General features: G+C 39.3%; 1 protein-coding gene across 3 annotated transcripts; it reads right to left on the reverse strand.

Annotated features, from left to right (window-relative positions):
- Positions 1-23,032: 23,032 nt before the first annotated feature.
- On the reverse strand, positions 23,033-121,553 carry Rad18 (RAD18 E3 ubiquitin protein ligase). Of its 3 annotated transcripts, XM_074044304.1 has the most exons (14): positions 121,408-121,553; positions 116,578-116,659; positions 108,061-108,122; positions 106,832-106,902; positions 99,592-99,929; positions 97,861-97,960; positions 94,292-94,476; positions 86,283-86,359; positions 84,845-84,905; positions 70,894-71,028; positions 67,784-67,958; positions 44,240-44,302; positions 42,567-42,690; positions 23,033-27,938 (listed from the first exon to the last, which is right to left on the reverse strand). In XM_074044304.1, the coding sequence occupies exons 1-13, from the start codon at positions 121,456-121,458 to the stop codon at positions 42,612-42,614; spliced, it is 1,479 nt and encodes a 492-aa protein (XP_073900405.1). In that variant the 5' UTR covers positions 121,459-121,553; the 3' UTR covers positions 23,033-27,938; positions 42,567-42,611. The 3 variants fall into 3 exon arrangements, with proteins under 3 accessions (XP_073900405.1, XP_073900404.1, XP_073900406.1); XM_074044303.1 differs by lacking the exon at positions 42,567-42,690; XM_074044305.1 differs by lacking the exons at positions 42,567-42,690; positions 121,408-121,553 and adding an exon at positions 117,648-117,717.
- Positions 121,554-133,077: the final 11,524 nt, after the last annotated feature.

Raw genomic sequence — 133,077 nt, forward strand, 5'->3', positions numbered from 1 at the left:
TATGATGCAGAGAAAAAAACAAGTAGAAGCCACTAGAAATGCCTTTGCCTAGGAAAACACTAACCCCAAAGTAAAATCCCACTCCTGGAGGGAATGCAGAGATTAATGCCACTCTCAAGGACTTGAAAGACATAGGGGTTAAAATTCCTGCATTCAACTCACACATCTGGCCCACATAGAAGGCAGATGGATCTTGGAAGATGACCATGGGTTACTGCAAGCTTAATCAGGTGGAGACTCCATTGGCAGGTAGAGAATCCAATGGCAGCTGCTACACCAGATGTGGTTTCATTGCTTGAGAAAATCAACATATCTCCTGAGCAGTAGCATACATCTATTGATCTGGCTAATGCTTTTCCCCCCCATCGCTGTCAAAATGACCCCAAGAAGTTTTCTTCCAGTGGGCAACCACCTTCACTGTCCTACCTCCAGGGCATATCAATTCTCCAACCCTATGTCATAATTAGTTTGCAGAGAGCTCTATCAGGTTTTCCTTTCACAAGGTATCAAACTGATCCATTAAATTGAGGACAACTTGCTATTGAACAGCAAGTAGAAACTACTCTAGACTTATTGTTAAACATTTATATATCAAAAGATAGAAAATAAACTAGAATTCATATGCCTTCTACCTCAGTGAGATTTCTAGGGATCCAATACTGTAGGGCATGCCAAGATATCCCTTCTAAGGTAAAGGATAAGTGGTTGCACATAGCCTGTACTACAACCAAGAAAGAGGCACTAGTAGGCCTACGAGGACTCTTGATTTTGGAGGCAACATAGTCCTTATCTGAGTGTGTCACTCTGGCCCATTTATTGGTAGTACTAGGGTTTGAAATCAAGACCTCACACTTGCTAGGCAGGTGCTCTTACCACTTGAGCCATAACACCAGCCCACTCTGGGCCATTTAAAAGTGAAACAAAAAGCTGCTAGTTTTGAGTGGGACCTTTATGGCTCTGCAAAGACCCTAGCTGCTGTGCAAGCATCTCTGTCAGTTCCACATGATCCACATGATCCACTGGATCCAATGGTGCTTCATATTATCAGTGGAAGACAGGGACTTTGGCAGGTCCTGGGGTGAATCACAAGGGTTTTGGAGCAAGGCCATGCAATCATCACCCAATAACTATTCCCATTTTGAGAAATAGCTCTCGGCCTGCTAAGAAGCCACAGAAGAGACTGAACCCTTAACCATGAACCACAAAGTTACCATGTAATCTGAACTACACATCATGAACTGGGCATTATCTGACCCACAGAACCATAAAGTTGGGTGAGCACAGCATAGTCTATCATCAAATGAAAGTGGTTTTTATATAAACTGGTTTGAGCAAGACATAAAGGCAAAAGTAAGGTGTGTGAAGAAGTGGCCTGAAATCATGACTGACAGTTCTGTTATAGTTCTCTTCCCCCACCCTGCACTATGACTTTCTGAGGAGTCCCCTATTGTTATGGTGTGAATATGAAGTGTCCCCCATAGCCTCATGTGTTAAAACCTAGGTTCCCAGCTGGTGGCACTATTTGGAGAGAGGCTGAAAACTTTAGTTGGGGGGGGCTAGTAGAAGGAAGTAGATCACTAGGGATGGAATCTTAGGGGTATCTTGCTTCTGGCCCCTTCCTATCTCCCTCTCCCTATTTCCTGTTCACCATGAGGTAAAGAAGCAACTCTGCCACACTCCTACCACCAAAGTCCCTGGGGCCAAACACCCATGGACTGAGCCCTCTGAAACCATAAGCTAAAATAAATAAATAATTCCTCCCTTTTTTACAGAATGATGCAAAAGTAATTAATACACTTATTGGTGACAGAGAAGAAGACTTGGCCTGGTTTACAGATGGCTCTGCATCATGAGCAAGCAATACCTAGCAGTGAAGAGCTGCAGCATGAGAACCTCTTTCTGGTGCATCCCTGAAAGGGAGGGGTAAGGGGAAATCTCACTGGCAAAACTTCAAATAATGGCATCACCCAAGGGGGAAGGCAGGGCTTTGCTCCAAAACAAATGTATACTGTGCTTAGAAGGAAAAATGGAAAGACATGTGTAAGATTCTAACTCATGGGCTGTAGCAATGGTTTGGCTGGACAGTCAGGGACTTGGAAGAACATAATGGGAAAACTGGTGATAAGGAAATTTGGAGAAGTACATGCAGACTTCTCTGAATCAGCAAAAAACATGGAGATACTTGTGTTCCATGTGAATGATCACCTTAAAGTGACCACAGCAGGAAGATTTTTTTTTTTCTTTTTTTTTTTTCTTTTATTATTCATATGTGCATACAAGGCTTGGTTCATTTCTCCCCCCTGCCCCCACCCCCTCCCTTACCACCCACTCCACCCCCTCCCGCTCCCCCCCCTCAATACCCAGCAGAAACTATTTTCCCCTTATCTCTAATTTTGTTGTAGAGACAGTATAAGCATTAATAGGAAGGAACAAGGGGTTTTGCTGGTTGAGATAAGGATAGCTATACAGGGCATTGACTCACATTGATTTCCTGTGCGTGGGTGTTACCTTCTAGGTTAATTCTTTTTGATCTAACCTTTTCTCTAGTACCTGTTCCCCTTTTCCTATTGGCCTCAGTTGCTTTTAAGGTATCTGCTTTAGTTTCTCTGCATTAAGGGCAACAAATGCTAGCTAGTTTTTTAGGTGTCTTACCTATCCTCACCCCTCCCTTGTGTGCTCTCGCGTTTATGATGTGCTCATAGTCCAATCCACTTGTTGTGTTTGCCCTTGATCTAATGTCCACATATGAGGGAGAACATACGATTTTTGGTCTTTTGGGCCAGGCTAACCTCACTCAGAATGATGTTCTCCAGTTCCATCCATTTACCAGCGAATGATAACATTTCGTTCTTCTTCATGGCTGCATAGAATTCCATTGTGTATAGATACCACATTTTCTTAATCCATTCGTCTGTGCTGGGGCATCTTGGCTGTTTCCATAACTTGGCTATTGTGAATAGTGCCGCAATAAACATGGATGTGCAGGTGCCTCTGGAGTAACAGTCTTTTGGGTATATCCCCAAGAGTGGTATTACTGGATCAAATGGTAGATCGATGTCCAGCTTTTTAAGTAGCCTCCAAATTTTTTTCCAGAGTGGTTGTACTAGTTTACATTCCCACCAACAGTGTAAGAGGGTTCCTTTTTCCCCGCATCCTCGCCAACACCTGTTGTTGGCGGTGTTGCTGATGATGGCTATTCTAACAGGGGTGAGGTGGAATCTTAGCGTGGTTTTAATTTGCATTTCCTTTATTGCTAGAGATGGTGAGCATTTTTTCATGTGTTTTCTGGCCATTTGAATTTCTTGTTTTGAGAAAGTTCTGTTTAGTTCACTTGCCCATTTCTTTATTGGTTCATTAGTTTTGGGAGAATTTAGTTTTTTAAGTTCCCTGTATATTCTGGTTATCAGTCCTTTGTCTGATGTATAATTGGCAAATATTTTCTCCCACTCTGTGGGTGTTCTCTTCAGTTTAGAGACCATTTCTTTTGATGAACAGAAGCTTTTTAGTTTTATGAGGTCCCATTTATCTATGCTATCTCTTAGTTGCTGTGCTGCTGGGGTTTCATTGAGAAAGTTCTTACCTATACCTACTAACTCCAGAGTATTTCCTACTCTTTCTTGTATCAACTTAAGAGTTTGGGGTCTGATATTAAGATCCTTGATCCATTTTGAGTTAATCTTGGTATAGGGTGATATACATGGATCTAGTTTCAGTTTTTTGCAGACTGCTAACCAGTTTTCCCAGCAGTTTTTGTTGAAGAGGCTGCTATTTCTCCATCGTATATTTTTAGCTCCTTTGTCAAAGATAAGTTGCTCATAGTTGTGTGGCTTCATATCTGGATCCTCTATTCTGTTCCACTGGTCTTCATGTCTGTTTTTGTGCCAGTACCATGCTGTTTTTATTGTTATTGCTTTGTAATATAGTTTGAAGTCAGGTATTGTGATACCTCCTGCATTGTTCTTTTGACTGAGTATTGCCTTGGCTATTCGTGGCCTCTTGTGTTTCCATATAAATTTAACAGTAGATTTTTCAATCTCTTTAATGAATGTCATTGGGATTTTGATGGGAATCAGCAGGAAGATTTTAATAATCATGTGAGCAGGATGACCTGTTCTGTAGCTACCAGTCAATCTTTTTCATCAGCCACCCTGGCTTTGCTCAATAGGCTTAGTAACAAAGCAGCCATGGTGGCTTGAATGAAGTTTATGTATGGGCTCAGCAACAAAGACTTCCATTCGCCAAGGCCAACCTGGATATGTCCACCATTATGTGCCCAATCCACCAGGATCAAAGACAAACACTGAGTTCCTGATAGGCACCATTCTCTGAGGTCATCAGTAAGTGACCAGGTAGCAGATTGATTTGCACTGCACTACTTCTATCCTGGAAAGGGCAGGATTTTGTTCTTACAGTAGTAGGCACTTTACATATGTATGTGCCACCCCTGTATGCAATGCTTCTGCCAAAACTACCATCCATGACATTGCTTCGGATCAAGGAACCTAACTTCACAGCAAAGAAATGCAGCAGTGAGCACATGTTTGTGGAAGTCAATGGTCCTAGCATGCATCCCACTATCCTGAAGCAGCTGGCTTGCTAGAACACGAGAATGGCCTCTTGAAGACTCGTCACAGCACCAGTTGGGTGGCAATACCCTGTAAGGCTGGAGCAAGATTCTCTAGAAGGCTGTGTATACACTGAAGTAGCATCCAATATATGGTGCTGTTTCTTCTATAGTCAAAACTCACAAGTCAGGGCAGCTGGTAGAGTGGCTCAAGTGGTAGGGTATCTGCTTAGTAAGCATGAGGCCCTGAGTTCAAACCCCAGTACCACCACCATCAAAAAAAAAAAAAAAAACTTACAAGTCCAGGAATCAAATGTGGATATGGAAATGGCACCACACACTATCCCCTAGCAACCAGTTAGCAAAATTTTTTTCTTCCTTATTTTGACGTATACTCTGCCGGCCTAGAAGACTTTGTCCCAGAGCAAGGAATGTTTCCATCAAGACACAAAAATGATTCCATTGAATTGGAATTTAAACTGCCACCCAGCCACTTTGGACTTTCAGTGCCTCTGAGTTAACAGGCAAAGAAAGAAATATTGTGATGGCTGGGTGGCTGATCCAGACTACCAGGGGAAATTGGACTACTGCTCCACAAAGAAGGTAAAGAAGAGCATGTCTGGAATATAGAAGATCCCTTTAAGGCATCTTTTAGTGTCAACATCCCTGTGATTAAGATCAGTAGAAAACCACTGCTATCCCAGATTCTACAGGAATGAAACTTTGGGTCACCCCATCAGGTAAAGAACTATGATCAACTTTCCTGAATGTAAAGGAAGGAATACAGAATGGGTAGTGGACAGCAGTTATGACCATGTGACCAGCTACAAAACAAGGCTATAATTGTCATGACCTATTTTGTCATTTTGTTTCTTATTTTGTTATGAATACATGTATGCATTATTTACATTTATTATCTATAAAGCATATAATTTGTTTTCTTCCCTCTTTTATTCTCTTAGCATGCAACATAAGATGTTAAATACTATGTAACATAGTACTTAAACATTATTAATTTTACATCTTAGTATTTAAGTACTATGGATATCGAGGATTTTACCTCCTCTTCTAGGAAGGAGGTTAATGCATTTTTATTGTATTCAGGATAACTGTATCATGTTTGGAAAACCTTGTTACTACATTTATTAGGAGATCAAGTATGGTTTACAGAGATTCCTGTAGATGCCAAGTTGACATTGGTAGACTTGTGATGATTAATTTTGTGTCAACTTGACTGGGCCATAGATGCCCAGATGTCTGGCTAAACATTTCTGGATATGTCTTTGGAGATATTTCAGGAACATCTTAGTGTTACATCTTCCCAAATGTAAAAGGACATCATCCAACTCATTGAGCACCCAAATAAAACCAAAATGTACAGAAAGGTTGATTACTCTGTCTACCTGACTGCTTAAGCTGAGATACTGCTCTTCTCTGCTGTTGGACTGGGACTTACACCATTAGCTCCCTTGGCTTTCAGCACTTCAGGGTCAGACTGGAATATGCACCACTGGTTTTGCTGGGTCTCCACCTTGCAGACAACAGACTGTGGGACTTCTCAGCTTCCATAATCATGTGAGCCAAGTTCTTAGAAGAAACCTCATTTTTTATAAGAAATCTCTTATAGAAAATCTCATAGGAAATATACATAATATCCTACTGGTTGTGTTTCTCTGGAGAACCCTAACTAATAAATTCTTCCACCTAATATAACATTTTAATAGCATGCAAAATATGTGCAACTGCAATTTTAAAGAAACTAGCCATCATGAAAGATAGTGATTCCTGTGAAGATCAAACCTTTCAACTGCTCCAGCTCTATGCCTTAAGTTTCCATACTTTGGCATGGGTACCCATGCAGGGCTTGATGATGTCCCTGAGTTGAGCAGATGGAGCCAAGAGTCCAAGAAGACCAGGATGCTGGAGTTCACAGGACAGACTCAGAAATTTCTGCATAGAGAGCAAACACTGGAGACGTGTAGAAGATCTCTCTTGTCTTGAAGGGAACACTAACTAGCTTGTGTGAGGAAACTACTGGAGGCTGAAGAAAGGATCATTTTAAATGACTAGAGCTAACAGGGCCTTGTACTCACACAGAGCTAGAAACTGGTTATATCCACAGCTGAACACAGTCTGTTCCCACAGCACTAGAAATACCAATAATTCACCAGGCATTAAGTGGAGAAAAACTAGCCCTAGATTGTGCCTTGTTTTGGGCCTACCAAAAAAAAAATTAAAAGCAAGACCTAAGAGATTAAAAATGTTTTCAAGTATCTCCACTGTGTCCCTGCACCAAGATCAAGATTATTTATAGGAATTAAAAAAAATTGGCACCTGACAAGGTAAAATTCACAATACTTGACATCCAATAAAAAGGTAGTCAAACAGGCATAGAATTAGGAAAACACCCACACATCCTGTGGAAATCAACCCATTGACACCAGTCCAGCCCAATGCTGTTGCTATAAGTCCTCTCTGGAAGTTCAAACTTCTTACCTTGGAGCTGTCCAGCCTCAGAGATTTTCAACACACCTCTGAAACATGGGGAACCAATTCCTTGACAGATGAGTGGAAAGGAGGCTTCTCTTACTCTTTGCTAAGTGATGGGTTACCCAGAGACTCCAGGAAGCTCTCAGCTGGAAGCTGGGCTGCACACAAGCTCTCATTTCACAAGGGACAGACATACAAGAGAACCAGCATTGCTACTAACAGAGAAGCTTGTGGTGGGTTCTAGCTCAGGGAGTGCCCTCTGAGCACTTGACCAACTTTACCCAGCCTCTAGTCTCAGGTCTCCAAATAGAGCACTCCATAACAAGGTCATCTGACTGGCTAGGTGCCCTGCAGCATAAGACCAGGGAAGGATATCAGATGGCTAAGCTGAAAGGAACTCAGGAAGTTTCTAGATCACCTTTTGACCACTGGGGAAGCTAAAGTATTGAGTGAATGTCACTTAAGGTTGCCCTCAGAAATCTGCTTCCACAGGGCACAAGAACTCCTATCTTAAAGTAGCAACTTTCTTTCCATCCTTAGGTGAGTTAGCCAACCCTTTTGAAGGAAGTAGAAGGATCTAATTTCTGGGCTCAAGACACCATGCCCCCACGGTGGACAGAATGTACTCAGAGCAGCTGCTTTCTAACTCCCTCAGGCACCCTCATGGGCCAGTGGTCTGAATTCCTCTGCAACAGAAGTATCCTCTTCCTGGCTCTTTCCTTTCATAACACAGCTCAGAACAAGGAAGGCAGAGACACCCAGGCCAGAAGCCAGGGCTAGCACATCAGGAAGCACCTGATGACAGTCTCCTGTCAGCACCTTGCATTGTTCACAGGAGTCAGTGGGGGCTCCCATGAAGTCTCTTCAGGAGACAGTGAGCAGTCTCCAAGGGTGAACTAAGAGAGGGAAGCCCCACTGTTGGTATGCCCTTTCCGATCTTAAGCAGCTGCCCCTCCTGCTTTGGTGCCAAGTGCTGAAAATGATTTTGCTTGATCTCAGGGGCCCACTTTTACTTAATGGGAGACTAGAGATACAGGGATGTGTTTGCGCCATAATAAATCACACAGGAAGAACACCAAGTGTCCTCAGTTAGTGCCTTGTGTCCTAGTCATATTACTCTCCTTGTATTTGCTACAAGGCTATTTTTTTTTGGGGGGGGGGGAGTATTATTTTCTCTATTTTTTTTTCATTTTTCTTTTATTATTCATATGTGCATACAAGGCTTGGTTCATTTCTCCCCCCTGCCCCCACCCCCTCCCTTACCACCCACTCCGCCCCCTCTCTCTCCCCCACACCCCCTCAATACCCAGCAGAAACTATTTTGCCCTTATTTCTAATTTTGTTGTAGAGAGAGCATAAGCAATAATAGGAAGGAACAAGGGTTTTTGCTGGTTGAGATAAGGATAGCTATACAGGGCATTGACTCACATTGATTTCCTGTGCATGTGTGTTACCTTCTAGGTTAATTCTTTTTGATCTAACCTTTTCTCTAGTACCTGTTCCCCTTTTCCTATTGGCCTCAGTTGCTTTTAAGGTATCTGCTTTAGTTTCTCTGCGTTAAGGGCAACAAATGCTAGCTAGTTTTTTAGGTGTCTTACCTATCCTCACCCCTCCCTTGTGTGCTCTCGCTTTTATCATGTGCTCAAAGTCCAATCCCCTTGTTGTGTTTGCCCTTGATCTAATGTCCACATATGAGGGAGAATATACGATTTTTGGTCTTTTGGGCCAGGCTAACCTCACTCAGAATGATGTTCTCCAATTCCATCCATTTACCAGCGAATGATAACATTTCGTTCTTCTTCATGGCTGCATAAAATTCCATTGTGTATAGATACCACATTTTCTTAATCCATTCGTCAGTGCTGGGGCATCTTGGCTGTTTCCATAACTTGGCTATTGTGAATAGTGCCGCAATAAACATGGATGTGCAGGTGCCTCTGGAGTAACAGTCTTTTGGGTATATCCCCAAGAGTGGTATTGCTGGATCAAATGGTAGATCGATGTCCAGCTTTTTAAGTAGCCTCCAAATTTTTTTCCAGAGTGGTTGTACTAGTCTACATTACCACCAACAGTGTAAGAGGGTTCCTTTTTCTCCACATCCTCGCCAACACCTGTTGTTGGTGGTGTTGCTGATGATGGCTATTCTAACAGGGGTGAGGTGGAATCTTAGCGTGGTTTTAATTTGCATTTCCTTTAGAGATGATGAGCATTTTTTTCATGTGTTTTCTGGCCATTTGAATTTCTTCTTTTGAGAAAGTTCTGTTTAGTTCACTTGCCCATTTCTTTATTGGTTCATTAGTTTTGGGAGAATTTAGTTTTTTAAGTTCCCTGTATATTCTGGTTATCAGTCCCTTGTCTGATGTATAGTTGGCAAATATTTTCTCCCACTCTGTGGGTGTTCTCTTCAGTTTAGAGACCATTTCTTTTGATGAACAGAAGCTTTTTAGTTTTATGAGGTCCCATTTATCTATGCTATCTCTTAGTTGCTGCACTGCTGGGGTTTCATTGAGAAAGTTCTTACCTATACCTACTAACTCCAGAGTATTTCCTACTCTTTCTTGTATCAACTTAAGAGTTTGGGGTCTGATATTAAGATCCTTGATCCATTTTGAGTTAATCTTGGTATAGGGTGATATACATGGATCTAGTTTCAGTTTTTTTGCAGACTGCTAACCAGTTTTCCCAGCAGTTTTTGTTGAAGAGGCTGCTATTTCTCCATCGCATATTTTTAGCTCCTTTGTTAAAGATAAGTTGCTTATAGTTGTGTGGCTTCATATCTGGATCCTCTATTCTGTTCCACTGGTCTTCATGTCTGTTTTTGTGCCAGTACCATGCAGTTTTTATTGTTATTGCTTTGTGATATAGTTTGAAGTCAGGTATTGTGATACCTCCTGCATTGTTCTTTTGACTGAGTATTGCCTTGGCTATTCGTGGCCTCTTGTGTTTCCATATGAATTTAACAGTAGATTTTTCAATCTCTTTAATGAATGTCATTGGAATTTTGATGGGAATTGCATTAAACATGTAGATTACTTTTGGGAGTACCGACATTTTTACTATGTTGATTCTACCAATCCATGAGCATGGGAGATCTCTCCACTTTCTATAGTCTTCCTCAATCTCTTTCTTCAGAAGTGTATAGTTTTCCGCTACAAGGCTATTTTAATTAGCTATCTGCCAACTTGCTCACCTCTCTACAAGACTGAGTTCCTTATGGTCCAGACTGTGCCTTATATCTCTCTGTATTCCTGGTGCTAGGAAAGGCAGAGCCTGTAGAAGCCCCCTAGAGAAATGTTGTGCTGAGCTAAATGGCACAGCTGGAGTCTAAATCCTGGCCTCACTATGACCATGTCCAAGTACTGGCTCCTTTACTATAAACTTTCTGAATGAGCTATAAGGCTCTCAGAGGAATGCCAAGGGAATGAGTGACACATGCTTGCTATGGTAATGCGGTATGTGTTCTCTACAGGCCTGGTCTCTCCTTCAGTGAAGCTTTGGTCAGAGATTGTGAAGTGTGGAGTAGCCATGCTAGCTAGGTAAAGCTGCTAGACAGTCCTTTCACATCTAGGAATGGGAGGCCTCTTCTGGGCTGCCAACCTTTGCTCTAGGGTTCCCCATCAGTCCCACCAAAATTTTCTCAGGATTGCAGGCCAGAGTTCTTCCTGCCCAACCCTCATCCTTCCTGCTTTCTTTTCAAGGTGTCCAACATGGCCTGAAAGTTCTTCCTGACTGTTCCTGCACCTTCTCCTTTTCATCCTTCATAGATGTTCTTTCAATAAGTCTTTGGACACTGTAATTCTGTATTGTCACCTGCCTCGACAAGAACATAGACTGAGAGAGTGACAGGGGCTGAAGGGGAGTGACGGGTGTTAATGAGAGAGAGTGGGGGGAGGTAGTCTGTCCAGGGAAACCTAAACATCCCATTTCTGACTGTCTAAAGCGACCCAGAGTGGGCCACTTGGCTTTTTTATCATTGTAGTATGATTTGAAAGTGGGAGGTCTGAGTCTTTAATGTAAACTGCATCATCCATAGAGAAAAAGAAGTGATTTTTGACTGGCAGAGGAGAGAAATGCTAATGACAAATGCTGCCTAGTAATTTGTACCCTTAAGAAAGGTACATGGGCTTCCAGAACTGCTAAAGTAGAACTACTGAAGTGACATTGACACTGTGGCACCTAGTCAATACTAAAACCCCAAACCAGGCCCAGATGGAGGATAAGCACCTCCCACAGAAGTGAAAGTAGAAACAAAGTTGAGATGACCTCCGTGTCACTCAACCCAGACTTCATCCTTTCTCAGAAGAAGGGCATAAAAAGGGCCTCAGGAATGAAACCTGAGACTTGGAACCCAAACATGAGTAGGTGACAGAAGTTTCAGGAAGGGCCACCGCCAGCAGGACTTAACCGAGAGACCTGAGGGCTAAAGTAAGGATGTAGGCACAACTGCCTGCTGCTTGGGGACACCTTTCAACTTTAGCTATTCTCTGACAGGTGACATGCTTGAGGAACAGAAGCATAAGTGGTTACCAGAACCACTTACCCATCAAATTCCTACTGCTTTGACTAAAACAAGATAGTGAACACAGAGGAGCTACAGGACAGTAGAAAAACAGAAAAAAGATATCTTTGTCATAGCCAATGAGAACAACACATTCTCATACCATTCCAATTTTGCCTTAAAGGGAAATCAAAACTCAATTCATAGCTTAAATGCCTCTACAAAGTTGTCTGTTTCATTGTTTTTATTAATTTTGGCCTTAATTTTCAATCACATTTTAGTGTCCATTTTCTTAGTACCAAGGTGAGGGTAGAAACGTGTAGGAACAGAAAAGTGACATCTAGAGCTGTACCACTGCACCCCTTCCCAATGCCAGCAAAAACCATCGATAATTTGCTTGGCAGTTATGATATTATGGTCTGTGTTTAATTAGCAGACAGAAAAAGACCTTTTTTTCTCCTTTAGAAAAGTTAGAAAAGTTTCCATACTAAGCTGGATCCATGACCCTATATAGAATAGAGCTTCTATTCATAGCTCTAATGATATACTCTTGAACTATAGTTTCTTCACTATAAGGCTATGAAGACAATACCATGTATATCCCCTGTCTAAAGTTCTTTCACTTCTCCCATTCCTAACAAATATGATTCATTTATGTTTTGAATATGAAACATCCCCAATAGCCTCATGTATTAGGGGCTTTGTCACCAGCAATTGATTTTGGGGAACTGACTGGATTCTGAGGAGTCTGACCTAATCAACAGATAAATCCCTTGATAGATTCATAATATGACATTGTTGGGAGGTACTGAAGAGTAGGAAGTGGAACCTAGATGGAGGAAGTAGGTCACTGGGCATGTCCTTGGGGTTCTATCTTGTCCTGGCCCCCTCTTGTAATCCCTTCTGTGCTTTCTGTTCACCATGAGGTAAGAGCCTCCTCCACTACATGCTCCTGTCACTGTGATGTTCTGTCTAACTAATGGGGCCTAACAACCATAGACTGAAGCCTCTGAACTGTGAGCAAAATAAATCCTCCCTCCTTTAAGTGGTTTCTGTCAGGTATTTGGTCACAGCTATACTAGAAATGGTCCTTTTCACTTACATCCACCTTAAAACATAGCACTTACCACAAAGCACACAGTTCCATATAAAAATGGCATTTGGTGACCAAGTTCAACAGTTCTGATAGCAGATGTGAGAGCTGGATCAATCACAATCACTCAAGTGGTTAGATTAGAGGGTCTTGAAGGATTCTTCCTACCCTAAGATCCCAAAATTCTAAGAGGAACGTACTTAATATACTTACTCATCCAACAAATAGTTATTGTTTTAAAGCCAGTCTTGTCATGCTTGGCTTTGGAATTTGTAAAGATGACCTAGATGAAGGGTTTATAACCAGGCCCCGTCTGTAGGGAGTCCTCTGTGGTTTGCCAGGCCTCTGTGCTCAGGAAGCAGGCACCCTAGGAAAGATGGTATACTGTAGTGACAGCTACAGCTGTCCAAAGACTTCAAGCACTCTCATGTCCACCCTCCTCTGAAGAGCATTCCAAGTTACGGTCTCTGAACTCTCTGTGCCATATTTTTAGTACGCAGATAAATGTTCGTATCTATTTTTCTTGTCTCAGATCCTAAGCCTCTGATTCAAAGGAACAATCTATGGAATAATCATTTGGAAAGAAAAGCTTGAACACAGTATTTAAATCCAAGACATAAAATAGCTCTAGAAAGATTCACTAAGAACTGAAATTGGCTGCTACCAAGGATGGGAATTCAAGGGCTAGAAAATGGTGATAGCAGGGAAACTTCATACTATAAACTCGTTTCTGCTTTATGAACAATGAACCACGAAAATGTATTGTTTAGATAAATATTTTAGGACTAAACATGGTGGCACATGCCTATAACCCAGCTACTCGGAAGGCAGAAGTAGAAAGATTGCAATGCAAGACCCAGCAAAAGTGTAACTATTTGAAAAACAAACTAAAGCAAAAAGGGCTGGTGATTTGGCTCAAGTGGTAGAACACTTACCAAGCAAGTACAAGGCCCTAAGTTCCATTCCTAGTACTGCTGAAAAAAAGGATAAATATTTAAAAATATACGTTAATGGTATTATGATATTATTGCTCTTACTGTAAAAGGACAACACTACCCTATGTACAACTGAATGCTTAATAAAAACAAGCATTCAATGATAATTACAATATTTATCTAGATTTTTCTTACAGGTAAGAAACATAAATGCAAAGTTTCGAACGCTCCTTCAAGATTGCACAGCAAGCCATTAACAATTTTAACCAGTACTTTGGCACCCAACCCTTTCCACGTCCAGATGGAATGTCGTCAGTTTTCACTCCTTGTATCTCAAATGTGCAGCGAGAGAAAAACTTCTTCTCTCTGAACTGAGTGTCTTCACCTGCAAAATAACCATACTGCACTAGGTAGGCTTTAAGGTTGATTTCAATCTCCAACATTTTATGAACTCAGGTTTTTATCTTGAACTTAAGATCAATACAGCCAAAATAGTATCTTGGGCCTCTTTTTTTCCACCGTGATCACAATTGCCCTAATCCTTCAAGACAATCCCAGCCTGTTCCCTGATGAGAGTCAATCAGTGTGCTTATAACAGCAAAGCTTTGCATCCATAACAAAAACCTCTGCTCCTCTTGTCACAAAACCTCCAGAAAAAGAGATGTCAATGGTGAGTGCTTCAGTATGACAGCGGCTGCCAGATAATCTATTCAGAAAGGAAAGCTATTAACAAAATCTTTGAAGGCACCCAGGAAGATGGAGTAATCACATTTAGCACTGGGGGTTTCTTGGTCATGTCAAATTAAGATTTGTGTACCTAATATGCAGGTTTTAACACAAGAGCTCAAAGCACAACTAAGTTTATATCCAAAGAAATAAGACCACAGGCTAAGTATTAAGTACAAATAGAAACTATTTTCCATAGTTCAGGACTTCATTTGATGGCCCTTGTAACATTTTTTAGTTGGGAGTGGGCATTTCTACTAGAAAAGTAACAGACTTCAGAGACAGAATGCATTCAGTGTCTGTAAGCTTACAAAATAGATTACCAAACACTTAAGTAAGGATACGGATACACACACAAAAAAACTGTTATTGAATCATCATGATTTGGAATAAGTGGTAAGCAGTTCACATAAATGATATAATTGGTGCTATTTTCATTCAGCTGAATAAAGTATTTCTGGAACAGCTGAACGGCAGATTGACGGGAAGACAGAGGAAAAGAGGAAATTGCTCCAATGAGCCTTGACCCAAGGTAAATTCTAAGTTTTTTTTTAAAATACTAAGATTTGAACTCAGGATCTTGAGCTTGCTAGGCAGGCACTTGAGTCATGCCCCAGCCCTTTTTTCCTTTGGCTAATTTTTTGGGTAGGGTCTTGAGTTTGGCGATCCTCCTACCTATTGCCTCTTGCATAGCTAGGTTAACAGAAGTGTGCCACCACACCTGGCCTATTGAGATAAGGTCTTGGTAACTCTTTGCCTGGACTGGCCTTGAGCCATGATCCTACCTATCTCTACCTCTCAAGTAACTAAGATTATAGACATGCACCACCATGCCCAGCCTAAATTCTTAAGAATATCGAAATATTTGGTCAAGGAAAGACAATAAATATCAGATGCCAAAGGGAATTGTGAAACAAGTCACCTAGCAGAACTTGCAAAAAAAAAAAAAAACTGCTAAAACTGGCTGCTCAGCCTGTCCATGCCTATAATTCTAGCTACTTGGGTGGTTGAGATAGTAGAAAAGATCATGGGTTCAAGGCCAGCCCAAATAAATAGTTTGTTAGACTCCAGTTCCAAAATAACCAGAGCAAAATGGACTGGAGGTGTGACTGAAGCAGTAAAGTGCCTGCTTTGCAAACACAAAGCCCTGAGTTAAAACCCCAGTCCCACCAAAAAAAAAAAAAAAAAACCCTAAAAACTGACTGCTCAAATCAAAGATAAGTTCTAAGGGTACAGAAAGGGTTGTGGGATAGATGTGATTTCTTTGGAAAGGGTTTTGTTGAGAGTTCCATATCCTTCTCTCCCCAGAAATAAGTGGGATGCTTGAACCTTCACTTCTCATGAAGTGGGAAGGCCTACAGTATGACCACTCAGAAAACTCAATGAACCAAACTATGAGGTCAGTGAACATAGACTGAAACCTCCAAACTAATCCCAGGGGTTTGTTGTAGTATAGGCAGAGAGGCAGCAGGGGGCAGTGGCTCATGCCTGTAATCTTACCGACTCAGGAGGTGGACATCAGGAGGAACATGGTTCCAGGCCAACCCAGGCAGAAAGTTAATAAGACCCCATCAACCAATAAAAGCTGGGTGTGATGGTGTGCTTCTGTTATCCCAGCTACCCAGGAAGCATAAATATGAGGATCACATCCAGGCTGGCCTAATCATCAATGCAAGACTCTATTAAAAAAAAAAAAAAAACTAAAGCAAAAAGGGCTGGTGGGGAGGCTCAAGTGGTAGAGTGCCTGCCCAGTGAGTGCAAGGCCCTGAGTTCAAAACACAGAACCACCAAAACAAAAAAAGGAAAAAAGGAAGGGAAGGAGGGAGGGAGGAGGGAGAGAGTAAAGAAAGCGAAGGAGGAAGGAGGGAGTGAGAGAGAGAGGGAGAAACAGAAGGAAGGGGGGAAGGGAAAGAAATGAAATCAGGCAGAGAATATGGTTCCTGAAAAGTATACTGAGATAGGGCAGCTAGTGAGGTAGGAGAGAAATCAAGAGGGTTGAACAAATTTGGTGAAGGGAAGAGGCAAGGGAATGGCTGTGGCTGTGATGGGCCATGAAACCTAAAAGAATAATATGGAAGTAAGGACATGGTGGAGCAGGGATGGTGCACAGTGGAAATGTGGTTAAGTTTAGAGCAGCAAAATTCTCTGGGTAAGAATGAGGGGTCAAACAATTGTGTGGAGAAATCTTTATGAACAGGAGTCAGAGTCAAACAGCAGCAGTTCAGGAAGTCAAGGACAGACTAGAGAAGTCAATCTATTAGAAGTGATTAGCTATTAGGTGGCCTGAGGTGGTAGTGGGGTGTTGAATGGTTCAAGAACTGACTGGAGAGAGGACTGGAGACACAAACACCTCTTTGGTCTCTCCTGCTACCAGGATTAACCTTCTCACCTAAAGAAGTTTGAAGTCAACCCTAGGAATCAGCAGAGCTGTCAGTAAGGAGCTTCCAAAGCACTGGGAGCTTTGATTTCCCTGAACTTATAGTCTCCATTGTACCCAAACTCACAACATAAAAATCACTTCCTTCCTGTCCCCTTGGACAGAGTACTGTGCTTTCAACACTGCCCTCTTAGTGCCATTCCTACAGATAGGCAGAGCACAGAGAGGAGTGTTAACTCCTTTTACCCCTTAAGGACCGACTCAGCCAGAAGCTCCAAGATTTAGACATTTGAGATGTCATAGCCAGAAGCCACCCTAAATCTTATGTCCTCACTGAAACCTGTTAAACAAGGAGACTGAACTGGATAACAGCTTAGGTCCTTTCCAGCTCGATACTAGACTCCAGTTCAACTGCCCCATCTCACTGAAGAGGAAGAAGAGGTCTGGGGAGAAGAAGTGACTCGCTCCTGGAATTGGAGCAGCAACTCAGGAGCTGTTTGGGAAGAGAGTGCTTCCTTCTTACACATCTGTTATCATGTCCTAATACAGTACTCATTAAATGAATATTCATGTAACAACACTGTTTTCCCAAAATGAGGTGAGACAAAGCCACTATGCTTGGGGAGCTGAATGGCAGTATTTGATGGGGTGTTTCTGAAGGGAAAGGAACACACTAAGAGGAAAGAAAAAGAAACAATGGGAGAAAGTGGCAGAACACCAAAGCAAACTCCAGCACACCGGCCCCAGGCATTTCTAGGGAAAACCACCCCTTGCTGTTCTGCCACGAAATGGTCACGGCACGATCATTCCTTGTCTCTGGCACTCTACGCATCTCATGCTGCTAATGCAAGCTGTACTCCTCATGAACACTGATCCAAGTTCCAATCTCTCCTAACAAATTCTAATTCAGAATGAAATGAGTGCTTGCTTAGCATGTGTGAGGCCCTGGGCTTGAGCCCCAGCATTACAAAATTAATTAAGTGATTAATTAATAATCCTGCAGGGTGAAATGAATTTATATGGCTAGTTAACTGATATATAAATTATCTTTGCTATCTTTTCCTACATTTTGCTTTCTGCATGATTATGTCTCTTTCAAACTGCATAAAACTGCCAGGTGTGTAATCCTAGCATGCAGGAGGCTGAGGCAGGAGGACTGCAAGTTTGAGGCCAGCCTGGGCTACAGAGCAAGACTGTATCAACAACAAAAAATAAACCTTGAACTTAGGTGTTTATATGCACATTGTTGATATATTTGGGCTTATCTTTCTTTGTTTTTATTAACTATGCTTTTTCTTAGTTGTTTTTCTACCCTTGGTTTCCGCCTCACCATGATTTGATCAAGTTTCCCATATTTCCACTTTGAAGCTTAGAAAACCCTACATTATATGTATGTATTCAGGGTCACTCTTAAGTTTTTATTAGTGTGTATTAATTGTACACAGAGGTTTCACCATATTTTCCATAATGCATATATTGTACTTTGATCACTTTAGCCCCAGCTATTGCTCCTTCTTTTCCCCATTCCTCCCATTTTAAAAGATAGTGGATTTCATTATGCTGTCTTCATACACAGACATAATATACTTTCACAATAGTCACCCTCCATCACTTTCCTTTTTCCCCTCCCAAACAATCCCAATGGTTATATTCATGCTGTGTTTATGTGTGTATATATGTGTACATATGTATATGCATATCTATATCTGTATCTATAGATATATGGTCTAGATAACACATGTGAGATAAAACATGTGATATTTGTCTTTCTGATCCTGACTTATTTCACTTAACATGATGATCTCCAGTTCCACTCATTTTCCTACAAGCTACATAATTTCGGTCTTCCTTATGGCTGAATAATACTCCAATGTGCACATACACCACAGTTTCTACATCCATTCATCTGTTGAAGGGCACCTAGGTTGATTCCATAGTTTGGCTATTGTGATTAGTGCTGCAAGAAACATAGGTGTGCAAGTGTCTCTATTGTATCCCAACTTACATTCCTTTGAATATATGTTCAAGAGTGATATCACCAGATATACAGTAGTTTCCTTTTTAGTTATTTGAGGAAGTACCATACTGACTTCCACAGTGGCTGCACTAATTTACATTCCCAAGAAATGTGTAATGGTTCCTTTTCTCCCACAACCTCACCAGCATTTGTTGTGGTTAATGTTTTTTATTCACTTTTTGGTAGTACTGGGGGTTTGAATTCATGACTTTGTGCTTGCTAGGCAGATGCTGTACTACTTGAGCTATACCTCCAGCTCCTCTTTGTATGAGTACTTTTTGAGATAGGGTCTTACTTTTTGCCCAGGCTGGCCTGTTTTATGTTTTCTGCTATAGTTAGGATGACAAGAACACACTACCAAGCCCAGCTTTTTTCCATAGAGATGGGGTCTTTGTGAACTTTTTGCCCAGGATGGCCTGGAACCACAGTCCTCCCAATCTCAGCTTCCTGAGTAGCTTGGGATGACAGGCATGAGCCACAGAACCCAGCTAGTGGTTGAGATAGTGTCTTGCAAACTTTTCGCCTGTGCTGGCTTGAACAACAATCCTTCTGATTTCAGCCTCCTGAATACCCAGGATTACAGGAGTAAACCATCAGTACCTGGCTGTTGTTTGTGTCCTTGATGATAGCTATTCTGACTGGGGCAACATGAACTCTCAATGGTGTTTTGATTTGCATTTCTTATATGGCCAGGAATGTTGAACATTTCTTCATGTATTTATTGGTGATTTGTATTTCTTGAGAATTGTTCAATTTTCTTTTTTTTAAGTACTGGGGTTGGAACTAAGGGCCTCATGCATGCTAAGCAGGGGCTATACCACTTGAACCACTCCACTATCCCTGTTTTGTGTTCAGTGTTTTTTTGTTTTTTGTTTTTTTAAATAAGGTCTTTAGGACTATTTGCCTGGGCTGGCTTGGAACCTTGATCCTCCTGATCTCTGCCTCCTGAGTAGTTAGGATTACAGGTGTGAGCCACTGGCTCCCAGGTTCAATTCAATTATTAATTGGATTATTGGTTCATTTAGGGCTTAGTTTCTTCTTAGTTCTTTAAATATTTTGGTTATTGTTCCCTTGTCATATGACTTAGCTGGCAAAGATTTTGTCTCATTCTACAGGCTGTCTCTTCATTCTAATAACAATTTCCTTTGCTGTATAGAGGCTTTTTAGTTTGATGCAATCCCATTTGTCAATTCTTGCTCTTATATATTTGCTACTTGGCTGAAAGTGTTTGAGGTCTACAAGGTTTTGGGGTGGCATTTTCAGGGTTCTTTATGTATAAGATAGCATCTGTAAATAGGGAAAATTTGGCTTCTTCCTTATTTTCATCCTTTTTCTTTCTTTCTCTTACCTTATTGCTATGGCTACTAATTCCAGTATTACATTGAATAGGAGTGGGGAAAGTGGATGCCCTCATTTTGATCTTGACTTTACAGGAAATGATTTCAGTTTTTCCCCATTTAGTGTATTGGGTGGCTATAGACTTAACACATATATCCTTTAATGGGCTGGGGAACATTCCTTCTATTCCTAGTTTCTTGAGAGCTTTTATCATGAAAAGATGTCAAATTTGTCAAAGGTTTTCTCTGCATCTGTTGAGAAGATCATGTGGTTTTTGTCCTTGATTCTGTTTGTGTGTTATACTATGTTTATTGATTTATGCATGTTAAATCATCCTGGCATTCCTGGAATGAAACCATCTCGAGCATGATCTTTTTAGTGTATTGTTGAATTTAGTTTTTTATTGAGCATTTTTCCATCTATGTTCAACAAGGAAATTGGACTGCAATTTTTTGTTGTTGTTGTTGTGTCCTTAACTGGGTTTGGAATTAGTTTGGTAGCATTCCTTTCCTTTGAACTTTTGGGAATACTTTGAGGAACATTGGCATTAGTGTTTCTTTAAAAGTCTAGTAGAACTCAGCAATGAATCCATCAGGCCCTGGGCTTTTCTTTATTGGGAAATTCTAGATCTGGTGAAGCTATTTATATCTTCTTGGTTCAGTTTTGGTAGGTCATACTTGTCTAGAAATTTATCCATTTCTTCTAGATTTTCCAGTTTGTTGTAGCATAAGATTTCATGTCTCTAACGATCTAATTTCATTGGTATCTGCTGTGATATCCCCTTTTTCACCTCTAATTTTATTAGGGTCTTCTCTGTTCTTCTTTGGTTAATCTGGTTATAGATTTATCCACCTTGTTTATCTTTTCAAAGAACCAACTCTTTGTTTCACTGACTCATTCATTGTTCTCCTAGTCTCCACTTCATCTCATCTCCACCCCAGTTTCTATTCTTTCTTTCTTATCTACTGATTTGGGATTTGGCTTCTTATTTTTCTAAAAGTCTGAGGTGAATCTCTGCTTTTCTAATGAAGCACTCATGGCTACAAACTTTCCTCTTAACAATGCCTTTGTTGTGTCCCTTAGGCTCTAGCAAGTTGTGCTTTCATTTTTATTAGAATCTAGGCATTTTAAATTTTCTCTCCTAATTTCTTCAATGACCCACTAATCATTCAAAAGCAATCTCCTTGTCTGAATGGTTTTTGTAATTTTCTTTACCACTGATTTCTAATTTTATTCCATTATGGTTTATATAAGAAATTATTTTGATTTTTTTTTCTATTTGTTAAGACTTACTTTATGGCCAAAGATGTGATTTATTTTGGAGAAGGTTCCATGAGCTGCCAGAAAGACTGTGTAACCTGCCATTGTTGGAGAGGTCTGGTAAGTCCATTTTGTCAATGTGTTAATTGAGATGTTTTTGTTGATTTTTTGGTCAGGATGATCTATCTGTTGATGAGAGTAGGGTACTGAAATCACCACAATTATTGTATCTGATCTATCTGTCCCTTTATGTTCAGAAATGTTTGTTCTATAAAATTGGAGTCACTTATGTTTGGTGCATATTTATCTTCTTGATAGATGTCCTTTTGTTGATATGTTGAAAGTGACCTTCTTTATCTCTTCTAATTTTTGGCTGAAATCTGCTTTTTCCAAATATGAGAATAGCTTCCCTTGCTTGCTTTCAGTTTTGCTTTTCAATACATCTTTTTCTATCCATTCCCTTTTAGTCTCTGTATGTCTTTGCCAATGAAGTGTTTTTCCTGTAGACAATAATTTGGATACTGATTTTTAATCCAATCAGTTGATCTATATCTTTTGATTGGAGAATTAAGATCATTTACATGTAGGGTTATGTATAAGAGGGATTTACTTTTCCTGTGGTTTTATTTTTTTTCCTCCAAGCTGACTTGTTACTTTCTTTCACCATTATTCATCTTCCAGTTTTGTTCATTTACTAAATTGAATGTTTGATATTATCCTACTTCACATGTGTTCTATCCTTTAAAGTTTTAAATGGATCCTTGACTTAGAGTGTAAAACAGATCAGTGTATCCCAAACAATACCAAGAGGGCTTCATATTCTGATCCCTCTCCCAGGTCCCACATTATGGGCTAATATTTTATTTCCATCCTGCTTTAACCATCCTGTTCTCCCCCATCCAGTCCCAGTCTATATTGATTTACCAATTTTTAAATCGGTATTACTGTATTTTTTTAACCAATTTATTTGCTTACAACTACCTTTTGCATCCCACTCCTTTCTTCTAGGTTCCATTTCATTCTTAAACCATCCTTCATATGTACTTCTATGCATCCTACCTTAACAAAGGACAGTCTGCATCTCTCCATATACTACCTTACATGAGGAATAATCTAGTTTAAACAGAACAGAATACTACTGTATTCCTTTACTTTGATAGAAAAATAAAAACAGAAAACAGCTCTGGACAGGATATGACTTTTAGGAAAAATCTATTCATCTATTTTCTACTTGTGGTCAAGAGTGGTCCCAACTGTAAGATCCTGAATCAGATCTAGACAAAAATGTCTCTATAAAGTCTTAAATTATGCTATAGACATCCTACCTGAGCCCCACCCATTCCTCAAGTTTTTAACCTAGATAACTTAATACCATGTACTAAAAATAGAAAAGAAGGGATGGGTGCAATGGATAGTGCTTATAACAACACCTACTCAGATAATTGAGATCTGTCGGATCCTGGTTTGAGGTCAGTCTGGGCAAAAAGTTAGTGAGACCCATCTCAACCAATAAGCTGGGCATGGTGGCATGCACCTGTGGTCCCAGCTGTGGGGAGGCCCGAGGTAGGAGAATTGTGGTGTGGGTCAGCCCCAGAACAAAAGAGCCAAGACCCAATCTAAAAACTAACCCAAAGCAAAAAAGGCCAGAGATGTGGTTCAAGTGGTAGAGCACCTGCCTAGAAAGTGCAAGGCTCTGAGTTCAAACCCCAGTAACACCAAAAAGAAAAAAGAAAGTAGAAAACAAATTGTTTTATTTAGATGTCATGCTTTCAGAAATCTAATATTTGTGCTATCAAAATAAACACGTTTTGGCAGATATGGTTCCAAGAGCTAGAGCCATAGCTCAGTATAGAGTGCTTGCCTAGGTTCCATTCCCAGCATTGCAATTAATTCATTAATATAGTTCTAAGTAAGTCAATATGGCTAGTAGGCATGGAGAAATGAAGGCTGCTCAAAATCACATTACATAAAAGGTACGTGATGCAGTGTTAAGCAATCCAAACAGAAATAAACAACAGCATGTGGAGTCCCAGGGTTTCAATTGTGTGCTTTTATAGTTTCAAACCAAAATATGGGGACCCAAAAATTTCCCACTTGCTGCCTACCTGGCTTCCACTCAAGCGGAGACATTCACAAGTCAAGCTTGTTTGCTGCCTATTCATCTGGCTTCCAAACCAGCTGGGCTTCTTTGGCCAGCATCAGAATAACAGCAGCTCTAGAATTTTGCCAGAAAATGTATCCAGCTGCTATCCAAAACTTGGGTGTACAGCATGATAACAGTGTTTTTAGTCATTCCCCTCAGAGATCTTAAACACAAATAGTATCACATAAGAGCACCAGAAGTCTCTTTGTTCTTTGCTTGCTTATAACTATAGAACTGACTCTACTTAATCCCCTTCAATTTTGAACCCTCAGCTTTGACAGTTAAGAGTAGCTTTTGCACTTGCTGTGAAATTCCCACTTAAGAGCCCCAATGCATTTCTTAATATCCAGTATTTAAAATTTCCTATTGAATTTAATACTCTGGTTCTTCCTGCTTTGAAAACCTGACCACATATTTTATTAAATGCTAATGTCCCAATAATTCTATTCCTGGGACCCTAACCTGTATCACATATATGAAGAAACTACACGTACCATGATGTCTAACTGAAAATTACTAATTGGGAAAAGTTGGAAGCAACTTACATGCCCAATAGGAGAACGTTTGTGTAAAATGTGGCACATAACCTACAATCACGTGCTGTTACACAATGGGCTGTGAGACAATCATTAAAGGGTACTGATAATGAACTGTGAAATGCTCTGTGTGTGTATGTGTGCGTCTGTGTGAGTGTGTCTGTGTCTGTGTGTGCGTGTGTCTGTCTATGTGTGTGTGTCCTCCTAGACAAGGCCTATGCTTTTTTAGTGTCATGTACTTCACCTTTGCTGTACATTGTGCCTATAGATTAATCTGTATACTTAAATGATTAATGCTTGTCTTCCCTTTCTACAAGTTCCATTAGGACAGGGACTCTTTGTTTTGTATTTCATTTGACATACAGTCCTAATAGTAGAAGGAAGGAAGATGAGGGAGGAAAAAGAGAAAGATGGAAAGGATGTAAACTTTTTATGAAGGACAATGCAGGTCCAGGTTACAGCACACTATCAAACTGGGAGATCACTCTCTCCTCATTTCCGCATACAACACAGCAAGAGCAGGAGGGGAGGAAATAGACAGGAAAGGCAGGGACACCATATCTGAGCACCCTGTAGGCTCATACACTGGGGTAGCAGTAAGGACAACAGACAAGGCAGGATTCTGTCACAGAGCATGTATAAAGGATATGCCTGGCAGGAATCTGTCAGGAGAGTAGGCATGGACTTGTGTCTGAATTCTGAATGGGCTGAGGCCTGGCAATACTTGGAAATATTGGGGAATGGTTGGAAAACGTCCCCTTTACAGTGAACGTATAGGTGGGAAACATTAAGCCAGTAACACACCTGTTACAGCTTTGAAGACTTAGATGCTTATTCTTAAGATCGTCTGAAAAACATTAAGATTAAAACCAAAGAAAGATGATCAAAATGGCAGTGAGTCTACTGATTATAACTCTTCCCTCTAATATTCATAGTTAATTACTTTCATAATAAAGAAAACCATATAATAGGAAAAAGTGTGCCTCATTTGAAAAATTGCCATTTTCTTCAATCAAATGCTAAAAATTTTTAAATCAACTGTTTCTGCCTCTTCCCTGGTTCTCAGAAAACTCAAGGTCAACTTGAGGGTTTAAGTAAAGTAACTGTACTAGTGCAGTGGTCTGGATAGTTCTTTTATAAGGTCAAGAGGCACATAAAAAAAAAAGTCTTGCACAGAGCCTTCTCTATTCTGTCTACTCCTTTTGACATACAAATCTTTACCACAAGATACTCTGAACCACTCACATTATCTTAGGAATATGAATTCTCTTTGTAAGTAGACCAATGGCTATCAATATGGAGGAGGAAAAAGAGACTAGGGAGTGAAAGGAGAGCCTGACATAGCAGAACAATCTGGATGTGCTTTTCCAAATGACACACAGCAGCTCACCAGCAGTCACCCACACCATAAATACCATTGCCAATATAACCAATGGCAGTGTTATGTCCCTGAGGAGAATCACGAGGGAAAAAGAACAAATAGCCAGTGAATAACTAAGTTTAGTGAGGATAAGTGTTTCACTAAAGGGTGAATTTTAGAATTACAAGCTTATCAATTTCAATTCTGGATCTAACACTTAACACTAAGTTCCTCAGTCATTACTCAGTAGATACAACTTTTTTTTCAATGTATGATATTAAACATAGGCTAAATGCTAACATACAGAGCTCAATAAATGTCCATTAGGCCTAACATGGACATGCTCAGGAAAGCATGGGAATTCCTTTATATTAAGCACTTCTCAATCTTAGTATCAAGATTTTAGCCTAGATAATTCTTTGTTATGGGTGTTATGGGCCAAAATATACACTTCCTCAAATGTAAATGTTGGAAGTCTTAACTCCTAGTATGGAGTGACAGTGTGACCATATCTAAACACAAGGATTTTAAAGAGGTAACTAAAGGCAAATGAGGTCATATAGTGGGGCCTGATCCAATGTGACTAGTGTCCTCATAAAGAGATTGGAGCACAGACATGTATGCACAGAGGGAAGACCATGTAAGAACACAGTGAGAAGGCAGCTGTCTACCTGCCAAGGAAAAGAGGCCTCAGAAGACACCTATTGATCTTAAGACTTCCAGACTCCGGAATTGTGAGAAAATCAATGCCTGCAATATGTTGTGAGTAGCCCTGGAAAACTCATACAAGAGGGTTGACCCATGTATGGTACTGTTTGGCAGCATCTTGGCCCCTACCCATACTGGTTATCACCCCTCCCCACCCCAACCTTCAGCTATGATAAGCAAAAGTATCTCTACATACTGCTCAAATGTCCCCCAAGGAACAAATTCTTCCTGCCGGCCCCACTGAGAGCCATTGCTTTAGATGACCTTTTTGCATTCTCAGTGTTCAACACAGTGATTATACATAATTAAATATTTACTGAATGAATTAATGTGCCAAGTTCCCCATCTTGGGTCTCACTGCCCCCTTGCAAATTCCTTTTGCTGCAAATATAACAGCAATTGCTTCCAGTTTAATTTATGACAGACTGTAATTTTTAATGAAACAAGCAGTTTTCACTGCAGCACAATTTTTGGCAACTCAAGTTAACTCAGTACTAACCTACCTATTTTGTATGGTACTGCTCACTTGCCTCCCATCAAACTGGCAGATAGATTGTATAAGAAGTACTGGTTTTACCTTTCTTAATGTACCACTCATATGCCTCAAGACTTGAGGCAGAAGAAATGATTATGACAAATTCTTCTATAACCATTTGAAACTCAGGGAACTCATAAAGAAAACAAGTGGCAGATTTCAATGTGAAAAGGCTAAACTCTTGCCATAATGACACATATTCAGAAACCCCAAAGCATACTAAAAAGCCAACATCAACAGAGACATTCTTTGGAAAAGGAAAGCCACAAATGTTGCCCCTCGCACAATAAAAAATTTGTTGTTTTGACACTGCCACATTTGCTGTTGTGTTATTTGCAAACTGATGTGTGTGGGCTAGGCAATGGATGAAGGGTGGAGATCAAGGTAGGCTGGCTCTGGAATGTCAAAGAGAAGCAGTAAGAACTGAAAACTGCTTTTCCGGGGGACATTTTCCGGGGGACAACACATTAGGATGATTTACAGCCTGTACTCAAGTATTCACAGGATAATGTTTTAAATAATCTACTCATTTATAAAATCTATTTATTGCATGCTTTTAGTTTAATAGCTAGGATTCAAAGTGTTAAGAGATGTGACTGTCTCAAGTGAAGAAATACTATCAACAATCATTTTTAAGTGCCAGTTCTGAAGAACATGCACAATGTTTCAAAGTTATTGTGACTTTAAATTATAATACTAACTTTGTGACATTAAATTATAATTCTACTCTCAGTAACGTATAAGGCATGGTTTAACAAACAACTACATTAAACTTGGGCAACAGTCATCAAGTACCTGCTGTACCTGACATACTGGTAGCCTTGCATGGGTCCGGACACCAAGAGCATGAATTCTGACACATCGTGTTGCTCTTAACTACTTGCTACGGTAAAGAGAGTGAAAAGACTTTTCTGAAGTTGGTTTCTCCATGGAAGAAAAGGAGAATGGCTCACAGACATTCTGAAATTCAGAAATCAAACAAACGAAACATCTTTACCAAACAGTTTACCCACTCTGCAAAGCTGGTGAAAATGTGGGTATTAATGTTTTTAGGGAGAAATGTCTCAGAGGCAGGAGACAACTGACTAAGTGAGGATGCTTTGTAACTTTCTGCTTTCAGAAGGGCAGAATAGAATAAAAATCAGTTAACTATAACATTTTATAATTAAACATCTTCCCTTGGGCATTTATAATTGTGAAACCTATATATGGTAATAAAAGTACCATATATTAGAAAAGTTGGCCAAAGCCCACACTAGTTCCTATTACGCTTGTTTCTTGGTTCAATTTCAGCACTTTCAGCTGCTCTTGTGCGGCGATTCTGTCTTGGACTTATCTCTCTCTCTTGAAGATCATTTCTGAAAACAGAAAAAAGAAATGACACCTTAGAAAGAAATGATCACTGTTCTATAGCAACTTCTAGCTTATAAGAATGCAGATGCATTATTTTATTAAAACCCCCAAGTGGCTCTCTATTCATTCCATTGACAAATCTGTAATTAGTATTATTATCACTCCCACTCTGAAACTGAGAAATCAGTGAATTTACAAAGATCACAGAATGAGAGAGTCAGGAATTGAACTCTTTCCTTTTGAATCAAAATAGACCCGTTTTTCTGCTTAACATACAGAAAGCTAGGGAAAAGTTTCTTTTATCCTAACAACAACAGCAACAACAAAAAAAACAGACAGTCTAACCATAACTCTTCTTGATCCTGTCAGAAAATTGAACCAACCAAGAAAACAAAATTTCAAAGAAAAAATAAGCTCCTCCAAAGAGAAATGGGCCACACAAATGCGCTGATTTTGGGCAGGACTTATAACCATGGGGAGGAGGAGGAGTGCTGGGAAAGCCCCACCTCTGGACCTAGGCACACGCACTTATCTAAGATTGAGGCTGGACCAAGCCAACAGAGAAAGCCCCAGGCGTTCCCCACCATAGCCCAACACCAAGTAATAAGCAGGAGCAGGAAATGGCTGAGGGAGAGCTAAGAACACAGATAAGAGATGCCCCTCTGTGGGACAGCAAAGATGGCTGAAATGTAAATGGGAGCCAAATCAGTAAGCAAACCCTCAGGCAATCCAGCCCCCACACTAGGCACAAGGTAAAAACGGCCCACTGCTAGACCATGAAGCTACTGATGCACTTGAAGGTCACATTTACAAGAAAACCAACCAACTCCTTAACTACCTGGATCAACTCCCCACATTAATGGCCTGACAGAAGCATGGCCCATTTCTATGCACAATTGCTCCTTCCTCAGTCTCTGGGTTCTTCACAGTATGTCCACCATTCACTCAAAACATACAACACAAAAGAAGCGAGGGGAAAAAAACCACTGTTAAGAGATAAAGAAACCAGCAGATACAGAGGTGACCCACAGGTTAGAGCCATCAGACCAAGACTTTAGCACAGTTATGATTAATAGGTTAAAGGCTCCAGTGGAAAAACTGGACAACATCCAGGAAGAACTGGGAAATTTCAATAGACAGGGAAATGATATAAGTAAGTCAAATGGAAACGTTAGGGGAAATTCACAGTATAAAGAAGAAAAAGTCCTTCAAGGGGCTTGTAAGTATGATGTAGACAGCTGATAAAAGACTTAGTGAACTCATAAGTGCCATCCAAACTGAAACACAAAGAGGGAAAAAGAATGCGTGTGCACCTGGAGCCCCCAGAGAGGACAGAGGAGAAAATGAACTCTATGGCTATGAGGTTTCTATAAATAAAGACCTCAAGACCAAAGGTCATCAAAGGACTCACCAGGGTGGTGCTTCAAAAATGAAGCAACAATAAACACATGGATATGTACTCAAAGTGCTGAAAATCAAAGACAGAAAATCTTGGAGGCAGGCAAAGAAAAAAATAGTCTGGAGAGGGGCAAACACGGATTTACAGCAGGCTTCTCATGAGAAACTGGGCAGGCTGTGAAATGATACAGTAATATCTTTCAAGTGCCCTCCCACAACCCAAAAAAAAACCTGTCAACCTGGAGTTCCACCCCAAGCAAAAATATCTTTCAAAGATGAAGGTTAAATAAAAACTTCTCATAAAAGTTAAGAGAATTATTTCATTTAAAAAATAATACAAGAAATATTAAGAGAAGTTCTTTAAGTCAAAATAGTGTTATAATCAGATAAAAACTTGGATCTGTGCAAAGAAACAGAGTACCAGAAAGGGCAAAAGATAAACATAAAAGATAATTGTTCTAGTACAAAAGAACAACTGGCTGCATACAGTAAAAAAAGAGTAAACATGATTGTGGGGTTTTAACATATATAAATAATAGGACAACAAACAGGAGGAAAATTGGAAATATCCTGTTGTTAAGTTCTCATCCTACAAAAGAAAGGTCATATTATTTAAGGATTACTGTGATAAGGTAAGATGGCACTTGCCTAGCAACTGAAAGGCCCCAAGTTGAAACCCCAGGACCTAAATAAATAAATAAAAACAAAGATGTTACAAACCCTAGGGCAAGCACTAATTTAAAAAATAAGTAAGATGTAAAAAGCACATGCTTATTATTATGGACATGAAATTAAGTAATAAGCAATTTTCCATTGATCCAAAAAAGGAAGAGGAAAACAAGGACAAAAATATACAGGACAGGTAGAAAATGACAAAAATGGTAGCTTGAAAGCTATTATATCACTAATTACATGTAGCTGGCTGAACTGACCAGTTAAAAGACTATCTGGATGAAAAAGACACAAATATATGCTCTCAATTAAAACAAAAATCTAAGTGTGTCAAACACGAGGAAATGCCTAAGAGTCTACCTTACAAGTTAGCCTGCTAGTTTCGTAGAGACTGGCAGGAGACAAGACTTCTGCAGAGAAAGGCATAGCTGATCATTCACAGCAAGAACAGCAGCCCGAGGATCAACATTCATGTGGGTTCTGAGACTCATTCTCACAAGGTGACAAAAAGAGGGTGAGACTGGCAATGGACTGCACTTTGGGGAGGAACCCTAAAGGTAGGCAACCTGAGTCTTTTATAATGAGTAGTAAGTTTGTCCTCTTTACTCCAGAGGGAGAAACTACTTGTTTTCCAATGCTGTTCACCACACAAACGTCCTGGAAAAGACAGGCTGAGAAAGTTTACACAGGACAGTCAGTGCCTTGCTTTGCAGGACATGTAAAAAGGCAAGACACTCTTAGGTATTGCCCAACAATGCCCACCCCTTGTTTGTACACTTTTGTGGCTTCTGGAGATTTTTTCCCATGTATACACTACTCTGATTAACTGGCCAAAGTTGGGGTTGGATCCATTCTATTTGTCACATGCAGCACCTAATTAAAGCCCCTAGCAGGTAATTGAGAAACTTGTATTAACCTGGGAGTTCCAGGGCCCCAGATCCAGCCAGCAGAACAAATCCCACAAACCTTCAAGCATCTACCTTGGAGGGCCATATGAAGTCTCTCTTGAGCTTTCCACCTGGCCCAAGGTACCATGGATTCAGGTACAGCAGAACATGCAACAATAGCATTGCCTCTGACCTGGCCTACAAGGAAGAAATCCAAGGCAATTCTATCACTCAGAACGATCTTGGCAGAGAGCTGACGCAATCATGAACACCTGTCCAGAGGCAAGGACAACATCTTATACCACCTTTTTTAACTGATGGTCCCTTGTACAGATAACTGCCTGTAGGAGGGAGTGCATAGTCATTTATCCCTTGGGGAGTTACGTCTCGGAGAGATCGCTACAGTTGTCTGTGATTTACTAGTGCCATTTTCTTAAATTTTTGAAGGTCTATTATGACCATCCCTAAGGTCTTAGGCCCCATATTTCTGGAAAGGTAGAAAATTAATGTCTGGCTTCCATACAAACACAGTTCTAAGGCACCTCCCAGAGTAGCAGTCCTGGGAAAAAAAAAAAAAAAAAGGTGCTGCTTACAATTACTGGGGTCCCATGAACAGCATCTGCATCAATTGGGTACACAGGTCAACAGTACTTCCTATGTGATTGTTGGGCCAGCTAGTAAATGTTTATTTCTTTTGGCAAGTGCTGGGGTTTGAACTCAGGGCCTCTTGAGCCATGCCCCCATACCCGGTTCCTATTTTTAAAGGTACTGCTTGAACTATCAGTGCAGCCTATCTCATCTAGCTGTACCTGCCACCAGCTGGGTGGCATGACTGAGCAATGACTATGAGAATGGGGAAGGCAAAGACATCTGGAGGTGATGACAAGTGTTTCTGTGTGGGAGAGGCATGTGCTTATGTTTCCAATAGAGTTTTCAGTAAGGTTAAGGGGAATGCAGATCAGATCATGTTCAAAGTCATCAGGCAGGGGAGATCAGGCAGTAAAACGTAAGGCACTTCCAACGGTCTGCGAGATTCTCATCAGGGCATTTTCCCTTGTGAGGAAGGTATAGGAATTGCTCAGAAAGTCAGAGGTTATTAATGTCCCTCCCTACCCTTGCCTGGTGTCAATGTTATTAATCCCCCTCCTCTTCACAAAATCAGTGTGCCCTTTCCCATTAGTTCTAACTTTGCCTTTTAGAAACCACCCTATATTTTTATCCACTCCAGAAGGGTCAAGTGCAGGAGGGATAAGAGCATTTTTTTATAAAACTTACATAGGCTCTTTATGTTCCTCACTTTCACCAAGTGGGCCATGGAAGGAGGACTCTCTCACTCAGCAAGTAGTGTATTCAACCAAATGGTTATTATCCTTTCCAGCTAGAACAAGGGTTAGCAAATTTTCTGGAAAGGGTCAAATATTTAGGGCTTTAAAAGCCAAAAAAACTCAACTCTGCTGTAACATGAAAAGACAAAGAAATTAACATGAATAAGTAACAATAGATAAAGGATTGTGCATAACCATTGTGCAACAAAAATTTATTAACAAAGACAGTGGACCAGACTTGACCCATGGGTTATACTTTGTCAACCCTGCATCTAGGACTATGTCAGCCCAACAAGAGAATTCATGTGGCTGAACCAAAACTAAGCTTGAATCTCTTCACAAAACTGCCACCTAGAAAATATACCAAGCCAGCCAAGCTAGGGTTGCTGTTAGGAGAAAGAAAGAAGTGTTATACTGAGTACAGTCAAGAAGGAATTCTGAATTTTAAAAATAGTTAGTATAAACCCAACACCTTTTTTGTTCTGATCATTACTGAGGAAGTAGCCAAAAGGAGATCCCTTTTTGAGAACAGCAGCAGCATTCAGTGACCAAGCCTGTGTGTAGACAAAGATGTCTGGAACAGGAAGAAGTAAAGGAAATAGTTGGAAATTTTCTGAGGCATTCCAATATTCAATAATGTTAGACATCTATAGATTACTGGGAAAACAGGGAATTGGTCCTTAAGACTGGCTATTATCATTGCGATGAGTGATCCAGATGGTTTGAACCTCCAGGTTTGTAGCCCCACAGAGAGGGGTTTCTCTGTCCACAGTTTTCTAATCTGTAGTTCCTCCAGTAATAAATCAAACAGCTAAGCCATTGCCAGTAGCCAATGTTAGTAAAATAATAAAAGTATAGTAAGATTTGTCAAGTACAATATTGGCCAGAGCTATAAGGATAACCTTATGCCGAATGTCCATTCAGGAAAATCATTAGTCACAAAACCTGTAATCTCAAAAGGATCATTTGAGTTGAAGGGACCCGAAGATATTACATGTGTTTTTCTCTACCAGAAAATCTGCTCCAGCACTTATAGGATGGGGAATTCTAAGTACACAGCACTTCAATTCCTATATACATTCTGATGTACAAGCAACAGCAATGGTATAATGAATGAGCTCAAAGAGCCTGACCTACAAAACCACATTAGCCTCCCTTGCTCACCTATATCCAACAAAGCAATGAAAGCCTAAGTACTTTTTCTCCCCAAACATCAAAGAATGCCCAAATGGGTATGTATAGCTTTTTATCTCGAGGCAGGAAGACCTCAGATATACTTCCAGGCAACAAAGTTGAAATATTTACACTGACAACACTAAATACCAGTGATGGTGTGACCTAACAGGAAATGTCATTTGCTATTGATGGGATGCAAAATGGTACTCCTAATATGGAAGCCAGCTTAGTGGGTGCTTACAAAACATACTATTACTTCACAACCAGTAATTGTACTACTTGATATTTCCTCGAAGGAGTTGAAAATTTATTTCCACACAAAAACCTGCACACTGATGTTCATAGCAGCGTTATTCAAATTGGCAGAACTTGGAAGCAACCAGGTATCTTTCAGTAGGTGAATGGATACACTGGCACATCTAAACAATGAAATATTATTCACCACTAAAAAAGAAATGAACAAGCCATGAAGAGACATGGAGAAAACTTAAATGAATATTACTGAGTTAAAGATGCCAAGCTTGATAGTTGGTTCCAATTACACAACTTTTGTAAACAACAAAAAAACTATGGAGAAAATAAAAAGATCTGGATTTGGCAGGGGCTTGGAGAGAGGGAGGGGTGACTAGACTGTAGATGACCTTGAGGACAGTGAAACTATTCTGTATGACACTAGCATGGTAGATGTGCATCCTTATGCATCTATCAAACCCACATAATATAAAGTAAACCCTAATACAAAACGTTACATTTATTTATTAAAAAGGAGATCTCATGACAATTTTGAGATTATAAAACTGCAATAAACAAGAATGTTATTGATAAAAAAAGGATCTACAGATCAATGGAACAGAACAGGGATTCCAGAAATAGACCCACACAGACATATTCAACTACTTTCCAATAAAGATAACAAGGTTATCAAATGGACATAAGAAGACTCTTCAATGCACAGTGCTAGAGCAACTAGAGAGCCTTACGCAAAAGAGAAAAATTTAACCACAATCCATGCCTTGTAACATTTATTTGAAGTAGGTTATAGACCTTAATGTAAAAAGTAAAACTTTCAAGACATAAGAAAAAAATCTTTGTGCTCTTGGGTTGAGCAAAGATTTCCTAGGCAGGACAAAAAAAAAAAAAAAGCACATAATATAACAGAAAAAATTGATGTATTACATTTCATCAAAATCTAAAACCACTATAAGGAAATGAGAAGGTAAATGAGAGGAGAGTGGGAGTCCTGGTGCGCTGCACACTGCAGCAAACACTGAATACAGCTCTTCACATAGCACAGTCAAAAGAGCAATTCAGACAGACTAGAGCCTAGGACTTAACTTAGAGAGCCAAGGAATTCCCAAATTCTTTTGTCTTAGGGAGCCGCTCTCCAGGCAAGCCCAGGAGGCCACTGATGAATAAGAGAACCGTGTGGGGTTTTTTTGGTTTTTTTCTTTTTCTTTTTCTTTTTCTTTTTGCAGTCCTGGGGTTTGAACTAAAGGCCTCTCACTAGCTAGGCAGGTGTTCTACCACTTGAGTCATTCCGCCAGCAAGACAATAGTCTGGATGCAAGTCTATTAGGCCCACTTTAACCTACCTGGTACTCCCTCCACAAGGACTGCAAATAGAATGAATCTAGGCCCATGGCAATAGTTTCTTGATAGAGTTTTATTCCTTGCTGTTCCTAGGTGGTTTTCTTTCCATTATTTTTGCTTTATGCATTCTGGGGCTCTTGTTAAGTACATATATATATGTATATATGCTTTTAATCATTTTATCTTCTTGATGTCTTGACTTTTTAAAGCATTATAAAATACCTTTCTTAAAAATTTATCTTAAAGTCTATTTTGTTTGATAGCAGTATAGTCATGCCAGTTCTCTTCTGGTTACTGTTTATAGGGCAAATCTTTTTCTATCCTTTTGCTTTTATTTGTGTCTTTGAATCTAAACTGGGTCCCTTGTAGACAAAACATACAGTAAGTGGATTTATTGACTTATTTTTTTGAGACTTATTAGACATGGTTTTGACCAAGTGCAATCAAAAAATAAATTAAAAAAAAAAAAAAAGAAATTTCAAGGCCAGGCATGGGGGTGCTGGTAATCCCAATTACGTGGGAGGATGGGAACAAGAAGATTACAGTTCAAGGCCAGCCTGGGGAAAAAGAGAGCAAGACCCAATCTCAATCAATAAGCCAGGCATGGTAGTGAACACCTGTCATCCAACTCCATGATAGGCACAGGTAGAAGGACCTCAGCCTGAGGCCAGCCCTGGGCAAAAACATGAGACTCTACCTGAAAAATAACAATAGCAAAAATGGGTTGGGGTATGGATCAAGAGGCAGAGTGTGAAGCGTGAGACCCTGAGTTTAAATCCCAGTACCTCAAAAAACAAAAAATTAAATTCACACACACACATACACACACACACACACATACACACACACACACACACACTATGTAGCTCAGTTGATATACAAAGCTCTCAGTCACTCCCAAGTTATCATTAGTTATATGATCTGCTGAGTATTTCCCTGTCCTTAATTTTGAAAAAATTATGCTTCCAAAAAACAAATAGTGCCCCTCAAAGCAAGAAAATTAATGTGCTTAATTTAAATTTATAAAGTGAAAATTTAGGATTTGTTGAAAGGCAGCATATCTTTACCACAAGTTGGGTGGCAGGCATTGAGGGAATGGGGGGACAGGAACAATACTGAACTTTGCATTCCGAGCATTTGTGGTTTTCCCTCAAGGACGTTCTCCCTGGAACTACCGATACCTAGGGTCTACTGTACTTGCACCATGTTTTTGAAATCCATTCTTCCAAGCTCTGTCTTTTAATTGGACTATTTGATCCATTCTATTTACTAAATAAGTGATAAAAAATTTTTGTGTGTCATTTTACTTTTACTTTTGGGTTCTATGTCCAGTGTCTTTTTCGCTGTTGTTGCTCTACTCCTCCCTAGGGTACCTTGTTTAGTATTACACAGATTTTTTTACTGTAGCATTTTAATTCCCTTGTTATTTCTTTTACTATATCTTAAATTTTGTTTTCTTAATGGTTATCCTGGGGATTACAATTAACATATTAATTTAAAACAAAACCTTGCTCTGATTAACATCAATATAATGTCAATAGTATACAAAAAGTATGCTTCTACAAAACTTAGTTCCTCCCCCATCCTTTGTGGTGTAATTTGTCACACAAATTATATGCTTACACATGGTATGCCACCAAACGGTTTTATGCCATTAGTTGTCTTTTAAAACAAATCAGAGGAAAAAAAGGTTACAAACAAAAATATATCTAAACTTTCATAATTCCCTACGTGGTAACCTTTACTGGCATTATTTGCTCGTGTGGATTCAAGTTACTATTTAGAGTCCCTGCATTTCAGCCAGAATGAGACTCCCTTTAATATTTCTTGTAGGATATATTCTAGTCTAGTGACCAATTCTCTGAGTTTTGTTTCTCTTGGCATGTCTTCATTTCTCAAAGGATAGACTTGTTAGATACAAAATTCTTGGTTAGCATTTAGTTTTGCACTTTGCATGTATCATTTTAATGCCTATGGTCTCCACAGTTTCTAATGGGAAATCACTAGATACCTTAATGGCAATGATTTGCTTTTCTCTTGCTTCTGGTAAGATTTTCTCTTTTACTTTTGACAGTTTGGTTCTATACATCTAATGGGATGTGATTGAGTTTGTGTTACTTGGAATTTGTTGAGCTTCTTGAAAGTATAATGTTTTTCATCAAATTTGGGAACTTTTCAGCCATTGTTTATTCTTGTATTCCTTTTGCTCCTTTCTCTTTTTCCTTATAGGCCTCCCGTTATGCTCAATGATGCCCCATTGGCCTCTTAGACTACTTATTACCCTTTATCCAATTTTTTTCACCATTTCTCAGAGTGGATAATGTCAGTTGGCTTATCTTCAACTTCACTGACTCTTCCTTCCACCTGCTCAAATCTGATTTGAACCTTGGTGAATTTTTTACTCAGTTATTATGTGTGCTTTTCAACTCCAGAATTTCTATTTGATTCTTTGTTTTAAAAAATCACTTCTATTTCTTCATTAGTATTCAGTATTTGGTGATACACTGTTCCCACATTTTCCTTTCACTCTTTACACACAGTTGCCTTTAGTTGTTTGAATGTACTTAAAATAGCTGATTTAACTTTCCTTCTTGGTCCAGTGACAAAAGATCCTCTTGGTAAGTAGTTCCCACTATCTCATGCTGATTACAGAGACTAGTCAGAACAGAGGCCATTCTAAAACAGCTAAGTATTCTGATTATTATTTTTTTCTGGTTTTTGTTGTTATAAATTTAAATACAGAATTAGTTGTTAGCCTGCTTCAAGTACTTTCAATATTTAGGCTCTGTATGTGGCAAGAAGCCTATCCAGAAAACCAAGGCATAATCTTGAGGAGAGAAACAGAGATCTTGAGGAGATAAAATTTCTTATACACAAAACACTAACCACAAAGGAAAAGACTGTTAAGCTGGATATTATCACTAAGAATTTCTATTCAAAACATACCCTTAAGAGAATGAAAAGCAGTACATGGAGTGAAAGAAGACATTTATAATACAATAGATCTAACAAAGGACTTGCAAAGAAGTACTGTAAACAATAAGTCGGTGAAAAAGATAACCCAATTAATAAAAAGAGGATAGAAAAGATCTGAATAAGAACTTCATGAAATAAAATATACAAAATGCTAATAAGTATATGAAAATATATTCAACAGAGTCATCAGAGAAATGCAAATTTAAATCACAGTAACATACCACTAGACACCCACCAGAATGACTCAAATTAAAAAGACTAATAGCAAGTATTGCTACAAATCTGGAAAGACTGGGCTCCCATCGTCGCTTTGGAGACATGTTTGACAGTAACTACCAAAGTCAGTGCATGCATACCATTTGGTACAGCAATAGCACTCCTAGCAATATTTCAGCAGAAATTAATGCATGTGCACTGGTGGGCATTTACAGTTACGTTCTTGATGGTCTCATTCACAATAATCTCAAACTCTAAAAAACCATTTATCTCTCAGTAACAAAATGGATAAATAGTGACTTATACATACAGTGGAATATTATAGACTAGTGGTTCACAACCTTTAGCGTGTAACAGAATCACCTGAGGACTTTTAGAAACAGATCGCAGGACCCCAACCCAGAGTGTCTTTTTCAGTAGGTCTAAGGACCACACCATAAGAAGCACTGCTAGAGATACCTTAAAAGCAACTGAGGCCAATAGGAAAAGGGGACCAGGAACTAGAGAAAAGGGTAGATCAAAAAGAATTAACCTAGAAGGTAACACACACGCACAGGAAATTAATGTGAGTCAATGCCCTGCATAGCTATCCTTATCTCAACCAGCAAAAACTCTTGTTCCTTTCTATTATTGCTTATACTCTCTCTACAACAAAATTAGAAATAAGGGCAAAATAGTTTCTGCTGGGTATTGAGGGGGTGCGGGGGGAGAGGGAGGGGGCAGAGTGGGTGGTAAGGGAGGGAGTGGGGGCAGGGGGGAAAAAATGACCCAAGCCTTGTATGCACATATGAATAATAAAATTAAAAAAAAAAAGAAGCAATGCTAGAGATACAAGCAGAAGTTCAGTAGTAAGAAGCACTACTGTTTCATGCAACCATGGAAAAATCTCAGACATAATATTATATCAAAGAAGGACAAAGAGTACATACTATATGATTCCATTTACATGAAGTTTTAAACCAGGCAAAATTAACTCACTGTGTTATTAGTCAGAACAGTGCTTGTTTTTGGTGGATTCTGACTTGGAGGAGGCAGGAAGGAGGATCACAGAATACTCATAACATTCCACATTTAGATTGGGGTAAGCTGCACAGGTGTTGAGAGAGCCTGGTACAGTGGTGGCTCTTAATCAATCACACTTTCTGCCTGGAATCTGGGGCTGGTTCTGTGATTCTCAATTTAACTAACAGAGTATGGCAGAAGTTTTAGGACAAAATTTTAGGAAGGTCTGATGGCTTTCATATTTGCACTCTTGGGAACTTTATCAGTCTGTGTGCATTAAAAATCACAATAATTTGAAAAGAACAGTTTTAGTATAAATAATTACTAACTATAGGGATTTAAGTAGCAAGGGAATAGCAAGTAACCAGTAAAGGGAACTCTACAGAATACAGAAACAGCAAGAAAAAAGGAATAAGCACAACCTCTAGGGTTTGGACTGAGTACCCAAGCAAAAGTTCCTTCTGCGCAGACAGATCCAGGCCTAACTAAAGCATGCATGACTGTGGGTAACCACTGCTACAGGGAGAGTAATGTGCTGCTGGCCACTGTGCAATTGTTGGAGCCAGGCACTAGAGAAGTTATGAGGGCTGTTAAGAGCCTAGTCAATGATCACACAGAAACCAAACAGCAAAAATCCCTTCCTCTTGCAGTCTTCCCAGTGCCTTCTGCTGACAAAACTTAACATCAGGAGAGCTGGCAAAGGAAAAATATTTAAAGGGCTCAGTTCAATTTTCAGAGAGAAGGCAAAAAAGGGGTGCATTTGGAGCTGAGAGGCAATAAGCTACTAAGTAGCACAGGAGCCCTGAGCCTCTACATGGGAAATCCAGCAGCTCTTCAGATGAAAATACCACATGGACAGATCATGTACAGAAGACACCAGGAGAACAGGCTCCAAGACTGCATAGAAAGAGGGAAAGGACCAAGGCAGCTGAACACAGCCCTAGCCAGTCTGCAAACTAAATGCAGTAGTGGGAACCCAGGCCAGACTGAACAATGGTTGTGATTTAAGCTCCAAGGGTTGAGGTTGGTGTGTTACAGAAATCAAAAAGCGAAACAGAAACTGTTTGTGTTTAATATCTGTTTTGGTTATCTATTGCTCAAGCCATTCTCGAACTTTCGCATAAAATTAAACAATTGTTTATTTGCTCATGGTTCTGAGACCAGGGAAGTGCTTAGAAGGGACAGCTTAACTGGGTCTGGAGGATCCACTTAAAAGACAGCTCACGTGAGGGACCAGCAAGTTGGCATTGGCTATTGGCTGGGAGCTTAGCTACAGATGCTGGCTGGGTCCTCAATACTCCTATAATTGGCCTCTTCCCAGGCCTAGGTTGGACTTCTCACAGGAAAGAGGCTGGGTTCCAGGAGAAAGCATCCCAATAATAAGTGTTTCGAGGACAAGCCCCAGTGTGCAAATGCTTATCAAACTTCTCACATCACAAGACCAAGCTCAAAATCAATGTCGGACTCGAGGGAACAAAATATGAAATGACATACCAGGACCATTTTTCTTCATGTTTTCATTCTGTTCAATATATCTTGTAGCCTGTATTATGTATGTGCATTTACATGTTTGTTTATTTTCTGTATATTATGATGATTTGGGGTTTTGTTTGGCTGTTGTTTTGTTTTTGAAGACAGGGTCTTACTTTGTAGCCCAGGCTGGTCTTGAACTCACAATCTTCCTGCCTCTGCCTCTCAAATGCTAGGATTAAAGGCATGTGCTACCATTCCTGGCTATTATGATGTTCTGACATCTCAAAAAACCTTTCTATCTGGTAGAGAGGCTAACTAATTCTTAGCCATAGGAAGACCCAGCCAGAAGCCTCTGATGTGCAAACAATAATTTAGAGACACACTTCTCCATTTGGCCTCTCCATCCCAAAACCCAAGATTCTTCTCCCCAACTATCCCAGGACCAAGTGCCAGGCAACTAAGAACAATCCTTAAAGCTTAGAGTGTGATGAAATTACTCAAATGAACTGAGCCTAAACCGTCCTTCCTTGACTTTCCCATAGAAACTCCAATAGTCTCTGGCCTAATGCCTTCCCCTCTCCACCCTCCTGTCTTATGCCTCATGACCACCCTGGTGTCCTTCCCATGTGGCCCTGTGTGGTGTGCCATGCCCCTGGGACCTTGAAGTATAAGAAATTTGGTTTTCCTGGACCTCTCCGGTCTCCTTGTGTGCCCACATCTACCTGTCCGTTTCATAAAAGATAAACCATAGCTATGAACCATATTTGCAGACATAAAAACCCAAGACCAATGTGGTCTTGAAAAATAAGTTTTCTTTCTGCTTATGAAATACTGCTTTATATGGACCAATGTGTCATTAATGATACCTCTAAATAATTTACAGAAGAGGAAAATGTGTTAGAAGTGAAACAGCATGTTCTAAGACCAGTTCCCCAAACATGATGCATGTGGTACCACAAAATATGCCTATGAGCTTAAGATGAGCATTTACAGAACTGCCACAGTTTGTTGAAAAGTAAAGCAGTACAGGCATTTCCTGATTCTGCCTCTAAAACTGTGTTATGGCATGAGTTCATACATAATTATTGCAGCACTATTCACAATAGCCAAGTTATGGAAACAGCCAAGATGCCCCACTATCGATGAATGGATTAAGAAAATGTGGTATTTATACACAATGGAATACTACTCGGCCATGAAGAAGAGTGAAATCTTATCATTTCCAGGTAAATGGATGGAACTGGAGAACATCATCCTGAGTGAGGTTAGCATGGCCCAAAAGACCAAAAATTGTATGTTCTCCCTCATTTGTGGACATTAGATCAAGGGCAAACACGACAAGGGGATTGGACTTTGAGCACATGATGAGGCGAGAGCACACAAGGGAGGTATGAGAATAGACAAGAAACCCAAAAAAAAAAAAAAAACAAGATAGCATTTGATGTCCTCAATGCAAAGGAACTAATGCAGAAACTTTAAAGTGACAGAGGCCAATACGAGAAGGGGACCAGGAACTAGCGAAAAGGTTATTCAAGAAGAATTAACCTAGAAGGTAACACACATGCACAGGAAATCAGTGCAAGTAAACTCCCTGTATAGCTATCCTTATCTCAACCAGCAAAAACCCTTGGTCCTTCCTATTATTGCTTATACTCTCTCTCCAACAAAATTAGAGATAAGGGCAAAATAGTTTCTGCCTGATAGCGAGGGGGTAGAGGGATAAAGGGGGATAAGGGAGGGGGTGGGGGGAAGGGAGGAGAAATTACCCAAACATTGTATGCACATATGAATAAAAGAAATTTTTTTAAAAGTTCATACATAATAAAAACTATTGTTTATGCTGAGCCGAAATCAGGAGGCTGGATTCTGATCCTGAGAGTAGCACTAACGAACTGTGGACCTTACCCCAGTCAACTGACCTTTCTGAAGCTCAGCTTCCTTCTCTATAAAATGAAGAGATTGGATTAGATCAGCTCTTGCATCCTTCCTAAACATTTATCATCTGTGAGCAGTAAGTGGTGGGATCTGTTTTCTAAGTGGTTTCTGAAAGGAGAGATTTTAAGAGGTCATCATTTTCACGAATGACATTGGGTTCAAGAATTCTGGACTACAGCTTGCTACAGCCATTAGTGTGGGGAGTTCAGCACAAACAGGTTAAGGTGAAGGAGTAACCTCCTCTTCCAGACTTCAAAGATAAATAACACTAGGTGAGAGAGTAATGCAGTCAGTATCCAAAACTGTTACTCTGATTTAAGAGGAGACCTGAGCACACAGGCCCTTTTAAGCCTACTATGGAATCCCTTCTTAATCCTAAGAAGTGCAAGAAGCCATGGAAAACTATTAACATAGAGGGATGACTAGCAGTGATGAAAGTGATAAGCTGTGGAAATAAAGGTTTCCAAAGATATTTAAGAAGCAAAGCCCACATGACTGGTCATTGACTGAACATACAGGCAATGAAGAACAAAATGTCAAGTATGACAGCTAACTTTTTTGGCTTAAGAAATTGAAAACACTGGAAAGAGATCATGTTTGTATTCTGTTTTAAAAGTTCTTTGGAGGCTGGTGAACAGTAGATCTCATCAAGTGTTAACATTTTGCAAGGTATTGTTGCATTTGCTCAAGATTTATATTTTGAGAGGTATTAAAGAATCCAAGAGGAGAAATAAGGGATGTACTTGGATTCCTGTCTGGAGCTCAGGAGAGGTACATGCAGGAGAAATAAACTTACTAAGGAATCAATTTAATCTTGACCAATGTCAACAATTAATGCCTTGATTGAGGATAAACAAAAAAAAAAGGAAAGAAAAAAGAAACAGCTAAAGAAGCAAGAGGAAACCAGGGTATTGAATCTCAGAAGCCAAGGAAGAGTGAACTTTAAGGAAGGTAAAGAGATCTGTAGCATCAAATACTACTTCAGGAAGATGAGGTCTAAAACACACCCTTTGGATTCAGAACATGGGGCCTTCAATGGCTTCAGTGGAAGCTGCTTCAGAAGAATGATGGAACTGGCTGAATATGCTACATCACCTATTAAGGAAGGAATGAAGACACCACTGTATACTGAGAACTAAGTAAAAAAGACATAGTTAAGAATGCAGGTTGCCTACATAAGAGAAAGAAGGGATGAGGCTGCCGACAAGAGGGTAGGAATGAGGTAGAAGGAAGAAGGGCCTCAGATAGGAGAAGGGACAGTTCTTTGTGATAAAAGGAGAGAATGAGGATAACACATGTACAAATACAGGCAGATTTATGTTTGGTATTAGGAAGACGGAGATTCACATACAATGGCTTGTACTTTCTGATAAAAGGGATTTAAAGTTTTCTAATAGTTCTGAGACAGTTCTTAAGGCCAAACTATTAAATTATCCATAGAAATAATTTGGACTTATAGAAACAACTACTGATAAGTAACTGGAGTTATTACAAGAGCACTCAATTTTAAAGCAGAAATGTATTGAAACAAGCAGTCAACTAGAAACCTTTACTTAAATCAGACAGCGCAAATATTCTCTCGTTTGAAAATAAGCTGCATAGAACTAGCATTTCTCAGGTCAAAGTACATGCGTATTTCTTGGTTATGAGAACTCACCTATGTGATGCTTCCCAGGCTTCCTCTTCTTCCAGAAGATCTCTTATGATGTCTGAACTGGAACTGAAAGGATATGTACATCAGCATTACCAGACAATAAGACTGTGAGGTTCCACTTACATAAAATAACCAGTCTATCATGACAGAAACAAACCAGCAGACCAGCGGTAATTAAGCGCAGTGGGAATGTGGTGGGCAAGGAAGGATGACAAAGTATTACAAGGAAACTTGAGGGTGGTGGGTACAGTCACCACCTCAATTGTGAAGATGGTTTCATTGCGGCATACATATGTGAAAATTCGTCAAATTGTGTGCTCTAAATATTTACAGTTTATTATATATCAATTCAATTTTAATAAAGCTATAAAAACATAAATTAAAATTTTTAAAAATCACTTAAGTTTAAATACATCAACATAAAACCTTAATCTAAGTGAGCTAATCATGGGACTTTTTAGTTTCCTATGTCAATCAAAGAACAAATCATATTTTATTTGATCCCCAACACTATGAATTTTTTTAATGTGCTTTAAAATATAAAATTTCTAATGAGATTCAGAAGAGATAAGCTCCTAAGTGGCTTTTAGTCTCTTGGCAACAAAAGTAAATTAAATTAAGTTAATTGAACTGTGCTAATAATGGAAATTTGTTGTAAATGCAACATGGCTTAAAGTGCTGCCCTACCTGTGCAGGGATGCACAATTATAGAAGATATGCAACTATTTTGAAGGTTTTCGCATCCTTTTCTTACCCAAATCCATGAAACAAATTTTTAGAAGGGGTATATATCATAAATATCAAAAAAGCACTTGCAGACATCTAGAGATGGAGTGTCATGGCACTGTGTGGGACAACTCAGTGTTTCACTTGTCACACCGCGGGGAAGGCTGACATACGCCACGCCCCTCAGGTGAGAACCACAGGACTGGAAACGTTAATGCCAATCATATTCTTACGTTTTGTTTTGTTTTTTTGCAGCTCGGGGGATTGAACGCAGGGGCCTGGAACATGCCAGGCAAGTGCTCTGTCAGTTGAGCCAGGCTCCCACCCTTTTGTTTGTATTTTATCTTTGAGAAAGGGTCTCAACTACCTTTGCCTGGGCTCTCCCAAGCAGCTGGGATTACAGGTATATACCACCATGCCCCGCTACCAATCATATTCTTATTGATACTCTAATAATAACAAAAGCTTTAAAAGTATGAAGATTTGAGGTGGCAAATCACTCTCAACAAATTCCAACAAACCATTTTGGAGCAATGTTTGCCTATAAGGCCTGAACAAAAAAAAGACAAACAATAGTCATTAAACATGGCTCTGTACAGAATGTTTTACTTGAGGAATCTTCTCCCAAGTTCCTGGACTCTTAAGAAACTATGTGCAGGGCCCATTCTGCTTGTGATTCCTATGTGTGCTGGCCTAAGTGGCAGAAACGCCGTCTCCTTGCAAGGGTATTACCCCACTACATACTTAGCACAATGGTTCCGGAGCATTTCAGGACAAGCAGCTCACGTGGAAGTAATAACACTTCCATTTGTGGAAGTATTTATGGCTTGAGAAATTACATAATGACAAAGAACTAGTATAAATTCAGCAATAATTTTAGCTTATTTTTATTCATTATAGCAGTACATACACACATTTTTTAAAATAGTAACAAGTGGATTTGTAAGACACTTTTAATATCGCCTATAGACAAATTCTGCTTTGTCTACATTTGCATTGCAAACATTCCTTCAGTCCCTGGGTTGGGAACCATTGATCTGATTATCTACTAATTATCTACTATTCTTTTACACTGCTCAAAGGCAAACATGCCTGAAAACAATTAACAGATTATTTGTCATCAGTTAAATTCATCTGAAACTGGTGTATGACAACCTTTCCCATTAAACAACTGGCTAAATGTGGCTTTTATTAGACGAGACGTGGAATCAGCTCCTTGCTGATTTCACTAACTTTATTGTCACCCTAAGAGACAAATCCACACAAGCCCACCCTCATTCCCACAGAAGCAGTTCTAAACTTTTCCACTCACAAGATGGTAGCCCTTATTCCTCCTTACTATAGAGATAACTATTCCAATTTCATAAGAAAACTCAAGTTGTTTTAATATAACCTTTTCATTATCTTTTCTCCACTCCAAAATCATCAATTCTTTACCTGGACAGAGTTTAAGGCAGTGTTTCTTGATATTTTTTTGTTATTATTCCCCAAAGGAGTCTTTTTAGACTTTTCTCTAACCTTTTCCATGAAATTTTAATACCACAAATATAATATCTATCTTTTTATGCATATGTATGTTTGTATATACATAACTGTACTTTATATAGAGAAAGTCATAAAATTTCCTTGTACCACTCCCATAACCAATTCTCACCTTCTTGAGGGCAATTTTTTAAGTTCACAAATTTTTCTTTCTGAAACTGGAGAATGAACTCAGACCCCCACGCACAAGTGCTCTACCTGTTATGAACAACCACTTCCTTTTGCTTTTAGTTTATGCTTCAGAAAGGGTCCCCTGCTAACTTTGCCCTGGCCAGCCTAGGACTGTGATCCTTCTGCCTCTGCCTCCTGAGTAGACAAGGCCACAGTGTGCACCATCACACCCAGCTCCCTAGGAAGCCATGTTCCTCCTAGTGAGAGCCCATAAGCTAGGAGAATGGGAGTCTGAGTGATCCTTTGGCTCTGGATCCTGTAGGTGTCATACAGTCAGAGAAAGAGTAAAGGCTGCTCCTTGCCAACACCCACCTCACCAACACACACTTTTTTTAACAGGAATGTTACAAAGCCTTCCCACTAATCCAGCTAAGTACACAGGATGGTCATGCCTGTCAACTAACCTAGTGAATGAAGTCTGTCATCAATTTACCTAGGGGCTTTCAAATCACCAGTACAAATCACTGATTTGTTAACGGAATATATTTGCCATGCATTACTGTCATAAACCTAAGACGATTTTTGCTATGTTGCCTCAATGGAAACAGATGGTAGAGGAGGTGTACAAAAACACAGCTGAAAGGTGCTGCAATCTCTTCTTCCTCTGTGCCTTCCAAGCTTCCGCCCAGCCAAGCTGGCAGTTGCCCAGCATTCCCAATTCTCATTACTGTCCCTTCTGTACCTCAGGTGCTCACCAGAATGACCACCATATCACCAAACCTCGAAAATGTTGGGGAGGTGGAAGTTTACCTCCAATGAAGTTTCAGGCTTACCTGCTCTATCTGCTGCTCCAATTGTAGTCACCCCTGAAATAGTGAGAGTTGACGCTAACGCACTATAACACCACACAGAACTGTTCGTCTCTTTTTTATGTAATGTACTTCACTATATTCTACTTAAAAGCCACACTCCTGAGGTTAAATGCACAGTTTCATAAGTACAACTTTACAAAGAGTATTGGGCACAACAGTCAGTGCTACTAACACTGTCACAGATATCTTCCTTGTGGACAGAAGCAATTAATACCTTTGAAGTCTTAGTCATTTTAATATGCCCTAAAGATCAAAAATTCCCTTAATATACTGTAGAGATATTTAAAACTTCCTCCACAGGAGAAAATCAAATACAAACTCTGGTATACCCAGGGTCAGGGCATTCACAATCCCACACAACTAGAACTTTTAAGCCTAGAGCAAGGAACTTCTTCAGAATAAACTCAGCTTCTGTTATTTGGGATCAGAACATTCTGGAAGCCTAAAGAAGCTGGATGAAAATGAAAGTTACAGTCCCCCTGGAAGGGCCTTCAGCCCATATTCTCTGATTCTGATGTCACCCTCAGTACAGGCTAGAGTGGATATTATTATATAGATCACATGCAAGAAAGTATCACTGGCAAAAATAAAAATGAATGTGGAAAAGATGCCAAACATCTCTAGCAAAAGTGTGACATATAATATTATCTGGAGGGGAAAAAATCAAATTTTCATGTCAGAAAAAGTTAAGGCACAGTCCTGTTTCTATCACTTATTGTGTAATCTTGGGCAGGTTACATAACCTTTCCAAGTCTCCATATACTCATCTGTAAAGTCAAAACAATAATACACCCACTTTATAGGGATTTTTGTAAGATGTATTTAAGACCAAATGTTTAGCATAAAGCTTGCTAAATTCCATTTTTGTAAAAGACATGACTTTGGATTACCCAAATAACTGCCTCAGCACTTTGTTTCAATTTGCCCTAGGAAACCTGATCACTATGTGCACCATTTAATCTTTGATTTCCACTGTTTCTATGACACCAGGGTGCAAAATCATCAGAACGTGTTATTTATCCAGCATGGCAGGTTCACAGAGTACTGTGGGGTAGGAAAAATGCAAACATCTGCTATAAAAATCCTGTGGATTAACAATCACTTACAAGTGGAATTTTTCTATTTGCTAATAATTATCTTTTCCCCCCTAAAAAAAAAAATCTCTTAATTGTGGCATTAATTTAAATGTGGTTGAATATGTACAACATTTAACAAGAGTAACTAAAGGACTAATCCCTGGAATATGAATGTGTACAAAACCTACCAGACAATGATACTTAAATAAACACTACCCATTCTCACAACCGGCAAAGCCCTGCTTTCAGAAATATGCTCTGTAGGATGAGCAACAGCTTATATGCCAAATATTTTAGCAGATGGCTAACAGTAACATATTAGAATAATAATCAAAAAATCACTCAGTGATGACAATGACTTTTCTGAGCAACTACCTACCTCTACTAACCACTGGGGTAATTACTTTATATACATTAACTTTAATTCATGAAGCACCCTAGGTTTTCTCCCATTTGACAGATGAATGAAGGGTCAGAAAAATCAAAGTAGAAAAACAGGGATAGGAATGCAAAGCTCTTCCTACCGCACCCTACTGTTCCAACTACTATTAGCAAAATACCAAATGCTATTAATCTTCAAGAATTAAGAATAACTCCTCCTACATTTTATCAGTAAGATTTTTATTAGACAACCATCAACAAGGTTCATGGGTAAAACAAGAGTAAAAAAGAATTTCACTAATCTCTCCTAGATCTAAGAAATGATCAAATAAGCCCCAGATGAAAGATAATGAAGAGAATTTATCAAGTAATACATGCAAAATTCTTATAAGAGATGGAAATAAGCAACAATAAGTTCACATTCAATTTACAAAGCAGTCATGATCTATTATTATTATCTCATTTGCTTTTTAGAATCATCCAGAGTGGTTAGCCAGAAAAAAAAACCCTATCCTTTCACTTAATCAATCAATGGGTGAGATTAATTCAACAACTTCCCACATGCCAGACACCTTCCTAGAGGCACAAAGTCAGTGGCTGTGCTAGCTCTCACACTGGAAGGAAGGCATGGCTGCCCAGCACATGGATCTCATGGCCTCATACAAAGTTCAAGGGCACGATAAAGATGCACTCCCCCCACAAAGGTCCCATTCATCCACAAGGTAGCCTGTCTGATGTCCTACTCAGCTGAAGCTTTTCTAAAAACGCAAATGATTCTGAAGAACTATTACATGTTCTTACATTTTTTTCTAGAAATTTTCAGCAAACAAAATTTACCACCTCAATCAGGATGAATCATTTAACTTTCAGGGTTATTACAAAAGGTCATACATAGTTCCAGAGAAAAAGGGGCTATGATAATACATAAAACCAATAGAAAAAGATTTTGTGGCAACATTAAATTCATTAAATGCCAACATGCTTAACAGCTAAAAAACTAAATATAATGTCAAACCTTCCAAGAGCAATTATGAAGATTTAAAAAATACAAAGCTATCATTGAATTACAGTAATATAACTTAGGTTACTATTCAGTCATTTTGATGTTTTCTTTAGATACTTTCTTTGAATTTTATCAGAAATATAAATGCTTATTTAGCAAATTTTCTAATAATCCCAATGCTCCATAAATTACAAAACCCCATTGATATATTTGTCTTACCTTACTGTCTAAACCACCAAACTTCATCAATTTATGATAGCACTGATAAGACAATGACTTCCAAAATTTTACTTTAAAGAGTGCTTGCACTTTTTTGTTTAAAGTATATGAATGTATTTACATAGCTCAAATTCAAAACATCAAAAGATACATACTGACAAGTCTTACTTTTTCCTTATTCTCTTCATCTCCAAGACATACACACTTTCATTAGCTTTTTTAGGTTTTTAAGAATTTTCTATTCTTTTAGAATAGAAATGGCATGCTACATTTGCTGTTCTAAATGTTAGTCTTTCCTATTATTGACGCATCTTGACTAGAGATCCTTTTTTAACAATCACACAATATTTCGGCTCATAGATCCATGAGTTTACTTAACCAGCTCCCACTGGTGAAGACTTGAGTAGTTTCCAGTGTTCTGCTAAGAATGATGCAATGTATAACTGTGTAGGTTATTTTGCATGTGTACAGGTATCTCTGTAAGACAAATACTGAGTAAAGTATTTTCACTTGGTTTTCTCAGATTCCCCCTTAGAGCCTGTGGTATGTACATTCTGAAAGAGCCTGTCTCCCCAGAGCATCACTCTGGTAGGACATTTGTTAACCTCATAGGTGAGAAATAATTTCAATTTGCATTTCTCTTTTGCCAAATCAACAGTTTATGACTTATTTTATTTTATTTTGGTAGTACAGAGGCTTGAACTCAGGACCTTCACCTTGAGCCACTCTGCCAGACCTTTTTGTGTTAGGTATTTTCGAGATAGGGTCTAGGGAACTATTTGCCTGGGCTGGCTTTGAACCGCAATCCTCCTGATCTCTGCCTCCTGAGTAACCAGGATTACAGCAGTGAGTTACCAGTGCCCAGCTAATTTTTTTCTTTAAAAATATGACATCTTCTACTCTGAAATGTAACACAAGCCTGGCTCGTTCTTTCATTAAGTACTTTATTCTCTAAGGTCTGCTGTTACCTGAAAATAATGGACTGGTGAACTCATAAACCTGCCACTTTTAATATTTCATGTGTTCATTCAATTTCACTTCAACAAACACAGAACTTTATTAAGCTGGCCTTGGTGTGTTCTGAGGATTCAAAGAACAAAACCAAACAGGAAAAAGCACTAGACTTGAGTCCAGGAAACCTGGCTTAACCATTCATTAGGTTCATGAAATTAAGTCACCTAATGTCCTACCAACTGACTCAATCACTGCCCCTCCTGTCAAAGCCTGGGGGGGCTTCAAATGCTGCTGCTGTCCTTTCTACCCAAGTAGCAGGTGTGAGTCTATTATCAATGTATGCTCCCTCTATTCAATTATTAATGGTCCATTCATACAGCACAAAAAAACAAAGCTTCCTAATTGGTGCTTTCTGCTCCTCCTCCCTCATGGGTTGGTGGTATACCAGGCATCAGTACCCAGACTCTTGTCAAAGCTAGACTGGCTGAAGCTCATAGAAGGTACATCTGATTTCCTGCATCACCTCTTTATCCTGGCAGGCCACCAAAATTCTACCATTTTCTATGTGTGCCAAGGAAAAGGGCTAGTAACACTGAATTAAAGAAAAGCATTCCTTCAGGGTCACTGAGTTTAAATTCGTATAAAAGTGAGGTATAGATAGATCGATACATAGGTAAATATAAGTATCTATCTCACTATTGATCCATTAAGCTCATTTATTTATTTATGTGGTACTGTAGTTTTGAACTCAGGGTTTTAGGCTTGTTAGGTAGATAGATGTTCTATCACTTGAGCCATGCCTCCAGCTGTGTGTGTGTGTGTGTGTGTGTGTGTGTGTGTATTTTTTTTTTAAAGAAAGAGAAATAAAAGGACATTAAATTATTTCCAAACACTGGAGTTCTCTTTACTCTCTGGAACAATTCAAGTTTGAAGTAGAATTTAACATTTATTTTTTATCATTAATTTACAAATGTAAGAAACAAAAGAAGACATTAACTCTGAGACTCAATGTAAGGAAATTTGTTTTAAATTACCAAAATAGTCAATCAATCTCTCAAGTTAAATGGGCAGAACAAAATCATGATGCTTCACTTTACTTTTATTTTTCCAACTATCAGTGATGCAAATAAAAATCAAATACTAAAAGACAAGGAGATCACGGTGATAGGTTACACTCAAGCCCCCAAAGAAACAAAGTAAAAAACAAGCAACATTCTGAAGGTGAACGTTTCTTGTCACTTAAACCTTAATTTAGTTACAAGCTCCTCTACTAACCAGGGTGGAGTAAGAAGAGACCAGGGTTGAGTAAGAAGCTGGTGTTAAGACAGCAAGCCTTCTGCACAACCCACAGAATCTACTCAGCTCTGCATCCTGAGAACACAAATGCAGGATGCTTATACCAACCACCCAAAACAGTATCAAAGGTCACACCATGAAATTCCAGTCCTGTGATCCGTTTGAGGAGGACAGGAATTTAAAAACTCAGTCAAAATGACTGGATCTTAACCTCCTTGGGACTCAGTTCCCACAAGAAAGGAAGTGCTAGACTACAGGATCAATAGTGTATGAAAAGAATTATGTCTCTAAAACTATATTTACCCCACGCTTTTAATGATCTGATGTGTTTTCAATTTTTTTTAAGTATGTAAGCCAAAATGTTTTTATTAAAGTTATGTTGGGAATATCCTTTTGTCTTTGCAGGAGTTTTTTTTTTGTTTTAAATTTTTGTGCGTACTATTATAGACTATAAATTGGTCTAATAAAATAGGGCAAGAATAGCATACTAAAGCCACACTTAAAGGCCTCTATAATTGGCTTTTGCAGAGTCAATTAAAAAATAACAATCCTCTGAAACTGAAACACATCATCCTGTAATGCTTGAACTCCTCCGAGATACAAGAACAATGTGCTCCACTTCCATGGTAAAATCAATAGGAGTGAGCAAAATCAGCAATTTCATATGTACCCATGTTCCAGAATGTATCTGGGTGGGAGTAAAGAATTAACACTGCACAGCCTTCTGACAAGTCACCCAGACAATCGTGCAAATGCAGACACTTCCAAGAGAGATAACAGCATGCTATTTATTCATCATGAAGCCAAGACAAGAAATGGAAACCAGCTTATCACAGGGAAGCAGAACACACATGTTCGTTCTATATCTAATTTCAATGACTCCATTAAATTCTTACCAGCAAAGGAAGCAATGATTGTCTAAAATGCAGCCAGACAAAAGTCCTAATGCAACTCATGTTGAAATGGAGAAATGTCTGGACTGGAATTAATGAGTACTTCTTCACTGCATCACTTTAGATAAGCTGTGTCATCTCTCTGCACTTCCATTTCCTCATCAGTGGAATGAAGCTAACTCTGTTTAGTGACTTCTCAACTTACTTTCTAATTTGACAATGTTTGCATTCTATCCTAACACACTTTTTTCTCAGATTCTAAGGGTCTCCAAGGAGAACTTATAACATCTGTTCCTCTGATTTAAAAACAAAGGCAGGATGAAATGGTGGAAGACTGGGAGAACACTTTGATTTGAACAACTTCCAAGGTGACTGATGACTAGAACAAATGAAATCTCGACCAACTGATTACAAATACAGAATTCCAACATATAAGATTGTGATTTACATATCATTTTACCCCAACCAATTTTATTCACTAGAACAAAGACAAAAAGATTCTGATTTAGATTTTCTTTTTTACTAAACCAGAAAAAGCTCTTAATTGGCTGCCCATGTCTGGGGGTCCGAAAGTATTAAGCCAAAATAATTATTGACTATGTATCCTGCATTTAGAAGGAACTGGTAGTTCCTTCAGACTCTCATACCCAGTCTTCTCAAAGCATTCTAAAAAACACATTCTTAGCTATTTTTTATTCTTTTATTTTTAATGAAGAACTGAATGCTAAACCAGTCAAAATTCTCATGAATCAAGCTAAATACACACAGAAGCATATGGGGCAAGAATTCCTGTAAATTTTACAAAATGTCTGAAATATTAAAGAGAAATGCACTTTAAAAAGTCTACCTTTGCCAGGTATGATAATGCGTGCACATAATCCCAGCTCCTTGGGAGGCAGAAGTAGGAAGATCATGGTCTAAGGACAACTGGGAAAAGCAGAAAACCCTACTTTGTGCTAAAAGCAAAGAAGGACTGGGGGTGTGGCTCCAGGGGTAGAGCACATGAAGTCAATCCCCAGCACCACCAAAATAAAAAGGTCTGCCTTAACCAGATGGTGCCTGGCAGACCCAGTCTTCACACCAGGTAGGCTGACTGCAGAGCTCCCTTCTTTACTGCATCTTACATGCCACTCACCAACAGTGTCGACAAGCCCTACCTGCTTTCCCCAGCTGCCTGACATCCCGGTTTTCTCCATTCCTCACTTCCACTGCTTCGCTTGGTAAACTTCTCATGCTTCAGGATTCCAGTCAGATATTACCTCCTCTTATCTGATGCACCTCTACAGCTAGATTAGTTGTCTTCCTCCCTGTTAAAATACTATTCAATTCTCCAATTTTCCTTCAGCAATTTGAGAGTGGGATGTCTTTTCTTTTTTTTTTTGGCAGTACTGGGGTTTGAACTCAGGCCTACACTTTAAGTCACTCCACCAGCCTTTTTTTGTTTTTTTGAGCTAGGGTCTCATGGAACTACTTGCCCAGACTGGCTTTAAAGTGCGATTCTCCCGATCTCTGCCTCTTGTGTAGCTAGGATTATAGACGTAAGCCACTGGGGCTTGGCTGGGATGTCTATTCTCTTAACAAATCTTTACCCACATCTACTCTGAGCAAGAGCTATGCTGGGACAAGGCTAGCAAGATTACAAAGCAATAAAAAAAATAAAACTCAATGTCCATGAACTAAGAGACACTCCAGTCAAGAAAGGTAGGAAGAAACTTTAAGTAAATGTTTGCATTAAGATGTGATGAGTCCTAAAACTGAGCGGTATGAATGATGAAGATATGATCAACCAGCTGAATGGCCCTGGAGAGGTTAAGGACAGCATGACTGACATCTGGTCTGGGTGTTGAAGGGTTAAGGGAGAGTACATCCCATACACAAAGGCATGCAGGTGTGAGGGGCATCATAGAACCCAGAGCAGTGAACTTAACAGCACTGGCAAAATATTTGTGAACTGAGTATCTAGAGAATGGACTCTAGCAGAAAAAAAAATCTGCTAGGTCTTATCTTACCCCAAAACCTCAGCTTTGACTATCTGTAGGTCTCACAAATAGGATTTTGCTGGCTTCATGAAAATTCAAAAAAGTTCAACCTTATGCAAGTATAACCATGCCATGCCAACCAAAATTCAACACCACAATCACCATGCCAACACCATGACTAATGATTAAACATGACATACCCTGACGCAGAAAGGATCATTTGTTAAGCATGGAACTGCTAATCTGAAAAAGCATTTTAGATAAACAATTAGTAATCAAGTATGGAATTTTAAAACTCTCCTGATCAAGGAAATTGAAGGGCTTAAAAGTATCTTCACAGGGGATCACTATGCCATGATAATTCATGAATCTCATAAAACCAAACAATAACATTGCTACCTAGAATTGACTTTGAATGTCAACCAACAATAATTTATTATAAATCATCAAAAAGGTATTATAAAGAAGCTAATCAGATTATCCAATGAAACTGCATAGTAAGGTTTTTAAAACCCACAAGGTGCCAACATGAACTGAGAGTAAAAGGAACCCTTATCATTTAACAGCAAATATCCCTTGGCAGTGAGTACTGGAAAAAAAGATAAAACTACTTGTACTTTCTCACTGTTCTTGACAATCATTATTCAGATTACTTTTACAAGTATATATTCACTAATCAAAAACAGGGTAAGGGAAAAAGATGAGATATATTGTAAACTGTGCATGCTTTCTCTTATGTTAAACTGTAACGGCTTGGCCACAACATTTATTTATTTATTTTTTGCATTTTTAAAAGGTTTCATTGTGGCACTTTTCATATATGTGCATAAAGTACTTTGATCATATTCACCACCCCTTCACCTTTCCCCCTCCCACTGGTAACCACCCCCAACAGTTCCCATTTTACACTCCTATCAATCATTTTGGAGAGAACATGCAAGAATTGTCTTTCACAGTCTGGGTCATTTCATTTAACATGATGATCTTTAGTCCCATCCATTTTCCTGCAGTCAACATCATTTCATTCTTCTTTATAGCTCAGTAATATTCCACAGTGTTTGTGGGTGTGTAGAGATATTTACAAAAAAAAAAAAAAAAAATATATATATATATATATATATATATATATATATATATCACATTACATTTTCTCTATCTTTTCATTGGTTGATGGGCATTTAAGCTGATTCCATAGTTTGGCTGTTGTGATTAATGCTGTATAAACATGGGCATGCAGATATCGACTGTATGCTGACCTAACTGCTTCAGATATATTGGGCCACATCTTTCATAAAGTCAAATAACTGTGTAAAAAGTAAACACAAGCAAAAGAAGGCAGAGACAATGAAAATTATTCTTCCCTCATGCTAATTTTGTGAATCTTAACAAAGTATAAAGCAATAATGCATCTTACAGAATATATTAAGACATGGTTTTACTAATTTATACAAAAGAATGCAGTTGTATAAATTAGTAAAAGGAAAAAAGAACAGTTCAATAACTAAATTTACTACAATCCAGAAGCAGTGCCCAATCCTCACTGAAGAAATTAGTTTTGATGAGATTAGCTCCAATACTCAATACAGTCTTCAGATATTTCCATACGCATATTTGTCTTCATTTTGATGATGCAGGGCACTTAAAAAATAGATTAGCGATATGCCTCAGTAGTAGCGCTTGCCTAATACGCTCAAGGCCCTGGGTTCAATTTTCAGTGCTGCAAAAAGATTAATGAAGAACATTTTGCTTAAGAACAGGTTTATAATCCCAGAATAGTTGCAGTTAGTACAGAAAGTATGCAAGCACTCTACATCCAGTGTCTTCTATTGACACCCACATTAGTAAACATTAGCCAACACTTCGAAGGACGCAACATCAACGATATTACTACTAAGGAGAGTCAGCACTTCATCATCTCTCTTAAGTCTTTACCTGATGCCCTTTTTCTGCTCCAGGATCCCACACAGAATCATTAATCTCCTCTAGACCATTTCTCAGACTTCCCTTGGTTTTAATGACCTAGACAGTTTTGTGAAGTACTGGTCAAATATTTTATAGAATGAGCCTCGATTTGAGTTTGTTCGATGTTTTTCCTCACAATCTGACTGAGATGGTGAGTTGTGGGAAGACAAGCACACATGCTGTCAACATGACATTATAGTTGATGCTGACCTTATCACTTAACTGAGGCAGTGCTTCTCGAGTTTCTCCACTGTGAAGGTGCTCATTCGTTTGGCACCCCTTCCTTCTTCGGAGCAGCCTACACTGAAGGAATGGGGGTTACACTGCTCCTCCTTGATGGGGGAGCATCCAGGTGAATTACTTGGAATTCCTCTGCACAGATTTGTCTGTTTTCCTTTGTTATGTTTTTGTCTGTATGAAATTAACTCATAGACACATTAGGTTAAAACAGCAATATTTATGTTATTACTTAAATCATTCTAGCTTTTGCCACTGGGAATGTTTTTGGTTGGTTCTTGCATGTCTTTGACATACATTAATTGTCATGTTTATGGTTTTCCAATGAATTTTCCTCCCTCTGTCCATCCTTACCTTTGCCTGTCTCCATTTTTCTTTCTTTTTGGACTTCCTGGCTTCCTGATACTGTAAAATCCTCCAGTCTCATCCTTCACACCCACCACCAGGCCTAGAAGCAGCCATTTCTCCAAGACTGGATGCCAAACATCACAAGTTCATATTAATGTCTCCAATTCTAATCCAGCACCACACAGAGAGGTTTAGCCTTACTTGTAACCTCTCCCTCCAACAGTCAGAAACCTGGCTCCCAACATATACCACCCATTTCAAGACAGGAACACATACTGATAACAGTAACAAAAACAACAACAACAAAAAAAAGCTCAATTTGCTAGGCTAAGCTACAGACGGGCAGAATTAGAGAAAAGTTTTCTGAAAGGATGCGTCTAGGAGAAACTTTAGCAAATATAAATTAGAAATACCAAAGCTCTACACATCAAGCAGCACAGGTAAGTGCATTTCAAGAAACAAAGCTGAATATTAAGGAAACACCTCCAGGCACTCAAAGAACACCTCATTCTGCACTTAACGTTTTCTACCTAAAGCCAAGAGATTTCTATTTAATATAAACTTCAGTTTGGGGATGGATTATTTGTATACACAAAGTGAAAAAGTAAATTGTTTCTCATCAACAAATACATTTTCTCCCTCAGTCTATGGATTCATTTGGCTCAGAGCTTTCTAGATAATCTGTCCCTTTGTCCCCAGATGCTTTCTTGCCTGTAACTTCTTCAACAGCCTCCAGATATCTCTATCTCTGCCCTTCCTGGCAGCAAGTGTGCACAGAGATAGATGTACACAAAGCTGAAGGGAGCTCTGGAAGGCTCACAAACATCCCTACCTTTTTTCAGGTTAGAGATCTAGGCTAAGGCCTGCAGAGCCCCATTTGTATTCATAAAGGGTCATAAAACCAAACCATGTTCCAGTCTTCAGTTGGTATCACTGCCTGGCATAGTCCATCAGCACCTGCCCCATACCCCTGTCCTTCCCCTCTGCAGGCCAGGCTTGACTTTCAGCTGTCAGCACCTTGCCTGAGGGTGATCTGTAGCTTATCGCCTGCTCTGGCTGCAAGCCCCAGGGAGCAGCCCCAAGTAAAGCTGACAGAATTTCTTTTGCCCCTTGTCATGTAACTCAGCCCCCAGTTTTCCTGGGAGTATTAAACAGCAGTCACTACTATCATGACATCTGGTTTGATATCAAGCACCCTCAAATGCTGTTGTCTTCCCTTTCTTGCCTCACTTTCCCACTCCTCTATGATGTTCATTTCTTCTTCCAAATAAACCACTTCCACTCAAATCCTTGTCTCGGCTAACTCAGCCATTCCATCAACCGCATATTTCTACTGCTTTGAGAATGTGAAAAGCTACTTGTTCACAGCGGCATATCAATATGGAGAACAGAGGCTCTGTTGTCAATCAAGGATGAGTTCAAATTTTGGTTTTGCCACACACTACTTGTACAACACTAAGAAAGTTATCTGACTACTTTGACCTTTCACTTCCGCACATCTGGGGACTTGATGACATATCACCTGAGATACTCCAAACACTTGAGTACCATCTGTAAAGGCTCGCCACCTCTGTGCCTGGTTAACAAGGTGCAATGTAACTTAAGTATTACAGGACACTTTTGCCCAGAAGAGAAAGGTTATGGACTATTTTACTTTGATTCCAAAAGCTTCCTGAAAGACCCATCTGCCTTCAATATGGAACATCAAAGAACATACCCAGGACTCTGTGAACCTTTCATCTCAAAATCCTTACCTTGCTGCATTTACCATTCCCAAACTACTAGGTTTACTCAGTCCTCACTCTGACCCATACCAAACAAACGACTGCCTGAAGCCAAACCTCACAATCTCACTCCACACCCCACATGTGCCCTTCTAACCAGGCTGATGGACCTGGGGATCCATGTTCCTTAGATGAGTATCTCACAGGCAGGGTTTTCCTTAGGATTACCTCCATCATTTTCTAGTTTCCTCACAACTTAGGAAAGTCTAGAATTTAACTTTACCTTTTCTCAAAAAAGGGAATCAAGATTTTTCATATGTTTTTGTTTTTCTCTCTAGGTCTTAAGTTTTCTGCATAGCTCTTTAAGAAATGACTAAAAAGAAACAAAAGTTATAGCAAACATGGCAAACGTATGGTCAACAGAGTTGATGAGCCCTTTGTCCAAGAATCTGGCACGCTGTGTCTATGTCTGTGTGGGACTCCCTCCACAAATAGGTGGCTGCTAACTTAGCATCAGAGAAGAGATGACTTTTTGCCCGAAACTGTGAAAGATTACTCATTCCTGTCTTAACTGACTCAGGTTCTTGTATGACCAACCCTCATCCCTCCAGGAAGGCTCACTTAGGTTAGATAGGACTACAAACTTGACCACAAAGTGGAGAAATTAGTAGGTATTTATAAGTGCTGTACCAAAGCACAGATAATCCTGTCGGGTAGGTTCTGAATAGGCTGACCAAGACAAATGAAAACCATATTCACCATCCTAGGTAGACCCCTGGGTACCACTTCTTTTTACCAATAAATCCCAAGCACAAATCTTTTCTTTTAGAAAGTTTCCTAAGCTGTAGAAAGTTGGCTCTTTCTCTTTAAAGTATAAAAAGCAAAATTCTTTCATTATGGACAATGATTCTTCTCAGAAGCTTTTAAAATTGTAATAATTTCAAGTGTACAAAAAGAACCTTCTGCCCTTCACCCAGATTTTCCAGCTATTAATATTCTGCCACTTATTGCTCTCTGAATGCATGTATTATTTCTTCAACCATTGAGAACGTGTGAGTTTCTTAACAACAAGTCCATTTAGCTACATAACCACACAGTTTCAAAATCAAACTGAGTAACAGTATCTAATCTAGAGGACTCATTCATATTTCTCCAGGTATGCCAAAAGATAGTGCCTCTTTTTGAACTTTTTTTTTTTTTTTTTGCCTAGAAGTATTTATAGAAATATTTTTTTCAAGATAATGTTAAAGATGCTTCCGAGACACAGCACGACTGCCACTCATTCCTGTGTGAAGACAGCGCTTCCTCCCCGGTCATCGCCAACAGCACCTTTTCTTCCAATTTGGCCCTCCGTAGAAAAGCAGTGTCCTCAGCTTGCCCAAACCTGGCAAACAACAGCATTCTCTTCTTCATTAATAAGAACAATAAGTTAATTTACAGAAATCTGGAAAGTCTCTTCAACTGCGGAAATCATCCAGCAAGAAGCTGTACAAAAATCTAAAACTCTTAGTAATTTATCATCTGTGTCCAGGTTGGCAAGAGACAATCAAATAATATTAACAAATTAGATTCTAAAAGAAGTACGTAGGAGTGAAGGATTAAGTTAGCAATAAAAGCACTCTTTCATAATAATGATTTGGACTGGACATACTTATTGAATCTTAAAATGATTCTTAGTTGTCAGTCTGCCAAACAATGGAAGCCTGAATACCGCCCTAGCACAAAGAAAAACAACCTTTTTATTCAACAAGGTAACAGATCTACATTCTGTATGACAGCAAGACTGCATGAAAGAAAAACAACTCACCATGTGTTTCCACTCATGTTAGGCCTACAACAGCTTGACTTTTCCCTTACAAAAAGTATTCTAAAATAGTACACAAAATAAACAAAATAGTATGGTCCTCCTGTTTAGAAAAGCCTATGTATCTATTCACCCATGTCTATCCTTGGAAGGACATATTTATGAAAGTGTTAGCACCAAGTTATCTCCAGCTGATAAAATTATGTTTTATTCTTTTCATGCAGTCTTTCTATTTTTTCACAACAGACACACTTAAAGTATAATTTTAAAAGTACTTTAGAAAACAGGATTTTACAATGAAATCAACAAAAAGAACAAGAATTAAAAATGGACATTTTTAACTAAAAATGCAAGGGATAATTCTTCAATGTATGAGAAATAAGTAGAATTTTAGGTTTATTTATGACCTGCAATGACCAAGTAGTAAAAGAATACTCAGATCATTTAACCAGCTACTATCCTTGTCAAAAAACAAGATTATACAATATTAGGGTTGCAAAAGAACGCCCCATCAACCTTCCATCTGATGCCTGAGTACAATGGAAAATAAAAGTCTAACAAGGTAAATGAAGACGAAATGCCTCTGCCATGCTACGACTCTATTAAAGGAATGTGGTTTAGATTGGCCCTTTCTCACTCTGAATTCTGTGGTGATAGTAACGCTGGTCAAGTGAGTACATTTCTTGATTATTTAACTTTTTAGGTTTTGGGGGGTTTTTTTTGGTGAGGACATGGATAAATTATAATCTTTTTTTTCTCATTTATTCATATGTGCACACATTGTTTGGGCCATTTCTCCCCCCTACCCCCCTCTCCACTTTCAAGCAGAATCTGTTCTGCCCTTATCTCTAATTTTGTTAAAGAGAGAGTATAAACAATAATAAGAAAGACAAAGCATTGTTGCTAGTTGAGATAAGGATAGCTATACAGGGAGATTCCTAGCATTGCTTCCATGTACATAGGTGTTACATTCTAAGTTGACTCATCTCTAACTAACCTTTTCTGTAGTTCCTGATCCCCTTCTCATATTGACCTCTGTTGCTTTAAGGTTCTGCATTAGTTCCTCTGCATTGAGGACAACAAATACTATCATGTTTTTTGGGTTTCTTACCTATCCCCATACCTCCCATGTGTGCTCTCACCTTATCATGTGACCAAAGTCCAACCACATTGCTGCATTTGCCCTAGATCTAAAGTCCACATATGAGGGAGAACATACAATTATTGGTCTTCTGAGCCTGACTAACCTTGCTCAGGATTTGAAGTCACTAAATACACAGGCACTAACCAACGGGTCACATATTTTATGGAAACCTTCTGCCAGGCTACCACTAATTAACATTATAAGCCATTTTATCCATTTCCAGTAAGGTAATGAAGACTACATTCAAGGTGAGTCAGGGACCTTATTCATAGTCAGACAACGCATTTCAAAAGCCTAAGATGATGCTGGTGGCAAGGGGAAGCCTTATCATATGTGCCAATGAGAGAGAAATGAGGTCAATTTAGCTATGAAGGCATACTTCACTCTCACTTAAGACTTTTAGTTTATACACATCCAGAGCATTCTTTTAAGCTCATGGAGACAAGTGTTTTAGTTTGGGGTTATTTATTGTTGTTGTTGTTGTTGTTATTGTTGCTGTCGTTTGGTGGTACTGGGGTTTTATTCAGGGCTTCATGCTTGCTGTGCAGATACTCTACCACTTGAGCCATGCCCCCACTCCTTTTTGTTTTAGTTATTTTCCAGATAGGGTCTCATGCTTTTTGATGGGGCTGATGTTAGACTATGATCCTTCTACACAGCTACATGGCTTCCCACATAGCTGGGATTACAGAAACACACTACCCACCATGCTTTTTCTTTGAGATAGGGTCTTGCTAACTTTTTTTGCCTAGGCTGGTCTCCAACCACGATCCTATCTCTACTGTGGGGAGCAGAGTATAAGAAGTCTAAGAGAACTTGACATAAGCACAGCTATGCCCAATAATCTGCAGGCTGAGTTGGCACAGCCACAGCCGCAGAAGGGGGCGAGGACAAAATACAGCACAGCTGCTTTTCCTAAGATGCTTACATTCAGAGAGTAGCAATGTCACACCATCCCTCCCTTCCCCCAGAACTGTTGCTCCACCGCTATGCTATATAATAAATTCGCTGCAGGTGGACGGTTATTGTGTTTCTCCACCCCAGCTTTCTGCACTGAGAACTCTATATTTAGGCTTTAAAAAACTACGCTAAAGAAAAGCTAGAGGAAACATGGGACAGTGCAAGTCTAAGGACCAAGACTTTAAGAGTTATGCTAATGCAGTTTTTAGGTTTTATTCAGGAACTTGAAAAGAAGTAAAGGAAAAGGAAAGAGTAAAAAAGAAGTAAACGCTGTTGTTGTGTCTCCATCTAAGCACCCAGCCCACCTGACCCAGCTTTCTGCATGTTTGTCTTTTATCTTTTGTCCTTTCTGCATCTCCCCACCGCCTCCAGTTAGGTTCGTAGGACAAGTTTGTGCAGGCCATGAGACTCTACCTCCTGAGTGGCTGAGATTACAAGTGTGAGCTACTATGACCAACCGAGATACAGGCTTTGAATAGTACTGCTGTCCAGGAATAAAAACATGGCCAAAATAAACTGGTTAAAGTATTCCTGACTCTTCATGTTTTGGCTCAGCAGCTGCACTACCAAGTTTTTCCATACCACCTCTTTCCCTCTGCACCACCACCAACACCAGGGTATACACTCTCAAAACCACTTCACTTGTCTCAAAAAATTTCATCTGAGGCACTGATGCCCATTTTGCAAACTGAACTCTTAAGCCTTCCTCAATCATGGCAAATGTGGCTAGAAGACAGGCAATGTCTGCTCAAGGAAGTATCTGAAAAACTGACATTTGAGGCCTGAACAACAGTCCCATGCCACAAATGAACACTCATGGCCACTGACATTTCTTCCATCAATTTGAAAAGACTTGGCTATTTCTCCTGCCTTTAGTTGATTACGTAAGAAACAAGCAATCCTTTGCACATAGCTCATTACCAAAATGTGTATCTTCATACACGTCTTCATCTTCATTCACTTCTGGTATCTTTTTTTCTAGGTCCTATAGAACATTTGATTGCTTTTTCAAGAAATAATAAAATTGTAGTTATTTATCCAATAATGAGTATACATCAAAATATCAAATTTACACCCTGCTGTTGTTTCTGTGCTTTTCTTAACACACAATAACTTTTTTATTTCATTATTTTGTTGACAACTCATAAAATGACCAACTAATATACATAATCCAGCTGAAATAACAACAGTGTAAGAAGTACATCCTGACTACAACAGGGCAGTCAGCAATTGTAAGATACTGACTAAACACACATCACAATTCCAGATGTTAAAATACAAAACAGTCAGGCATGGCGGCTCGTGCCTGTAACCTTAGCTACTTAGTAGGCTGAGATTGGGAGGATCAAATTTCAAGGCCAGCCTGGGCAAAAAGTTGGCAGAGCCCATCTCAACCAATAGCTAGGGGTGGTAGTGTGTGCCTGTCATCCCAGCTATGTGCAGGAAGCATAAATAGGAGAATAGTAGTCCAGGTTGCCTGGGGCATAAATGTGAGACTGTATTCAAAAAATATCTAAAGCAAAAAGGGCTGAGGGACATGACTCAAGTGGTAAAGCTCCTGTCTAGCAAATGCAAGGCCCTGAGTCCAAACACCAGTATTGCAATATACATAATACATACATATACATATGTACATTTAAAAAAAAAGAAAATGTCTTAAAAATCAATGCAATGAGGGCTGTGAAAGCATTCCTGTAATGTCCAGCCACAAGTCACATGTTTTCATTACTACTGAAGAAAATTTAATTGATTTGTTTTTACCAACGTGTTAACAGTAATCATATATTTACCAGAGACTCTCACATTTTATATCACATTTCATCTTCCCAAGAGATATGAGATATGGAGATGTGTGGAAACAGACTTCAGACAGAATCCAAAATCATCCTGTAGGATTTGACTGAAAGCCAATAGCTCAGTCTACTTCTCCTGCTACCCACAGCTTCCACTTGCCACATACGTAACTCCTTGACAATGTCCACATGACTCCATGGCAAAGTGGACTGTTCTGGGACAGAACCAACACCAGTGCTTAAGGCCCCTTCATTCTTACTTCCCTTTAGCCTTAGTTTCTAGGGCTTATTCAAGAAAGACTTGTCTTTCAAACCTAAAGATCTCAGACTGGCAGAGCAAATAAAAAAGGGGTATAAAAGAGAACCTGAATAAAATTTTAAAAATTCAAAGATTAACATATGTAATAGTAACAATGTGTGAATCGCTGCCTATTTACACTGGAGACATGAGTAACAGAGGAGACACCGCCCACTTTGTCAAGGAAAGCCTTGTCAATCCATGAGCACCACCATGGACACTGGGCTTCCAAAGTAAGCAAGCAAACTTAATGATGTTTTCCTTCTTCAAACTGCAATCAGAAACAACTCAAATGTCTCTAAAGTGATATATGAAAAGCTAAAATGCACCCCTAGAAGATAGAATATTTGGCTATAAAAAGAGTACTAGTATGTAATATTGAGCCATGATACAACCTGGTTGAACTTTAAAAACATTTATGCTATGTGAAGGAAGTCAGAGAGACCATGTACTGTACTGAGCCTGTTTATACAACATGCCAATCCATAGACAAAGATGATTAGTGGCTGTGTAGGTCTTAGGACACGGGATTCAAGGGAAAATGGAAAGAGAATGCTGATGGATACAGGGCTACTTTATGAGGTGATAAAAATACATTCACTTTGGTCCAATCTCCTTTACCATTTCTACTAAACCCAAAGACTGTCCACTGTTTGCTCCCTTAGTTCCTAAGGCATAGTCTACTTAAGAGCAACGGCATCTTCCTTTTTTAATCATCCTCTCACACAGTTGAGTGGTTCCAATAAATCTGAGACCAAGATTCTGAACTCATCCTGTTTCACATACTTTAGCCACCAGATAATCAGTTATTTGGCTAACATGTATTTTCCCTTTCATTAATTCCACTCCCACATCCAACCCATAAAAATGTCCTGATTCACTCTGGCATTCCAAAGCAGTTAAGCATTCAGGGACTATGATTAAAACCTAACTCTTACTCTCCCTGTCTACGATTATTCTCCATTTCTTCCTTCTAATCAAAGAAGATTGGTGCTTAAAAATTAGCACTGCCCACTGGACTTGCAGGAATGTCCAAATATAGTATAGAACAACTCAGGCTGCCCACAGTTAACTAGAAATACAATGTTCTTGACCCTGCAAACTTTTAGAAGGAGGTAAAAAGATTTTTCCCTACCTGATAACTGAATTCTATACAATTTGAAGCTGTTTCTCAGCAACCTCAGAAAAGCAGAAGGTCTTCAAGTAAAAAAAAATTCTTAATTTGATGGTTTGGGCTGACAAAATGTATCACTTAGAGCATTATTAATAATTTTTAAATGTATTAATGTCAAATATTACATACTTTCCAATATACATTCACAAATTCATGGCTGCTGACTGCATTTTAAATTAGTATAATTCATTCAGAAGGCAATGACCATACCCACCAGAAACTAAGTGATAGTAAAGGTAAGGAGTAATTCAATAGAAACGAATGGAAGAGCTTTATCGCACTACTGGGTACCTAAGCAGAGCACTGGAGAAAACACAGAGATCTAACAATCATTGACGGGGCCAGTCAACAGAATACTGCACCCATTAAAAATATCAGTTATAACACGAGGTAGAAGCAGACCAATATTTATGATTATAGGTTAAGAATCCCATATCTGAAATGCATAGGACTGGAAGTATTTCCAATTTTGGAGTTTTCCAGATTTTGGAATATTTGTATAGCCTTTAAAGGTTGAGCACCCCTACTCCAAACACCCAAAATCTGAATTAAATGCTCTATAATGTGCCATGACACATTTTAGAGCATTTGGAGCACTTCAGATTTCAAATTTAGGATGTTCAACCTGTAATATAAAGTGAAACACCAGAACATATAAATGGTGTGTGGCTTTGTGTGTGTGTGTGTTATGTGTCTGTGCATAAAGTGAATTAACCCTTTGTCAACTTTTTATAGTACATAATGTTTTAAAAATATCTTTTCAAAATGGTTTACCACTAAATCACTAATTTTAAAAAATAATTTATTCACTCAGTTTAATTTTTGCTGTTATAGTTGTTTTGTCTGTTAACCAAAGCCACACTCTGGTCACTGTACTACCCTCCCAGGTCCTGGTTTGCTGTCACTGTGAAGAAGACCCCACAACAAACAGAGACTGAAATGGAAAAAGACAGATGAACTGCACCCTGCCTAAAAACTCTCTTGTAGTTATTTCTGTCTACACGCACGGGAATTAGGAATTTAAAATACTCAGCTACTCCCTGTTTCTTACCTGTTGCATGAATCTGATGCTGATGACAGAAGATCTGCTTCTTGAATATCAGTGCAACTAGAAGTGTCATCAAGTCCCTCAGGCTCCAATTGCCCTGGGGAGCCCACCTGTGACTGCAGAAAGTGACTTGTTACCAAGGTCATGCCTGAGAATTCCATTTTATCATCTTCCTGTCCTAAAAAGGAAAACAGAAATGTAAAAAGGGGAAAGGAAAAGAAAAATTGAGGTTAAAATCTACAACCTCTATATACCTATTACTTCTGTAACACTTACTATTTATACTTAGCAAAACAGAAGTACATCTAACACCGGTCCCAAAACTCTAGTGACAGCCAGAGAACAAGAATCAACCCTACAATGCTGCTACCTAATTATACTGTCCACTTATATTTTTCTAAGATTAATTAATTTAAAAATAAATTACCTTTTAAATCAGAAGGGGAGGCTCAAGTGATAAGAGTGCTTGACTAGCACGCACAAGACTCTGGGTTCAATACCCAGTACCAGATTTAAAAAAAAAAAAAAAAGTTGGAAAACCTTGTAATTCTAAGGAATACCTGTGTACATCACAGATGGGAACACTGACAAGTACAACAAAAGACTAAATATTCAACAAATAAAAAAACCACAATAATTGTCACTATTTCATGATAGTGAATCTACAGACACTTTCCTGAACCTGTTAAATAAAACTTATTTACTATAGAAAAGGAAAACTAATCAAACATAATAATATTTCTGTACATCCTTTGTCACATCCTCAGTTTTGAAATCTCTTCTTACAGATAAAGATGAAGAGGCAGGGAAGCCTCACAGTGTTTGCAAGAATGTGGCACATAAGCATGGCCAAGTGTCTGCAAACATGAGTGAAAAACTACGATCTGTGAAAGGTTCTTCAGCACCCAGGATTCCCCTTTTCAGTGTGCTTCTGGACTCTGCTGTAGCAAAACACAAAAACCTATTTGAAGAACAAACAAAAAGCAAAAGAACTGGGGGTGTGGCTCAAGTGGTACAATGCTTGCTTAGCAGTTTCAAGGCCCTAAATTCAATTCCCAGTACCACCAAAAAAATAGTTCTACTAATGTATGATGTTATACAGAACTCATCTTTTCAATCTGTGTCTGTCTTTCTCTCTCACACTCCCCACTTCTCTGAAACACAGCAATCTAATAGTAGCAATCACCTATGAAGTCCCATGCTATGAGTATTTACATTATAGTCATACATAATAAGAGCCCTAAGCATAAGCAACCAATTATCTTCAAGGTAATAAGCTAATAAACAAATAATGTTCTCTTAGGGGGAACTACTAGGAGAATTTCTTAAGAGCTAAACTAGTGTCTAAGAATATCCTTTAAGAACTACATGAACAAATTCAAGTTGTTCAAAAACCATGAGGCTTATCCTGCCACAGCAACCTACTAAAGATACCAGGAGAATTAAGGAAAATAGTAAGAAATACAACAGTAACCTAAAAGAGTAAAATACTCAGGAATCAGTATAGCCAAGGAGATAAAAAGCCTTGTATTACTAAAAGCTAGAAAATTGCTAAGAGAAATTAAAGCAAGTATAAAGTGGAAAAATATCCCATGTTTGTGAACTGGAAGGCAACATTGTTAAGATGTTAATGCTACTCAAAGCAACCTGTAAATTAAGCCTGGAGCAGTGGCTCACACCTGTAATGCTAGCTACTCAGGAGGCAGAGATCAGGAAGATCATGGCTTGAGGCAGTCCAAACAAAAAGTTCAAGGGACCCCATCGTAACCAAAAAAAAAAAAAAGCTGGGCATAGGGCATAGTAGTCACATGCCTGTCATCCCACCTACACAGTAAGTGTCAACAGGAAGATCATGGCTCAGGCCAGCCTAGGCATAATAACTAAAGCAAAAGGACTGGGGATGTGATTCAAGTGGTAGAGTACCTGCCTGGCAAGCACAAGGCCCTGAGTTCAAATCCCACAATAACATACCAAATCACACCTACAGCCTCAACAATCTGGTGGTTTCTCAAGTAAAGCATGGAACTACCACGTGAGCCAGAAATTCCATACCTAGGCAAATATCCAAGAGTGAAAGCAGGAACTTGAACAAGTATTTGAAAACCAGTGCTCACAGCAATATTATTCACAACAGCCCAAAATGGCTGAAATACCTCTGGCAAATGGATAAATGAAACGTGGTCCATACCTTCTATGGAGCATTATTTAGTCATATAAAGTAATGAAATTTTAATGTTTGTACAATCGATGGACAATGAAAACATTATTCTTAGAGAAATAAGCAAATACCATACAATTACACTTACACAAGGTACCTAGAGAAGGAAAACGAATACACATAGAGAGCAGAATAGACACTACCAGAGCTGTGCAGGAGAAGAGAAGGGAGAGGAATTCTGTAGTGAGTGCAGAGTATGGGCTGGGGATAATGAAAAGGTTTTAAGTATAGACAGTGGTAGTACTCAATGAGTACAGACGATGGTAGCACTGCCTATGAATTATTTATTGTATATTTATGAATGATTAAAAAGATATATATCATGTTATGTGTATTTTATTACAATAAAGGAAAAAATGATAAAGCATTTTCTTGTGTACTTCTCCCCATTAGAACAGATTTTGTTGTGTTCACTGGCCCTAAGCATTGGCAACAGAAATGCAGTATTCATGTCAAATTTTAGGATGGATCAAAATTAAGCAGTGTACCATGCACATGGGCACAAGAAGTGCATTAGCTCTAGACTGCTCAGTAGAACTCTGCATCTAAAGGAAACACCAGTGTTCCACAACAAAAATAATCTTATTCCTTTAGCAGGATAACTTAGGATCTCCAGCAATAAATCCTACACCTAGAAAATATCCTCAAGCCCAAACATCTAAGGAACTTATGATTTTTCATTAACTGAAAAGATAAACCTTAGAGACTGTTTCTTCAGGACATTCTTCCAATCACTTTTCCCAGAATAATAAACCTAGTTTATATTCAACAAATACTACATTAAGTTTACCTAAAAATACTTTTTCCCTAAAAACTTCAAAGTAAATTCCTTTGGTTTTATTTTATCATATTAAACAATGAAATTTATCATATCTGTTTTTAATAAGTCTCTTACCCATGCATACAGATAACAGCTTTTCTGTAGATTCATCAGTTTTCATTACTTTGCCTTTTGATATTCTACCAATTTTCTTGTATCCTTTTTTGGCCTGATTCACCAGAAGCTGAAATTCATTCTGATGTTTTTTACCTGAAGTTAAAAAGATGTCATTAAACGCAGGACTGGGAAGTGAACCATCCACGACTGACCAAGTTTGAGTGTGAACATTGTCCTTAGAACCAGCCCAATTTAAAAACTGCCAAGCAGAAGAAATAGAGGTCATAGAAGAGGTCATGGAAGTTCTCCCCTCCTCTTTCCTCAGATACAAACATGGAAACGTGGTATCCCTAGTTTGCTGCTTTACATTTCCACCGAACCCCACACTTTGGAGAGGTTTCAATGAAGCAGGAAAGATGCTTTCCTAAAGGCACCCCAAAGAAGCTTTTCACAAGGGTACAAAGACACAGTAATGAACATAAAAGAAGCCTCTAGAAAAGTGGAGTTGTAATGAAGAATACCCACTCCAAGTCTCCTTTTTGTCTTCACATCTCTTGCCAATTTCCCAAAGGAACCCTTTTAACATTTTACGACATCCCCTCACCAACTTCTTCTATATTGGGATATTATAGCACCAATCTTTACTACTTCAACACCTGTGAACATATATCTCCCGGACCTCAAGGTCACCATTATTAACATACATTAATAATGTACTCAATAATGAGTGCCCAGACACTTACAGCATGAACTTGAGGACATGTATTTGTAATTCTGAACCATGAGCCAAGCAGCTGAGGCTGCAGCTGACTTAGGAGTAGCTTCAGGTCACGGTTCAAATTAACACCAAAAATCCTATCAAAAGTTTTAGAAAGCATCCTAACAGTGGTTAAAGCGCAGTTTTGGGAATGTGACGACACAACAGCCGACAGGTACTCTTTAGCCCTTGCTTTCTTCCACTATTTTGGGAGCACAATTAAGAGATGTAGGGAACATACTGGACGTGGAGGAAAATGTGTGCTTCAATTGAAAACTTCACGGTCTCTGGAGTGGAGCTACCCTTCCAGAATTCCAGCCGTTCACTGTCTTGGAGCCATGCACTGTCTTACAGTGCAACTCTGCAAGTTTTACATAACTGACAGCAATGAAAAATAATTATCTATACACACTCATCACAATCCCCCCTAGTGGAGGTTCAACTGACTTCTCTCCCCCACTAAGGAAGAAGCCAGTTTTGCCTCCATTTGCACATTCATTTCAATATTCCTCATCTACCTCAAACCGAGCAAGGCATGATGGATCAGCAATCAGATACAGTAGGATCCTAGCTCAAACCAAGCCTGGGCAAAGTTAGCAAGAGACCCTTTCTAAAAAACAAACAAAAAGCAAAAGGACCAGTAGCACGGCTCAAATCCTGAGTTCAATCCACAGTATCTCTGAAACAAACAAACAAACAAACAAATCCCAAAGAAAAAAACACATGCATTCATTTTATATACAGGAGAAATAATTTTACTTGCTTTTGAAAACTACCCTTTAACATAGGGAAAGAGGCTGGGCACAAATGCTTGCGCCTATAATCCCAGCTACTTGGGAGGCAGAGGAAGAGATAGGGACAATCACAGTTCAAGACCAGCCCTGGCAAGAAGCTAGTGAGACCTCCATCTCAATTAATAAAATAGGCACAGTAGCAAATACCTATAATCCCAGCTACAAGGGAAGTCATAGGAGAATCTCAGTCTGAGGCTGGCCCCAAGTAAAAAATGTGATACCTTGCCTGAAAAACAACTAAAGCAAAAGGGCTGAGGGTGTTGCTCAAGTGATACAGCGCCTGCCTACCAAGCACAAGGCCCTGAGTTCAAACCAGTACAGCCAAAAAAAGCACATGAATAAATGAATGAATACTAAATTATAAAACACAACAAAGAAAGGAGAAGGTGGATCCTTGTTTGATCACTGATAGTAAAGACATTCAGGAGAGACTACTTCTAATTCCAATGATTTATGCAACAGTTTATGTGTAAAAATTCCCAGTGAAACTTACAGGGAGGGTTGTAGGATATCTAGTAAATTTTAAATTACAAAATAGTTAAGTTTTCAGCAAAATAAATTATAAGCTGGCTATAAAGATTACTGGAAAAAAATCATCTCTTTAGAAACAGGTAAGATTTTCTGAGAATCTCTGAGAAATGGTTTATAAATGAAATAATGAAATAAAAAGACTAAAGTTTCAGCAAAAGAAATTATAAATTGGCCCTAACGATTACTAGAAAGAGCCCTTTAGAAACGGGAGTTTCTGTATAGAAGAACAGAAGGACACTAAGCAATTACTTTCAAGTTCTATTTAACTCCATGCATGTTAAGAATTATCTTGTACTTTTTTTCTTTTTTGCAGTGTTAGGGATTGAACACAGGGCTCACACATGCTAGGCAAGAGCTCTACCCTCTTGCATGAATTTTTTTTTTTTTGAGATAGGTTCTCATTAACTTTGCTCAGGTTGGCGTCAAATTCAAGATCCTCCTGTCTCTGCCTCCTGAGTAGCAGGGATTACAGGTCCAGTTTACTTTGTACTTCTTCAGCTCCCCAGACCAAATGGCATACCACTATCATCATCATGTAGTTTCTATTAGGCGAGGATAACACAGTACTACAGAATCTGCACAGTCAGTCACTTGGTCAGTATAGACCACTTTCCTTTCCCACCCCATCCCCTCCAGGTCACCAGAAAATACAGGTTTGTGGATTTAAGATTTACTCAAGAAATTTGCTAAAGTAATCACACTAACAGTTAAGGAGACTTAATGACTATCCCCTGAAGCAATATAATCCCCCACTTATAAGCGATTTTTTTCTTGTTTAAATCTAATTACCCCACAGCTAGGCTGGAAACCAAAACTAAATGGCAGCCACTGCTCTGGCATGGGCCCAAGGAGTCCAATATCACTCCTTAAAAAATGAATAATGCAAAACAGATCATGACTCAAAAAACTGTTCTCACTCATCTCTTCACCTCATTTTAGGAGATGTGCCACTTGGCAAGGAGTAAGTACTCTGGTTTCTAAACTCTCAGTTCTGCTGGTTATACATCTCGAATTTACCTCTTAAAAGTTTTAAGTGGCTCAGCTTATTGTGGGAGCTGGTGACTAAGTCGACACTCAACCAGTTCAAATTTGTGAAGTTTCTCCAAAACAACCCTTGAACACTTTCTCATCTTCCTTCAAACCTCCAACACTGCCTCGTCTTAGTTGGCCTCACAGGACTCTGAGAAATAAACTCTCATTCTAGCAGGAAGTGTCTTTTTCCAACCAGCACCACATCTTGTCTGTGCACATGTGTTCCCTCTTCCTTGGCCTTACCATGAGATGCCCGCCCTTGCTGTCATTAAAGGCCAACCCCTAACTTAGGCTCTGGACTCCATCATGAAGACCTCTCAGATACAGACCAGTTTTGAAACCAAGAATATGAACTATGAAAACAACCTAGTAAGTTCAGACTAGCTTTTTTTTCTTTTAATGAAATAAGGAACAGAATAGAGTACCTAAGTGCATTAAAAAGGGAAAAGGTAAATAATATTTTGTGAAACTTTCATTTCAATAATGTGTATGGACAAAGTAGTACTGGTATGAAATGCATCTCTTCCAATGGATTGCATTCAAGTCTGAAAAATCACTTGAGTTAAGCCCCTCCCAATTTAACAACCAACTTAAAAAAAAAAAAAACTTCCCTCACTCAATACCTATCTCCAGATACAACCTCATTTCCTACTCTGATACAAAACACTCCCCCAAAGAACTGTCTACCTCTTCCTCCAATTTGGACCCAATCAGCTCTAAGTGCTCCTGACACCTCCTGTCAATGAAAACCACCTCCTCCCAATGAAACCCTTCTAGAGGAAAACATTCAGGTCAAGGTCTGCTGCCTTCAAGCTGTGGAATCTACTGGTCTCTTGTTACTATCTCTTATATAACTTTCCACAGCAACATTTGGCATTCAACTCATGATTTCTTCTTTCTTAAAAAACTCTCTTTTCCTGGATTTTCTGAAACCATATTTGCAACCTTACCCATATTATACATTCCAAAACAACAGGTTGCAAGGTGCAGTGTGGCCAAAAATCCCTAAGACTCCTTCACGGGTAGAAGAGATAAATAAAACTGATTGTAATCATAGTAAAATGTGATCGTCCCTCTTTCAATCTGTTGACATATGCAGTGACGGTGCAATAGCAATGTGCATGAAATTGCTGGTACCTTAGCATACATCAAGGAAATAACAAGGAATTATACCACCTCATCATATTCCTCACAGCCATGCATTCACCATTTAAAAGAGTTCAGTGTCACTTAAGTTTTTGATGAGGGGCTGGGTAGCTCACTGGTAGAGCACATGCTTAGCATGTGTGAGGCTCAGCAAAATATATAGATACATACATACATATATATCTCAATAGAATAGTAAAAAATATTCTCAATTTTATTAAATTTTGGACTGAGTACATTTTTTCTAAAAATCTCTGTGATGAAATAAGAACTACAAAGAAAGCGTCTCTGAGGCATACCAAAGTACAGAGAGCACCTGTCTGATCTGTGAGCTAAAGTAGCCACTTATTTAACAGGACACCATGTTTAACTGAAAGAACAAAGTATGGTTATTCAGACGTGGACGTCTGGCACACATATTCTCAAATATGAGTGATGGAAATATGTCATTTTAAGGAAAATAAATGACAACATTTGCTTTCAAAGATAAAATTAGAACTTTTAGGTAAAAATCAGAATGTTGGGTAAGTTGTATTCACTACGATGATCTTGACAGCTTCTTAATATCTCACTTTTCACAGGAGATTGGTAGTAGTATTAAAGAACACCTTTTTAAAAAAACTTATATAATATAAATTAAATCATTTGCAGATTAAAAAATCTATTGAATGTACAAAACAGACTAGTAGTAGATTTTTAATGTAACAGAATATAAAAACCTCATTAATATGATCTCAAATCCCATTGTTACTAACTCTTCTGAAATAACATTTAAGTTTTATTGTAGTATCAAAAAAATCCACAATTTCCTGAGAAATCTAAAAAATATACCGTTTTTCCAATCATCCTTCTGTGTGAGGCTAGACATTTTTCATACACATTAACCAGAACAACATATTGCAAAGTTTAAGTGCCCCAATATGAGAATTGAGCTGTCTTCTACTGAGTCAGATATTAAAGATTTCTAAAAATTGGCATTTTCTTCTTCCTAAAACTTTTAAATCAGACTTGCTAATATATAATTCACACTCAATAACTTATTAAAGTGAATAATTTGATGAGTATTTTTAAATGTAGTCATGTAACTACTAAAAAACTCTTGAAAAGGAAGAGTTACATCATGCAAAAGAGTTCTTTCACAACCCTTTGCCATCAGTCCCTCTTGTAACTCAATCCTCAGATCCTTGGTAACACCAATATGTTTCTGTCACTACATTTTTACCATTTCTAGAATTTTACATAAATGGAATCATACAGGATTGCTATCATGCTAGTTTGGCTTTTCTCTTACCATATTACTTCTGAGATTCAGCCATTTGTTTCAGATGCCTAAGTTCATTCTTTTTTTATTGCTGGGTCCCATTCTACTGTACGTGGACACATCGTGTTGTGTTTACAGATGCTTGCAACATATCCTGGCCAGCACTTAGTTTTAATCCTTTTTAATCCTTTTTCAAGTAAGTGTGTAATATTATTTCATTGTCACTTTAATTTGTATTTTACTAAAGACAAATGACTAAGAAAACTACATCTTTTTCATGTATTTTGATATTTGAGTATCTCTTTTGATGAAGAATCTGTATAAATTTTCGCCTTTTTAAAAACATGGCATATACCTTTCTTACTGAGTTTTAAGAGTTCTTTATATAATATAAATGAGTACTTGTCAAATACAAGTTTTACAAATATTTTTTAACTCTGTGGCCTGTTTCTTCATTTTCTTAAGTGTCTTTCCAAGAACATGTGTCTTTAATTTTCATGATATCTAATTTATCAAATTTTGCTTTTATGATTCATTCTATTTGTGGAGACAATCATGTCATCTATGGTTTGAAAGTTGTATTTCTTTCTTTCAATTCTACGCATTGTTTATTTTTCTTTCTTGCCTTATTACACTGGCTTGGACCTATGTACAATGCTGAATAACAGTGCTAAAAATTGACATATACACCATGTTCCCAGTAGAAGAAAGCAATCATAATTTTACCATTCAACTATTACATTAGTTTTAGGTTCTGCATGCATAGCCTTTATAAGATTGAAGAAACTAGAGCACACTTTGAGCTTTTACTATTAGTAGGTGTGCAATTTTGTCAACTACTTACTTAAGTCTATTTAAAGGGTTATTTGCTATCTCTGTCCTCACACTGGATTTTATTTTGTTCAGAGCACGGCAAGCTATGGAATCAACAGTCACTTCAAAGCTTGCTTTCAAATGTTATTAGGATAATCAAGAGAATGAGAAAGAACTCAACAATAAGAAAATGAATAACCCAATTTTAAAAATAAAAATCCAAACACCTGACCAAAGAAGATATACATGTGACAAACAAGTATACCAACAGAAACTCAACTATGTAATTAAGGAATTGCAAATTAAGATACCACTACATACCTACAAGAATGACAAAAATCTAAAGCACCGATAACATCAACTGTTGGTGAGAATACAAAACACCACCAACTCTCACTGATTGCTGAATCAGTGCAAAATGGTACAACCACTTTGGAAGACAATTTGGAAGTTTCTTATAAAACTAAGACTACCATACCACCAAGCAATCATACTCCTTTGTATTAACTTAAAAAATTGAAAATATATGTCCACACAAAAAACCTGCACACAACCATTTATAGAAACTTTACTCATAATTGCCAAAACTCAGAAACAATCAAGATATCCTTTAGAGCTGGGTGCAATGGCTCAAGCATGTTATTCTAACTATTCGGGAGGCAGAAATGGCAAGGACTACAATTCGAGGCCAGCCTGGACAAAAAGTTCACAAGACTGTATCTCAACAAATGGCTGATCATGGTGATGCATGCTTGTCATCCCAGCTACAGAGGGAAATACAAATAGGAGGATCAAAGTCTAGGCCAGCCCAGGCATTAAACAAGACCTTAACTCACAACCAGAGTAAAAAGGACTAACAGGTGGCTCAAGTAGTGCAAGACCCTGAGTTCAATCCCCAGTACCCCCCCCCAACAAACACAAAGACGTCCTTTAGTATGTGAATGGATTAACTGTGGATACGTGCAGACAATGGAATATTACTTAGTGCTCTGCCCTCAGAGCAGGGGCTGGGAGTATAGCTCAAAGTGAGAGGCATGACCAGGCTGGGGTGAAGCTCGGTGGTGGAGCAATTGCTTAGCTTATGCAAAGCCCTGGGTTTGGTCCCTAGTCCCACAAGGAGAAAAAAAAGTGAGCCAACTGCAAGAAGACATGGAAGAAACTTAAATGCCTATTATTAAGGAAAAGACACCAAAATGAAGTCTTTATACTATATGATTTCAACTATGTGACATTCTGGAAAAGTCAAAGCTATGGAAACTAAAAAGTTTCATTGGCTGCCAGGAATTAGAGAGGAGGGAAGGACGAATAGGCAGAGAACATAGGATTTCCAGGGCAGCAAAACTATTCTGCATGATACTGTAATGGCTGACACATGACAAAACCCATAGAATACATAACACCGACAGTAAACACTAACGTAAGTGATGGATTTTATGATAATGGCATGTCAATGTAGGTTCACTGATGGTAACAAGAGAGTGCACCACTCTGATACCAAACATTAACAGTGGTGAAACCTTTGCATATACAGGGGAGGGGGAACATAGGAACTTTGTATTTTCCACTCAATTTTGCTATGAACCTACAAGTGCTTTTAAAAAAATGATGAAGTTTCTTTTTAAAAAATTGTTTTTGTTAGGGAAGATTAGAACAACCTTTAGTCTACAGTTGGGAGTGAGCTAATAAAAGCCCACGGGCCAAATCTAACCTCAGAACTATTTTTTTTTTTGGTCTCAAAGAATAAGTTAACAGGATCCTTCTACAGGCTCTTTAGAGCTGTCTTCTCTCTGAAGTTCCCTTCTTTCTGGTACTGTCCCACAAAGGACGCCTGACTCTAAGAACTTTGATGCCCATCTCAACTTAGTCACCAGGTTCCTCCTCATGTGCCTTAAATGACCACTGGAACTCTAGAGTTTACCGTCTTACTTGTTCTCTCTCAGCAAGCCACAGTACTGTGGATCATTATTTTTACACATTTCATCTGGTCTTCCAGTTGTTTTGTTTGTTTTAATGGAAGAGAGTAAACCAAGTCTCTGTTATTACATCTCTGCTAAGAGTAGAAATATACACTTATTTTTAATAAGTTAATTATCTTTTAAGGTTTCTTGGTTTTAATTTCTTTGACCCATGAGTTATTTGGAACTATGTTGTTCAGCTTCCAAATATTTAACCATTTTTTCCCAAGGGCTTTGCTACTGACTTCTAACTTAACCTTACAGAGAACATACTCTGTACACTAAAGAACACTCAAGGTGAACCCTCAGCAGATATGCAGGGGTTCTCTCTCTGAGTTACTCTCTCCTCTGCATGCTCCCTCCTACAAACTTAGCGGCTTTGGTCTCTCTGGTCTCTCAGCTTTCTCCTGAACCCAGAATCTCCAGGCTATGCCTGGAATCACCCTCTGCCTCCCCCTCACACACACACACACACACACCTGCTCTACAGTCTAGAAACACTGTTACAAGGCTCCACCCCTTTTCCCCCATCTCTCAGAGAATCTCGCCCTTCGTGGCCCAACAGCTAAGGTCTTGTACATATGTTTTGCCCATTTTTGGTTGTTTCAGGCAGCAGGGTAAACCAGGTTCTTGTTATTATATCTTGGCCAGAAGCAGAAGTCCTCTAAGTTCTAACTGGTAATGTGGTACATATCAATATATATGACCCACCCAAAGGCTCTCTGGTGTCCTTGATAATCTTTCAGAGTAGAGAGGCTTGGCAAGCCTGGAATGGAGCCTTTTCATTTATTTCCTCAGCACTCTCCTTCCAGATAATTTCACATAGAGTCATAACTTTAATTATTATCTGTAACCATAACACATTGCTTTTACTTTTTTTAGTTAGGTAGACTCATGCATTCATGCCCAATTCTCCTTTCCACCACACAGCAAAACAGATTCCAATTCCCTTTCCCATCTACAATCCACCCCTGGTCTCCATCTCAGTAAATTGCACTAGTGTTTTTCCTGTTGCTTAAACAAAAATGTAGGGGCCATTCTTGATTCCCCTTTCAATTGTCCCCTATGTTAAGCTCATTAGCAAATACTATTGGTTCTTCTTCAGAAGTCTGCCTTGAACTGCCCATTTGACTTCTATCTACATAGCTACCCATCTCAACGAGGCCATATCCCTGTCCTAATTTACTGTAGAAACCTGACTTCATCCATTTCCATTTCCACCTTTCCTCACATATCACATCAGCTTCTTGAAGAGGCCTTCCCTGACCATCATATCTAAATAGCAGCTCCTCTACTTTACCCCTGCTTTTTGTTTCTTCTCAGTACTGACCACTATACATTTTACTCATTTGGTTACTATCTGACTATCCCATTAGAATGTAAACTCCATGTGGGTAGATAGTCTCTATGTGGGTAGTTTGCTTCCTGTTACATATTGTCTGAGATGCAGTAATTGGTGAGCAATATATAATTTCCTTGCTAAAGAAGCTACAAACTGGTTTTCTAAATGTTTCTTGCCCTTCTAATTTATTGTCTACATAAAAGATATCACTATCTTTTAGTGACACCACCTGCTTTGTTTCTACCTGTTATCTCTGCTCTTAATACTCTCTGCCTGGAATATTCTTTCTCCAGCTCTTTGCCTCTTTATTTTTATGTAATTTTAATCAAGACTTTTCTCAAATATTAACTCCTCAAGAAAAGCCTTTTCCTGACTACCTTATCACCCTAGTTTCTATCAAATTATTCTTTTGTTTTCTTTATAGCATTTTCCATTTAAAATTGTGTTATCACTGCTTATTATTTATCTGTCTGCTACTAAAATGCAAGCTCTACAAGAGGAGAGACACTGTATATCTTTTTTACTACTACACACCTACACCTAAAACATGAGCTGTCACACAGAATAGATGCCCAGTATTTGTTAAGTTAATATATGGCCTAATAAAAGAACAAAGGAAAAAGCTAAACTATGTTAAAAGGATTTGCTGGGCTAGAGATGTAGTTCAGTGATAGAATGGTGGTCTAGTAAAGTGAGACCCTTGGTTTTTCTCCCCAGCACTGGGAGAAAAAAAGGCCTGCCTCACCCATAGCCAAACTATGGAAAAATCCCAAATGCCCTAAAACTGGTAAATGGATTAAGAAAATTTCATTATTTGGCCATAAAGAAGAATGAACTTTTGTCATTCATAGGCAATGGATAGACCTGGACAGCATCATGTTAAGTGAAATAAGCAAGGTTCAGAAAGACAAAAGCTACATTCTCCCTCATGTGTGGAAGACAGATCCAAATACCAGTATTATCTTACATGTACATATATGTATGTATAAGCATGTTACAGAACATGTTTCCAAATGTGAGACTGTTAAAGGAGACTAAGGAAGGAGGAAAAAAAGAAAAGAATGATGACGGATAATACTGAAATACATCACATCGGTGCGAGAACGATGCACAACAAAACACACTGAAAGTTGTTGAACAATCCAGGGTAGGGTAAAAGGATGAGTCATGGTGGGGGGTAGGTTGATTAAAGTACAATCTATTTACAAGTAAAATACCAAGACAAAATTCCCGTTGAACAAAGAACAGACACTTAAACAATGAAGATAAGGAATGTAAAATAGGCCATGTTAAGGCAAGGACTCTTGTGGGAGGGAAGGGTAAATGAAGAGGGTAAAGGAGGGTGAATATGGTTGAGGTACTTTCTATACATGTATGAATACGGAACATTGAAACCAATAGAAGTTATTTTAAGAAGCGGAATGGAATAAGAGGGAGAACAATGAAAGGGATGATCCAAACCAAGGTACGATATATGTATATATGGAAATGTCACAACGACATCCACTGTATAATATAATAATAAAAACATTTCAAAAAAAAAAAAAGGACTGCCTCCTTAACAAGATTAAGCTGATGCTCCCAGGAAATTTTTAAGAGATACCCAAAGTACTTACTGAAAGATTTTTGTTTTGTGGTTTTGTTTTCTTCTTTTTATTTCTGGCAGAGTATAAAAATATTTTATGAAGATAGAGAGCATAAAGATCCAAAAATGCATCTGCCAGGGCAGTGAGGGAACAGTAACTTTCCATCAGACCTTAACATCTGGTAAACCTGAGTTTAACTTTTGGCTCTGCCTCAACTAGACATAAGGGCAATTTACCTTATGTTCCCGGTCTCAATTTCTCCCACCATAAGATGGGATAATACTTGCTTCATGGAATTATTGGGAAGATTTTAAAAATAACATACATATTATGTTATGACCTCCTGGTACAGAATATACACTCAACAACCATGACTTTACTATACTGCATTTTGTTTGAAAAAGAAACAAAGCAATCAACAATAAATAAATAACAAAGCAGAAACGAGTAGAAGCAAAGTCTGTATGGAGAGCATGGGTAACAATACGGTAGCTGACAAGCTAAATCTAAGCTTATTTTTTCTCAAAAGCACAGAAAATTAGAATAGTGAAAGATGTAAGAAAGCGTTTGGGTTCTTTTACCCTACTTTTATAGGCTTGATAGATTCTGATTTAAAAAAAAAATTGTGTCTCTCTCATCCTCATCTGTTTAACTTGGTCAAAAATGTATTGAGTCTTTACTACCTACATGCAAGACCCAGTTGCAGACACTGTTTTGTCAAGAGGTGAACAAGCAGTGCTCCAACATCATCTAAGGACAAAGCTACATTCTGAGCAGTGCACTGTGGTGTGAACATCGCAGAATGCACTGAAACAAACTACATGGTCTAGCCTACTGCACACCTAAGCTAGGTACAGCCTTTTGCTCTGAGGTGACAATCCTGAACAGCATGTAACTATTCTGAACACTGTAGGCAACTGTACCACAATGGGAAGTACAGCATCACCAGACAATAGGAAATTGTCAGTTCCATTATAATCTTTTAGGATCATTGTCATACATGTAGGCTGTCACTGGCAGAAATATCATTACAAGACATGACTATACATATAGGAAAAGGAAACTTTAACTTGACTAAGAGGTCACAGAACATTTCCCATAGAAACTACTATTAGTGTGATTAAGAGTTAGGAGTATAGATGGGGCCACAGAGGCAACTAAAAGAAGGGGACAATGCCAGACAGACAGAAGAAGGTAACAAAGGCCCTGAAGCAGCAAAACCTTGATATAGAAAGTAAAAGATAACCAAAATGGCTGGAGAGGAAAGCAGGTCCATATACAAGGAATAACACAATTTATACTCTACCTGAACAGTAATGGAAAGCTACTGAAAAGTTTTTTATTATGGCAGGAGGGCAGCAAGACAGGAATGTTAGGATGAGAAACTTAATTTTGGAAGACACTTTTGGCTTCTAAATACTAATGGATCAGGGAAAGGGCAAGAGTAGATGAGGATGACTAGTTAGAAAGTAAATGTGACTAGGACAGTAGCACACAGAACAGGAAGTAAACAGAATCGGGAGCTATTTAGAAGAGAGAGTAACAGAACTTGATGAACACAGGACACAAGAAAGAAAGAAAGAAAGAAATCAATACATGAAGAATAAAGATCAGAATGGCAAATGAGTTATCCATGATACTGGAAGGTGGAAGATATTGGAGAATACCTTCAAAATCAGGTATTATTATTTATTCCTGTTATGTATGATTCAAAAAATGTTCCTCCACATATCCTTCCTCAGGGAACTTGCTGGAAAATGCATTCCACCAAAATAAGGAAAGAAAAATAAGGAAGAAGAGGCAGACATGAATTTTAGAATAAGTAAACCAAAATAAAAGTAAACAAAAAAGGAGAGCAGAATCTATAGGTTGGCAAAAAAGAAATTCCAAGACAATAGTTGTGTCAAAGGCCCAAAGTGCAAGCAGAGCAGACTTGAACAGGACAACAGAGGTTGGGGTAGCTACGAAGATGTTCCCCAATAATAAAGCTGATAGATAATCTATGAGTTAGAATGTGATTTCTAGTTTCTGGTGGAAAGCTTAGAAATATATTAGTATTAGGCAAATAGATAACTAAACAAATAAAAGATATGATTGTTGTTATAAGAAAAATGAATGCTTTCCTGAAACCAAGGAATTTTACCCATAAGATATATATTATCTTGTTCAAGCTATAACTAGATAATGTCTCTAACTAAATACTGATCTTGGCCAGGCACCAGTGGCTCACACCTGTAATCCTAGCTACTTGGAAGGCAAAGATCAAGAAGATCAGGGTTTGAGGCTAGCCTGGGCAAATCGTTCTCAAGACCCCCATCTCCAAAATAACCAGAGCAAACAAAAGTTTGTGTCAAACATCAATAGAAAACATTCTTAAAATCACTTAAGATGCAAAACTGCAACCCAAGTTCTTTGCAAATAAAGAAGACACTATAATTGCCCCTGTGCAAGGATGACATACAAATTTGTGAAGCATTCCATATTCAAAAAGAAGAAGAAGAAAAAGATGCTGTAAGCCAGACACTGATGGCGCACACCTGTCATGCTAGCTACTTGGGACACAGAAATCCAGAGGATCGCAGCACAAGGCCAGCTCAGACAAATAATTCATGATACCCCATTCCGAATAATCAAGCAAAACGGACTGGAAGTGTGGCTCAAGTGGTATAGCACCTGCTTTGCAAGCACTGAGTTCAAACTCCAGCCCCACTAAAAAACAAAAAAAAAGAAGGAAAGATGAGGTGCAACTTACGGTATTTACTGTGAATTTCATCTATTTCATTTTCTGTTTGATCTTTTGTAAAAACCATTACCTTAAAAAAAAAAAAGAAAAACCTTTAAAATTCAACCCCAAATGACAAAAACGGAAATTAATAGTGTACACTTTGAAATCTAAATGTGGATGCTTAAAATAATCTCTTATCTCTGTGTCATGGAGCTAGGAAGAAAAACTCCTATGTGCTTCCTTTGGTCATTGTAAATAGTACACAGTTTACTCATTATTTTTACATCAGTATAAAAGCAACATTAATTCCATTATAATATATGAGGTATTAACAAAATAATCCATTAAATTTCCTATTTTCAGTATCATTTTCCACATTCACTAATGCATCAATATTCAGAACTAGAAGACTAAAGACATTTAGTTAACTATTAACAAGGCACATCTTACCTGCTTTTCTCCTTTCCTGCCTAAACTCTCCAGGTAATATTAAAAAGGTCATATTTAAAAAGTCATATAGAAAGAAAATACAATAATATAAAGCTTGGTATGTTAAACTTCTAACTCTACTTCTTTAAATCTCAGACTTAAAAGATCAGAAATCTGACAGGATGCAGTATAGTGACCATGTTACAGCTAGCACACGGGTAGTAATAAAGCCAATGGAAATCCCATTTTCTCTTCTTCCTGGTTGTAAACTTACTTCCCTAAGGTCATTGCTTTCCTTACCAAACACATTACCAATGGTCAAGAAAATAAACCTAATTGAGAAAGCCCAAAACACTTTCTCCAGTGTCATAGGACACAATGACTATTTTCTTTTTTTGAACACCTTCCTGAAATTTTGGGCCATCAAGTTGGAGAAGGCAACCATGAAGAATTTCATGTCTCTGATTCCCTCAATGGTTCAACAGAAACTTAATACTCACATACTCTTTAGCTACTTAGTAGCTCTGAAAGTGTAATCAGCCTCAGAACTGCACAACTGCAGAGCTACAAGAGGACCTTAGTGGTAATGGTGCAGCCCCTAGTTGTACAGAGGAAGACGCCAAGAGTCACAGACTGAGCATTTATCAAATATGGCAAGCAAAGAAAGGGCCAACGCCAAAGCTCCCTGATGTAAAGGAGAGGCTTTTTCCACAGGACTCTAGCTCAAGAGCAAACTCTACTTTGGATTTTATTTGTACTATAAGTCTGATAAACATGGTTGAATACTGTGCTGAAGTGAGCTGCAAGTAAATTTAAATATTCTAAGAAGAGTGGTAGAACACCTGCCTTGCCAAGCATGAGATCCTGAGTTCAAACTTCAGTACCACCAATAGATATGCATATGCATTTTTCTTTTCCTAAGTAGAAATGTGTTCTAGTATGTTTCCTACTAAACAGATTCAATAATTTTACAAGTTCAAGTAAACTTGTCTTCCCTTCATTTCTACCCAGATACTAAAAGCCACCATGGACATACATTTTCATTGAGTTTACTTGCTTCAAGACGTATCCTGGTCTTCTCCATGTTTTCAACTTCTTGAACTATTTCAGCAGCTGTTGAAATAAAAGCGTATAAACACAGTTATTTAACACAACATGGTTTTGGTCACTGTACTAAGCTTATGTAAGTGGTAACTATATGTGAACTCCCTTGTCTTATTTTGGGGGGGTTTCTTGTGGTTTTTGTTTAGTTTTGTCTTGTTTTATTTTGGGTAGTACTGGGGTTTGAACACAGGGCTCATGCTTACTAAAAAGTGCTCAACCACTTGAGCCACACCCCCAGCCCATTTTTGCCTAGGGCCAGCCTCAAGCCATGATTCTCCTACCTATGCCTCTCATTACAAGCATGTGTCTCCACACTTGGATTGTTTGTTGAAATGAAGGTTTCCCTAACTTTCTGTCTGGCTGTCCTTTGACCACAATCCTCCCGATCTCTGGTTCCTACTGAGTAGCAGGGATGACAGGCATGAGTAATATCCAGCTTTTTTTTTTCTTTTGCAGTCTTTCTGTACCTCTAATATCATTTCAAAGTAATAAGTTAATAGAAGTTCAGTACATGGAATTAAAACATTGAACTCTTACACTGCACAGTTAAAATAATATAGCCAGAAAAAAAAAACTCAAGTAATTTTGCCTTCTCCTATGAATATATAGGTCGAAGAGTATCCTCAATGGAATATGAAAATTAATTTATTAGTGTGAGTTTAATTCTTTTTTTCCCCTTTCTTTCTTCTATTTTTTTTTTCGGGGGGGTGGCGCTCTGGGGTTTGAACTCAGGACTTCATGCTTGCTAGGCAGGCACATTCCCAGTCCTAGTGTGAATTTAATTATTAGAGGATGTCTGCTCAAAACTTCAGTATTTGAAATGCAGTAAAACTTTTCAAGGAGAGAATTCCAAGTGAAACTATTGCCTTCAGAACATTTGTCCATGGGCATAGCTACCAATCAGACACATCAGAGGTCTGGACTATGCCTGTCACATATTAAATGGCTTTAATCCAAATAGTACAGAATTTTCAAATGCTATCTAGAGAGCAGGACACAATAGGTACTTTCACCCTAATGACAAGAAAAATCTGGAAAATCAATGAAACTGTAATTTTTCTTGAATCCATCAAAGCTAAAGCCAGAGAGCAATGAACTAGCATAAAACCTACGGAAAGACAGGAGATGTGGGGGAACGGGGTTCATGAATACCAGCTGACATAGGCAGTACATAGAGAAAGACTGAGACCACAGAACCTCTGAGTAAAATGATCTCACTTCAACTTTTTGATAGATTGCAAAAGACCACGGGTCTTTTCATGGCAGAAAGTATAAAAATCCTGAGAGGCTCAGACATAAGGGTTGTATAGTATATATTTGCAGGCTGTTTTCTACAGACCACTGGATATTCAGAGTCCCCAGTCTGCCCTTGCTAAGGAAGGGCAGAAAATTAGAAAGTCACTCTCCAGGTGCAAGCATTGGAAAGAAGACAAGACATGGCAGGAAAGACATAAAGCCCAACCAGATTTTTATCCCTAAAGGAATAAAAGCATTGGGCTACTAAGGAAAGGTCAGCAACACTGTTGTTCCCAGACTACAGGTAAGCTTCTACTGCTGCTGCTGCTGGAGAAACCAACAAAAAGCCACAACAAAAACCTCTACCCCCGAAAGAGCATCAGGAACCACCTTGAGCCCAGACTAAAAGACACCTGTTACTGGGGGAGGGATGGGATGACTAAAAAAGCCCCAATCCTAAGACCAAGAGACAAAGAGCCTACCAGAGGCTTAATCAGAGTAACAGAGAAGGACCCCTTGCTCCCTGCCATACAGCTAGCATGTTCCAAGTGACAAGTAACAGCAAGCTACCACTAGGAGAGAAATGAACACAGACAGAGATCATCTCTGAGACATACAGGTACATTTAAAAAAATCTGGGGTGAATTAAACTATGATATATTGCAAGAACTTTTGTAAATGTCACAATGTACCCCCAGTACAACAATAAAATAAGAAAAAAATCTAAAAAAAAACCGGGCCCTGGCAACTCATGCACCAACCTAACACAAGAGAATTCGAGAAATGTGAAGTACATGCTGATATGAGGGCATCCGCAGCAGCAACAAACCCAAACCAAGTGGTGTAACTCCTGACTATATTTACTCAATCCCAAACAAGATAGACCTAGCAGAAGAGGGGATGGAACTACTTTCAGGCAAAAATACTATTTACTTTGAAGTTCAAATTCATACATAAAAAGTCAGGCTTTCAACCACAACTTATAAAATACATGAAAAAGCAAGCAAATAATACTGTCAGAAGAAATGCAGGTACCTCCAGCTGCTAGAACTACCAGAGAGGGAATTTAAAATAACTATTACTAAGATGCTAAAGAATTTAGCGGCAAAGGTAAACCACAAGTGTGAACAGATGGGGCATTTCTGTAGAAAGCACATCAGGAGGAAATCTCTTTCAAAAAGAGCAAAGCACAAATGCTAAACTAAAACAAACAGTAACAGAGATCATTCAAATCAAGCAAAGGGAAGAACTGATGAACCTGACACGGGACTGGTAATTATCTAATCTGAAACACACAGAGAAAAAAAATGAGTTTAAAAAAAATGATGGAACAAAGCATCTAAGAGATATGGGACAATATCAAATGATGTAACTTAACATGCATTAATAGAAATCCCAGAAGGAGAAAAAAATAGCTGAAGAAATAGAGGCCAGAATTTGCCAAATGTAATGAAGGACATCAAACCACAAATGCAAGAAACTCAATGATCATCAATATGACACAAAATACAAAAACAATGCAACAAAACAAAAATTTAAAAAATAACAAAATAACAGTGATATGTGCATAAACACAAAATCTTGAAGCCAGAAGAAACAAGTATATACTACATAAATAAACATCAAGAATTATATCACAGTCAGATGTGACAGAGTACACCTGTAATCCCAGTACTCAAGAGGCTAAGGTGGGAGGATCACTTGAACCCACGAGTTAGAAAAGAGCTTGATCTACATATAAAACTTCCTCTCAGAAAAAAAAAAAAGAGAAAACAAAAGACAAAAAAAAAAAAGGAAGAATTGCATCATACTTGTAGTCAGAAACTAAGATTTAAGCAGGAAGACAACTGAATGACATCTTCAAAGTGTAGGGGAAATAAGCTTGCCAATCCAGTACATCAATGAAAGTGTCTTTCAAAAGTGAAAGGGAAAAACTCTGAGTCAATTATAAATGGATAGAATGTATATTTGCAGACTTCCACTACAAGACATGTTAAAGGAAATACTTTGAAGCATAATAACCAGAAATAAACTTACCTCTATAAGAAATGACGAAATGGTAACTCATGAAGGTAAATATAAAATATACATTTTTCTTTCAACTACTCTAAAAGCAATTGTCTGATATGTAAACAAAAGCCAAAAAATGTGTGAACAACGTATGTGAAAACAAATTCAGAACAACAAAGACACAAAGAACTAGGAATTGGATACTGCTAGAAATGTCTTATACCACAAGTGAAGCTGTAGAATGTCTTTTGAAGGTAGACTGTAACAAAAGACGTATATTGGAAACCCAAGGGTGAACATTAACATTTTTTGAAAAAGAGGTAAAATACTAAACTGTAGAAATAAAATGTAATAAAAAATGCTCAATTAATCCAAAAGACAGCAAAAAAATATAAAAAGAACAAAAAGCAGTTGGAAGAAAAATACTAGCAAGATGTTAAATTTAAAACCAACTACACCAGTAGTTACATTAAATGTAAATGGTCTAAAAATACCAATAAAGACCAATAAAGTCAGATTTTCTTTAATGAAAAGAAACCTGGAGTAAGTGTACTAATATGAACACAATGAATGTTATCAAGATAAAGTGAGAAATTATGTACTGATAAGGGATCAATTCACCAGGAAAACACAACAATCCTAACTTCTGGTTGTAAGCAAGATGGACCAGATTCATTTTCCTTATTTTTCCCACTAAGTATAAACCCCCAGACATAACACACATCATAAGACTACTGTGAAAGTGAAAGGTTTTAGAGAGAGAAAGAGAGAGAGAGAGAGAGACTATCTAAGAACCTCAGAATTTGAAGGAAAAAAAAAAAAAGAACCAGAGCAGTCAGGCCTTAGGTTTCCTTATCTTCTCAAGCTTGTCTTATTACTTATAATGTGGAACCTCAAAAGGCATAAACAAAGGCCCAACAAAAAAAACCTACTTTCTCTAAAGTAGGTTTTTTGACAGTAGGTTTTTTGACATGGAGCATTCAAAAACCTTTTTGACAGTACCTGACCTACTCCAGCTAAACATTGCCCCCTGTGATATTGTCAGCAGACAAGTAAGGAGTAATGGACTTCCACTCCCAACCAGCAGTGACAGAAGGCCTGGGGCAGTCTTTTCTCCTACACCAACCCAGTCAGAATGAAGGCCAATTGAACAACCATATGGTGGCAGGTGGCACTTTCACCCTCTCAAGTAGTGACTGGGGGTCGGAGCTCAAAGAGAACAAACTTGGAGAAAAGAATAATCTCAACCCACACAGGAAATCCTGGATATATCCCTGACCAACTCACAGGTGAAAATGTCTACCCTTAACACACCAAAAGGTTTAAGAACTGAACCACAATGCAGAATGCCAGGTCTTCAGAGTGGTCTCAAGGTAGTAACCAAATGAAGTAGACCAGAATAACACTGCACAGACTCTAATTGGACCTAAACTGTTCTTAGAACCACAAGCCCACAAAAGCAGGCCCAGATGTTTCTGATAAACCTAAACAGGGTGACTTCCTGCTAAAGGACAATGTTAAATAGGATCTAGAACCTCATTCTAGTATACCCAAAATATGCAGGATCCAATTAAAAAAGACAAAAGATATGTGACACAAAGAACCAGGAAAATCACAACTTCAATGAGAAAAGACGCACCGATACTGAGATAACTGAGTTGAAATTATCTGACAAGAAGTTTAAAGTCACCATCATAAAGTAAAATGGCCAAATGAGCAATTAGAAACACTCCTGAAACAAAAGTAAACACTGCTTCCGTATGTAATATTTCTAGACAGCAGTTGATCCACTGTAAAAATACTACATCTTTTCAGGAGTTTGAATGTTACATTTAAATTGCTAATTTTGTAATTACAAGGAGGGAAGAACTAGAAACAAGTGAGACAAGTAAACTCAACTGTCTATCAAACAAATGCATACTCACGCTTACAGAAGATAAAACAAAACTTATAAGCATAGTAACGGACTTCATAATCTCACTGGAGGCCATGGGCATATGGTTTGGGAGGTAGGCAGACACAGAAGGCTAGAGAGAGAGAACTAAAATAAATCTTGAATTACTCCTCACAGGTATATTTTGTAGTGATGTAGTAACACACATGAGGCAATTCTGAAACTATCTGTACAAACAGTAAATGTGTTAATCCTGTTTGTAGTGAGAATTCTTACTATGGGAAAAAAGAGAAATGCAAACACAGAACAGAGAATGGTAAAGAGCCCCGAACGGCTAGATAGAGGTAATGGTGTGTTCTCATGATCTCTAAATAAATATAAATGGATTTACACACATATACATACATATATGTATATTATGTTTGCATGCAGATTTATGTATAGTCATATCCTTATGTACGTGTATGCCTACATATGTATATAGTACCAAGCTGCAGTTACTGAAACAGCCTAGAAGCAGACACCAAGTAGCAACAAGCATAGCTGGTTATATCTTAGTTTCACCAATAAAGAGAATCAATGCTCCTCAGAGAAATGGCTGAGTGAACTAGAATACTAAAAGAGTATATTAAATGTAAATGGTCTAAAAGTACCAATTAAGACAAGAAAAGATTGGATTTTTTTAAAACTAAGATCAAACATATCACAAACATAATATTTTAAATAAAAAGACAGGTGAAAAATAAAAGTATGGAAGGAGATATATTAGGTAAACACTAGTAAAAAGAAACCTGGAGTAACTGTATTCATATGGAGCACAATAGGCATCAGGACAATGAATGTTCCCAAGGATGATGGAAATGACATCTTGATAAAGGGCAGTAACTCAAATCGGCAGTATCTCATTATGCTAGAAATTAGGAATTAAGGAGAAGGTAAGAAAAATGGGGGTGAGGATGACATGTCAGAGGAACAAAGAATTGGTATGAAGATGTTCCCACTGCCCAGATCTGGAAAAATACAAACACGAAAATAATTAGAAATGGTAATCAATTACTAATCTGGGTCCACTGCCATTTGACCTGATAAATAAAACATAAGGTGGAAGAGAGGCTCTTATTTACAGAATCCTGACAAGTGCCAACTAGTAAATGTGAAAGGGTACTAAAGTTGGAAAACCATTTTGCACTATCACAGAAAGGTTAGTTCAGGTAAAAGTCACAAAAGGCACTCCACACAAAAGCAAAAATTTAATGAAGTAAAGAATAGTTAGCTAGATAGTATTAAAATGTCTCTGCAGATTTCTTATTTTAGCAAGATAAAAAAGGTAACATATATATAAACATACCTATACATATAGATATATACAAATAATGGGATACTAACTAGGTGATCTACTAGTATCATTTCATAATGACAAAGAGACTGTCATTTGTCATGAACAAGAAGTCATAACAATACTAAACATAGAATCACAATACAGTAACTAAAAATATAGAATGGAAAAATCTGTACAGTTTGATATTTACAAAACTCAGTAGCTGATAGAATCAGTAAATGCAAGAATGTAGAAGATGTGAATGCACTATTAAGCAAATTTACATAGCTGATATTTACAGATCACAGAATAAAAGCATATTTTTCAAGCGCTTATGGAATATTTACCAGGAAGATTAAATGCTAGTTATGAAATAAAACATAATAAATATAAAAGGTCTGAAATCATACAGAACAGGTTCTTTTGCTACCATGAAATTAAATTAGAAATGAATAAAAAGATTTAGGAAATGTCCAAATGTAGGTTTAGCATCTCTACTCTGAAATGCCTCCAAATACATAGGTTTTCGAGCACCCACAAGCAGAAATTCCACACCTAACCTTATGATACAGCTCACCATCAAGATGCAAGCACCAAAAAAATAAAATAAAAATTGTATAAAATTACTTCAAGCTAGGTATAAATATAGCATATATGAAACATAAATGAATTTCACTTAGACTTGAGTTCCCTCCCCTATAATATTTCATAATGTATAAGCAAATATTCCAAAATCTGAAAAAAAATTCCCAAATCCAAAATAATTGGATCCCAAGCACGTCAGATACAACATACTCAGCTTACACTGGAAAATTAAGCAATGCTTAATTCGTTGAAACAGGAGTCTTGAAAACTTTTTGCCTAGACTACCCTTGAGCCATGATCCCTCCAGTCTCAGCCTCCCAAGAAGCTAGGATTACAGGTGTGAGCCACCAGCACCCAGCTAGAATACTAATATTTTTATAAAACGATAATGATCAAGGATACGTGTTTGAATATAATAATCACAATGATAACATTTACTAAATGCTAACTACTTGCTAATGCACTTTACATATTATTTATCTTGAAAACATTATGAAGTAGGTAGTACTTTAAGCTTTAGTGTATGGGTGAAAAAAACTGAGGTACAGAGACATCAGGTAATTTGCTCACAGTCACTGAGTACAAAGCTACAAAAAACTGGAACTGTAGCCAAGCTCTCTAGATCCACTCTCCACTGCCACACTATCTCTGGAAAGATACGTTAGAAACTGGCAACGGTGCTGCCTCTGAGAAGAGGGTTTGGGTACAGGGAGGCAGGCTGACAGGAAAGACTGGCTTACCACAGTATTCTCTAGGTATCTTTCAAAGGAATACATTTACATATCTTTTATATTACCAAAAAGGTATTTGATAAAAATTTCTATGGTTTATAATTGTTGATCAGCACAGAAATGCTTTACCTAGAAAATAAACATAATTCATTGTTTTATTACTTTACCTGATTTAGGATGCAAAGCATCACACTGGGCATTGTACATGTGCACAAATTCTTGGTGCCTTTTAATAAGCTGCTGTTTATTTCCATGAATAGATAATCCATGCTGTTTTAGTTTTTTCTTTAAGTCACGATCAGAGAGCAAGTTATACACAGTTTTGGGCAGCGGCTTCCTTTTGTGAACAGAACTGAAAAGGGAGGGAAGATCTCTGAGAATTATTATGAATTATCAAATGTTTTCATGTAAAACAGTAATTTTTGAGTCAATACCAGGCTGATGGGAAGAGTAGTAGAATCATTTAAGATAAACAGGGAAGGAAAAGGATCAAGTTTGTTGATAAAGATGGCAGTGTTTGACATGTTACACCTGAAGTGCCAGCAGGATCCTAGCATAGAAGAGTCCAGGTAGCACCAGAAGTGGGAGATTCAGAGCTCAGAAAGAGACCAGGCCTAAAGATGCAGACTTGGAAGTTTTATGTGGACTAAAATGCTACGAGAACTTCACTTAGAATCACAATGATGTAGGCCTATTTAGTTCTCTATCTCTTCAAAGCATGCTTTGCTTTTCCTAAAATTTGCCCAGGGTTTCCACACAGAATTCCTTCAAAAACCAGATGATTATTGAGTAAAATGCTACTGAGGATTAGGCTATGGATTTAAGGATCACATATAGCTTCTCTAGAAAAAGCTCTGGTCCACAGGCAAAGCTGCCCCCTCAGATCCTAGATAATCATTTTTACAAAAGCACCAGATGAGTAATCAAAGACCTGTTAAAATGGCTAGCTTATGACTATCACTGAAAAAATAACTCACAAAGTTGACCGATAGGCAATATTTTTGTAGATCATCTTCAAACAATACAATGGAAAACAACAATAAAAAATGACAAGGTGTTGTTCTCTACAGTTTCAGTTATTTACATCAATAAGCGAATAAGGCCTTAGAAAAAGTGTATTCGCAAAATTACCACTTGGCTTTTCATTTTTCATTCTATTTTCAGAATAAAAACACTCTTAAGTACTATATGCTAATTTTAAGTGTAGCAAAGTCTAATAAGTTACATTCTCCTACTCTTCACTGCCCCTATTTTTTAAAATAGGCTAGAATTCAAGCTACTAAATGTATCAATGACTTGGGATAACTTCATAAACAGCAACTCCTTAGTGAATTTTAATCTATTTCATCTGATTGTAGCATAGTGCCCTGATTACAGCACCAGGTTCAGTTCTGTGGGCAATTAGGTGCTTAATAAGTACGTTCTCAAAATGGTCATTACCACTGCAATCATTTCAAAATGAACAGCAAAGGTGAAGGTGAAAATTAATAGGAATTCAAAAATAACAGGTTTACCCAAAACACAAAACTTTGTACAGGATTTGCATAGGATAAGTTCACATAGTCTGTACTTCCTGAACTTAAGAATTATCTGAAGAGACTATTTAAAATGCAGATCCTCAGTCTGGTGCTCCACATCAGTCACCCTTTGTGGTTCAGGTCTGAAGTAGAGACCTAAAATATTTATTTTCAACAAGGTTCCCCAGGGTAAATGGGATACAATGTTCCAAAGGTCATACTTAGAGAAATATTACAATCAAGTAGAGAAAAACAACCAAACATGTCTCTATTAACCACCAGTGCCATTTCCTGGCTAAATTATTTGTTTTATGCTCTACTCGTAAAGTCTAAAAGTCAGAAATAGCCACTTAAATGTAAAAGGACCTGCAAACCTCAAGAGAGTATAATTTTTCTGAAAATTGTCTTCTTATAATGATAGTCAATTAGACTCCACAAGACTGATAAAATTATGGCAAAATAAAATCACAGTGGGTAGCAACAACTGAATCATTTTGTAGGCTTTTATAACAAGCACAAAGGGAGGAACGATTTACTAAGTTCCTCTCTAAAACATTTATTTTATCAAAGATAGATGATTAAATTTATAACTGTGAAACTCTAATAAAAACTGTAGTGTTCACTGGCATTTACAATGAAAAGCACTACCAGAGATCAATAATTTGTATCAAGAATTTGAAAATATGGAGCCAGATAAATGTTTTCCCAAACATGAACAAGGCATTAATCTTTTGTCCATGATTCAGTGAAACTGAGTATTGCATTTAAGGGGCCTCAGAATCTGAAGTCATCAGAAGGAAGAGTTTATATTTATAAACTGTGAGATTACTTTGTATAGAATGGTTGCCAGTATGAGTCTGTCCCCCAGAATATGCATCTACTCCAAACTTACTCAAAAATTAAGTGACATCTTTTTATCTTTAATCATTAAAAATGGTACGATGACCCCAGGGCTGGTGGCACATGCCTGTAATCTCAGCAATCAAGAGGCTGAGGCAGGAGGACTGCAAGTTCAAGAACAGCTTGGGCTACATGGTGAGACCCTGTCTCAAAAAGCCACTAATAATAACAGTTAGATGACCCTGCCTTATTAACGTGGTTTTTAGAAAACAGATCAAACATAAGGCCCAATCATTCTCTTCATCCCCACTTCCCAGACATCACTTGCTTCTTCAGCTTCCCTCCTCTTCTTTTCCAGATCTCTCTGAACCATTATCAATTCTCTCCTTCTTTCCTCCTATTTCAGAACAGTCCTTTCAACAGGTCCCGGGTAACTCATTACTGGACTTTTGATCTCTTGTGCCATCTACCATCTGCTCCTTCACTAGAGATACTGGAAGGAAAGAGACTATAGGTTTAAAAGCCCCTATTTAAAAAAATAAAATAAAATCTTCCCTTGATCTTGCTGCTCACCCATTCCCCAAACTAGCTCATCTCTCTCCCTCCATCACCAGACTCATCTAATTTGCAGTTTCTGTTTCCTTATTATATTCATCAGCCACCGACTCCTGAAGACCCTGAAATTTAACTTTAATTAAAATTTCATTCCTGAACAACTAATATATTCAATGGTAGTGGACTAAAGAAATTGTCACTCTCACGTATAAAGGAGGCAGAATAGCAGAGTAGTCTGGGTGCACACACTGAGCTGACAACTTATTTATTCATGTCTTCCGGGTGGTTCAGAGGGGAAGTCTTCACATTTCGTGCACACTTTTTTGTATGTTTTTATCCACATGTACATACAACTACCTAGTGAAAAAATTAATTTTTGAGAAAGCTTGATTTAAAAGGCTGGGGACGTAGCTCAGTGGTCGAGGCAGACTATGCATGTGCTTAGTATGTGTTAGGCCGTGAATTGAAACCCAGCAACACACACACACAAGAAAGCAACTTTAAGTATTCTAAGAACCAAAGAAAGGCTTTGTATGTTCTATATGAAGAGTCTAGTCTTGCTTTCTTTGGCCAAGGCATTTTATGGAGTTCAAAAATTCTAAGAAGTTTAAAAAGAATTGAATTCTACATCACTAATTTCTTTTTAAATCAAAATGTGCTAGGGGTGCAAATACTCAGTATACTCAATCGTATTTGGCAAAGTGTGAATTATAGAAAGAATAAGAGTAAAGGGGATGAGAGAGGTGGCCAACAGGATTAAATTAAAAATCAAGGTGAGGAGCACCTAACTGAAGCAGCATAATGGTTATGCCCAACTTTCTTACCTTCTGAGGCTTTCCTTCTTTTCTTCACGAGATAAACAGCTGTCTAAGTGCTTATTGATGTGATTTTCTGGAATACTAACCCCACAAACAGGACAATCCACTGTATTTTTTTAAAAGAGAAACAGAGACTTTATTATCTGTAGAAAGGGCAAAGTTAACATAAGCTGGCATCTCTCAGCAATTACAATTAAAAATAAAAAAAAACAGAGTCCAAATTTAACATTCATTTAAGAAACCAGAAAAGAAAAAAAAAATGACCCACAAGGGCAGTAGGAGTAAGACAAACTAGTAACTGGGAAATGGATGAATTATAAGAAATCACACATTCAGAATTCTAGTCCTAGAGACTGCCAAGAAGTTTGGGAATTAGTTTATTGGAAAATGGTTTGGTTAAATCTTTTCTACCAAGGTAAATTCAAACTGTAAAACTACTTTCCAAGCCTTAGGAACCATCCCAACTTAGCACAGAAGTAATTATAACAAATTTGTAACCATGACAAAAATTTATTGGCCTAAACCAATAAATGCTTTAATCTAGCAGTACCTACCTGCCATCCCACCTCCAGACCAGGTTTACCTTATCCAAGCTGCTGCTTCATGGAGTTACAGGGATCTGTGGAGTATCTGAGGACCCAGAAACCACCATGGATAAAAAGCAGTAGCCAAGATGAGGAAGGGAGGGGTGTGGCAAAGCAGCAACAATCTCCAGGCCCTCCGTACCTACTTTTAACCTAACACAGTCAATTTTATCTCCTTTATATGTTATGGTACATTGTAAGATTTCACTTGGAAAAAAAAAAGTTCTGCTGGGAGAGAAGTTAACTATTACACTAAAAACACTACAAGAGCTGTCAAACAATGAAAAAAAACTGTTCAAGGATGAAACATGGTAGGAAATGTAAGTGAAATACACATATCCTTAAGAAATATAAGCACTTAAGTACTAATAAACTAAATCCAAACAATCCTTGCACTATGGGTTGTTAAGTCTGAGAAAGCAAAGAACTTAGGCTTTCCAAGTCACCACTTACACCATAATTCTGGCATCTGTCACCAACCACTAGGCAACTCTGCCACTGCAGCACAACACACAAACAATATGCAATGGGTGTGGCTACGTTCCAGTAAACCTTTTAGGCGGTAAGCCAGATTTGGCCTTTGGGTTGTAGTTTGCCAATCCTTCATTGTACTGGAGGGCGAGCAGGGGAAATCAGCTTGTTTAGAGCAGGATTTCTGAGTGGGAGAGGTAAGAAATTAAGGTATGACGACTGCGGTACAGGTCAAGTCATCAAAGGCTTTAGATATCAACCAGAAGAACATGGGTTCAAAGTGTGGTATAGTAATATAAAAAGAGCTCTTTAAACTGGAACTGACATGTTGGATGGGGGAGAGAGGACTTAAAACTAAAAAATAGAAAGCCACTTGTAACACTTAAGTATGAACCAATGAAACTGCTTCAGTGTTGCAGGATCATCCTAGATTTCTATTCTGAGCGAGAAAGTGAACAAATGCATCTCTAATCACTGAGATTATGATAAGGTAAAATCTGGTCTGCCCCTTCCCATTTATTTTTCCTCAAAAATACTGCCTGCTCAGGGGGGAGAAATGGCCCAAACAATGTATGCACATATGAATAAATAAATTTAAAAAAATACTGCCTGCTTATTCTATGTCATGTGATAGAAGATTTCCATTAAGTATGAAAATGCACATAGGAAAATAATTTCCTACCTTTAGTATCTTGTTTCAAAGCAGATGTAGAGGGCATCACAGAACCATTAGCATCTGAAGAGCCAGATGCCATCTTTCCTATAAAACCTGTCTCTTTAATCTCAGTAGAAGTGCTTGCCTCTTTTTGAGAGCTAAATTTGCTGTCGTTTTCTTTTATCAACAACTCTGATGTAGAATTACCAGTTTCTCTGGCCAAGAAACTGTCCATTAACCTGCTCGCCTGCTTTACAGGATGTTGAAAGGTCCCAGCAGTATGTATTTTGACGGCAAGTTTCTTTGAGGAGAAAGAAGCAGGAGATATAGGTGGTGACTCTAAAGCAAACTGCAATAGATGATTCCTTGATGCACCAAAAAAAAAAAAAAAAAGATAATTAAAATTTCAAATTATATATAATAAATTGACTCACATGAGCTGTTTTCCCAATTAAGGATTGTTTCTCTGAAATACAAAACCTATACCATTATCACAACCAAACCATGTTGCTTCTAAAATAAAACACAAAGCATAAATCTGACTTAAAAGGTAGTTACGACATGTATAAAAAGAAATGAGCCAGGTATGGTAGCACACACCTTTTAATCTCACCTACTCAGAAAACAGAGGCAGGAAGATCAAGAGTTTTGCTGGCCTAAGCAAAATTAGCAAAACTCTATCTCAAAAACAAAAGAGCTGTAGGCAGCCTCAAGTGGTAGAGTACTTGCCTAGGGTCAATCCCCAGTGCTGCAAAAAATAAATAAATAAATAAATAGGTTAGATTAGATAGATAAACAGATAGACAGACAGGATTTCAGGTTCTGGTCATGGAGAAAGCTGGTATAAGGCTTACTCTCCAATCATAAATAACTTTAAAATCTGGACAAAACATATAAAACAACTGTTTGTAGACACTAGAGTATAATCAACAGAAAATTATGATTCTCAGAAAGAGAAGAGACACATGAAGTGATCCAATATTCTTCCAAGATTTTACCCTGGCAGCATTTTCTGGGATTTCAGAATTGAACTGACATCTGAAGAGGAAAAGTGATCTCACTGAGTTAAAAAAAAAAAAACAAGAACAGAGTTCTGGGCAAAGATGGCTAGCACTAGAAGAGATAGAGTGCTTGACATGTGTTAGCCACCAAAAGTAAACCCCAGGAATCTGCTTAGAAATTCTCGTCCATTTGTATGTAATCATCTCCAGGGTGCACAAGTATAAACAAAACCACAGGAGACCTGGCAGGAAGCTGAAGCTGAAGCTGATAAACTGAGACTCCAAAGGTCAGTGCTAGAAAGTTGTTGATGCTTGAATCCAGCAAAGTGGAGAGACTCAGAACATTCAGGTGAGATACCACAAAGGCCATAATTTGGGAACAAGGACACAACTGTAAATATACATAAATAAAAGTGAAGCAGACTCAAACTGACAAAACACTACACCAGACCTTAGCAGAACAAAGGTGAGGAGCTGATAACTTAACTGTCAAAAGAAAACTCAGAATCAGTTAAAGGATTAAAACTTCTACAGACATTTTATCCACAACATTCAGCACACATTTAAAAATTACCAGATACACAAAGAAGCAAGAAAAAACAGCCAACTATCAAGATCTAAAGTACTCTATAGAAGCAAGCCACTCCAAAGAGTGACATTAACAGATAAGGACTTCAAAAGAACTATGAGAAATACGTTAAAGAGAAAAGAAGACACACAGACAAATTAATAAAAAGATAGTGTACAATGAGAAAGAATTAAAATCCATTTAAAAAGTCAATGAACATTCCACCATTGAAAAATACCATACCTAAACTGGATGGCTTTAACAGCAGACAGCAGAAGACGATAATAGTAAAATCAAAGGCAGATCAATAGAAAATATTCAAGCTAAAGCAGAGAGAAAAGAATGAAAAGGACAGAAAAAAGCATAATATACAGAAAGAATGGAAAATAACCAATGTTAGAAAAAGCTAATGAGAGGAGATTATGAACACTGTAGAACATTAAATTTGGAACTTTTGTGTGTTTTGGGTTGGGTTTTTTGTGTGTGTATGTGTGTGTGTGTACTGGGGACTGAACCCAGGGCTTAAGAGCTCTACCATTTGAGTCATGTCCCTAGCACTAAATTTGGAAGTTTAGATGAAATACACAAATTTCTTGAGAAGCATTATTCATCAATACAGGGAAAAAAAAAAACCAGAAAACCCAAAGAGTCTTTAAAGAAACAGAAGCAACAACTTAAAAACTTCCTACAAAGAAAACTCCAGGTGGCTACATTGGTAAATTCCACTAGATATGTAAGAAAGAAATACTATCAGTATTGCACAAGCTCATCCAGAAAACAGAAATGGGGAATATTTCCCAATTCATATTGAAGCATAAACTTGATGAAACTAGGCAAGGACATATAGTATAGTTTGCCAATCTAAAATAAAACAAAAAGTTTAAATGACATATGAACAAATAAAATCTAGAGATAAATTTTAAAAATAGAATGTATGATGATCAAATGAAATTTATTCCAGAAATGTATGGCTCACTTATTACCTGATTATTGAGTGATAATCATCTCAATAAATATACAAAAAGCACTTGATAAAATTCAACACTCAATGACAATAAAAACACTCCAAATCAGGAAAAGTAGAAAATTTTCTTAATCTGATAAAACATTATCTTCAAAAACTTTCAACTAATACTAGTCATTAGTGAAATATTAATTGAAACATCTCCCTATACAACTGAAAACACGATAAGTATGTCTACTACCACCACCTCTCTTAAAACTATAGAACACAAAAAAGGGGAAGAGGCTAAGGGGGAAAGATATAAAGGGTACAAAATTAGAAGAAAGAGAAAGAAAACTTTTGATTTGCAAATTATATGATTATGTACATAGAAAATCCAAAAGAATGTAAGAAATTAGAATTAATGAGTAAATTTTCACAAGACACAGGTTCTGATGTCAATAATCAAAAATTAATCTTGTGCCTATAATACATTAAACAAACAGAAAATGAAATTCAAAAATATTAACTACCTAGTAATAAATTTAACAAAAATGTACAAAACCTTTGCCCTAAAAACTATAAAACACTGTTCAAAGAAATAAAGGAAAACCTAAATAAATGAACAGATGTTCCATGTCCACAGACTAGAAGAATCAACACTGTCAAGATGTCTATTTTTCCCACATTGATTTATACATTAACTGCAATCCCAACCAAAAATACAAGTCACTTTGGGAGGAGTAAAATAATATATGCCCACCAGCCTGCCAGCAGTCTTGAAGAAGAGCAAAGTCAGAGAACTCTGACACAGATTTTAAGAACTTCTGATACAGCTTCAGTATTAAAGATATGGCAGCGTTAGCTTACGAAGAGAACAAGTGTTAAAGGAAAGTCACCACAGCTGTCTATTCAGGCAAGATGTGAAAAGGAAAGGAATGGAATTCAGTACAACAGGATAAAAGTGGGGAGAAGTAGGGCAAAAATGGAGAAACCTTTCCTGCTCCTCATGCAGGCAATGGGAGTAAAGACCCAAAATGGTGGTCCTCATCTCTCCTCTTATACCTTCCCAGCTGGGTCATGTCTAGCAACCTCTAATCACTAAGACAATGGATCTGGGTGGCTAAGATAGGTGCTAACACAGAGAGATGTCATCTAAGCCTACAAAAAACAGAGGGACAATCAGAATGCTTTTGAACTTCCCTTTGCTGGACATCCTTCCAAGGATCCTAGCAGCTTGTTCAAGTCTCAAAGAGGAAAGCAGATGCACACAGTCCCTTCATGTCTCCCTATTCTTATAACTTAATGTCTAAAAGAAGGTGGGAGGGAACTAGATGATAGGGCTTTTGCATTTTTACTTTCTTGTTCCAATGTCTGAGTTTGGCACTTTTAATATTTAATAAAAATAATATAATTTCTCTGCCTCCTCATCCATCTATCCTTTCTCACCCATCACTCATGGTTAACTGCTACCTACACAGGGAACATGTGTCCAGAATACACCGACACATACATAGTCATTTCGCCCATTGCAATTTAGTGGGTCTTTTAATAAGTGATGCTGGAGGAACTGAATATCTATTGAGAAAAAAAGAAAATGAATCCTGATTCTTACATCCACCACACACAAAAATTATCTCGAATAGGTTCATAGACTTACACATAGAAGCTAAAATTGAGCTGGGCACTAGTGGTTCATGCTTTTAATCCTAGCTACTTGGAAGACTAAGATCGGGAGGATCGTGGTCAAGGCCAGCACAACAGCTCTGGAGGAAAGTGGTTCAAGGCCAACACATGCAAGCAGTTCGCAAGACCCCATCTCCAAAATAACCTGAGCAAAATGGACTGGAGGCATGGTTCAAGTGGTAGAACACCTGCTTTGCAAGCATAAAGCCCAGTTTCACAAAAAAAAAGAAAGAAAAAGAAAAAGAAAGAAAAAAAAGCTAAAACTGTAACAATTCTAGAAGAAAACATATTTTTAAAAATTTAGTAGACAAAGATGTTAAGATTTATAAAGCACCAATCATTGAGAGAGAAAGAAGAGAGCTAAAACAGATTTCATCAAAATTAAAACATCTGTTCATCAAAAGAGCCCTTTAAGAAAATGAAAAGGTAAGCGACAGGAAAAAAAGTACAATATAGATGTCTGGCCAAGACACATAAAAAATTTCTAGCAAATCAGTCACAATTTTAAAAACTGGACAAAACCTTGGAAGATACTTCAAAGAAAGAATAAGCACATGGTTCATCAAGAAATGCAAATGAAAAACCAGACTGAGCTACCATTTCACACCCAATAGAATGCTGAAAAGAGCTGACAGTACCAAATATTAACCAGGACACAGAGAAACTGAAACTCCCACATACTGCTGGTGGATATGGCACAAGCTCACTGGAAAAACACACAGATTTTTTCACAACAGCCATAAACTAGAAATAACCCAAATCTATCACCAGATGGGCAGGCAAGCAAATTGTGGATATGTATACAATGGAGTGCTATTCAGCAATAAAAAGAGCAAATACTTCCAGTCACATAAAGTTTAAAAATAATCTGTAGCAAAGAAACCTGAATGGTGGTTGCCTCTGAGCTAGGGATTAAATAGAAGCAGAATAAGGGAACTTGGGAAGGTGATGAAAATGTTCTATATCTTGACTGTGGTGGTAATCATATAGATGTGTACATTTATTAAAAATTAATGATATCCTGTAATACCAGCACTTAGGAGGCTAAGGCAGGAAGATAGCAAGTTGGGGGCCTTACTTGGCTACCCTATCTCCAAAAAAAAAGTCAATCAAAATCCAGTAGGTATTCCACTATCTGTAAATTTTACCAACTTTAAAAATCAAAAACTAGAAGCAATGTTTAAAGAAGTCACTGGCATACTAAGCATGAAGGTTAAAATTAAAAAGAGTGGGAATACCAAGTTCTGGTGAGGACATGGAGAACAAGAATCTGACTTTGCTAGTGGGAATGTAATTAATTCTAATAATTTGGAAACTAGCTTTAAAGATACCAATCACACTTCTAGATACATGCTAAGAGAAACATACACCAAAAGACATGTACAAGAACATATACAGGCTGGGCACTGGTGGCTCACACTTGTGATCCTAGCTTCATGGGAGACTGAGGTCAGGAGGATCGCAGTTCCAGACCAGTCTGGACAAATAGATCCAAGACCATATCCCCAAAATAACCAGAGCAAAATGGACTGGAGGTGTGGCTCAAGTGGTAGAGTGCCTGCTTTGCAAGCACAAAGCCCTAAGTTCAAAACCCACCAAAAAAAAAAAAAAAAAAAAGAAAAGAAAAGAAAGGTACACAGTAGCTGTACTCCTAACTGGAAACAGCCCAAATGTCTACTGATAAGAAAACAGAAAAAAAGACCTATATGTTAGCATCTAAAATTGAAACAGCTGCTGGGCTTCCAGTACCTGTAATCCTAGCTACGTGGGAGGCTAAGATTGGGAGGATTGCAAATTCAGGCCAGCCCAGGCAAATAGATCACAAGACCTCATCTCCAAAATAACCAGAGCAAAATGAATTAGAGGTTGTGCAATTCTATTGGAAGAAGTCCGTTTACGTTTTTAGAAGCAACATAAGCACTACCAAAAATGTTCCAACAAGCCAATAAATCATATTCTTAAGTACACAGACACCTGCCATGATTACATGATTAAAACTGGAAATAAATTTAAGATATTGTTTGGTAAAACATGCCTTCTTGTACCCCTTTGAGTGAGCAAACTCATTTTCATACATTCATGCATCCAACATTTAAGAAGTAAAGCTACATATATGAGCTTTATAAACATAAGCAATTACACAATTCACATAGCACATCATGTTATACATGCTGTGTCAGTCAGATTAATCACTAATCGAATAAATAATTATTAGATTAACATAACAGACCCAACTATAGATAAGCATATATATATGGGTGAGTATACACAAATGCATAATGCACATGTATTACCAGCTCTGTCCACTAAGAACACCTAGAAGTGACACCCCAGTGGCAACAAGCACACTCAGCACCAGATCCTGATTCCTAAATACCATCCTCCAATAAAAGAAACAAGGGCTCTCTGGAGAAATGGCTGATTTTATGGCTGTGGCAAGAAAACTACAAGATGAACCAGGAGTAACTTTATAGCACCCAAAAGTAAGAAAGTTCTCAAATCTTCACTTTTAAACTATTTTTTATTATTTTTGGAACAAGGAGGTATTACTGGGGTTTGAACTCAAAGCCTTTGTGCTTGCTAGCCAGGCTCTCTACCACTTGAGCCACTCCACCAGTCCTTCCTGTGTTGGTTATTTCTGATAGGGTCTCACTTTTAGGACTGGTCCAGTCTGGGCCACAATCTTCCTACTTGTGCTTCCTTGCATAGCTAGGGTAACAGCCACGCGCCACCGTGCCTATCTATTGGTTGAGATGGAGGTCTTACAAACTTGTTGCCTGGGCTAGCCTTGAACTGCAGTCCTCCTAATATCTGTTCTGAGTAGCTAAAATTATAGGGTTGAACCACCATGCTCAATTAGCATTTTTGACTCTTAATTGTTCTTTCTAAGAGGAAAATTTCTGTTAAGGAAGAAAATCTTATTGCTACATTCCGTGTGTGAATAACATGTCACTTTCCTTCTTTTGGTCCAAAATATGTAACCCTGTATTCCCTAACTGAAGCATGCACAGAGAGGGAGCACACATAAAACAAAAGTGGTTAAAGGTTAGTCACAAAATTAAATCATACCGTGCAAAATTCATGCTTTTTACCAATTCATCTAATATGCGATTATTTTTCAGGTCTGGTTCTGTGACTGTCTAGAAAAGGAAAACAACAGATGGAAAAAGGTCAAAAGCAATAATTAACTTGTCATAATCTTGTTTTTGAAAATGTCTGACACATCCTCCTGAGGCTCTCCATCCCACTAGTCTTCCAGGAAAGCACCAAATAAAGTTAATTAATCTCATACTAACACAGAATTTTAAAACAGTGAATCAGTACTTGTTAACTGGAACTCTGATAAAAGCTCTCAAAAGCATCTGTTAACATCATATATTATTTAAGTCTATACTAAAAACAAAACCTAATATGAGCAAGAATCTTCCTTCAAAATGCCAGTACTCACTTTTTCCAAAAATTACTCCTGATTACTCTTCTAAGTAATAACACTGGGAGAGGCATAAGTGTTTAAAGGCAGCAGAAATAAGACTGGTTTTCAGGAATGCAAAGGAGGAAACATAAATCTAGTACTTCTTTAGCACGAATGGTATACAGTTCATTTCAGTGAGGAGGCCACCTCAACAACGGCAGTGCAGCACATTGACAAAGATCTTGGACTTGGGAGCCAATAGATCAGAAAAGTTCAATGACATCCTGACCTACACATGTGCTTACAGAAAGGCCAAACTAGCCAAACCTTTAACTAGTCTGTTAGACCTCACCATCTTCTTTCTATATTCTCACTGGTATTTAATTTCCCTTTCAATCTACCTTTCCACCTGCTGTCACTACACAAAAAGTTTCAGAAACTGTATCAACAAATTTACTAGTGTTTTCCCTTGAAGGTCTGGTTTGGAAAAGAGGTAAGAAACCAGTTATGCTGAGTTAAGCCCAGTTACCATGGATCTTTGCAAATACATAAACCAGTATTTTGCAAAAGAATAATCCCACCATCAGTTTCACCAAAAGTGAGAAATTCTAAAAAATTAGGAGCCATAATAACATAGACCCATAGGAATTAAAGAGTGTTACATCTGATCTTAAAATTAGCTTTTACTTCCTAAAATACTTTAGGTTATCAGAAATCCTAGTGAGAAATTGAAGCCCAGTTCTCCTTTCAGGATCCTTTCTGAAAATGTCTTTCATATAGCTTAATTCCACGTCCACACATCTTCCCATGGGCTCTTGTGTATACTTGAAGCAGAAATATTTTCCTTAATCAAAAGTTAAAAACAAAAAAAGAAATAAAAACTCACCACAAAACAAGTTGGACATTGGGTTTTATAGGACAGAAATTTTCTGATACAGAGAGAACAATCTGCAAAAACACAAAATGCAACATAGTAAGTTAAATTGTATAAATAATACAGGAATCTGACTTTTAACAAAATATGAGTTAAGGCCTAGAATAGTTCCATCATCTATGGTGTATCATAATTTTAAATGTCTAGTACCTCTGCTCTATGCATATTTACACATGTAATTAAATAGCATTTTTAACAAAGAAAAATATGCCAAATATAATGAGTCCCTAGGATACCATATCTACATAAGCAACATGCCTCATTCTCTGTACTCTCCATTTGTAAAACACAGGAAACATACACAGAAGACCTGGGTTGGGTATTGCATAAACATGCCAGATATCCCTAGTGTCTACCATTTGAAAAAGTAAACATAAATAAAATGTATACAAACAGTAAAATATAAAATATGCTTGGCACAGTTGCTCACACTTGTAATCCTAGCTACTTAGGAACTGGAGGTTGGGAGGACTGTGGTTTGAAATCAGCTGGGGGAAAACGTTCTCAAGACCCCATCTCAACCAATGGCTGGGCACAGTGGCAGGTACCTGTTATCCCAGCTATATGGGGAAGCATAAATAGGAGGATCTCAATTCAGGTCAGCCTGGGCATAAAGCAAGACACTACTTCAAAAATAACCAAAGCAAAAGGGGCTGGTGGTGTGGCTCAAGTGGTAGAATGCCTGCTGCAAGCACAAGGCCTTGACTTCAGATCCCCAATATGGACAAAAAAAAAAAGAAGAAAAAATGAAATATACCTAGGTTATCAAATTAAGGATTTCTCTGAACTCTGTAAGCAATAACCATCATCCCATATTTAACAAGTGTTTTTGTGGCAGCCACTAAGAAAAGAACACTATACCTTGACCTCCAGGAGCTATCCAAGTAGTGAGGTGATTACAATACAATTCAGGGTAGCAAGTCCTAACAGTTTAAACAGGAAATAAACATAAACTGAATTCACCACTCAAAGCAGTATAAAATGCGCTCCCCAGTAAAAGAAGAGCAGATGTGGTAAAGAGGAATGGTTCTGTGCTGCAGCTAATGTACTTGTAGCCCAAACGCAGCTAAGTTAAGGGGCTGCTCTTTAGCTGAAACACTGGAAATAGTGATTTCAATGGTGCAGGATCCAGAAATAAACAAGTTTCCAGGGCTCAGTAAGAGCACCCCAGAGGAAAAACAGAGGGGCACGCTATCACAAGGATAAAACAAGTAGCAGATTAAGTTCTTCTGGGAAACTGATGAAGAGAAAGGAGCAATTTGGCACTGAAAAGAGCTTACAAGTAGCCACCCTTTTTAACAAGATAAAGCTAAACAAACTGAAACTCCAACTCCTCTTCTGAGATCCATCAGAAATAGCTAGATCACAAGGAAAACTACCCCCCACACATACCCCAACCCAAAGAAGAAGCAGACAGGCAAATACAGAGAATCAACTCTGAGTGGAGGAGAAAGACACCAGAAGAACCCTCCACAGGAACCAGGGCCAAGTAGGAACACCTGAACTGGAACAAGTGCTGGAGGCTCAGAGTGGACAAGTCTGACAGTTCAAAAGGGAGGTTCTCAAGCTTTGTGAGTTTTAGCTCCACAAGTTCCACCTGGTTCTCACAGTGACTACCCAAGAAAAACCTCTCAGTCCTTCCCACAGTGGGAGGGAAAAGTACACACTTTAAGCTAAGCCCCTAAGGCTCTGTTCTTAAGGCTTGCCCAATGAGAATCTGTTTTACCAGAGCCTAACATATTAGGGTTTCATCAATATCCAGATGACCTAGGAGAAGCGAAATATGCAACTGCAACCTTTCTATCTATCCTGTCCCACTTAGGAGGGAAAACTAGAAACACTTGTAATGCTCACTAAAAGAGGGAGGCTTAATTATAGGACTAGAGATGGCTTCTCCTCAGGACACAATTGCACCTCATCAGTCAAGCAAGGCATTTACAGCAGTTCTTTTTACCCATCAGTCATTTCCAGATATTAAGGAAAATTTACAAGGCAGAATAAAAGACAAAAACACAGTGTGAAGAAACTGAGCAAGCATCAGAACCAGAATCTGACACAGCAGGAATGCTGGGAGTATTACACCATGACTTTTTTTTAATTATGACTAACATGCTAAGGACTATAATGGAAAAAGTAGAAAACATGTAAGAACAGATGGGTAAAGGAAACAAGTTCTTAAAATGATAAGAAATACTAGAGATTAAAGAAAAACCTAACACAGATGAAGGATGTCTTTGATAGGCTAATTAGTAGACTGGAGACATCTGAGAAGAGAATCACTAAGAAGTCAATATAAACCTCCAAAACTAAAAACAAAAGAGAAAAGCCTAGAATAAAATGAGACATGGGCTGGGGATATAGCTGAGAGGTAGAGACATGCCTAACATGAATGAGGCCCTCAGTTCAATTCCCAGCAGCAGTAAAAGAGAAAAAAAATGAGAAAAAAGAACAGAATGTCAAGAACTGTGGGACAGCTACAAAAGATGTAACATACACCTGACAAATACCTGAAGAATATTGAAAGAAAAGAAGAATTTCCCCCAAATTAGTATTAGACACCAACTTATTCAGAAAGACCAAAGAACACCAAGCAGGTAAGTCCCTCCTACCCAGCCCAAAAAAAAAAAAAAAAACTGACTTCCGGTTTTAGTTAGTTCTCCTGGTCACTGTGACAAAATATGTGACAGAAACAAAAATTTCTTTTGCCTGGGATTTCAGAGGGCAGGGAGAACTTGGCAGAGCAGCTAGAATCACACAGGCCAGGAAGCAGAGAGTACGCCTATGCTAAGTGGCTTTCCCCTTTTATTCCCTTTTAGTCCATCCAGGCCCCCAGCTACAAGAGCATGCCAGCACATTCAGGGTAGGTTTTCCCCTCTTAGTTAATCCTCTCTGGAAACACCCTCAGAGAGCCACCCACAGGTGTGCTTCACCAATCTCCAAGTGCTTTTCAATCCAATAAATAGACAATCAACTGATCATATTCAAACCACAGAGAATCAAAGATAAAGGAAAAATCTTGGAAGAAGTCGGCAGGGGGAGCACCTTAACCTACTGAGGAGCAAGGACAAAATTACGTCTGACTTCTCACAAGCCAGACAAACAAGAAAAGAGTGCAGTGAAACATTTAAAGAGTGCTGTGAAATTACACTTTAAAAGTGAAAGAGAGCTGGGTACTAGTGGCTCAAACTTGTAATCCTAGCTACCTGGCAGGCTGAGATCAGGAAGAACATAGTTTGAGGCCAGCCCAGGCAAAGAAGTCTAAAAGACCCCATTCTCAATAGGAAAAAAAAGCTAGGCATGGTGGCACATGCCTGTCATCCCAGCTACTCGAAATGTGAAGATTGGGAGGATTGTGGTTTGAGACTAGCCTAGCCAAAAAATTAGCAAGACCCCCATCTCAACAAACTGGGTGTGGTGGGCATATACCTATAATCCAAGGTACATCAGAGGCATGAATAGGAAGATCACAGTCAAAGAGCAAGATCCTAGCTGAACTAAATCAAAAAGGGTTGGGGGGCATGGCTCAAGTGGTAGAGAGCTTGCCTAGCAAGCCAAAAGTCCTGAGATCAAGCCCCAATCCTGCCATTACAAAAAAACACAGACTTTCTCTGACAAATAAAAATTAAGGGAATTGGTTGCCAGTAAATCTGCCTTCAAGACATGCTACCACAAGTTCTATGGACTGAAAACATTTTAGGCCAGAAACATAGTCCTAACATAAAGAAACAAACAGCACTGGTAGAGAAATCAGTGAAAGTAAAATTGAAAGCTTTAATTTTCTTATTATTCTAAGTTTGTGTAAAATAATTAACAATAAAGTATGCATACATGCATGATTATATAGCTTATAAATAAGTGAAATGGCAGCAATGAAATAAAGGTCGATTGGGAGGAATTAGATTTTAGTTACATCAGGCTGCGATAACAAAATACCAGAGCCTGGGTCACTTAAAGAAGACAAATTTATTTTCTCACAGCTGTGGAAACTAGAAATCCAAGATGAAGGTGCCAGTGTGGGAGTTTCTGTGGAGGGCTCTCCTCCTGGCTTGTAGATAACCACCTTCTCACCATGTGTTCACAGGAAGGGTGGGGAAAGATGACTAAGTCTCTGGTGTCTCTGGCGTCTCTTCTTGTAAGGGTACTAATCCCATCATGAAGGCCCCATCCTCATGAGCTCATCCAAACCAAATTGTGTCAGAAAAGCCTCATCCCCAAATACCAACATGTTGGAGGTTAAAGCATCAGCATACAAAAGAGGGGCGTAATTCAGTCCATCGCATTCCACACCTGCCCCCCACCAAGTTCATGTCCTTCTCACATGCAAAATACATTCACCCATCCCAACAACCCCAGGAGTCTTAAAGTCTAAAGCCTAAAGTCCAAAGTTTCGTCTAAAGACCACCTAACTCATAAATGGTTGTGACTGAAAGTAAGAGTCATCCTGAGGTAAAATTCCTCTCCAGACTCATTATCTTAATCATTAACGTCATTTTCTTTATCCTATAAGAAACCACCTAAGCAATACTGTAAGTCAAGAATTCCTAAACCTGGTGGCATGGTTGGTACACACCTATAATCCCAGAATTCAGGAATCTGAGGCAGAAGGATCCCAAATTCAAGGCCAGTCTGGGCTACATAGTGAGTTCCAGGCCAATCTGGATTACACAGTGAGACCCTGTCTCAAAAAAATGGGGGAAAAAAAAAAAAAAACAAGGCATGATAGTTCACGCCTGTAATCCAAGCTACTTGGGAGGCAAAGTCCAGGAGAATCATGGTTTGAAACCGACCAGAGCCAGAAGCTGGTAAGACTCCCCATCTCAATCAAACTGGGTGTGGTGATGTGCATCTGTAGTCCCAGCTACAAGGGAGCCATAGGTAGGAGGATTGGTAGTCCAAGGATCAGAATCCAAACTCTAGATTCACCACCAAGAAAGGAAGAGAGGGAGGAAGAGAATTTATTTTTTTGGAGGGGGGGGATGCAGTACACGGGTTTCAACTCAGGTTTCATACTTGTTACAGACACTCTACCACTGAGCCATGCCTCCAGCCCTTTTACTCTGGTTATTTTGGAGACAGGGGCTCATGTTTTTGCCTGGACCACAATCCTCCTAGTTTATACCTCCCACCATAGCTGGGATGACAGGAGTGAACCACTATGCCCAGCTTCTTTCTGATTGAGATTGATTCTTGAGAACTTCTTTTCCAGGACTAGCCTGGAACTGCAATCCTCCAGATATCAGCCTCCCACGCACCTGAGATGACAGGTGTGTGCCACTGCACCCAGCTATTGTTTGAGATAAGGTCTTCTGACCTCCCCCAGGCTGGACTCATACCACGATCCTCCTGATCTCAGTCTCCCAAATAGCCAAGATTACAGGTGTGAGTCACCTGCGTCCAGCTAAGGGAGAGAATTTCTAAATGTGGCTGCTGAGGTCAGTCACCTATGGGGATTACTGTTGAGTTTAATTTTGTTTCCTAGGCCCTACTCCCAGTTATAGTATTTCTATGGATTTTAGTCAGAAAAGCAAAATCATTTTTAGCTGAGAAGAAAGTAACATCCTTTCCACTGAAGACCAGTGCTCAAAAATTTCTAGAAATGCAGCTCTGCATAATTTTCTGTCCCTTCTGTTTGTGTTTCTGTCTGTATGTATAGTTATCCTCTTCTGTGTCTTATTTCACTCACTGCTTCATGCACACATAAAGGAAGAGAAAAACATTGATTATATGTCTAATAGAATCTTACATTGCCTCTTGATTCAGCAAAGGTCAGTGAATGACACATTTCATGTCACTTTTTTTTCTAAAAAAAGACCAAATGGAATTGCTTTTTACTCCTACACAAGCCTTGATTAATTTTGTGAACCAAATTCTGCAAAATGAAAAAAGATGATTGCTCACTAATCTTTGAAAGAAAGTTAATTTAACAGTGTCTGTAAGTCAATGATGCCACCTAGGAACAAGTATTTTGAGCATCTTCCATTAGCAAGTGACGAAAATTACACAAGTGCAAAAAACACTGGCACTTGAGCACATCAACCCATTAGCCAGACCATTTCTCACTTATGTGTTTTATGGGTTGGAGTAAGTCCAAGTCTTCTCCCCTAAAAGTACTCTTTAAAAACACAAATTTAGGTCAATTTAACTAACTTGCATTCTCAACTCATTCAAACTGTAATAACTGTAAACTGTAAATGTAGTGTTCATTACTCTTTTCCAAAAGATAAACAGAGTAAAAATGAATAGTGATTTAAAATGACGAATCCTGAAATGTTTAAGGAGTAGCAAAAAATAGCTGGGATTCTAGCCTATCAATTGTAGTCAATCCAGCATAATATCAGAACTTGGTAGATCTGGCTCCTATGAAAACCCTGAGGTACTGTGTCACTAAAACAATTCTACCAACTAAAGAAAATGTTAATGCACAAGTCATTTTAAATCTTGGTATAAAATTTAAAGATGAAAGTATTGGCTGAGGATATAGATCACAGATAAGGGCTATAAAATATGTAACTATAAAACTATGTTAATGAATTCACAACAGAAAGCCATGTAATTTGTGACATCAATAACAAAGTATAGAGGGAGGAAGTGGAAAGAGCCTTGCTTGAGATTCAAATTTGTTATCAGCTTAAAATAGATAATGGTTTTAAAATATCAGATGTTCTAATGAAACCCCAAGAATAACCAAAGAGAATACACATAGAAGAGACACAAAAAATGAGAGACAAATCAAAACATGTCATTGTAATAAAATCAATGAAACACAAGAAAGACAGCAAGAAAGGAAAAGAGGGGACAAAAGGCTGTAAGACAGAAACAAAAAAACAAAATGGCAATATTAAGACTTTTGCTATCAGTAATTACTTTAAATTTAGATGGATTAAACTCCCCACTGGAAGTGGGGAAGAGTGGCTCAAGCAGTAAGAGCACCTGCCTAGCAAGCATGAGGCCCTGAATTCAAACCCCAGTGCCAAAAAAAAAAACACAAAACAGCTGAATGTATCCAAAAAAAAAAAACTCCAATATGTGTATGTGCTGTCTACACAAGAATCTCCTTAGATTTAAGGATACTCACAGACTGAAAAAGAAAGGACAGAAAAAAATATGTCATGTACATGGCAGTGAAAAGAGAAGAGGGGTCACAATAATTGCATCAAACAAAATAAACCTGAAGCCGAAATCTATCAAAAGACAAAAAGGGACAATGTATCAGGATAAAAGTCAATTCACCAAGAAGATATGACAATTCTAAGTACATGAACACCCAACAGCAGAGCAACCAGGTAACTAAATCAAGGACTGGCACAAAGATGACATAAGAACAATGGAACAGAAAAGCGTTCCAGAAATAGACCATGAATCTAAATAACCCAGAAACTAGAGGAACAGCCCCTCTGCATGACATACCTCCAGCTGTATTATCTAAAAATGCTTAGGGCTGGAGTGTAGCTCAGTGGTAGAGGGTTTGCCTACCATGTGTGAGGTCCTAGGTTCCATCCCAGCACTGCAATAAATATATAATTAATAAAGAAAGTAAAATTACATTAAAATGCTTCTACACTAAGCATTTATTGTATAAATCCTTCTCATAAAGAGGGCAAGCAAATTCCATCACATGCTCTTTCCAGCATCACATAACAGATTAGTGACAAAACTGTCACAATATTCTTCAGTAGAAGAATTCTTGCTGGGGAAATTCAGACAGTCCTTGACTTGCAATGATTTGACTCAAAATTTTTCAATTTTACCATGGTGCAAAAACAACAGACACTTGATAGAAACTGTTTTCTGTTTTGTTTTGGTGGCACTGGGGTTTTTGAACTCAGGGCTTCAGGCTTGCTAGCAGGCACTCTACCACTTGAGCCACTCCTCCAGCCCTAGAAACTGTATTTAAATTTTGACTTTCTTCCCAAGGCTAGCCACATGCAGCACGAAGCTCTCTTGCAATGCTGGGTAGTAGCAGTGAGTCATCACTCCTGCTCAGTCAGCCATGCGGTCAAAGGGTAAACAATCACTACTTTACAGGTGCTGTGTGGCTAAGCTATGAAGCTCAGTAAGTTAGGTGTAATAATGCATCTTCTACTTAACAGCATTTTTGACTTACAATGGGCTTATTGGGACATAAACTCATCATAAATTGAGAAATATTGTATTCCTATTGTTAGAGTCTTAAACTTTAAAATTCTACACTAAGCACTATTTGGTTGAACCACCTACCTGTCATCCTGTTAAAAAAACACAATCTGATGTTTAGTATCTGAAAGTGCTCAGCAAACAAAGATCTACATAATGTAACCAAAGCTTTATTGCCATAACTGCTACAAAAGGCATCACGACAGGGACAGAGGGAGGTGGTGAAAACTTCCATATTCAAGAGGAGGTGGTGAAAAAGGCCTTAAAACTGTGAGACAAGAGCTTAATGTTAGAGATACATACATCGTTACTAACTCAGAAACAAACTATACTTACAGTTATGTGAACACTGAGGAATTACCATGGCAATGTTGAAATAGTCAAAGCAAATTCCACATTTCAGCAAGTCATCTACTGTCTGAAATGCAAGAGTACAGACATGTCAGACACCAAGACTGGAGCGTCGGCCCAGAACTTCCTCCCTATTCCCCTAAAAAGCAAATTCAATAATACTTCTTTGTCAAATATATGCAACTCCAGACAAACAATAAGGGCTGTTAACAAATAGAAAGCGTCCCCGCCCCTAGATAACTAGTTTTGTTTTGATGGTACTGAGATTGAACTCAGTAACTCTCTTTGTGCTCTTAGTTTTTGGTTTTTTTTTTTAAGATAAAGTCTCATGCGTTTGCCCCAGGCTGGCCTCAGAGAGCACTCCTCCTAACTCCACCCACCAAATAGCTGCAATCACAGGTGTGAGCCATTACACTCAGCATGTTTTTGAGATCAGGTCTTGCTAACTTTTTGCCTGGGCTAGCCTCAAACCACGATGCCTCCTAATTAGCTGGGATTACAGACACATACCACCATGCCCAGATTTCCCATATAACTCTTACACATTCAACTCTCAGGCTGCCCAAATTGCTTTGGACAGACAGTGTTGATACTACATGGATTCCTGAGCTATACTGCTAGCCCTTTACAAAAGGCACTTATTCCTGCACCACTTCCCATGTGTTTCCAGCTATTACTCCAATGTCCTTCTCTTCAGACACCATCCTGTGGCCTATAGTCACCATTGGGTGTGGTAATCATAGTTACCACACATGTTAAGAGCCAAATCAGAACTATTAAAGCTAAACATTAGAAATTATCTAGTTGAGAATGATGGTGCACGCCTGTGATCCTAGCACTTGGCAGCCTGAGGCAGGAGGATCCCAAATTCAAGCCCAGTCTAGGCTACACAGTGATACCCTGTTGCAAACAATAAATAAATAAATAAGAATTATCTACTTGAGCTGGTGGAGGCGCTCAAGTGGTAAAGAGCGCCTGCCTAGTAAACATGAGCCCCTGAGTTCAAATCCCAGTACCACCAAAAAAAAAAAAATTTATTTATTTAAAACCCTTACTGCACAAATGAAGAAACTTGTATCCACAGCAGCACACAATCCTGGACATAAGTCAAGTCGGGACTAAAATTCCTGTTTTCCTACTGGCAGTCCCGTACTTTCTGCATGGTACACCACAATAGAGCCAAATGGGCCAGGGTCAGTGACAGCAGAGGGAGGTTAAAGAAGTGGACAACTAGGAAAGTCACATACACGTGTGTCAACCTGGAATGCAATCTGAACAAAAAAGGATTTATTCCTGCAAGCTAAAATCTTTTCAATTATTTGCATAAGGTTCTGACAGTATATATGATTTGCTACATTTTATTAAAACGGGAGGAGTGAGTGGTTGGCAATGTAGGATGTAGCTCAGTGGTAAATCACTTGCATAGCCAGGTGAAGCCCTGGATCTCATCCCTAGCACTGCAAAAAAAAAAAAGATGGGGTGATCAGTATGAATGTATTCTACTTTGGGTGAGGGTGGGGGTCAGGTGGTAGAGCTCCTGCCTAGCAAGCACAAAGCTGTATCCAAACCCCAGAACTGCAAAAAGAAAAAAAAAATCCCTCGAGTGTATTTTATCATATATATTAAATTCTAAAAAGCCACACAAAACAATTAATAAATAATAGCTACTAGGAATTCAGGAGCTGGACAAATGAGGAGCATGGTGGGAGGGAGACCTTTTTATTTTACGTATTTTTGAGCTATATGAATTTATTACCTAAATTTTAAAAATTAGGTAAGAAAAAAGGCTGTCATTAATATTCATATGATGAAATATTATACAGCCATTAAAAACACATTTTCAAAGAATAATTTATGTCACAGGAAAATGTTCATATTTTAACGGATACTTTTAAAATGTCTGAAACAATTCTAACACTAACACATAATGATAGCAACAATGTAGTTTAATCCTCAGAACAACAGAAACATTGAGCTTTAAAGCAGAGACCAAGAAATTCCTAAGGGGTTGAATCAAAACTAAGAAGTTGACTGCAAGACAATTTCAAATTTTAAATGCTTAAAAACTGAGAGAAAATGTTTAACAGTGGTCATATGAGAATGATAAGAACTTGAATGATTCTCATTTTCTCCTTTATCTTACTCTGATTTTAGTTTTTTCTACTGTGTACACACATCATATTACTGTTTACACACATTACATTTATAATCTACAAAACCAGCAAATTTTTGTTAAAGTAAAACCAAGGAACTAACATCACAGTGCCAAAACCTTCCATTATCTGGATGGTAAGCTACCACTGACAAAAAAGCTAGAGGACAGTGTTACAGGGCAGTCAGGAGCAGAGGCAGAAACAGAGGCCAGCACCATCTAGAACCTCTCCTCTTCTGGAGGAGGAGTAGTTTCTGGAAAACATGCAGAGCCCAGTTTATGGGAGAAGACACTGCATCACATGGGCTATGACAATCTGGCACAAATTTCCAAGACAGCAAACTTGCACATCACATGTGTCTCATGAAAAAAAGAAGAAAGGGGGAGGAGGGAAAGACTGAATGGAGAGTGGTCAGCAGCTGCGCTAAAATTTCTTTTAGTTCATAGAAATAAAAGTTAAAGAGAGAAGCAGAGAATGGGTGAAGACACTTAATAATCACAGCAAAGCTTCTTAAGTTTTGGTTGCACTGAGACCAACAGGAGAAGGGGACCAGGAACTAGAGAAAAGGTTAGATCAAGAAGCATTAACCTAGAAGGTAACACACATGCACAGGAAATCAATGGGAATCAACTCCCTGTATAGCTATCCTTATCTCAACCAGCAAAAACCCTTGTTCCTTCCTATTATTGCTTATACTCTCGCTTCAACAAAAGTAGAGAGAAGGGCAAAATAGTTTCTGCCAGGTATCCAAGGGGTGGGAGGGGAGGGAGGGAGGGGGGAGAGGGAGCGGGGCAGGGGTAAGGGAGTGGGGGGAGAAGGGGGGAGAAATGACCCAAACATTGTATGCATATATAAATAAATTTAAAAAAAGTTTTGGTTGCAGATTCCTTTGAAAACTGGATGAAAATTTTGGACTTTCTTCTCAGAAAAATGGACAAAAATTTTATAAATAATTCCAGATATAAACCTCTTTCCAGGGTCCTGGGTTAGAAACATGGAGTCCAAGTTAGATTTCTATTCAATATTAGAAAAAACGTCAAACAAAACTGCTTCTGGAAACAGCTAGCTCGTTGTCCCTGAAGGAATTAAAGCAAAAATTAAAAATTGGGAGATCAGTTATACAGGGATTAAAATTCTAGAGGGGACTGGCTTTCCAACTTTGAGATGCCATGACTGTAGTGGGAGCTAAACATGGGCTCAATAGACTCTCTGGTTGGACATTCATTGAACAGTATCTGGTATACAGCTCTATATTCAGGGAGCTACCAAAACCAAAGAAGACTCAGAACTTGCTTCTAAGAGCATGATGGACTTGTGGAAAATATATATTTCAATATACAAAGCAAGAGCTTTACAGGTAACAGTGCTCTTGCACTTCCTTTGTCAACTCAATCCTCATGACAACAAATAAAAAGGGGAGAGAAGCAAATAACACATGCAAAGTGCTAGTAATAATGAACATTAATCGAATCCTTAATTCCAGACACCTGCAATCAATTGCCAAACAATTTTTGACACCTACTTTGTAGTGAATTAGGAACCCTACCACATACATCAAGCCAGTTAACCAACCCTATGAACTGTTTGGTTTTGTGTCCGGTTTAAAGCTTAGGGTGTTCAGAATCGCTGAGCTTGGATAACTGACACAAGGTCACACGGTTAAGAAAAGGCAGAGCTTTAACCCAGGACCACTGGAACTCAATTGTACGCTCTTCTCCACGGCACGTTGGTCACAAGACTTCCAGCTCTCCTCGATCCTTCCAGGGAAAACATTTCCCCAGGGGGATAGTGCAAGTTCCCAAGCACTGTATCTGATGACAACAGAAAGAACAAGACCTTAATGGTATTTACTTCAGCCTCTCCCAAGTCCCTTCACTTAGTCCTCAAAGTCAGCTTTAAGAGTTGGTGGAACAGACAGTAGAATCCTCAACTTCACAAAACTGAAGAAAAGGAGAAAGTTATCCATAGTCACGGGTAGAAATAATCACAGGAGCAAGAAGAAAAACCAGGCAACTGATTCTCAAGTGCGTCTTCTGATCCTGGCGCTGTTCAACACAGTCAATCAGCCAGCACTACTGCGGATGCAAACTGGGTTGCCTCGTCAGAACAGAAAGTGGCCTCCAAAACAAACGTTACCGAAGTGAAATAAGTCAATAAAATGAAAGACGGCTGCTGAGCTAAGCCCTGCTCTCTCTCTACAAGAGAGCCAGAGGAGGAAGGGGCGGCAGCAAGTGAGGACAAACCCGCGCTAGGCTTCTGCACCGTACAATGCGGAGAAGCGGAACATCATTTTAAGTTCCGTGATTTTACAACTGTCCACCAGTCATGCGCAATGTCACACCTGAGCTTTTCGAAAGACTGGCTGTCATTGTCGTAACTGTTTAGAGTGACTTTTTCTCGACATGGCGATTGTTGTGTGTGAACCTCAAGAATACCTGGCTCCTTAAGACGACCAATGTTAGCTCACCGTGAGGGACAGAAGCTGGTCCCCGTCACTTCTCAGGGGAGGAAACTGAGGCCCAGAGCCCCGCGGCCCGCAAGAGACAGGGCAGAGCCAGGGATGCGGGCCCAGTTGGCGGCTGACGCCTAGTCCTTCCTCCTGTCAAGGTGGGGCTGGCTTCCCACAAACACCCGGGAGCCCCCACTTCCCCGAGACACTCACCTTCATGACTGCCAGGCCGGGAGGCCACCGAGGCTCGTCCAGAGGATCCATGCTCGCTCCTGAGGATGCCGGGGGCGCGCTACTCAGTGGTCTCCCGCGCTACACTACCGCTCGAAATTCCCCGCGCTACTGCGCTACGTCATCAGCCAGCGACGGCCCGAGCGAGCGCTAAGCCTGCCGGGAGTCGTAGTGCGTGCGCGGAGCGCGGCGCACGCGCGGGACTTCTGACCGCCTCCCCTCGCACAAAGAATTTAAGAATCCCGGAGCTGGTTGAATATTAGGAAAAAACAATCCGGAATCAAATCAAATTCAAGCCTGGTCAGGTATTTCAAGGTCTAGGCTCATGCCTCCTTCGGGTCACCGTCCCCGATTGCTATAATCCGATATACTGTAGGCAGGAGTTTCTATGTCTATTATTTCATCTCACTCAGGAAAAGAAAGCTACAGCCCCAAACAAGTGACTGAAGTTTCCTTAAGTAGCATAATGGCATTGACCAAATTCCACATAGGGAGCTCTTGCTCGTGTGTGTGTGTGTGTGTGTGTGTGTGTGTGTGGTGCAAGCTGAGCACTCGCTTCACCATTCAGCTGCATCCCCACTCCTTCAAATTAAAAATTTTAAAGTTATTCCTCTTCTACAACGACAACCACTGTTAATATTTGACTTATAACTACCAGATAATATCCTATGCAGACTGACGGAGTCAGTCCTTGTTAGATCCTGTTTTAGCAAAGAACCCTACTAAATCAGATTAGCAAGAAACACCCTCCTCCCCATTCTTGATATCTGTTCACCCTCAATATCTATCTCTAGGTTCCTCATCCTCCACCACGTCCCAGGTGGTAGCTGATCCCCTTGTCCTATCTTCAGCAAGAATTTCGTTAGGTCGATTTAGCCAGAATCCTGTCTTTGTGATTTTCCTTGCGCTGCCCTGACCCTATTGGGCTCCTAGACTGTGAATTCTCTCTTGCCCATACTGTGTATAGAGTTGCGCCCACACCACGCCCCGCGAGACCTCACTGCAGTGGGCCCTATGCCTATCAGGATAGTCCAAATTAAGTCTTCTTACAGCTATTTAACAAGTATTGTTGAGTTATTCTTTTCTTTAACAAAATGGTAGCGCACCCCTGCCTAGCAAGCACAAGGCCCTGAGTTCAAATCCCGTATTGCCACAAAAAAAAACCCATACATATCTATGAATATATATAAAATATATATTTTAGAAGATGTATAGATATTTTCTCTCCATAAATGTTATTACATTAAATTTATTGCTCTGTCAACTTGAGGTTTTTGTTTGTTTACATTACTAAGCTTCTTGAGACCTCTCCCTGTTTGTACACACGGATGTATACCTCATTCTTAATAGCTGCACAGTCCATAGTATAGATTTATTTATCTACTCACATATTACGGGAGCTTTAGGTTTTCCCTATTGCAAAGAGCTGCAGTGGACACACCACCTCTGTAAGTCTGGACACACTTGAGCCAGGATATTTGGGGGATATTTCCTATACATGAACTGCTTTGTCACCACGCATGCTCTTTTAAAACAGATAGCCCTCCTCCACAGGGCTGTGCCAACACACCTACACTCTCACCAAGGAAGTCTGAGGGTTCCTGTTACCCAAACGCAGCGCTGACCAGCACACACCCAGCCTGTCTGCTGCACCCAGCTTTATCTACTGTCTCCTGGCCCAGGGCAGAGCCTTGCAGTTTACCATGCCTCTGACACTCACGTGTCATTCATTCATTCAACAAGTATTTTTTTTTTTGAATGCTTACAACAGGCCAGGCATGTGAGCTCTCCTGGGCAGCAGGTGGATGTGAGGTTGTCCCTGCCCCTTTACAGACGTGGCCACTGAGACTTCGCTCTTTAGAGTGTGCTTCACTTAGGTACTGCTGTCCCTAGGCCAGAGCTGTATGCAATTGACTTTTCTCAGCCTGGGTTCCAACACTAATTGGACAATAATAAAATTAATAGCATTTGGACAACAGATTTTAATATCCATTACAATAATAGCTAATATTAATTAGGCACTTGCATGCCAAACACTGTGGTGTTTTCATACCCATGCGCTTATTTGACTTATTCACCTAATATTCAGATTCGCTCCAACCAATTAAGGAAAGGAAAATAGGTAACTGCACCCTGCAGATTAGTGAGAAAAGTAGGATTTGAACTCAGGCAGTCTGGCTTAAGAGTCCATATTAACCACTACAGAACAGTCTCATAAAGACCTCTTCCCACTTATAAATGTAGGAACTGAGTCTCAGAGAGGCAGAGGGATTCATCCAAGACCACACAATTTTGATAGTGGCAATACTCAGGTTGATCACAGTCTTTTAACCTCAACCCAGAAGGGGTCGCCCACTGACACGTTCTTGAGGAATGATCAGCAGAGATCATTCAGACAGGGCAGAGCCAGGTCTGAGGATCCCAGGATGCTGGACCTAAGCACTGAAGCCTTAGGTGCCGGGCTGGCTTTATACCAACCAATCAGAGAAGGGTATGCAAATGAACTCCAGGCTGTTTGATGTGGTTGGATGGTTCAGGATGCAGGAGGGTGGGGGTGTTGGTGGAGAGACAGGTAAATGGGGCTAAGAGGAGGTCCCTGGCCTTTACGGTATTAGTTTGATGCAATGTAATTAGGTTCAAGGTGACAAATGGCTGGGAAGGTAAGAAACAGAGAGGAGCTGGGAAATAAGGAAGGAAGGAAGGAAGGAAGGAGGAAGGGAAGGAAGGAAAGAGGAGGGAGGGAGGGAAGGAGGGAAGGAAGGAAAGAAGGAGGGAAGGAGGGAGGGAGGTGTGTTGTAGAGGGAGAGGGGATGGAGGACAGAGAGGAGTAGAGATGCAGAGGCCCTTGGCAGGAGCTCAGGCTCAAGGAACTTCTCAGTGTGAGTCCAGGCCAGGTCCACACTCAGCTGGGAGAATGCTGCCCTGATTAGAGTGGTCAGATTTGGCAGATAAAACCACAGGATTTATAAAAAAATTTGAATTTCTGATAAACAAGGAATGATTTTTTAAAGTATAAGTACATTGTGTACAATCTATCCTTAAAATTTTGCTATTTATCTGAAGTTCAACTTTATCGATCACCCTGTATTATTTTTTCTGTCCATTCTATCCGGGATCCTCACTTGGTGCTAAGTGTTATGGGAGATTCCATGATGCACTAATCTGCATATTTTTGTATGGAACATGTTGGTTTTACTCCTAAATAAGGAAGGTACAATCTCATTATTCCAGAAGGTCCCTGGAAACAGCAGCTTGTTAGAGGAGAATGGAGGGGAGTGGTGAGTGGGGGGGGGGGTGGCTGAGACAAAAGTCCTGAGCTCCCGCTGGGTTTTCAGAACCTGCTTGTGCCATTGAACTCTCCTTCCTGGGCACAGGAGGAGAAAGGTTTAGCCTGGGAGGAATGTGGGCTTATTTGATGATTCATCCCTTCATCCAGGCTCACCAAGTTGCTGGTGGCAAGGACTCAGAAGAATGACATAGGGTGCTGGTCTAGAGGCTTTCCATAGATGGCGAGATGAATTCTGACTTCAGGACCAACAAGGAGGACAGTGACACATCTGTCCTCAGGGCTGAATGATAAGAATTCATTTCTGTCCTGGGCTTCTCCCTCCCTCCCTCCTTTTCTCCCTCCCTCCCTCCTTCCTTCCTTTCCTTCCTTCCTTCCTTTCCTCTTTCCTTCCTTCCTTCCTTCCTGGATTTAAAAATACCCAGTATCTTTCAATCAGCTGCAGTTAATGTTCTTTTGAGCAGAAGACGCAATAGATGATCTGGGAAGTCCCCTATGAGAAGTGACACATGTGGAGTAACTCAAATGGTCAAGATACAGGCACCCACATAAAGACCAAGGCCAGCCTGGGCTACATAGCAAAACCCTGTCTCAAAACAATTGAAAAACAAACAAACAAACAAACACTGGATGCAAGAGCCTGAAGTTGCTCTCACCAACTTCAGCATCCAAGAGAACATTGACTGCAAATGGTTGAAAGACACTGAGTATTTTTAAATCCGGGAATTGATCCTGAGTCTCAGAAAAAGAAAAGCAAGCCCTCCTCTGCTGTGGTTGGAAGTAGTCACTGTATCAACTTCTCAACCCAAAAGTTGATAGATGAGGGGAAAGAATTGAACACTCTTTTTCTGAAATGAGCTGCACTCGCAAAATCCTAGCCCTTGTTGAGGAGACTTCTTGCTAATAAATACAGAAGGAATGATAAGATTAGACAATTCCCATTTTTCAGCTCCTAATAAAGTATTATTATTATTACAATGATCACTAATGGATACGAAAGGCATTAGGTGGGGGTGTGGTGGTATTGGGGATGTGGACGTTTGAGAGCGTCCATGTTTTTGGGCCACAGATCACTTGCTGCTCATGGAGAGGAGCAGCTTTCCAGTGGATCTATTGATCAAGCTGACTTAGAAGTGAGTGCCAAATAGCATGCACCTCCTGATGTGATGTGTGCCGAAGTACACAGCACCTAGGAAGCATTCTCACCCAAACTGCTGAGATTGGATCTAATGCAAGGTTTCAATCTGGGTTCCATTGAGCAGGCCCAGAAGGCATGCAGGAGCGAGGAGGGCAGCACATGTGGACCCCCAATTCAAGGTAGCAGTTAGACAAACGCAGGCTGTGAGGCATGCTACCAGCCAGAGTTCAGCAAATGGTGAACTCCGTTCTATTCTAGCAAGTGACCCAAGAGCACTAACATCTGTTCAAGACTTGTTTGGATCCTGATTTAAACAAACCTACTTTAAAAGACATTTTTGGAGCAATGAAGGAAATTTGGATATGGGTTAGGCATTATGTCAAAAAATTATCATTTATTTTATTTGATATGATAATGGAATTGTCATATGTATAAAAATATTACTTTTCAGTGGGACTGGGGTTTGGACTCAGAGGCTTCATGCTTGCAAAGCAGGTGCTCTACTACTTGAGCCACACCTCTGGTCCATTTTGCTCTATTTTTTTTTTCTTTTTTGGAGATAAGGTCTCATGAACTGTTTGTCCAGGCTAGCCTCGAACCATGATCCTCCTGATCTCAGCCTCCCAGGTAGCTAAGATTTCAGGCATGAGCCAATGAAACCCAGTAAACTATCATTTTTAACAAATGTAAACTGATGTATGCCAGGATGAAATGTTATGATTATTGGCGACTTATTTTAAAATAAAAAAGGCAAAGCAAGCATAGAAAATGTAAATAATTGTGAAATCTGTGTGATAGACATAATGAGTTAATTATACTTATTGTTCTCTGCATTATTCTAAAAATTTGAAATTTTTCATCCAAATCACAGGGTGCGTCCCTTGCCTGCCATCTTCTAAATGACCACATGGGGGCAGCAGAGCATGAGGCTGGACTTGGGTTCAAGTTTCAAGGAGGAAATGCACCGCATTCATTCATAATTCATTTGTATCTCATCCTTTCATTTAACCGACTTTTAATGAGCTCTAGCTAGCAGGGTCAAATTCACTCCACCCCTGCCCCCCTGCAGCCACATGTGAGGTTTCTAGAAGCCGGGAAGGGGCAGTCACCAGGATGTTCTGTCCTCCTGGGTCTATAGCCACGGGTAAATACGACGTCGTCGGACTGGATATCTTGGCAGGGCATGTCGGAAAGATATAAATTAATATGGGCCACTTGCTCCGAAGTGACACACACGTACTCGGTTACTGTTTGTCACCTGCCTGGCCCTGGACAGCTCATACCTTACAGCTTTTCTGTGGAAGAGAGCAAGACAGCGGAGGCGACCTGCTCAGAATAGAGCCTGGCACGTGTCCAGTGCTGCATCTGGACGTTCCGGAACGTCTAGATGCTTCCACTTGCAGCTCTGGGACAGACACGGGCCATCAACTGTCCAGGTTACGTGAAGGCCCCAGTGCCCGCTGGGGAAAATGACAAATGCGGCTTTGGGAGGGAGCACTGGAAGGCAGGCCCTCCAAAACACAAGAGCATAACGGCAGCAGCTCTGTTCACTGCGGGTTTTCTCTGAGCCAGCCACTGTTTCAACAGCAAGGCTTCAAGACAGATGACGGTACTGTCCCCACCCTAGAGAAGATGAACCTGGGAATTCAGAGAACTTTCCTGAGGTCTCTTAACTGGAAAGCGGGGAAGGACAGGATCTAAACGGGGTTTTGGTCTTAAAGTCCTTGCTTGTACCCACAGGGGCAACTGTACTCCTTTCAGATCATGCTATGAATTGGGGCTGTTTCTCAAGGGCACCCCCTGGGGTGGGGCTGTTGAAAAGCTCGCTGGTGTTTGCCTACCCTCCATCACTGTCCTTATGAGAGAACCCATCCTGTCCTTTTGGGGAACCACCCTTACCTACACCCAGCCACCCCAACCTCTGGCTCAAGAATGGCCAGGTGATCAGGCCAATGAGCTGTAAGGCCCACCCTCCATTTGGTGATTGGCCCATGATAAACATGTGATTCAAGCTAAGCCAATCAGAGAATCCTGGCCCTTTTACTCATGGATTGAGAAGGAGATGCACTTTTTTCTGCTAATGTAGCTAAGTGCTGGGATCTAAGCTGGGGACTCCTTTGGGTGACCTTGCCACGCCTTGGGCAAAGGCAGCCTGAGGATGCAGACATTGTGAAAAACAGAGCTGAGAGGCAGAACCAACCTTGCTGACATCCTTCTGCTCTTGGACTTTTCACACAGATGGGGCACAAGGTGCACCTTTACACTGAAGCCAGGCCAAAGAAGAGTTTTGCCACTTGTAACTGACTCGAGTCTTATTAAAAATGCCTTTCTCAACAGCATTGAAGCGGCAAGGGCCCTCTACTTACCAGAGAGTAAAGACCTGTGAGTACCAGTCTCAGTTCAGCTAAAGGAATTGACAAATGAAGGAGGAAAATCTTTGTTCATACATGACTGTGAGTTGCCTGGGAAGGAGGTTCTGTGCCTTGCTTCTTGTAAGGGGCCACTGATCTCCAGGAAAATTCAAATCAGTCTCTGGGGATGAAATGCAGGGTGTAGACATGCAAGCAGGAAGTTACCTTAGAAGTCCGGAAATGAAGATGGGTGGGGCTGGGGACTCAAGGCCCATAGAGAATTAATTCTTCCTCCTCCTTCCTCAGACTTCAGGGGAGGAGAAATAATTCCACCATACTCTGAGCTCTGTGATTGTATCACAGCCCTGTAGTGCTTCCGTTCTCATTTTCACCTGCCATTGTTAGAGAGTAGCTGTGGTTTTAAAAGCTAGAGAGAGTTGAGTGCCTGTGGCTCACACCTGTAATTCTAGCTTCTGGAGGTTGAGATTGGGAGGATCATGTTTGAAGCCAGCCTGAGCATATAGTTTGAGAGACCCCATCTTGAAAATACCCAACACACACACACACACACACACAAAGGGCTGGAATAGTGGCTCAAGTGGTAGATCACCAGCCTAGTAAGTGTGAAGCTCTGACTTCAAACTCCAGTACTGCCAACAAAGGTCTTGTTATGTTGCCCGGTTGCCCTCAAACTCATGATCTTTCTGGCCCAGCTTCCCATATGGTGGGATTACAGGCTGTGCCACGAGGCCCAGCCTCAAAGATTTTTTAACAACAATAAGTAGAATCAAGTAATGCTATTATAATCATCCAAGGGCTTCTTATTGCTGTTAACATAACTTCAGAATCTTCACCCTGGCTCAGAAGCCCTGTATAACCCTTCCTGCTGCTCACCAGCCTGCTTTCTGTCTCATTGACTCAGCTCCAGCCATACAGCCTTTCCCATTCTTCCCACCATCAAGCTCTTTCTCCCCTCCCAGAATTTACCCATCTGGCTATCTTTCCAAACCCACCCTCGTCCAATTACATGATGATCTCTTCTGCTCCCAGTTTAAACTTCCCCTCCTCAGAGCAGCTGCCCCCACCTCTCTCTCAGCCCAGAGCAAGCCTCAGTCCCCATCGTCCTCACGCCCCACCCTTGGTGGTTCTTACTCTGTTGTTATTGGTGTGACCCCAGCATTTGATGTTCAACTCCACGAGCAATCTTGATCTACTGTTCGTGGATACTTCTCCAGTACCTGGTCTTTAAGGACTCCTCCTTAAACCAGTGGATGGCAGCAATGACCAGCATTTGCTCCCTCATTGTGGATTCATCTCATCCATAAATAGTTCCCAAGCTCCTCCTGTGTGCTGGGCACTGTATTCCCACCTAGAGACTCTGTGGACAAGGGAGACAAACCCCCAGATTCTGGCGCTTGCTTACCTTCTAGGTTGGGAGGGAAGGCGGTAATAAGTAAACAAAAGCAGTTAGACATTTTACCCTGATGGTGACAGGAGAGGGGGTGACTATAAACAAAGTGACCAGGGGAGACCTCCCTGAGGCCATGACATTTGAACAGACACCTCCGTGAGGGCTAGGAGAGGAAGGTCCAGGAAGGGGGAGGGAGAAGCTGGGAGACATGGGCAGAAGCCTTGTCTTGTGGGACCCAGTGAACTATTGGGGATGTGACTCCAGGTTCTCTGAGCAACAAGAAGGCCTAAAGCGGCTCTGAATTGGACCCCATGCTGGGTTTTCTGGGTGCATCAAAGGCCTGGGGAGTTTTTGCCCTCCCTCTACCTCTCCTCAGCATCCCTCTATTCAAACAAACCACTGCTGCTGCCCGTGGTCTCTCCTTTGTGCTCCTCCACTTCAGAGCCAGCGCCCTGTGGCTACAAGCAGCAAAAAAGACAGGGGGGCATTTCTGGACCTCCTGCTTAGGGGTGAGGTATCATTGCCAAGCCGAGTGTTCCTAGGAGGGCCTCCCCCTCTTCTGACACACCGCCTTTCTCTACAGAATTTTCTAATATAAAATCTCACTTGTGTCAGAGGCAGGACCTGGCCCTCAGCTGTGGCCTTGGGCAGCATGGCCTGGGAGAACCCTAAGTGCATCCTTGCTCCTTTGGGGGCTGTGTGAGCAGCACTCACCCGCCCCCCAGCTCCCAGGGCCAGGCCCCATGCCCCCAGGGTGAGGTATCTTGGGTGCGACACTCCCAAACTGGTGAAAGTCACAGCTGTCCTTCTTCTCTGTTCCAGATCACACCCACGGTCCTGTGTGGTCCTCAGGCTTAGGGGAGAACCTGGCTGCAGAGTGAGACTGTGATATCCTAGCAGGGTGGCCTATTGCAAGTCACTTAACCTCTCTGGGCTCTTTCCTTATTGGTTAACTTGGTATAACAATAGTAAGGGGGTCGAGAAGACTGATGAATTGGTTTTTGGGTGTGAATAGACTTTGAAGATGGTAAGTGTCCCAATCAAGTTGGTATTAGTCATTCCTTTCTTCTTTTAATTGCAAAAACCGGAAACATGGTCAAGGTAAGCCAAGTGGGTGGAGAGATGGAGGAGTTAAGTGTAAGGCCTTCCGTGAGGACGTGGTGCTGGAGTAGGTACTGTAGACACTATCACCTCTTTGGGGACTGAACAGCTTTGTTTTCAGAGACTGTGGTCACCATTCACATGGCTCAAGTGGCAAAGCACTTGCTTAGTAAGCATGAACCCCCCACCAAAAGAAATCAATGAGTAACAGAGCAGTCATATCACTGGTCCCTAGGAGAAGCTGGGACGGACTTTATTCCTAAAGTTGCCACCTGGTTCCCAACAACCAGGCTCGGGGACCATGGAATTCTGGCTGAACTGTGAGGGCTAAGCCGGAAGGTGGTTCCTAAGTTCTGTTTTGCAGGCAGGGCAGCAGAAAGGACAAGTCTGGAATCCCGGACTCACTCTCTGAGCATCAGTCTCCTCAATCATAAAATAGGGACGCTAACAGAATCTACCTCCACAGATGGCGGTGCAGATTCGAGGGGGAGGCATGTGCTGTGTCCTCCATACAGATGCACTTGGTGAATATTCACGTTTTTGTTCAGAAGTTAACATGGCCAAGTGCAAAATTTTTGTGTGTCAGTTAGTGACTGCTGCACTACTAACCCCCTGAAAACTGAGTGGGACTTAAAACTTTGACCATTTATTATTTCTCATGGATCTACAGGATGAAGACAGTGCTCAAGTTCTCTTTCCTGATAGAATCTGGGCGGGGTGATACCACCCTTGGAATACAGGGGCTGCCTAGGCACATTTCTCTACTCCAACCCTTGGCTGCTTTAGGAATGAGCCTGTGTGGCTCAATTCTGAACAGGGAGAATCAGACACAAGATTTTTATTCTACTGAGGCTGAGAAGGTGCAGGCAGCAGGAGCTTCTACAGCCATTGGGCAGTCATGAGACACGAGGCAGGCTGTGTGAGCCAGCCTGAGAGAAGAGAAGGCCTCTGAGACAATGCTCACCTCCTTACCTCATTCCAGGTTTGAAGCCACTTCTAGCCTGGAGTTTCCAGGTATGGGATCCAAAACATTCTCTCTTGCTTATGGATGGGTGGGATAGTTTGTCACTTGCAAACCAAAAAGTCCTAAATAGATGTGTCCAGAAAGGGGAAAATCTAGCACTGGGCTGTGCTTTTTGGCTGGCAAGAAAGCCAGACAGTTAAAACTTTCCTGTTGTGCCTCTGTGGGTTAAAGGCACTGTTTTGTTATTTGTCAGGTCAAAATTGATTTCAGACTTCTAGGTTATTTTGTGCAATTAGATGGTAAGCAGCTTGAGAGCAGAAAGAGTAGAAACTGGGCCTCCTCCATCTGTGTCCACAGCCACTAACTTGGGACAAGGCATATAAAAAGATGCACTGTACTTGCTTGTTCAATGAGTGAAAGGCTTCTAACTTAGGGCTCTTAGATGAGCACTGTTGCCGTGAGTAAGTAAACAGATTGTGAAACTGTGTACAAAATGTAGGCTCTTAAAGTTTCATAGTGAGTTGTCTGGACTTAGCAAGAGACCACCACCCAGTGGTGAGTGATTTGGGTGGAAACAACAGTTGTTGAAGCTGGCAAAAGCCTTGCTCTTATGCAAAGGTGGTTACATGCAGATCTACCAGAGGGTCCTGCAGGTCCCAGCAAGTGCTCTGCATCATGAGGTCCAGCCCCAGTGCTGGGGCAAGGAGCACACATGACCAGAGGCACACGATGCACGTGGAATGAGCATGGCTTTGGAGCCAGACTGGGCTCAAATTCTGGTTTGAATTCTGGTTCCTGCACTTTCTAGACTAACCTTAACCTCTCAGAACCTCCGTTTCCTCGTCTGCTGGAGGGAGTATGATAGTGACACTTACCTTCAATGGCTGTTTTGAGATTTCACTGAGAAAATGCATACGAAGGTTTAATCTAGTGACTGGGACAGAAACAAATGGTCAATGCGTATTACACACACACACACACACACACACACACACACACACACACACACACACACACACAACCTTAAAAGTCCAGCTGGGTGCCAGTGGCTCATGCCTGTAATCCTAGCTACTCGGGAGGCAGATATCAGGAGGATCACAGTTTGAAGCCAGCCCAGGGAAATAGTTCATGAGACTTTATCTTAAAAAAACCCATCACAAAAAAGGTTCTGGTGAAGTGGCTCAAGGTGTAGACCCCGAGTTCAAACCCCAGTGTTGCAAAAAAACTAAAAAGGTCCAAGAGGCTATATCACATGTGTTTACACAACAACTGCCAAAAAGCTACATGTGCCTCGATGTTAGAAAGCAGTGCCATGTGGCCTTTGGCAATGTCTTTCCTTTTGAAGAGACTTCTGCCAATGATAGCTGCTACTCCCCCTGGCCTCTGCTTTGGCATGTCCAG

The sequence above is a fragment of the Castor canadensis genome, chromosome 10 (genome assembly GCF_047511655.1).
Source record: "Castor canadensis chromosome 10, mCasCan1.hap1v2, whole genome shotgun sequence".
Lineage (NCBI taxonomy): Eukaryota > Metazoa > Chordata > Mammalia > Rodentia > Castoridae > Castor > Castor canadensis.

Bases quoted from the DNA above. Each gene is read 5' to 3' on its own strand.
- Rad18 (XM_074044303.1), bottom strand. From the start codon at position 121,458: ATGGATCCTCTGGACGAGCCTCGGTGGCCTCCCGGCCTGGCAGTCATG. The intron at 106,903-108,060 runs GTGAGTTTTTAT...TTCCTTTTCTAG, and splicing joins AATGTCCAACTTGTTTTGTG to ACAGTCACAGAACCAGACCT. The intron at 94,477-97,860 runs GTAAGAAAGTTG...CTCCCTTTTCAG, and splicing joins AAGAAGGAAAGCCTCAGAAG to TTCTGTTCACAAAAGGAAGC.